General features: G+C 37.1%; 5 protein-coding genes and 1 long non-coding RNA gene across 6 annotated transcripts; 1 reads left to right on the top strand and 5 right to left on the bottom strand.

Moving 5' to 3' along the window:
- Positions 1-13,311: 13,311 nt before the first annotated feature.
- LOC129283076 (trace amine-associated receptor 4-like) lies at positions 13,312-14,376 on the bottom strand. Its single transcript, XM_054918915.2, has one exon. The coding sequence runs from the start codon at positions 14,374-14,376 to the stop codon at positions 13,312-13,314; it is 1,065 nt and encodes a 354-aa protein (XP_054774890.1).
- Positions 14,377-16,350: 1,974 nt separating this feature from the next.
- On the bottom strand, positions 16,351-20,322 carry LOC135157979 (uncharacterized protein K02A2.6-like). Its single transcript, XM_064115192.1, has one exon. It carries the CDS (start codon positions 20,320-20,322, stop codon positions 16,351-16,353), a length of 3,972 nt encoding a protein of 1,323 aa, XP_063971262.1.
- Positions 20,323-34,453: 14,131 nt separating this feature from the next.
- Positions 34,454-42,939, bottom strand: LOC129282411 (fructose-2,6-bisphosphatase TIGAR-like). Its single transcript, XM_064115000.1, has 5 exons — positions 42,789-42,939; positions 41,847-42,003; positions 39,433-39,507; positions 37,827-37,913; positions 34,454-36,772 (listed from the first exon to the last, which is right to left on the bottom strand). The coding sequence occupies exons 1-5, from the start codon at positions 42,860-42,862 to the stop codon at positions 36,098-36,100; spliced, it is 1,068 nt and encodes a 355-aa protein (XP_063971070.1). The 5' UTR covers positions 42,863-42,939; the 3' UTR covers positions 34,454-36,097.
- Positions 42,940-78,929: 35,990 nt separating this feature from the next.
- LOC129282869 (SAFB-like transcription modulator) lies at positions 78,930-127,972 on the top strand. The gene is made up of 9 exons (XM_064114683.1): positions 78,930-79,474; positions 80,530-80,611; positions 113,443-115,308; positions 116,498-116,695; positions 117,173-117,415; positions 117,936-118,000; positions 118,867-119,136; positions 121,279-121,336; positions 123,418-127,972. Exons 3-8 carry the CDS (start codon positions 113,511-113,513, stop codon positions 121,321-121,323), a joined length of 2,619 nt encoding a protein of 872 aa, XP_063970753.1. The 5' UTR covers positions 78,930-79,474; positions 80,530-80,611; positions 113,443-113,510; the 3' UTR covers positions 121,324-121,336; positions 123,418-127,972.
- On the bottom strand, positions 104,070-110,040 carry LOC129257217 (uncharacterized). Its single transcript, XR_010296800.1, has 5 exons — positions 109,691-110,040; positions 108,323-108,419; positions 107,435-107,595; positions 106,077-106,360; positions 104,070-105,687 (listed from the first exon to the last, which is right to left on the bottom strand). It is a non-coding gene; the product is annotated as an uncharacterized LOC129257217 (long non-coding RNA).
- Positions 127,973-135,401: 7,429 nt separating the features above from the next.
- LOC129282371 (four-jointed box protein 1-like) lies at positions 135,402-140,966 on the bottom strand. Its single transcript, XM_064114997.1, has one exon. The coding sequence runs from the start codon at positions 140,513-140,515 to the stop codon at positions 138,773-138,775; it is 1,743 nt and encodes a 580-aa protein (XP_063971067.1). The 5' UTR covers positions 140,516-140,966; the 3' UTR covers positions 135,402-138,772.
- Between the last annotated feature and the right edge of the window lie 3,213 nt (positions 140,967-144,179).

Raw genomic sequence — 144,179 nt, 5'->3', positions numbered from 1 at the left:
CTAATTCGTTGAAGCCACATCTCTCTGATCTGGGGGTTACTCATCGAGGGGCAACACAGTCTGCGGAGGCCGAGGCCGTGTGGAAGAGACATCGCTAGCTGCGGAGGCCAGGAACTGGAACGACCACCAGGGCCGAGTGGGGCATGTCAGGCCAGATGAGATGATGGGGGCTAGAGTCAACGATTACCGTTAAGTTAAGTTGTATTTTGTTTTATCCATGTATATTTTCATGTACAAATTATTGTAAAACCATCAAAAGAGAACATCAGAAAGATTGAAGAGATATGATTGAATCTTCTACTAACTGTAATCCTCAGTTTTACGTATTCCTTATTTGGCGTCAAGCAGCAGTAGATAAATAATTAAAAAAAAGTCACTTCCCATGTGACATGGGTATACATGATTAGATTGCAGTCAATTATAGAGTGCCAGCCTGTGGCTTGTGGCGACAGTCTGCGTTTGCGGAGCGAGAGTGGAATGGGGATGAAGAGGAGATGGGCGCAACCTTTCATGAAAAACTTGGGGGGGGGGGGGGGCTTCTCAAAGGGTGCGTTGAAAGATGGGAGTCAAACTAAACGCACACTTTCAAGTCAGCGGGGGGGGGGGGGGGCGGCTTTCACACAAGGCTGTGTTGAGTATTTTTCTGAACTGGACATGTATAAATTATCTACAAATAACGAGCGTATGAAATTATCGAACCATAAATGTATACAAATACGGCTAGAATCCTTTTTTAATAATAAAAAACATAATCATATTTCATAGTTTTAAGCAAATAATTATTTCCGATATTTGTAAACATTACCATCAAACTATGAATCCCCTTTTCAAAACTCTAATACTCCCCACCCAGACGTCATAAGGCATGAGTAAAACTAAAAAAGGATTGACTTTGTGTTTACTTGTGTAGTTGAGTGTGTTTTACATTTGCTCTTGAAGAAATTTGATAAACATGGAGGGTTCTCATTCTTTAAAATTAATAAACGGCAAAGCACAATGAGGGAAAATAACGCAGAATTGAACTGATGAGTTTGAGAACAGGGGCCCATTTAATAAAACGTGTTATCACAAATTTGCTATTATAGTGTAAAGCTACTGCATTCAATTTAATCGGCTGATAATAAACTTGTTATACAAATTGTCCATTGAACAAATATGTACGGCCGTTACACTGTAAAAGAATATATGGTAAAATTTTAACCAGCACGAGGGTAATTATGTGCCCCCTTGGGCAGTATTTTACCCAATGCGGGAGGCACATTGTCTGGTAAGATTATAAAATAAGCAGCAATTACTTTAGAATGGGCAAAATTTTCATAACACTGGATAGATAAAATGCCCAAAGAAATGCCCAATGTTGGTTGAACACGTAATTACCCTCATGTAGCATTTTTACCCAATATTTTTAGAGTGTAGAGGAGGTTCCCGAAGTAACTCTGAAATGTGACAATTTTTCAGAGGGGAGCAGCGGCAGTCCCGAAGGAAAATGATTGCGTTCGGACCTTAGATTCACCAAATTTCTAATCGAAGGTGGTAAATACAACACAGGAAATGTAATTGTGGAGGCGCCGTATTCTAGTGGTTACGTCTCTCGTCTTTCAATCAGAGGGACGTGGGTTCGAATCCCAGTCATGGCGTGTTTTAATTCAGCAAGAATCTTACCCACATTGTGTTGCGCTCAACCCAGGTGAGGGGAATGGGTACCCAGCAGGATTAATTCATTGAATGCGCTGAGCGCTGCATAAAGCCGGGGTAATAATTATAACAATGCGCCTCGGAATAGACTATTTCGAGATAGATGGCGCTTTATAAATGCCTATTATTGTTATTGTTGTTATTATTATTATCATCATTATTATTATTATTATCATTATTATTCATAAAAATAAGGAATTCCGGTCTTCGAGTGAGAAATCATTCAATAATACTAGTACTTGGTAAATGTGGACGTGATTGCGTGCGTACGGGCACGATGGGCCTCGCCCATCGAGCCTGAGATAGTTTTTGAACCATAAGGACTCGGGGTACTATTCCCGGCTTGTGACGTTATGGTGTCGGGATTCATGGCTAGTTTTGTCACATTGGTTGGAGCTTTCTTTGGTCACATGACGGGGTTCAGAGCAATTTCGAGTGTTATTATGACCGATATAACTGCTATGATAACAGTCTTCATGAAACGAGACTAGGTCAGCTAACGAAGCTCATCAAGATGTTAACAATTAGTCGCCAGTTTGCTTGCGAATCATTTTTATTATTTTTTCAAATTATCTTTCCTTTTTTGGTTAATAAGACTTAAGAGACAAGAAGACGGTGACGACAGACGATATTTGCCATTCTTATTAGTAATTGATTAATTACATGATGAAACCCCGGGAGACGCATGGCATGATTATAGCCTGTCTGGGTATATCCTAGTTGTGACACCCGTAGCAATGTCATCGCTTGCCTTGATGACAAACTTACATAGGAAGGGACATAGGAACGATTTTCTAAGGAGTGCTGGTTTGTTAGGAGTATTTGACAAGCAAAGAAAGGGGGGGGGGTGGATACTCCTGAATGAAGGTGCCTTTGGTCAAACCCCGCAAAAAAACGCAAAATGAAACTTAGGGTGTACATTATACCATACCAATAACATTTCCAGGAGGTGCTTCAGCACCCCCGATGAACAGCAGAAAAAAGGGGAAGGGGAGGGGGTACTCCCGAAATGAAGGTGCTTTTGGTCAAACCCCGCAAAGGTAATTTTTGTGAAATAATCTTTTTGCACCACTTACTTTCATAATAAACCCCTCAAAAAAGTTTGGAAATCTGTGTTTGGCCATTAATTTCTCCCAACTCCCAAATTTACACAATGCATATTTGATATCATTCAAAAGATAATTTAATTTTCTTTAAGATGATACCATGCTTGTTATGATCATGCCATCAAGAAAAGAGCAGGATTCAAAAGTGTTGGATGGGGTCTGAATTGAAAAGCTGCAAAACAAGCAAAAAAAGTTTGGAAATCTGAGTTTGGCCTTTAATTTCTCCCAACTCCCAATTTTACACAATGCATATTTGATATCATTCAAAAGATCATTTTAATTATCTTTAAAATAATACCATGCTTGTTATGACCATACCAAAACGCAAAGACCAGGATTCAAAAGTGTTGGGTGAGGTCTGAATTAAAAAGGTGCAAAACGAGCAGAAATAGTCACGAAGGGTCAATGCAAAACATGATTCTTTTGTCTGTGTCAACAGAGATGAAAATCCATTCAAATCAAGCCCCTGCTTCTGTAGTGATGGTTCTGTGAAATCAAACTTACCCTGCGAAACATATCTCATACATTTCCCTTGTACTTTTAAACAATTGAAATTAAACGGATACATTCAAACATTTTGTAACAATTTTGCCACCCAAATTGAAATTTCAACACTTAGTAAGCACAACCTTTACCCTTTTGTGCCAACTGGAGCTGAGGACATAACTGAATCTGAACAAAAGTTTATATCAGACATATCCAGCATTTTTTCTTTAGGTTTTTATCATTTAAAGTGGGTCTACATTTTATTTTTCATTTAATATGTTTCTCCACACTTTTCCTAAGCTTGACAATGATTAACAAAATGAAAATCAAGCCTAAGCCATTTCATGTAAATCACAGCTCAGTGTAAAGCAATATCGTCACGATGGCCTCGGTGTGTGGGGGAGTTGGGTGGGGCGCAATGCACTCTTCGAAGTGTTTTGGGCAAGGAAACAAGTTAAAAAAAGCTAAAATTATCTTTAAAAACAATTCTACTAGCTAACTTCTACGTGTTCTTTATGATGGTCTACTTTTATTCGCAAAACTATTTCAAAGTTCTGCGCAAATCATTTTTCACTAACTTTTCAAAAGAAAGTGGTGCTCACTCAAGCGGAATTTTTTTTGGACAGTTATATCGTCATTTGCTTAAATGGATATGCACCAATGTAAAAATGTGGAAAAATATTTAGGATATTACAAATGTATAATTTTACAGGATTTTTTCGAAGTGTAGACTTTTTTATACGCACTGTGTAGTACCACTGTATGATTTGTCCGAAGCAATATCACTATAATATGTACTAGTATTACTATGAGCCTTATTGCATTAAACGGGTTAATACACAAGATTTGAGATTTGAGCACAGAATCTGTTATTTTAATTTTTGTTCGAATGTTTCTTCATCAAATGTTCTGCGCATTATTTTGTTTATCTCTTTTTAGAAAGAGTAGATGTTTAAAGGTAAAGTCCATCCCAGGAAAATGGTGACTCGAATTAATAGAGAAAAATCAAAGTAGCATAGTGCTGAAAATTTCTTCAAAATCGGATGTAAAATAAGAAAGTTATGACATTTTAAAGTTTCGCTTATTTTTCACAAAACAGTAATATGCACAACTAGGTGAGTCAGTCGATGATGTCCATCACTCACTATTTCTTTTGATTTTTATTGTTTGAATAATACAATATTTCATTTTTTATAGATTTGACAATAAGGACCAACTTGACTGAACCATATAGTATTAAACAATGCTAATTCCACATGTTTAGGGAGGAATTAATCATTGTATCACTTGACAATAGAATATTTCGTATTTCATATAAGAAAATACAAAAGAAATAGTGAGTGGATGACGTCATAGTCTCCTCATTTGCATACCAGCCAGGATGTGCATATAACTGTGAAATTGAGGGAAACTTTAAAATGTCATAACTTTGAAATTTTGAAAACATACATTGTTTTACTTTTAAAGATAACGAAAACTACGAAAAGTGTGTACAGAATCCTTTCAAGGCACTTGTAAAAAAAAAATAATGATAAAAAAGTCCTCATGAGCTCTTGCCCCCCCCCCCCCCGAAAAAAAATCTGCATACAAACATTCTTAAAAAGGATAGCTGGAAATCATTTTGGAGAGGAAAAAAAAAATCATTTTATTCGCTTTTGGCGCCTTTGAAGTAAAATATGTGCGTCGCTCGGCAGCGAGCCCCCCCCCCCTTCGCCAAAGGGTGCCGACAAGTGGGCACTAATGGAAAGTGTGTGTCGGCACTATCGGCTTTGATGGTCACTATCAGAGTATTAATTATTTGTTAACAAATTACTTTGGTCAATATGTGTTTACGGGGTATGCTAAGTCCGTTCGTGTATCGTGGTGAAATCAAAGTAAATTACTGTTATGGTTATTCATTAAGAAACTGTAAAGTTAAAGGAAGTAAAACATGAGCTGTTTTGTATTTGAATTTCAAACCTACTTCATCTTCACGGACGAAGATTTTGCTTAAAGGGGAATCCAGCCATGGCCATAAAATGTTGTGTTGGGAAGGAGAAAAATAAATTAAACAGAATGGTGAAAGTTTGAAAGAAATCGGACAAGCAATAAGAAAGTTATAGCTGCTTTAAAATTGAGATCACTAATACTATGTAGATTTCAAATTGGCAACTGGGTAAGTAAATTATGACAAGGGGCAAGGACAACTTTCCCATAGGCCATGTACTTTATTATCAGGGATTTGTGGTTTTCTCCTAAGTACCCATTCCCCTGGGGCAGTAATCTAAATATAACCCAGGTAGTATATTGTTTTATGTCCTCATGAAAGAAAAATATAATTTGAAATTAAACTTTTGGGAAAATTCACATTTTAGCCATATTATGTATTGTAGTACATGGAAGAGTAGTTCTTGCCTTACATCACTATAACATCCCATATGTGGCCAATTTCAAGTCTCTATGGGTATAGTGATTACCAACATTTACAACTTTTAAAAATTCATAACTTTCTTGATCATGTTGATGTTTGTCCAATATTGTTCAACTTTCACCTATCAACTTGTCTGATTTTTCTTTTCCTTATAAAAACAAGTTTTTATTAGGGTTGGATTCCCCTTTAAGTCCGTCCGTTACCAACCGACATAGATATATATTAAGATTAAATCAAAGTAACAACACATATTCAATATAATACAGACATATCAATGGTATTTTATAACAAATATTGAAGATAAATTTACACAAAACCAAAGTGAGTTGCAATTATATTATCTATGCTACTTTCCTATAACATTCAAGCATATGAGTAAAATATTAAGAATCGGGGTGCCTTTCGTGAAAGGACTTTACGGACGATTTATCCAACAGGACCCATTCTATTCGACAGTTGCCATAGAAAAAGTGCTCCTTAGCCAATCAACAGCAAGAAAAGTTGTCAGATCTGACAACCTGTCGGACAAAAGTGTTGATGAAACACTCCCCTGGACTTCTGCCTGTGAATTCTGCAGAAAATATTACATTGTAATATCAATTCACTTGTTGACTGCCGAATTCTGTCTCTCCAATTGGTTTCAGTAGGCAATAGTTTGATCTGTATATTTTTACTATCCATATAACAATTAGTTCGATCCAAACATTCGGATCGGCCTGGCATGAGAATGGGATGTAGGCCGAATAAATAAAATTGTACATGAAAAAAAAGTGTCATCTTCGCTTTATTACGAATTCTAAATTATGCATTAAATAATAACTGCGTCCATTCGTTCACATTCAATATGGGAAACACAAAATATACAAACATTGTTTTTGATGGACCCCCAATTCCCATACCCATATAATATGTATTTTGAACGATTTTATAGCTTTTGGTATGATTTACTTTATCATACTTTACTTCAATCATCATACTACGGTTATTGAAGATTAAATATAAAAAATAAAATTTTGATGTTTGAGATTTCATTTTAAACACTCATTTGAAGTGTTAAGCAATTAATGCAAAGTTTATATAGTAAAAAGCGTTGTATACATGTTGAAACAGCATGCTTACTGTATATTAAGTACAATATGAAGCGTGAATAATTTTGCACTTGCTTATGTTGTTGACATGGAATTGAAATAAAATCTAAATGTCCTGATGAATCTTGCAATCTTGTTAGAGAAGCAACCAAGCTACACGTGAGAACAGGCTTTTTTTTAAACAATTCGTTTATTCAAAATGGAGGGGAGAATACACATGGAGAGTGGGATAGATAACACTCTAAAAACAGAGAGTAAAATAGAAATGCCCAATATCATGAATATTGGGTAGAAAGGGAACCTGCATATATTGGGCAAAATGCATGTTTGAAGGGAAAATTTCGATGAAACATTGCGTAAAATTTACAAAATATTCGCAACCCATTTACCCAACAAACATGTATGTTCCCATTTTACCCAATATTGGGTTAACTTTTTTAGAGTGAACTCTATTCAAGGAATCGCAGTCCGAACATCAAACAAGTGGAATGCCTCTGGTTGTCTTACCTGCATCACGCGATTCAATATAGCAGCATTGCTGACTTTGAAAACTACTGTAATAATAATAATTCACAAAAAACACCATTCATATAATGATACAATACTACGTTCATTGACAATGACATTTGACCTTGATCATGTGACCTAAAACTTGTCAGTGATACTTGATTACCCCTATATCCACATTCCATACACTATATCTATAAACTTTGAAAGTTATGACAGCAATCTAATAATTACCTCTAAAATTGACAAAGTTCAATGACCTTAAATGACCTTTGACTTTGGTCATGTGACCTGAAACTCACATGAGATGTTTAGTGATACTTGATGACTCTTATGTCCAAGTTGTATGAAGTAGACCAATATACTTACAGAGTTATGATGGTAAACAAATACCCCCAACATGGCCAAAGTCCATTAACCTTTGACCATGGTCATGTGACCTGAAACTCGCACAAGATGTTCAGTGATACTTGGTTACTCTTATGTAAACTTGTTATGAACTAGACCAATACACTTACAGAGATATGATGGTAATTCAACAAATACTCCCAACATGGCAAAAGTTCATTGACCTTAAATGACTTTTGACCTTGGTAATGTGACCTGAAACTCGGACGGGATGTTCAAAGATACTTGATTACTCTTATGTCCACGTTTCATGAATCAGATCCATAAACTTTAAAAGTTATGATGGTAATTCAACAGATATCCCATTATAGCCAAAGTTCATTGACCTTTGACCTCGGTCATGTGACCTGAAATGCGCACAGGATGTTCAATGATATTTGATTACTCTTATGTCCAAGTTTTATGAACTAGACCAATAAACTTTCAAAGTTTTGGTAATTCAACAAATATCCCCAATTTGGCCAAAGTTCATTGACCCTAAATGACCTTTGACCTTAATCATATGACCTGAAACTTACACAGAAATTTCAGTGATACTTGATTACTATCATGTTTAAGTTTCATGAATCAGATCTATAAACTTTCAAAGTTATGGTAATTCAACAGATACCCCCAATTTTGGCCAAATTTCATTGACCCTAAATGACCTTTGACCTTGGTAATGTGACGTGAAACTCAAGCAGATTGTTCATTAATAATTGATTAACCTTACGTCCAAGTTTCATGAAACTAAGTTATGATCACATTTCAAAAACCTCACCTTGGGTAAAGATTTTGATATTGATTCCCCCAACATGGTCTAAGTTCATTGACCCTAAATGACCTTTGGCCTTGGTCATGTAACCTGAAACTCAGGCAGAATGTTTAGTAATACCTGATTACCCTATGGCCAAGTTTCATGAACTGGGTCCATATACTTTCTAGGTTATGCTGTCATTTCAAAAACTTAACCTTCGGTTAAGATTTGGTGTTGACGCCGCCGTCGCCGTCGGAAAAGCGGCGCCTATAGTATCACTCTGCTATGCAGGTGAGACAAAAATTATTCATATTAAGGCGACCACACACCTTACGATTGGTCTGCGACCCGATTTCAGATAAAATGTTGTAGAATTTGATGCTAATATTGAGACTTGGAATATCTTACTGTGTAATATTCGAAATCATCGTACGAATACCTATGTTCAAATCTGTGACTATGCTATCATCTTTCTTAGAATAAAAGCGAATTTAATATCTAGTCGTAATGACGTCATAGCAGTCGTACGATTGGCTACGATTTCAACCTAATTTGGCCATTACTCCAAAATAAAGGTTTGCAATCTTTCAAAATGGTTATACTAGTATTCTTTCAATTAATTTTAACCTCAAATAAAATGATATGTTCCATTCACATTTTCAGAAAATGAGCAAAGTGCGATCAGTGTTCCAAAATCGGATCGCGAACAGTCGTAAGGTGTGCGGTGGCCTTTATAAGCAGCGAGTGAAATCCCATCAGTGAAAATAACGGCGTTATATTCACAGAGGCGAGGTCAAGACCGAGAACAAAACAAATGTGATCCACCCAGTTTTGGTGACGTGGTGAAATTTTGACCAATCACTGACTTGTATCTATATAAGATGACAGATAAGGAGAGAGAAGAGGGCGGGAAAGATTGACTGATAAGTCTAAATGAACGAGGAGGGGTTATATCTACCAATATTTTATAGCATATGTTGTCATATTAAGTACACCTAAATCAGGAATGCGCGTAATTCATACGAGGCTGTTTGATTTATTTCACTCTGTAAAAACGAATTCCCAATGACAACAAAATAGTTTAATATACGTGTATTTGTAGAAAAGAATACATTCACTATATATTCGCATTTAAATCTTCATGCTAAACCACGCTGACCATGAATTTCCTTACCCGCACAGACGACTGATTGTTCCATGTGGTCCAAAGAGTACTGGATCGGGCTTCACCAACCCGACCCACGAGGTCCTTTTCTTTGGTCCGATCATACACCGGTCACCTACATGAACTGGTGTGAGGATGAACCAAACGATGGCGGGGGAGAAGACTGCGTGATGTATAAGCCAAAGCTTTCAGGATGGAATGACATAGATTGCAATCGAAGATTTCCCTTTGTCTGCAGGCTTTCTGCTTCATGTGACTGGTGATGATAAATGGCGAGATTTCATACCGCCAGTGCGGAATGAAATCAAGAACACGGTAAATGTATTGAAAAAGCCGTTCATATATGACAATGGATAGCTTGGAGGTCTTTGTCGAAAACTTGTGAACCATAACAGCAGTTTCGTCCTACGTTTCAGAGCTGACGAAAAATAGCAAACTATGTCATTTCTCTCTCTCTTCCTTCATCTTTGTCCTTCCCTTTCATCTGCCATCACACTTATTGTTTTCTCTTTCTTTCTCTTTCATCCACACAGGTGCACCAGTCTTTCTTCTCGGTTACATTTCTTTTCACTTTCCATCCATCATTTCCGTACTCTATCCATCACAATAGCATTTTAGGATATTTTTTTCTCGTTCTTGCATTTATACTCCTACCTACAAATCTGTCTTTTAAATTATATTCTTTGAGGAATCCACACTCAACAAGCCCTGCTTTTTAGTGGATCCCTCCATTTCCTCAACATTTATTTAAATAGTAAAGATGAATAAAAGAAATCATTTGCAAAATGCTTGATCATGAATAGTCTACAGTTATTATTATGATTATCTAGCTCATTGTAAATATCATTATTAATATGATTATCATATGTTTAGTGTCTATTGTAAATATTTATTAATCTATGTCATATGGTCATACTGTATATACTTGAATATTCATTTATATCTTTGTAATGATTTCTTTTACTGTTAAATTGACTTGTGTTGAAATGAAAATAAACCAAACTGAAACTGAAGTATTATAGTCCTGGACGAAACCAATGTTTTGATTCACCAATTTTCGGCAAAGACTTCTTGGTTGTTCTTTGTTATGAAGGGTATTTGACAATATATTTTCAATGTTCTTGAAAACGTTCGGCGTCGGCGTGGTGTGCAAATTCCGTTATAACTCAATAGATTCCAAGACACGATCGCGGGTGGCTATGCAGATGAGGAATTAACATGGTACAGAAGTTAGTGTCGAATATGAAAACTTCAATGAACAGGGTTTTTTTTAATTTAAGAAGTTGCTATCCCTGAGTTCGGTCGTTTCTGCAGTGTCAATTTTTGTGAGATGTTCTTTCTGCACTTCTATAAATCTCATTATATAGCTATTGCTAATGACAAAGGACCTGCTCAATCCCAGGTCGAATCATTTTCAATACAGTCAAGATATAGTGTAAACAAGATTTCATGTTGACGAACGTAACACATGCATCATTATGATTCAACATTTAAATCATGATGACCATGATGAAAATAATAAATAACTGATCATAAAATCATTTCTATCACACACCTATACATAAACATAAACGATTGGAGAATCAAAACAAAGATTAGGTTTATTATGTCAATAGTATTTCAAAATAAGAATTAAACAAAACGAATAGATATGCATGGCTGTTTATAATTAAATTCAATTCTTTATTTCATTTCCATTCAAACATAATGCAAAGTAATATAAATCGGATACAATTTTACAGATGAACATTCTTACCTTGTAAAAACAGTATGAAATTGAGCATAAATGGAAATAATGAGTTTTACCAAAAATAATAATGATGACAAGTGCTGGCAAGTGCTGGCAAGTGCTGACAAATGAGCATAATTGGAAAGTGCGTGTCGATATCATTGGTTTTGACGGTCAATATTATATTAATTAATAAACAAATAATTACTTTTTGCCTATATGTATCTACGGCTAGCTACATCCGGTCATGTATCGTGGTGAAATGAATGTAAATTAGTGTAACGGTTATCCATTAAGAAAAGATAAAGTTAAAGCAAGTAAAACATAAGGGAAACTTTAAGTTTAGAGCAATGAATATTAAAATCTAAAAGTTGTTTAAAAATCATGAAGATTTTAAACATTTGTTTGAACGATTAAACAACTACTGTATAGTTAATATTGTAAACAGCATCGTATGTGAAACAGCGTGCTTATTCTGTAATGTGTACAACAATCAATGTGGATTTATTTTGCAGCTGATTATTTATGCAGACAAAGTATTGTAATCTTATAAGGCATACTCAATTAAAGGAACACGAAGCATGCATTAAATCTCGATATACTATATAGGACGTACAGAGATCAAGATAGAAATGACTAGATTAATGAATTCAACGTCAATTTATAATTTCATAACAGTGAAATTATGTTTGATCGTCTCGTTATGACACTCTCATTGGACATTGCCAAAAAGTGAGAGAAATTTGCACAAAAGCGAAAATAGAGGAAAAAAATGAAATCAATGAATATACGCACACACGGGCATACGCAAAATATGTTTTTCAGACGGGGACAAGAATCTATGAAATGTTTGAGAACACCAAGCAGGTGTGAGAATGAATCGGAGGATGGAGGGGAGATTATGCATGCAGAGTGGGATAGTTACCTTATTCAGAGGACTCTTATTAGAACCCTTAGACCATCCAAATGTCTAGATATCGTGCCTGGAATAAAGGAGTACCTAATGACTTCTTAATATAATAAAAGTAAAATGCAAAGAATGTCATGGCTGACTCGGAATCTACATGTATATAGATCATTGAACGATATTTTCATTCTGATGTTAACGACCAAAACTGCTAGGAATTAATAAATGTTTACCCTTGGTCCTTACAGTAGGTCACATCTTCCAGCTTAATTGTTTGATATATTTTTATTTGCTGCTTTTGCTAATTCTAATAGTACAAAGAACCTTTGCTCCTAAAAAAAAAATACAGCATACTGTTCAGAGCCAAATAAAAGACGTTCAAATTCCAATAATTCATATTAATTCGTATTAACGTATGTTATAGTGAAGCATCATGGTATAGTTTCATCTGGCAATCAGCAAGACGTCTTATGGACTTTCACTCCCCAGATTTAAAGCAGATACGAACCAATAGCGCCATCTCGAGTCCTGAACTACTCATACCTGGCCTTTTTCCTGACCCATAATGCTAGTGTAGTCTAGTAATATAGACCCACTTGAATGATAACATGCTAATTAAACTACACAATACATTTATACCACAATAATTATCTAACTAAGTAGCAAAACGATTACTTTTCCTCTCAAAACATTTTAGTGTCTCAATACAAATACAATTAAATGTAGGTCAATGTATTCTCCGTGGTATTAGTAGATTATCTGAAAACGTATATTTCAAGACTATGTATCTATAACACACATTCAATGAGAGACCACATACAGCTCACTCCCCTTTTAAAGTGGGCAGACCTACTTGGTATGATGCAAAAATATTATATAGGCTGGAATACTACATAGGGAGTGATGAATGTGTATAGTCCTGTAATATTATCCTATAACATCATTGATTGTATATGTCAACTCTAATGTCCTGGGTACATCATGAAGCACCGGACTATATAGCAACTACACCTCCAAAATAGACATCGGCCTGTCTCAAACAGCCAGCATGTAAATCATCTCCTTCGTGAAGTTTCAAGAAAGTCCTGTTTCAGAACAGTTGTAAAGAGTCAGGTCATCACCGTATGAGATGCGATTTCGACGCAGGGTGCAGCACTTGGACTGCTTCCATAGCTCTCTTGCCCTCCGATTGACTAAAGAACTGGTTGACATGTAAACAGGAACGTTCCACCAACAACTGCATAACATAATCACATTGGACACAAAGAAGAGGACCTCGTAGCTCTGATCACTCAGAGATACAGACACCATTGCGACAAAGGTCACGAACAATGGGATGATAGTGATGTAGAAGAGTCCCGTGATGATGAGGACAGTACGAAGTCCCTTCCGTCCAGGTGCCCTTGATCTGGCGCTGGTAGATTCCCTATCACCATCTGAACCTCCTGCAGAAACGACATGCTGTTGTCGACTGGCCCTTGTAGCAATGACCAATAGACGGATATTCATGCATGTCAGCATGACGAAAGGGATAATGCACAATGCAACATACACTGAGAAGGCAATGAAAGCACTCTGACCCAAGGTGGCATCCTCTTCTTCAATGTAATCTACAGAATGATGTATGCAAAAACTGGTCATCAATTTAGTCAACGGGAATCCGGGACCAGGGTAAAACATAAAAGAAATTGCGAAGAATACTGATTCCATGGCTATAAAGATCAATCCAAGTCTCTTAACAGTGGCTAAACGGATGTAATGCAATGGGTAACAGACAGCCACATAGCGCTGAAGATTTATGAGAGCAACGTGGTATGTTGAACTTAACCACAGAAAGCTATATGCAAACGGGATGTAAATGCAGGCAGTAGTGGAAAAGGAACTTCTGCTGTTGTAGATGCATTCAAAGGTCCCCAACAGCACGCCACCGATGAGATTGGTGACGGCCAGACTTTTGAACTGTATCCGACTTACATCCTCAAACTCCTGGTGCCAACGGTGAAGGATGGCCAAAGCAAAAGAATTGAAGAAGATCGTTACGATCGACAGTGCCCCACTTATAGCGGCTTGTATATAGCTAAACAGTACAACGTCCGACACCTGGGTGACGTTGAAGTCGTGTGAAAAATGTAAATACATATCTAGCTCAAGTCCAAGGATCGTATAAAATCAAGGCTTGATGATTTGAAACGAATTGTCAATCTTTCTGTTTTGAACATATATAGAGATGGGTACACGAGATCAGCTGATAATCAACTCATGAGCTTCGAACAGTTGCATTCCGTTTTTGATAGGGCAAAGTTAACGTCACTTTGATCATGGCTATCTGGCAAATCGATCTTCTGTCACTTCGATGTGCAATAATATTGTGATTTGCACGATGTTCGTGAGCGAAGATGATGTCTCTTTTGCTTTACGCACGAACGCACATTTGGGATTTCTCCTTGTCGAAGTTACGGAAGGAGCTTGTAAGTCCAGCCTTTCTCCCATTCATTTCTTTACTTCTTGATGAGGAAAACTTCACAGCATCTAATTTATTGCCCTTTCTCCTAGGTACGCTTCAGCCGCAAACAGGAAACTGTGTTCAATTTATGCGTGAAATCAATGATTTACCGGTCAAAGAATCGTACTTAGTTGTTCCACACGACTCCTGTTTTCGTTCCTTTTGTTTATGATTTGACAACCAGTAAGTGTATCCATCGCGTTTGCGTGACTTATTCGTATATGGACTAATAAAAAGTGAAATCAATGATTCACAAATCACAGAATAGTACTTCGCTTTTCTACACCATTCCTACTTTCGATGCCTAACGCGCTTATATGTTTTTTATTCTAGTAGCAGTTCACTGTTTATACCCATCGCTTTTGTGTGATTAATTCGTATCTCCTTTTCTAGAAACTGTAATCGTATTAAAAAATCGGGACGTGAGCTTTTGTTTAAAATGATTGTGCAAAACGCGAGCAGAAGCAAGGTAATGTCAATTATAGACCTCTGCCCATGTTCCGGCCAACTGCGCCTTCCTGCCCATTAGGCACGCGTTCAGAAAGAACAATAAAATTGATAATATAAAACAACGACAACAAACGCAATTATATTCTTATTGACGTAAGTGCACCATCGATCGATTAACCGTATAAAAGCTATATCATAAGCATGATAAGAGCACTAACTGTTAAGTGGAAACAATTTATTTTCCCTGACTATGGGGCAACGAATTTGTTGGAAATGCCGGCGAGGAGACTAATTACATGACATTGTCATCAGAGCATGCAAAAGGGCATACAGCGCGTCCCAGAATAAAAGGAAACCGCAATTCAGTGTGTTTTTGGCCATCATAATCAAACGTTTACTTTATTAAATGTACATTAATTGAAAGACATGCTTCTTGTTATATATAAGAATTGTAAGAGCAATAACATTCATTTTATTGAATTATTTTTCTCTTTAAGGATATTCATAGCATAGAATGATTAAGAACATTCCAGAATGTCTCATTAAAGCTTTGTTAGGCATGTCTATTTAATAGGCTGAATTATCTATGTTATTTATGGAATGTAGACAATAGACTAGTGGCAGTGAAAAGAACAATAGGATTAGCTATTGACACGTTTCACTCTGTATCATTAACTTATTTAGACGAATAGTACGAGCAAGTAACAAACACAGGAGGACACAAAGATGGCTGATTTAACTCTCTCTATAATGTCGCACTGCGCATGCGCAGCTTTACAATGTTGCCACATAAATCATTAACATACATACATTACATCTCTCCCCCCTTAGTTTTTTATTCACTTTAGAACATTTTGAATTTAAGTATGTTCCAAAATTCTCTGTGTACAATTTTTTTAATTTCCAAAATTACTTCTCAAAGCAAAGAAAATTGACTGTTCTATTATTGTTGTTATGTTAAATTGACTTGTTCCATCAGACATGAAATATTTTGTTTCAATTCTCCAAAATACTACTAAACTTCAAAGAATTATTAAATCCCATTTTTGATGAGCAGATTCACAGTGTTGAATCTTCAAACATTTATAAAGAACATGATAATCACAAGTAATCAGAGTCCATTATCCGTTATTCAATCCATGGTCAAGAACAGTTCCAGTTCAATATCCGTAGTAATCAGGTTTCTTAATATTCCGCTTCGGATACTCTTTTCGTTCTGACACGCGGCTGGCATCAGATGCTTCTTCGCTACTTTCGCTGTGATTGTTATCTTCGAGCGGATTGCTTCCTTCGATTTGGGTTGGTGTATCGAAATCGAGATTGCGTTCTTCTTGCGATTCGTTCCCATTCGCGGTAATATTTTCGCGATTCGGAGTCTCGCGTTTCAGAATCTGATCTGCGTGACGTTTCCAAATGTATGAGGATGTTCCGATGCGAACTTCGACCTCGTAAGAGACCGGTCCTAACTTCCTCGTTATCCTTCCTGGGACCCACTTCTTTCCTTTTGCGTAGTTGCGGGCCACTACGTCATCGCCCTCTGAGAACTCGCGAATCGGACGGGAGTCGTGGTGTAGCTTTTGCGAAAGCTGATTCTTTTCAACAGTGGCCTTATTATCTGGTATTGCCATGTTGACTCGCGTGCGAAGCTTTCGTTTCATCAACATCTCGGCTGGTGTTTGCAAGGTTACCGAGTGCGGTGTAGATCGGTAGGATAGAAGGAATCTGGCTACGCGTGTCTGGAGTGGTCCTGACATCTTTCGAAGTGCTGCTTTCACGGTCTGGACAGCGCGTTCCGCGAGGCCATTTGTCGCTGGGTGATATGGCGCACTTTTCACGTGACGGATGCCATTCGCTTTCATGAATGCACTGAATTTCTCGCTTGCGAAACAAGGACCATTGTCGGACACTAAGGTATGCGGTATTCCATGTGTTGAAAACACATGTCGGAGCTTATCGATTGTGATGCTGCTAGTTGATTCGCGTGTGACTTGAACTTCGATCCATTTTGAATACGCGTCAACAAGGATTAATAGCATCTCTCCTTGCACTGGACCCGCATAGTCCACGTGCACACGGGACCAGGGTTGACTCGGATGCTCCCAAGAATGTAGTGGTGCTTTTGGTGGATTTCGTTGGTGCTCCTGGCACTGTGGACATGCTCGGACTTTTTGCTCCAAGTCCTTATCGATTTGGGGCCACCACACATGGCTTCTTGCGATAGCCTTCATTTTCACAATGCCCGGGTGCGCTTCATGGATTTCTTCTATCATATGATCGCGACACTGGGGCGGTAGCACCACTCTACCCCCCCAAAGCACACATCCTTCATGTACACTTAGCTCATTTTTACGGATGTAATAAGGATTCATTTCCTTCTTCATTTCACCCGGGTTATCCGGCCAACCGGTCATAGTATAATTGCGCACTCTCGCCAAAATCGGATCCCTCTGGGTCATGGCGCGAACTCGCGAAGGTGTTGTCGGCGTCTTCTCCAACTCGCTCATTAGCAGGACGATTTCCTCTGGTACGGGTGGTTGTTTTGCAGTCGCTTTCCTCGGAAGGCGGCTTAACGCATCTGCATTAGCGTTTTCGGATCCCGGTTTGTACACAATTTCATAATCATACGCTGCTAGAATCAGTGACCAACGAATCACTCTAGGGGAAACCATCAGCGGAATTGCTTTGTTGTTGCCAAATAAGCCTAGCAGTGGCTTGTGATCGGTGATGATTTTGAAACGTCGGCCGTACAGATACGTGTGGAATTTCTTAACTCCAAATACTATTGCTAACCCCTCTTTGTCTAGCTGCGAATAATTTCGCTCCGCGGAATTCAGACTGCGCGACGTATAGCCTATCGGCCTTTCCGATCCATCCTCCATCACGTGAGAAAGTACTGCCCCCACTCCGTAAGGGCTGGCGTCACATGATAGGACCAGCTGTTTGGTGCTGTCGTAGTGGGTTAGGATTTTTGCTGACTTCAGACTTTCCTTCGCTCGTTGGAATGCGGCTTTCTGTTCTTTCCCCCACTGCCAGTGTGAGGTGTTTCGGAGCAGACGATGTAGCGGCTCGAGCACTGTCGACAGATTTTGCATGAACTTTCCGTAGTAGTTCAGCATACCAAGAAATGCTCTCAGTTCCTTGATATTTGTAGGCGCTGCCATCTCGGTAATTGCTCTCACCCGATCTTCTGTCGGCTGCAGCCCCTCAGCGCTGACCATGTGACCAAGATACTTCACTTCTTTCACGAGAAATTCGCATTTTTCTCGTTTTAGACGCAGCCCCGCATTCTTAAGTCTTTTAAGGACCTGTTCCAGGTTGTTGAGGTGCTCTGCCTCCGAACTGCCTGTCACTAGAAGATCATCCAGATATACAGCGACTCCAGGAATCCCAGCTAGCAGATTGTCCATCGTTCGCTGGAAAACAGCTGGTGCTGTAGATATTCCAAACGGCATTCTGGTGTATTGGAATAATCCACGATGTGTATTAATGGTCACTAATTCGCGAGAGTCTGGAGACAAGACTAATTGCTGGTATGCGTGGGACATGTCCAGCTTCGTGAACTTCTTCCCGTTAACGAGTTTGGTGAATAACTCGTCGATCCTGGGAATCGGATAAGTATCCGATCTTGCAGCACTATTCACTGTAAGTCGGTAGTCTCCGCAGATCCGAATTGTGCCGTCTGATTTGTCAATAGGAACGATTGGCGCAGCCCATTTCGAATACTGCACTGGTTCCAAAATCTTCTGACCCAACAATCGATCAATTTCTTGATTGACGCGATCGCGACGTGCGAGTGGAACTGGGCGGGCTTTAAGGAACTTTGGTTTGATAGCTGGATCAATGTCAATGTCGACCTCTACGTCTTTAAGTGTTCCGAGTTCCTTATTAAATACCTCTGAGTGGCTGGAGAGAAGACTACTCAGTCGGTCTTCAATGACGCTGAACACCTCCTGCCAATCGAGCCGAATAACTTTCATCCAGTCCCTTCCAAGAAGGCTTGGCCCCGCCCCCTTAGCAACCAGAAGTCTAAGCGATGCCGTCTGGTTGTTATGGCTGACTGGTACGATGCATTCTCCCATCACCTCAATTTTTCCTTTATTGTAGGTGCGTAAATTCACTCGGCTATCTCGCAACTTCAATTTTTCGCCCCCTTTCCATGTTTTCTTCCATGTCTCCTCACTGATGATCGTAACGCCAGACCCAGTGTCGATCTCCATGGCAACGACCTCTCCTTTTACATTAATGTCCACTGTAAATGGGTCTGAGGTCTTATTCTCTTTCGTCGTATGGTAGAGAGTATACACCTCCTCCTCTTCTTCCAGGTGGTGGCTTTTTTGGCTCCTCTCCTTAGCTGACCACGACATGTATTTTTTTCCTTTATCTTTTCCTTGATCTGCCTTCTTGCTCGATCTACATACTCGGGAAAAATGACCTTTCTTTCCACATTTATAACATTCCTCCCTTTTCGCTGGACATTCCTCACTTTCCGTGTGCATGGCTCTCCCACAGCGAAAACATGATGCGTCCCTGGACCTCGGACCCCGCTGATTTCGACCACTCCTCGGCTCCCGAACTTTGTTAACCGTTTCACTGCCGGGTTGTTTTCCTTCACGGAGGTCTGCCGTGTTCCGATCGGCCGTTTCTATGGCGGTGGCAAGTGAAAGTGCCTTATCGAAATCGAGCGCGACTTCGGCCAACAGTCGTCGCTGGATCCTGTCATCATTCACCCCACACACCAATCTATCTCGCAGCATCTCTTTAAGATTAGTCCCAAAATTGCAATGTTCAGCCAGGTGTCTCAACTGAGCTACATAATCCGAAACTGACTCACCGGATTTTCGTTGTCTTGAGTTGAACTTGAACCTCTGAACAATTTCCGATGGCTTCGGAACCTTGTGGTTCGTCACCGTTGCAATTATAGTCGAATAATCCACTTGTCCTGGCTTCTCTGGTGCCAACAAACTTGAAATCAGCCTGTAAGTCTGTCCTCCACAAACGGAGAGTAAGATAGCTCGCTTCTTCTCCACGTTGGCGATGTCGTTGGCGGCAAAGAAATGTTCTAGGCGTTCGGTGTACTGCACCCAGTCGCCACTTTCCACCTGAAACTCCCCAACTGTCCCGAAAGTAGTCATTTTCCGACTTTAATTTCGCTGCACCAGAAAAACTATTATCACAGTTTATCCTCGTCGCCACTAAATGACACGTTTCACTCTGTATCATTAACTTATTTAGACGAATAGTACGAGCAAGTAACAAACACAGGAGGACACAAAGATGGCTGATTTAACTCTCTCTATAATGTCGCACTCCGCATGCGCAGCTTTACAATGTTGCCACATAAATCATTAACATACATACATTACAGCTATGTTATTGACATTGTTAATTTCACTGAGGTCATTCAAGTCTTCTAAAATTAGATTGCTCTAGAAATTGGCGGAATTTTCTTTTTGTAGACAATACTAGAAGCTTCCAGAATAGTGAATTATTTATATATAAGCTGGCAGTTTCTTCAATGACATCATCATATCAGCTCAGAACGCCAGACTTTATGTCAGAGCATAGTTTATTTCCACCTGGAATACAACATTTATCTTCTGTAGAATTATTTGCACGCCATCAATAAACTGTTTGCAGTTATTTTGAGAGAGGAATTCTCAGTTCTCATCGAGATCAACAACCTGTTTTAATGAACGCTTTTCAACCCATGGATTGCTGAAATTGACTGTTAATCATCATCAACATCGTCTTCACAGACATTTCAACTCTTAATGCGCGCATGACTGGTCTAAAACAATGGAAATTTGGTGCTAGACCAAATTTCCATTTTATCTGGATTTACTGCCATCTATTTGAAAAAGGACGATCATAACTTAACCATCCGTCTTCTCTTCATTCATATGAGACCTTAATATGCAGAAAATATGACTGACGCATAGGTGAGAAAAACATTTGCGTGAAAGCGTGTTTGATTTCAAAGCAGCGGACAATGGGCTATCGGTGAATAGGCAGAGAGTGTGATCTTCTGGTTGGTATGAATGCTATCTTTGGAGATAATTATTCCTAACATGAAAAGAATATGCTTGACAAATGATTAGACGAGGCATGGGCAGCGGAATTATGGGTATTGGGGCTCCAAGCAACGTTGCCAGAACTGGCATAATTTCGACCCTTTCAGCATAATTCATTATGCTGGCATAATTTTGGCATAATTATAATTTTTTAAGCAAAGAATCTGGCATAATAATAGCATAATTTTTATCGATTTTTTTTCCCCACACGTTGCTTTAAATTTTTCACATTTCTACTAACTAATGAACGGCGCCAGCACCGACAGAAGTGGGGGAAATCGTTGATATGCATGCATCCACTCCTAAATCTTAGGTTGATAACCTTTTTTTTTTTTTTTTTTTTTTTTTGCTTGTCAAAAAAAATTGGTAAGCCACTCCTAAAATTTAGGTTGATAACCTTTTTTTTTTGCTTGTCAAAAAATTTTGATTAGCCACTCTTAAAATTAAATTTAGGTTGATAACCTTTTTTTTTTTTGGCTTGTCAAAAAAAACGGTTTGGCATAATTTTTCGCGATTTAGCATAATTTCGCTGCTCCTCTAGCATAATCACTGGCCACGCTGGCTCCAAGCCAAAAATTGCTTTCTCCTCTGCTCTTGATGTTATCCCATTTTCTTCTTCGCCCCACCCCAAGAAACATGTTCCGCCGCTCTTTTGAAACGACTGAGAGTAGTGTGAGAATTATTCAAATTATTACCATGGTAATTGATCAGTCAAGAATGTAATAAATGACAACAATAAAGGGCTTTCCTTCTCCGGCCCGAACCGCATTAACCGTTAGCTTATTGGCTGCTGCTTCGTTTGGTAAACGAAATGCTTGCATTTCAACGATCCGTCGAATATGTAAAAATCAAACATGTTTTTATAGAGCTACATTCTCTCGACCATGCGTCATTTATATTTTACGCATAAGGTCTCGTATGAAAGACAAGGTGGATAATAAAGTTCTGAACTTTGTTTTCCGAGCAGAAGTAACAGTAAGAATAACTCGCGCAATATCGTAATTTGCTCGTGCAAGTGAAAATTGGGTATCACCACTTTTGATTATTCGAACTTGGTCAAGCGTGAATTACAAATGCTGAGATGGGCTATAAATGAAGGAAGGATAAGCAGATCTTTTCACTAATATACATCACAATGATGCAAATTTATGAATGTGATAGCAAAAACTGAATTACGGTTTCGTTTTTTTTTCTTTGATGCACTATAGAGCGCCGACTGAGCCTCCAATGTCATGAATGTGGTAATAGCTTGAATGTAATTGGTGGAATTTTCGGTTAATGTACAACGTTAGCATTAATAGCACTTTTAACAGATGAATCAAGAAAGACAGAGAAAGAGAGAGAGAGAGAAAACGAGAGAGTGAGAGGGGGAGAGGGAGTGTGTGTGTGTGCATGGACCTATTCCATGGTGTGTGTTTGTGTTTGTGTGAGAAAAACAACTTACTCATTACAGCCAATCTACCCATTCACATTTAACTTAGATAATCACAGCATGACTTTAATGTATTCACGACATTTATTTTCTTCTGTGAGTGTGTGTGTGTATGTGACACGGAGAGAAAACAGGGCCCCGTCTTACAAAGAGATACGCTTGATCCGTACAATCGCAACTATGGAAGACCAGCAACGTCAACATCTATTATGCATGTTTTTTCAAAACATTTTCTTGCTGTGAAGTATATTCATGCATTCATTGTTTTCTTGAAAATTCACTCCGCTTCTTTTTGCATACAAAGGACATTGTGAAAATTTTTCGTAGAAAGGAATTATGACACTGATGGATTTCCATAGAGTTACGATTGATCTGATCGGATTAATCGTAACTCTTTGTAAGACGGGGCTCAGGTGTTTGCGTGCGTAAGGAATACGTTCACCTTTCATTTTTAAGTGCTATGTTCCGTTATTGTATTTTATATGTATATACATATAGGGAGAGAGAGATAGAGAGAGAGATGGGGGGAGGGGGGAGAGAAAGATAAATTCAATTCAAATGGTTTATCCCGCATGTAGAATTCAATACATGATATAGCCACAACACTGAAATTATAGAAAATGTGTAAAAGTTCATCAATGGGCAACATTAAGAAGCAAACTAGTAACTAGCGTACCTACGGGGGGGGGGGGGGGGGGGGGGGCAGAGGGGGCAGACTGCCCCCCCCCCCTGAGGCCCTGACGAGTCACAACCCATGCAAGGGACATATCCCTGCCCACCTGATGAGTCTTGAAGACCTTTTTTTTTTTTTTTTGCTTGTCAAAATTTTTGGCGGACGAGATCCTTTATTTGTGGTTGAAGACCTTTTTTTTTTTTTTTGCTTGTCAAATTTTCTGGCGGACGAATTTGCCCCCCCCCCCCTGTGGAAAATCCTAGGTACGTCACCGAAACTAGTCATACCGGTACATTGAAGAAGTTATGGTAAGCTTAAATCATAAATAAATACATTTCTTAAATGTTTTAAAAAATGCTATTCAAAATCGAAAAAAAGATGAATGTACAAAATTACAATATAAGTCAATAAAGACAACATAAAAAGTGATGAAGATTGAAATTGGATTTATTAGAATTGAAATGGAGACTGAAAATTAAGATAGAATTAGCAAGATAATGATTTATATAGCAATAATGCAGATAGGATGAGCAAGGGATGTTATCTCTTAGCCATCTATACATTAACATCTATTAGATTACTTTCATAGCATGACATGCATGAACGCATTAATGACAGCTATTAGATTCAGTTAAGAGTTTGTGCTTGTGAGTCGGTGTGTTTGTAAGGGGTGGGTGTGTTTGATTGTGTGTAAGGGTAGGAAAAGTTACTGTCAAAGTAAAGGGAAGTGAAAAGGAGGCCGTTACAGTATAATGTTACAAATTCTGTCACATATTACAAATTATTTAACATAATCAAACACTTTTTAAGGGACCACCACCACACAAAATGAGGCAAACCTATTTTTATTTTTAAATAGATTTTGAAAATATTGTTACAAGTATATGTTATTACGCTTTCCAATTATCCTTTCCTTTTAATCAGTTCATTTTTTCCTGGTCATAAAAGTCTCTTAGCTAGGAGCGGGCGGAGTGGGGCATGACACGCCACCCCCCCCCCCCCCGCCCATCTAAGATATCTCAATAACGCTGCAATGTGAATATCACCTACATCTTGGAAGGAAATGCGTTCATGGCTTTTCAATTTCGTAAACGGGCTTCCTTGCAACAATTAAGTCGTTGATACAGCTCTATAGCCCTGCGACGTAAATGAGCGCTCGTAGACATGTAGACTGGGACATTCCACCAACAGCTGCAGATCAGAAACGCATTGGCCAAAAAATAGAGGGCGTCGTAACTCGTGCGGCTTAGATAAAAAGCCGGCATGACCAATACAGACGCGAACACGAACGTCGGAATGATAGACATGTAGAAGAGACATGTAATAATGAGAACCGTTCGAAGACCTTTAAGTCCTGGTATGCCGGAATCGGTTTTACGTGCTTCCTCGGGTTGTACGGGGATAACACATTTTTGCAGACCAACTCGCCTTGCGATGATAAACAGTCGGACATTGCAGTAGGTCAGTATCATGAATGGAATATTGTATAGGAACCCGTATACGGCGAAATAGATGTAGATGTTGGTGCCCAATGTGGCACCGCCAATTCCGTCAGAAAAGGTCTCGTGACCACACCGGCTGGTTACGAATTCATAAAATGGAAAACTAGGAATGGGTAGCATCGGAATGGAAAGGCTGATTAAGATGAAATCGAGGATAGCGAATAATGCAATCAATCGCTTGACTGTCGAGAAGCGGATGTACCGAAACGGGTAGCAAATCGCCAAATAGCGCTGAAGATTCATCAGCGCTACCTCATACATAGAACTGAACAACGTGTAGGTGCCTATGAACGGTAAAAAGTGGCATAACCGTTCAGAAACCTCTCCTCGGTCGAGATAACGTATCATGCCATCAAAGATCCCTGTAGTTACACCACTGATCAGGTTCATGAGAGCGAGATTGAAGAACAGCATCCGACTTACTTCATCAAACTCGTGGCGCCATCGCTGCAGGACGACCAGTGCAAACAGGTTAAAGATGAATGTCAGGACTGTCATTAAACAGAAAAAGATTGCTGACATGTACACTGACCAACCGGGCGGAACATTGGCCGAGTTGTTAATTGCAGGAGAAGAGGAGAAGTTCAGATCCATATCGTACAGTATGTACAGTCGTTCACAGGCTCCAGTAGAGATATCAGGATGTTAATCTCCAAGAATGTTTAATATCAAGAATAAGCAAGAGCTGGCAGAAAGCAGATGGCTTGCCGTATAAAGGTCAGATCTTCCTTTTTCACTTTGGTGTTACGAGTCCCATTACCAGCAAAGGCGAACTCTCTTATTTTTTTCTTTCAAAAGAGAAGTGCAATTTTCCCTAGTTCTCCTCTCCTTGAATTATCGGTTAAGAATAAATATGGTTAGATTGATACATTCGATGATAACACGATAAGAGGGTTACGGGAGGGGAGTACAAATGTCACCGGATAACGAACTCGCTGGTCAATCCTTTATAAGCACACTTTTGGGATGCTCTCATATCCTGACATTGAAGTGTTTCAGTTTGTGTCATTGAAAGTTACTTTAGGGTCAGGTGTAGGGTTAAAACAGAGAGACGCAATCATATCCATTTCCTCTTTGAATTCGCAAGCGTTGAAAAGAAAGAGTAACTTCCAGGTTATGCTAAGAAGTGTCACAATGTTGACTAACAATTCATTGATGTAAAGAAGTTCCCCTTTATTTCCCCTGGACCCTAATTAAGTCTATTTCGAATAATTCGTATGAAAACGTACCAGACAGGCGTCGAATGGGGGTGTTATGAACATTTAAGACGTTGCGTTTTCAGCAGTCTTTAGCAGTTCTATTGTGATTGCCAAGTCAGTCCTGAGAACGAATCATTTAGCTGATATCCATTTTCTGAAACATTTTTTGACATGAAAACTTCCAATTTGTTGAGCGCCCCGTGTTCTGATGAAAATGTCATATAGTTCCCAGCTAAACGGAGTCTCTTTGAAGAGGGGTAACCATGTTATTCAGCTGAAATTTCATTTATTTCACAGTTGAAAATCGAGAGCTGGGGATCGATTCGCCACAATATATCGCCAACTCCCTTGAGGAACTTAAATTTCCGTCGAGTCTTACGTATATCATCTCCGTGCTCTCCTGGGGAGCATTTCATGAAATGACTTGTCAGACGTTTTATCCGACAAGTTCCATTTGATCCAACAGTTACCATAGTAACAGTGCCTCACAGCCAATCAAAATCCAGGAAAACTGTCAGATCTGACAATTTGTTGGGCAAAAATATTGATGAAACGCTCCCCAGATGTCAGTTAATACCACTGAATTTTATCAGTATAACTTCAATATAAAACCGCCAACAGAAAGTCAATAGAGACAATAAGGCAATAACAACGGCACATCGCAGTCACGGGTTTTTACTCAAAGGTTACCATTTAGAATAAGAATGGGTGCACGTAATACCTCATTAAAATGACAGAAATTGACTCTCTATTTGCTTTCGCCCATACATGCACTATGGAAATCAGACAGGATTCTTATTCTATGGAGACAGGGGCAGTTTGACTCGGGTTATACCAATCATTCAAGATGACAAGCTCTGAAAACGAGCATCGGGGTCCGTTTCATGGAGACTCGTAATAACAGCAAAAGCACACTTTCCATAACAAATTTACTATTAGCCAGTCAGATTGAGGGATTTCAGTAGCTTTTAACAGTTATTGCAAATTGGTTATAACAACAGGTTTTATGAAACAGACCATTGGCTCAATGCGAGTCTGTTTTTTTACTAGTATAATTGCGAATTGGAGTGCAGTGTAAATTATCACAAAGGCCGATGAGCACGAGCACGAGGAAGCAAGATACAAATAAAGAGATTGATACAATGACGGGGAAACACAAAATTGAGAAACGGAATCAAAAGTAATATCGAATAAATCAAAAGATTGAAATGGATGGATAGAGCTAGGCAGAGATCTAGTGGGGCGTGGCTAAGAAAATAAACACACATTCATACCAACTTCATATATTATGTCAGATGCATACTCAATCAGAGAAAGGAAAGATAGAAATGGGAGAGCACGTGGGTGTGTTTGTGCGTAGGAGAGAATGATATAGAGGGAGTGGGGGAGAAGAAAATAGAGAATTACAATAAACACACACACCCACTCACAAATCACACTTACATAGTGTGTGTGTGTGTGTGTGATAGGTAGAGGAGAGATCGAGGAGAGAAAGATATTTAGAGGGAGTGGGAGAGGGAAAAATTGAAAATTTAAATAAAAGCACACATACACATCACCTCTCATAAACAACACACACGTAGTGTGCGTGTTACAGAGGAAGAGAACGGGAAAGATGGTGAAAAGGGACAATTAATCATATAATGTTGTTTGTCATATTACAACTCTCTATTCATATCTACCGTAGATTGCGACTGGAATTATTCCATTAAAGGCCGGGTGACCAGATTTCACAAACTTGAATACGGGACAATCGACAAAAAAGATCAACAAAGAAGGCCACACAGTGTTAGAAAGTGTGAAAAAATAGAATTGGGAGGGTGAACGAAAGAATGAAAAAGAATGGAGAAAAGACGAAAGAAAATAGATGAATTGAGAAGAAAGAAAGAAAAAATGAAGGGGGAAATGAAGGCAAAAAAAAAAGAAATAAAAGAAAGTTAGAATAAAAGAAGGATGAAAGAAAGAATAAAAGAGAAAAAGGGTGTCCGTCATTCTTTGAATTGAATATAGAAAGAAAGAAAAAGAAAAGAAGGGAAGATGAATACATGTGTGAAAGACAAAATAAAGGAGAGAAAGAAAAAAAAGAAAGTAAGAAAAAGGGGAGGAAAGAAAGTAAGAATGAAGGATAGAGAAATGTTTCCTTCATTCTTTAAAAGAAAGTAACAAAGAAAGAAAGAAGAAAAACAGGAAGGGAAGAAGGAGGGACTAAGGAAGGAAGGAAGGGAGGAAAAGAAAGAATAAGGGAAAAAATAAGAAGGAAAAATAAAATAATGAAAGAAAGAAGGAAAGAGAGGGAGGAAAGAATGAAGGGAGGAGAGAATGAAAAAGACAATAGTGGGAGGAGAGAAAGAACGAAAAGAAAACGGAGAAGAAGGGAGAAGGAAGCAAAGAAAAGAGCGTTTAAGGAAATACAGAATGAAGGAAAAAAAAATAAGGTAGGTAAGAGAAAGAAGGAAAGAACGAAAAATCAACAGAGAGAGAATGGGTCAGGAAAGAAAGATAGGAAATAAAGATAGATGGAACAAAAAAGGGCAAGCAGGAAGGATAGGATGAAGAAAGAAGGATAGAAGAGAAAGAAAGAAAGAGGAAACAAGTTCAAACTTCAAGCAAACAAAAACAATCCAATCATCTAACAAAAATCACAATGATATTTGGTGTTTTTAGATATATTTTTAACATTTTTAAAACTAAATTGTTTTAGAAATGAATAAAAATTTGTTCCTCCGATTACATCTCCAAATTAGTAATCTGAGAATCCATAATATAATTATACCAATTTCCTGCCGACTTTGTGATTATTTTGTTGGAAAAACAGTTTATCATGTCATTGTCAAAAAAAGGAAGATAAAAAGGGGGAGAGCACGTGGGTGTGTTTGTGCGTGAGAGAGAATGATATAGAGGGAGAGAAAATAGAGAATTACAATAAACCCACACACACCCACTCACAAAACACACTTACATAGTGTGTATGTGTGATAGGTCGAGGAGAGAAAGATTTATAGATGGAGTGGGAGAGGGAAAAAAAGAAAATTTGAATAAAAAAAAACACACACACACATCACCCTCTCATAAACAACACACACGTAGTGTGCGTGTTACAAAGGAAGAGAACGGGAAGATGGTGAAAAGGGACTATTAATCATTCAATGTTGTATATCATATCACATCTATCTATTTACATCTACCTTAGATTGCGACTCGAAATATTCCATTAAAGGTCAAGTCCACCCCAGAAAAATGTTTATATTAATCAACAGAGAAAAACCTAACACATGGTAAATGGTATACTCATTGCTAAGAAGCACGAATGATTGTAAGCAAGCAAACAGAGGACCGACGGCTTAATGTCCTATCCAAGGGACCTAGTAATGAGGATTTACCAAAGGGCATGAGCGCACCAAGTGGGAATCGAAACCGGGTCACCGGAATCCGAAAACACGCTCTACCGACTGAGCTATCACGGCTCCCTGAAGCATAACGCTGAAAGTTTCATCAAAATCTGATGTAAAATAAGAATGTTAGGTCATTTTTAAATTTAGCTTAGTTTTCACGAAACGGTTATATGCACCACTCAGTGATATGCAATTCGAGAGTTGATAACCCTCACTATTTCTTTTTTTATCGTTTAAATTATACAATATTTAATATGTCTTATGTCTTTAATATTTAACATAACTTTCTTATGTTACATGTGATTTTGATGAAATTTCAAATTTTCAGTGTTATATGCTTGTTGAATTTTACTCTTTTTATTCCAATCAACATTTTCTTGGGGATCACTTGTTCTTTAAAAGTGAATATAATACTCAATCTCTCACAACGAGAGGTGTATCATGAACATATGTTTATGTTTCCCGAAGGACTGGAATATGGTATGCAAGAATGAAAAAAAAATCAAAGTTTTTTATTGCCCTAACAAACTTTGAAAATGAATGAAATTGTTCAACTGATAAAATGCCCAAACAAATACTTTGCCTGAAAATTTGTTTCGTCAAAAGTGTTCATATACACCTGCATCAATGTTTGAACTTCAGCAGAGACAAATTAGACACAATTAGCTTGTCATATTGCAGCAATCCGTATCTTTGGAGCAAACTTGACAAAAAAAATCTTAAATCGGTAACAAGATACCTTTCAAACAACCCTCCCTTCTCCCTAACATGTTTTTTTATGGACTGTAAGAATGTATTCTAATGTTGATACACAGCGCAGACTGGTGAATTATTATAATTTAGAAACTATAGACTTTAAATCATGACATAAAATTTGAAGAACACATGAGAAGAAAATTTTCCAGTATCAAGTTGAAATAAATACTTATTCTCTTTAATTCAACATGCCTGCACAAATATTACAAACAGAGTACAAATTAAAGTTGTACATTCAATATACGTCTATATCATTCAATGACAATGACAGCACAAACGAAGATGGATTTCTGTGTTTGATCAACCATCAATTCTAATTAATTCTCTCAACACCCTGTGGCGATGGTAACAACGGCCCCCATCTTAAAACGAGTTATGATTAATCTGATCATCTCAACTACGGAAATCCATCAATGTCATAATTCTTCATACAGAAAATTACACAATGTCCATTTTGAAATGATTAGCAACACATCGATTTTGACAATGGTTCCTGCGTGAGTACATAAACACACACACCACCCTCACACACATATGTTATACATAATACATATTCTTTCTACTATATATATATACGTTTGTATACATGCATATATTCAGAAAAAACACTTTCAGAGGATGGGTACATTCTAGATGCTGAAATGGCTGGCTTTCCATAGTTGACTTTGATTAGATCAATTGCAACTCATTGTAAAAGTTTGTGAGGGATTGCAAATGTGAAAGAGCACTCCTGATTGGTTCTTGTCGAGTCTGTTGAACAAAACAAGCATGCCACAATGATCCTGATTGGCCATTTTCATTTAGTGATTGCTTGCTTGCCATTTAGTGATTGATTGCTAATCTTTGAGTTACAAAACCCTAGCTAGGTGGCAGGGTGTTTTAATTATTCCTCAAACTTTCCAATAGACCTAATGCATTTGATGTCATCACAGCCATGGGCAGAAATCTGTCCCCAAAGGTAGGGGGGGGGGGGGACAAAAAAAGGGTTATCACCCATTAACCTTCCCAAAAAAAATTGACAAGCAAAAAAAAAATGTAACGTCATTTAGTCCAAAAAACATGTATTATCTCGATTGTGAATGATGTATTTTTCTCCATCATAAAATACCAAAGAAAGTAGGGGGACATTTGATATTGTGTCCCCCCTACTGTTTTTGGTAGGGGGGACGCATCCCCCCTGGGATTTCTGCCCATGATCACAGCACCATCTCAGAGGGTGAAGTCATTGTTTAGAATGCGTTGGTTATCTGCAGCTGGTGCATCTCTGACAACTCCATTAACACACATTCCTATATCCTCTGAGGGAGGGCGCTGTGACATTATAACATCACATGCATAAGGTCTATACAGTGCTTGTTGGTCAGAATTCAATTGTGATAGCTGTGGAGATCACTACAGCAGGGGCGGATCCAGGATATTCTAAAAGGGAGGGCAAATTTTTCTGAGGAAAATTTGGATAACCCCCCCCCCCAAAAAAAAAAAAAGGTTCTTCAACCACAAATTAAGGATATTTCGTACCCGAAAAAAAATTGAAAATTGACAAGCAAAAGAAAAAGGTTTTCAACCACAAATAAAGGATATTTCGTACCTGAAAAAATTTGACAAGCAAAAAAAACAAGTCTTCAATTTCAAAAGAGGGGACAAACCTCGGTTTTAATGGCATTTTTACATTTTAAATTTTAATTTGGCTTCTCAAAGAGGGGGGGGGGGGCACGTGCCCCCTGTAAGCCCCCCCCCCCCCTGGATCCGCGCCTGCACTACAGTAACATCTGGTTAATCTGCGGACTCTTATCCTTTTCACATAGACAACAGCCAATTTGTAAAGCCATTTCTAGACATATTTGGTAAGGAGGGCATGTCAGTCCTATCTAGTAGACCTCTAGAAGCAGTATTCAGTATCATTATCATGATAGTCGAGAACTAGTGCTTTGAATCAATATATTGGATATATGAAGCAAAATATATTTGGATAGAATAAAGGTTAACCTGAAAGACAATAATTATGTGAACCCTCCTTTACCAGTCCTTTTCCACCAACAACACGGAGGTGTACGTCAACTTTTGACCCAGTGATTTTTTTTTCTATAAATATAGGATATATGAAACATAATGTATATTCAAATAAGGAATTTATCTGCTATATTTTTACCCCTAAGTGGGTCGCATGCTGGTTTTCCCTGATATAAAAGACAAGACGATACATGAAGAACTAATGGCACATCTAGTCTTGCCCCTGGGGCCTGGGTCAAGAACTGCCGACACGGTAAAAAATAGTGTTGACATAGTGTCTTCTTTCAACATCCGTTTGCGAGAGAAATCATACAACTCTATATCACATACCAGATCAAGCTTCCGACGCTGGTAGAACCTTTGAATGTTCATCAGATTACGCTCAGGGCCCCTTTTCCCTGATGCCAAGGGGGAGGGGAGCTAAATATTTCATGATTTTACAAAGATAAGTTTACATTAATGCACCAGATCTGATATGATAACAAGTCAACAATTAACCTTGATTTAAAAGACTTCCTCACGAAATAATTGTTAGCTGCAACTACTTTCTTTTACCTTAAAAGTTACTTGTTCAAAATGCTTGTAAATGATTTACTCTTTCAATTAGAAATTAATGTATGATACAGTAGGGCATGTCCATCATAAACAACAAGAGTGCATTATCTTATCCAATGATGTATACAATAATATAATGGTTGATACAGGGATAACATGATTAAAATAAGTATATGTATCATGTTACAGTCATAGCAACATTGATGGTAACTCTGCTATGAATATGAGGAATCCACACTCAACAAGCCCTGCTTTTTAGTGGATCCCTCCATTTCCTCAACTTTTATTTAAATAGTAAAGATGAATAAAAGAAGTTATATGCAAAATGCTTTATCATAAATATTCTAATATGTTAATATCATTATAAATATGTTTATCATATTGTTTAGTGTCTACTGTAAATATTCATTTATCTATGTCATATTGTAATACTGTATATATTCATTTATATCTTTGTAATGATTTCTTTTATTGTTAAATGGACTTGAGTTGAAATGAAAATAAACCAACTGAACTGAACTATAAACTTTCTTGTCACGGTTTATTTTCAATTGGTCTCATGCCAATTCGTCCAATTACCAACTCGTCTACTATCATTTAGTCCACCATCAGTTCGACCATTATACACATTGTCTATCTGCCATTTCGCCCACTCACCATTAGTTATATGCAAAATGCTTTATTATAAATATTCTACAGTTATTATTATGTTCATTTTCATGTTCATCATGTGTATTTTTATGTTTTTTTGTAAAACATTTGTCAATTCAGCTTAACAAGCTGCGATCAATTCTACATTTCATAATTTTTGCCGACGATACCAGTATTTTCTATTCCCATGCTAATTTAGATACTCTAACTCATATTCTTAATTCAGAACTCTCTAAAATATCCCAATGGTTTAAAACAAACAAACTTTCACTTAACATAAGCAAAACCAATTTTATACACTTTCGAGAAGCTAATCCACACTTACCAGCTCCCAATTTATCAATTGACGGTTTACCTCTTACTGAAAAGCACTCTACCAAATTCTTGGGAGTAACAATTGACTCCAATCTAACGTGGAATGAACACATACACAATGTACATACATCTATATCAAGAAACATAGGAATAATTTACAAATTAAAAGACTTTCTTTCTGAAAAATCATTATTGGTTCTATACAACTCCCTAGTACTTTCACATATGATGTATTGCAATATTGTATGGGGTAACTGTAGTATAACGAAAATAAACTCTCTTCTACTTCTCCAAAAACGAGCAATTCGTAACGTTACTCATTCGCATTATATTTCCCACACAGCGTTTAAATGCACTTAAAATACAGGATATTCACACTCTACAAACAGGTATATTTATGTTTAGATACACTTACAATAATCTTCCATCATTATTCCAAAATCTATTCAATTTAAATTCAAATATACATGCATATCCAACTCGCCACTCTTCTGATTATCATCGACACAACCCCAAACTTTTTCTTGCTCAAAAATCAGTTCGCCATCATGGACCAGATACCTGGAATTCCTTACCACAATACTTAAAACAATGTCCCTCTCTTAACTCATTCAAATCATCCTTTAAAAAATTTATGACACGCAAATACAATTCTGAATAATTTATGCATATATATAAAAAGAGTTCTACGGGTCTTGGTCAATTTTCAATTTTCTTGGTAAATTTTTAATTTCTATCTGATCTCATAAACTGTTACATCAGAAAATGAAAAAAGTTAAGTCATAGTATCAAACTTTTCTATCATTTCAAGCTGTATGCTGGAACCATTCAATAATTCCTAATTAATACTACCCCCACACCCTCATATACCGACACACATACACGCACACCCACTCTCAACACACACACACACTTATACATACACATACAATTTTAAATATACATTTGCACACGCGCACACGTTTGCACATGCACAAACACATGCAAATACGTCAAATGTGCACATAATATCAGGCATACAAGGTTCTTGCATGTAAATATCGTATTAATAATATATGTTTATAATTAATTTAAGTCAATGCTTGATTTGTACTTCGTTCTTTTTTATCTATTTCGCTAATACGTTTTGAGGCCGCTACCCTAGTCAAGCACTGCTTATGGTAGCGGTCTCCAGCATTTTTTTTTTGTCTACTCAACAAAGTACAACTTATAATATTGCAAACTAATACTATCTATATACATTTTTGCAAATGAATGATTATTTGTATTTTTTTTTTGTAAAAAGAAATGTATCACTATTTTTTTCTTTATGTTGTACATTATGTTTGTTAATTATTTCTGTTGGAAAAATGCTGAAATAAAATCAAATCAAATCATATGTTTTACTAAATCTTGAATCTTGAATTCATTGTTAATATCATTATTAATATGTTTATCATATTGTTTAGTGTCTAGTCTACTGTAAATATTCATTTATCTATGTCATATTGTAATACTGTATTACACTCACCATTTCGTCTAATAACCAGTTAGTCCAATAGCCATTTAGTCCATATAACATTTTGTCTCTAATTGGTCTAAGTGTTACTGGGGCGAAATGAATGAAAATAAAATGGATATTAGACCGACTGGTTATGAGATAAAATGGTCATAGATGAACTGGTGATTAGACGAAGTGATGACTGGACCAAATGGTTATTGGAGCAATTGGTTGTTAGTTGAAATGTTGAGAGACAGAATGGCATTAGACTAAATTAAGGTAGACCATGTAATGAGTGGACGAGTAAGTAATAGACGAATTGGCAATTTACCCTTGACAATATTGATGAAAACCAATGAAAATCAAGATTTCCATGGAAGTTAATACAATATTGATAACAATGCTTCCAACATATGCCTAGACATAGGTAACACCCCCTCCCTCTTTCCTTTACTGAAGTAATAACTAATTTGTAAGGTTGTCTATAAGAAGAATATTAAAATATGATTGTTTTTTTTTTAAACTCATTAACTACTCTACTTCGAATTCCTCTAAAATTCAAATTTAAATTTGCTTTATTTAATTTTTCACAGAACAAAACAAAATGGTTGTAAATAATCACTATATTTGCAAATGAAACTTATACAAACAATATAAATTGAGGTAGGTACAATGTATGGTATTTCTCCAGAAGTAAAACAAATTATTATAGCAAATTATCATCCACATCTAAGCTTGATGACGGTCAGCCAGAATCCGCAATGGAGACGATTGGAACTAAGTTCTCCCCCCATCCCTCTCATTCGATTTCCTCCATTCCTTCGACTCCCTTTTCTCCCTCTCCCCACCCTCTATCCCTCCCTCCAGTATATTATTTACTATTCACTGATATAAACTCAATACCCTCCAGATGCATGACAGTATGCAGGAAATAGTTTTCTATATGACGCGGAAAGCCATCACTGTCTAGAGTAAGGAGAAATGTACTCAACCCCGTGTTTGGACATCTCGTCCAAAGCACTTTTTTTGAACCAGGGAGAATCATCTTGTACCGTTTCAGCAGAGATTGGAACAAGGCACGCAGCATGTAGCCGTGAGATGATACAAAAATGTGGGGACAGTTGGGAGGTGCGTGGTTCATCCATGTTGCATCGGACTTGAAAATAGAATTATCTGACAATATTCTATTCGAATCTGATACCTTACGCTGAAGCCGCAGATCTTGAGAAGCCTCTGAAGTCCTGTCTGTAGTACTTGTATCATATTTAGTTCTCTTGACTTCACACTCACCATCATCATCTTCCTCTTGACTTACTACAGTCCCATTTACTGAATTTGGTGTGACACCATCAGTGCAAGCACCAACTCCTGGGGATCCGTCATCGGCGAAGACAACTTCAAAGGAATCACCCTCCTCTACTTCTTCATCCTGTCCATCGGCGGAGGAGCCCTCCATGTCTTTGCTGGAGTCGTCCATCCGGTGTCCAAACTCCTTATGAACAGCCAGGCAAAGTTCTTCAAAAAATGAAAGTCCTCTGTCAATTACCTATAGCATGTAAAGCATACAAAAATTGATACTGTAAATACTAAATTTTATATGAGAAGCATAACAAATTTTATTGTGCCTTCAGTATATCAAGAGACAAATCATTCCTAAAATGTAAACATGATGAGTTACCACAAACCATTTAAAAATTGACATCCATGGATTTTATATTACATAACAAATATGGGGCAGCTGCTCGTATAAATGATGATGTCACAAAACACAATATTTGAATTCTAATAACTTTGTTAATCTTTGATGGATACTCCCGGGCTCCGTCTTACAAAGAGTTACTATTGATCCAATCAATCGTAACTCAATGGAAGTCCATCAGTGTCATAATTTTTTCTACAGGAAATGTGCACAATGTCCTTTGTAAACAAAGAGAAGCACAGGGAATTTTCAAGACAACGATGAATGCATGAATATACATCATAGCTAGAAAATATTTTGAACAAACACGCGTAATAGGTGTTGACATTGATGGCCGTCGGCCGTCCATAGTTGAGATCGATCGGATCAATCGCAACTCTTTGTAAGACGGGGCCCTGAAACCATCACCAATATTTTTTATTATGTTTTCAGCTATTTTTACAAAAAACTTTTCTTCAGGGTGAACTTGCCCTTTAAGCTGAGGAGGAAACTTCTCCGGAGTGCTTTGAGAAAAGACAAACTTTTAATTACCTAGTGTAAAGAACAATAAGAAATAATGATACTGTACGCACTTAATTTCATAAAAAATAATGTGAAAAATTTAAAATGGACATTTAAAATAAAGCTAAGAAAGCAATTAAAACAAAGGTTTTACCAACTTTCTTGTCACCTACATTTTGCAATGACATTACCTCTGCCACCAAACTGATATCCTGAGGCATAGAGAGTTTCATTTTTTACAATTTTTATATGTTTATAAAGTCATAACCCTGTTATGCTTTGTCAAAATCTGTTCAAACATGCTCCTGTCTGGATTTCTGATTTTTCTTTTTTGTTCTAAAACAATTTTCCATTAGGGTGGACTGGAATTCCCCTTTGAGAATACAAGGTCAAAGGTCACCTGGCTTCTAGTTTCTGCTCCGTTTGGTTCCTTTTTACCCCTGCTTGTTCTTGCATCTCTCGGCATCCCTTCGTCTTCACCAAAGTGCTGAAAGAAGAAATTGCAATGATTTATTTAAAATAATATCAATCAAGATGGACACACCATAGACAATGTGTCACGAATCTAAAGGCCTATGGTACGAGCAGTCTTTTTTTTACTTTTCCTACATGTATTTTCATCCTTTTCAAGATCAAAATCATATTGGAATACAACTTGAAAAATAAGTCTCTAAATCAACACTACCTTTCATTTAAAAGGTTTAATTGAATAACAATGAGAACATGCTATTTTTTTTTAATCCCTCAACAGTGCTAAGTGGCAAGGGTGCAGTATGGTAGCAAATTGAGCTCCATATTGCAACAAAATCAATGTGCCAAGGAATAATTGCAATCATGGGTGGAAATCCCAGGGGGGACAGGGGGGTCGTGTCCCCCCTACCCAAAATAGTAGGGGGGACACAATATCAAATGTCCCCCTACTATTTTTGGTCTTTTATGATGTAAAGAAATACATCATTCAAAATCAAAATAAAACATGCATTTTGGACGAGATGACCTTACTTTTTAGGTGATAACCTTTTGCTTGTCAAATAGTCCAGCCCTTGGTCCCCCTACCTTTGGGGAGAGATTTCTGCCTATGATTGCAATGCAGTGACAACACCTTTATGACACTACCTCTGGTTTAAAAGGTTAAATTGATAATAAAATATGCTATGTTTTATACAAATCCCTCAACAGTGCTAAGTGGCAAAGGTGCAGTATGGTAGCAAATTGAGTTCCATATTGCAACAAAATCAAAGTGCCAAAGAATAATTGCAATGCAGTGGCAACACCTTTATGACTTCTGCACCTTGACTGCTAGTGAATGATTCCCAAAAGTTGTCAGTCGGTTCCATTTATTTGACATTTTTAAGCGTACCGAAGTCAAAGACCTCAGGACAAACAGCAATACTGGGCCCCATCTAATAAAAAGAGAGTGATCCGATCAACCACAACTATTGAAAGCCAGCAACGTCAACATCTAAAATGCATGTTTGTTCCAAACATTTTCTAGAATAAATAAATGCTGTATATTCATACATCCATTGTTTTCTTGAAAATTTTAGTGTGCTTCTCTTTGTTTACAAAGGTCATTGTGCAAATTTCCTGTAGAAAAAATATTACAATGATGGATTCCATAGAGTTGAGGTTGATCGGGACAATCGTAACTCTATGTACATGTAAGACGTGGCCCTGATAACAACACTTTTCTGGCTTCTGGATCTTGACTGATGAATGAAGCCCTTGGAGTTGGCTATCTGTCCACTTTAATCTTGGGTAGGGGTTTCATAAAGCTGTTCTTTAAGTTACGAGCGACTTGTACAGTTATATTGATGCAAAAACATACCTGTGCATCATTTGTAGTATAGAATGGTGGAATTTTTTTAAGCGAAAAATCTTTTTTTTTTACAACCATGCATAAGTAATTACCAACGCATGGCAAATTTACTGGATGCATGGCTGGCCATGCGTTGGTAATTGCTTATGCATGGTATCAATTCTATAATATCACCTATCTCACTCACCCTTTCTCTGAGTCTTGCATCTGTGATAATGGTTGGTCGTGGGATGGCAGCATTTCTAACGAGGCCCTCTGCAGTCTGTGAGAGGGTTAAGAAATCGGATCACATTTTTTGATATAAAAGTACAATACATACTTATAGCATAATTCAGGCCATGCTACAACCATGGAGCTAATAGCTCCATGCTACAACACTGCAGCACCAACAAAAACAACACTCTTTCTCATTGTAGACTATCTAAAAGTTAAACAGTGAACATGAACATTTTGTGTACATTGGTCACATATGGTCAACAGGGTGACACGACATTAGCTCCTGCGACAATTGCTGCGGTCTTTATATCTTAGAACGCACAGGATTAGAGTTAGGATAGTAATAGTTTTTAGTTCAGAATAATGTAAATAAAAGATTAGGATTAGGGTTTATTTAGTATCTAGGAGGTTAGGTTTTATGTTTTGCTTTAATGTGCAGATTTTCCATCGAAGCAAATGATGCTGGAGTAAATGTCATGGAACTCGTCAACAGACCTTGTTAAAGATACAAACATTAAAATGGTTAAAACTATTATTTGTAGAAAAAATAATGCTGTGTATTTGCGAAAAACAAAACCTTCTCACCGGATAATAGAATATGAATCTCAATCTCCGTCTAACACAGGTCACGTCCACGACAGGCGATTTGTTTCTATAATAATAATATTCTTGGCTAATATTTCATTAAGAAATTATTGGGATTGCCACTTATCGAACCGCATCTTACAGTGTTTTTGCTTAACCATGCACTAAATCTGGCATAGCAGTCATTATGAATTCATTAATTTAAAAATATTTTAGTTTTATTCCGAATCCTAATACCTTCTCCCATTATTTCCCTCACAATTTATTCTATTTAAGACGATCTTCTTCCAGTAAAATAGAGGAAATCAGGGTGGCATGTTTGTACATTTGCTTCTAAATCTCACCCTTCTTATTTTCATTAAATATTATTCTTCTGCTAGAGTAACATCCAGGGGCCCGTCTTACAAAGAGTTGCAATTGATCCGATCAACGCAATTATGGAAAGCCAGCAAAGTCAACATATAAAATGCATGTTTGTTCAAAAACTTTTCTGGATAAAAATGTATATCCATAAATTCATTGATATTATCTTGACAATTTGGTGTGTTCTCCTGTGTTTACAAAAGACATTTTGCAAATTTTCTGTAGAAAAAAAACTATGACACGGATGGATTTCCATAGTGTTATGATTGATTGGATCAATCGCAACTCTTTGTAAGATTAATTATGTTTGGCTTCAGAAAATCCCTTGTCGAACAATTGACTAAAAAAAACCCCTTCAAAATGGAAACTTGACAAGCACAATGCATATAATGTGTTGACCAGTTATGACTCATAAAAGAGATTCTTTGAGAATTCAATGACATGTAAACAGAAAAAATCAGTGTATTTTAGTCAGGATATGCTCCACTGAGACTTTGTCTGACTTCACAGTATGCCCTCCCTCCATAGACAGAAGTATCCCTTATGCACCGCTGTGGTGGTGGTAGACATCATGCCTATTATGGTAACACGAATGTGATTGTCTGGTGCATTCGTATCTTTAAGCTGCATGATGACGAACGATCGACGAACCTGGCATCGGCTTTTTGGATTTTACATCAAATATTTTGAGAAACTGGTATTATCAAAAAGCTGATTGTATTCATAAAAACTTCATTTTTCATTCCAGCTCTTTGTTTCTCCCATTAAAAGTGAGAAATCAACCGGGGGGGGGGGGGCCACTTCCACGGACGAGTGGATACCATGCGCGACCATGGGGTCTCGAAAAGCACCCTAAACACGTATTTTCCATATTCTGAAAATGCTCCCCTTAATAAGTATTGGCGTGTGAAACCCTACCCTTTACAAGTATTAAAAACATCATTTGGTTTAGTACGACCCCACCTTCCACACCTCGCGCAAATCGGACTCTAAACACGTAGTGTTGGGGCAAAAAGGACATCCTTTACAAAACATTTTAATTTTGTTTTATCATCCCCGCAAATTTGACCCTATATACACGTAACTTTCCTAGCGAAATAGATACCCTTTTTTCATTATTTTTGTGTTTTTGACACCCTTATCACGTTACGTACGTAACGTGCCCTATCTTGAAAAAGACATCCTTTTCACATGTTTTTTTGGTCGCGCATGGTATCCACTCGTCAATGTAAGTGGCCCCCCCCCCCCCGGGAAATCAAAGAGGGTGAGGTATGCGAGAACCACCACCATTAGGAGTCATATGGGAGTCTCCTGTCTGTGTAGGAGAAGGACTGCGAAAAATGAAAATATGTTTGAAAAACTCCTCCAAAACAGCGGATTTTCAGTCTAAATGACATGGTGCTTCTCCACTAAATGTAAGTCATTCAAAGTTCTTACCTGCACGCAACGACTCAAATCACTAGAGTATATGCGATCAAATCTCTCGTTTGATAAATAACGTCCAAGAGCATCTGCCTGCTTGATTCCTTGCTCGTTGAGTGGAATATCAATCTGGCCCTGAAGTAATCTCTTCTTGTTGTATTCGGTTTCTCCACTGGAAGAAAAATGAGAAATACATTCCTTGATTATGTTATAATAGATTATTTGAAAATGGTGAATTTTTCTTAAGGGGGGGGGGGGGTCTGTTTTTCTGGTTACAAATTTACAATATTTCACAATCACAGGGTAATCAAAAATATGACAATTTCTTTGTAATGAGATAGAAACAATGAGGTCTAAAATCTTGAAATTACAATGCAATTTCGATCTACAGTTACAAATCGCAGTTTGAAAATTGCGTGACTCAGACTGCTTTCCAAGACAAAAGCAATTGGTGCCGTAATTCACCTGAGGATTTTTTTTTGTGCCATCCCTACAATGGCAATGCCTAAAAATAAAAATAAACTGGAGAGTAGAATAGAATAACGTGAACAGTTACATAGAATTTTGTCAAGAAAAGTCAGACTCAGATGCATGTTAGTCAGAGTCTCAGACTCATTCAAAATAATAAAAAAAGAAATTCAGTTCAACAATCATTAAAATTGTAAAAAAATGCGAGAATAACTAAATAGTACAACTACAATAATAACTATTTACTGCCAGCTTAGATTTTAATCTCAGTAATTTAAGTAACCACACATTTCCCTTGGCCTTGCTTAGACTTAGTCTTCACCAAGTCCAAGTATGATGCATTGCCAGCGCGGCGCCAGCCCGGTAGATTACACTACATACAGCATAGGCCTACATGAAACGCTGCGCATGGGACTTTATACTAACTTTTGGTTGGAAAAGAATGTTGAAATTACTAGAAAATAACACAATGAATTAATGAATACGTACTGCCGCACGAATGTTAACAAGAACTTCCCCATCTTCTGCCGATTTATATGAGCTAGCTGTTCACCAACATGCATTTACTGTGCTTTCGTCTTCCGATGTTTGATTCCGACTCGGGCTCGTCTACGACAAAATTGCAACAGAACGTGACATCAATAGTAAGCCACGCCCACATACATAAAGGGGATTTCCCCTTTTTACGATTGCGTGACAGCGTGCTTGCACTAGCACTCCTGATCCTATCACACAAGTTAGCCACCACACCCCTTGAACAGCATGAGCTCCATGCAAGAGCAAGCACATTCTATAAAAAAAAAGCATTGCTCTTTTCGTTTTTCAGATGGAAAGTACTAATTATATCTGATCGATAGTAGATATGCACATGTGAAAAGATGTATAACACAACGCTTATTCAATCTTGAATAATGTCCTTGCATTATCTTCTATGTCTCCTCCTAATTACCGGTAATCCTCTTCCTTCTCTCCTTCTTCATCATCACCTTCTTCTTGTTCTGTTCTTCTTCATCTTCTTCTTCTTTTTCTTCTTCTTCTTCATCATCATCTTCTTCTTGTTCTTATTCTGTTCTTCTTCTTCTTCATCATCATCATCATCATCATCTTCTTCCTCTTCTCCTTCTTTAAATAAGATAAATGTTTTCAAAGTGTAACCAATTACAAACAGAATGTTTGTACCTTTTGGGATTTCACTAGGTATATACTATTTTCCCGGTATTTTTTTTGCTTTCGATCACCCGGCCTGCATTGTAAATTCGACAATGTTGATGGTCTTATGTGATGCCAACCTTGAAAAGAATAATAAATGCCAAATTAGTGACATCTTAATATGCAGTCTGAATTGCTGGGCTATCTTGCTAAGTCGTCAAGAAACACTTTAATTGGAACTTGAAGTCATAACAAATATTAATGTTAGGGAATATGTCGTGCATACGCAAGTTATAGGACCCTTTTCTCTTGGTGGTTTTTTTTTTCCTGACATAAATCACCGTTATTTGGGAGTGAACACTTTTTTGTGAGGGGGGGGGGGGATGTTATTTTTTTCTATATAAGAATAGGAAAGGAAATATGCCATTTTTACCCAAGTTGGCCCCCCCCCCACTTTGAAAGTGAAGCCTTTTTTTTTTGCTTTTCACATTTTTTGCAGACAAAATAACCTTAGATTTTAGGTTAAAACTTTTTTTGCTTGGCAAATTTCAACCTGGAAAATATGCCTCCCCCCATTAGCGTACCTAAGGGGGGGGGGAGACTGCCCCCCCCTGACGAGTCACAAAACATGCAAGGGACGTATCTCTGCCCCCCCCCCCTGACGAGCTAAGTGGGCCCTTCCTTTGAACTTGAAGACTTTTTTTTTTTTTTTTGCTTGTCAATTTTGTTTCTGGTGCGAAATGTCCTTTACTTGCGGTTGAAGACCTTTTTTTTTTTGCGGACGAATTTCCCTTTGGAAAATCCTAGTTACGCCACTGCTCCCCCCTTTTGGAAAATCCTGTATCTGGCCCTGGTTGCCGACATAATTGCCGTGTAAATTTTGCATACATGGAAATCGACGTGACATTGTATAGGCAACAATATATAACAATATAATATACAGTAAAGCGTCATTGTTTTTAATCTACAATCTAGCTAAATCAGAAACGAGGGAGCCAAAAAAAAACAAGAAGAAAAGAAAATCATAATAATATTGACAATCAATATTGGACTAAAAAAATAGGGATGTATCGTCCAACTTCAAGGAAATTCGATGGAATGGAAGAAATGATACGATATAACTTAATTTTTGTGGAAGGTTGAAGGGGGAGGGGGGGGGGGGGGAGATCCCACCCCAACCCCAATCATGCGGCAAGTAGACTTGACAAAACGAAAAGAAACGATGTACACTCGAACGAATTGATAATTTATGTTGTGTCAAATCGCATAGCGCCATCAGCGCTGCAGCATACCATAATTGGAGCGAGATCGTAAACCTCCTCTTTCAATTCTCAGCCAAGCCACTTCGTTCCTTGCTCCGAGTCCGAATACCAACGTTTTGGATGAATCTTCAAGCTGAGTAGGACCTTGAGGTACCAGACATCTCTGATAAGAAGTGGAAAGAGTGTGTAAGAACATTTTTTATCATTTGAACCTGGTATGTAGCAAATAAAATCATTTATTTTTCGCAGTGCTGACTGTCAGTGCCTGGTGACTGATGAGAGTGGCCCTTCCGCGGTTGCGTTGGGCGTGTAGGATGGGTGTTACTGTTACTACTACTAGTACTAGTACTAGACCTGTTATAATGTTATGTTGGTTGTTCCGCTGAACTCCGTTGGCTCCACTCACCAAAATACAGAGACCGAAGACGAAGTTCTAGCTCGATCAGTACAGGGCCCAGGGGACTCAATGGCCATATGTTTATGTACACCCATGGGTTCAATTCATCTCGTGTGTGAAGGAATATATGCACGTGACACATTAGACCAAAAGCTTCAGTCTCTGTATTTTGGTTGTTCCGCTGAACTACGTTGGCTCCACTCACCATACATAATGGTAAATGGGGATTACAGTAAAATGTCAGAAATTGTTGAATAAATCCCCAGAAACGACGGTTATTCCTGTCTAGTGACACATGCAAATATAACATGGGCTTTTGCCGAAATAAAATATAATAAAAATTAAAACTCAAGTTAGGATTTCACATTGTGCTATGAGTATGAGTATGACACTTACCGAACCATTGAGATCCTTAGGCTTTGGTGACTTCTCTTTGAAGTTTGCTTTAAATTTTTTTTTATTTTTTCTTGATCTTCAGTGAAGATTTCACGGAGATACCCTTCGGTCAGCGACGAAATCGATTTTTGGCCTAAAGAGGGTGCGCGATTTGTATTCAAACTCAAAGACACGACAAGGGAAAGACTAGATCTAGGCACCTAAACTATTTTACACGCAAATTGACGCAAGGCATTACACGAAGTCCGTGAAGTGTCCAATCTTTTCATTGGTAGACCGTATTATAGATGATCGTTCAAGCTTGTACTGCTGGTTTCGTTCCAGGTACATAGATTTTTTTCAATTTTTTTTTATTAGTCATTGTTTTAAATTATTTGTAAAAAAGCAATAATAATCTTGAATTATGTTTTTGAAGGTATTTCATTTATTGGTGCCCATAATTAGTCAAGTAATCATAAGAATTGCGCATTCAAAGAAATTAGTCACAGTTATAAACTTACTGAGGAGCTGAATCAAGGTTGTGAAATTTATTAGCGCCACCAACGGGCTTCCTTGTATTTCCGTAGAAGAGACATGCGAAGTCACTTTCCAGGCAGAGGTAAGCGAATTTGCTCTTTTTTGTATGATTTTTATTTCCAAATTAAATTTTAAATTATGATTGTATTGCTGCTTACCGGAAAGAGCCCGGTGAGTAGCGAGAAGGAGTTTCGGCAAATATTACTTCAGCAATGAAGCGATGTTTGCCGACTACTTAATAGAAATCCAGGGTCAAACGCGGTCCGGTGTACTACGAGGTTAGTATAGCATACTATTAAACCTCGTACTACTTCTAGTGTGAGTGGTTTATGTATTTAATAAGTTCGGATAAAACAGGGAAGTGAAGTTGCGCGACAGTCACTGTTTTTTCCCCTTTTAAGTTTATTTTACCCGTTCTGGTGCATTTCAGGCCAAAACGGAATAATAATCTTTATGTAGAGTGGCCGAATGTTCAAAGATACACCTCACAAAATTAGTCGTAAAGCAAGCAAACTCAAATCATATCAAACAGCCAGAAGCACCAAATACGAAGAACCTAAAATATAATTCTAGCTGAACTAAACTCAAAATAAAGATGTCGACAAAATGAAGTCTAGTGATGCTCTGATTTATTGGCCTGAAATCCAGACCTCACTAGACATTGCCTTTACAAATAATATCTTCAAATATATTTTAAAATAGTGTCACATGATAATAGAGGAAGAGAGAATGGAAGAACCCAGAAAAGTGGAAGAACCAAGGGTGAAAGGTGAACCAATGAGGATGAGATAGGATGATATGAATGAAGAAGAATGTTCTGAATATAAATGAGAAAAGGACAATAGAAACATGTGGAGCTGCATGGAGTTGGAATGGCAATGGAATGATGTGATGTAGAAACTAAGGAATGAGAGAAACAGGTGTGTGACAATGGCATAGAAATGGTAGTGAAGAGAAGTATGGAAAGCGAAAGAGTGAAATAAACAATTAGATTAAACGTGGCAAAATTCAACCCTTACATTTATTTTGGTACAATTTTGGTACATTTTATTTTTATGAAATAAAGACAAAAATCGATGAGCCCCGTCGGAGGGATTTTGCATTGTTAACTCCCTAATGGTGGCTGCACGATAGTGAGCCGTCTGTGTACGAGGAGAAATTTAAATTAAAAAAAAAAAAAAAAAAATTCGAAACAGACGGCTGCCAGCTGTCTACATGTAGATGGGTGTGTGCTGGTCTGTTATGCTGTGCGCGTAGCCTGAACATGTTTGAAAAGTTTCACTTGTTTCTGGTAGCGGCTTTGGCAGCTGGGTGATTTACACTAAAATCAGTGAGTTTAATCATGTTCCTACTAGATCTACTAAGTGTTGTATAATTTTGTATCATTTCAAAGCTCTTAAAAAAACCTTTCAAATGATACCAAGATCTCTAATTTTCATTAAGAAATTATAAAGTTATTCCAGTTTAAGTCGCGCATATTCATCCAAATTTGTGGTCATTGTCTTTTTTTTATAATGTAAAGTCAATGGAATAGAGAACCGATTTTTGTGACCATTTTGTGACCATTTTGAACCCAAGTCTTCAACAGGCTCTATCAAACTTCTTTGTTTTTTAGCCCTTTGAAGTAATGTAGGTATCAATGGAAAGGTGAAAGAAAGCTCAATTGATATGTAATCATGTCACTTTGTAATTTTTCTTCTAAGTATGTGTACAATAATTTCTTCTAATTAATTCTAATTGATTATGCTAATTACGCAAAATAACAATTACTCACCTCTTTTTTGCCAAATGAAGGTGATCATGATAGATAATTTTTATAATTTAGTTGGCATCAAAACAGCATCATGTAGATAATTTTCTAAATGAGTTTGTTTAAAGTAGGCCTATTGTTTTTGTAATTTCTAATACATATCTAGGGACAGTGATTTTCCGTTTAAAAAAATTGCCTTTTCCGTTTCAGAAAATCTCAAATTCCGTTTCAGCATGTCAGAAAACGGAAATTCTGTTTCCCCATAGAATTTGTACACACGGAAAAGTGACAGTTCCGTTTGTAAACACATTGAATAGCAAAATCACAACACGTACACTCGCACTGGTCAAAATTTGTATCTGCTACTGTACCAACAACACAATAGAATCCGTTCTAATCGGATCTATGCGGGTGCATAAAATGTTTTTACAAACCCATTTAGCATGCATACATCCTCACCTTTCACATTATTAGCTTTATTTCATGGTGAAATGATATTTCATCTATAATTTTGGGGTTTTTTGGACATCGTTATCATCAGTCAAGGGCTTTTGCCAATCCGCCATCTTGGATTTTAAGACCACGATATCGTGCTGTTACATGTTCAAACGTAGAGGGCAGCAACACACAACCGTGTAGTTGAATGATATGTGTGCATGTGAAGCCCAACCCGGCCGGCCGGGTACGGGTGCGGGCCGCGGGGTACAATCGAGTGTGCTGATGTCGAGTGCAGTCACGATGTGTGAATTGTCATGATAGTAGAGAAGTGAGATCGTGTTTTCTGGGGTTTTGTGGCCATTTAATATTCTCATTTTGTTGTGATTTCGGAGTAATTTCTGTTGCTATTCTGTGTATTTTGAGGGAAAATACGTTTTCTGTGATTTTCCGTTTGAAATGCCACTTTCTGTTTCAAAAGGCCCTTTCCGTGAATTCCGTCCGTTTTCCGCAATCGCGGAAAATCACTGTCCCTACATATCTTTGTTTTTCTGATATAAATTACAAGCTCTTTTTCAACTTTAGTATGGTATACATGTACATGTATGTGCGTGGTCTTTTTTTACATATGAAAATTATCATTCCTTTTGTACTTTGTATGACCAAATAGAAATACAAGTGTGCTATTTTCTGATGTATTTGATTGTTTCACCAATTCCTTATGTACTGTATTCTATTGTTTCAACAATTTGTTATACATACTTGTATAATACTGTATGTAGCTTTTGATTTTAGAGACAATGGACATTTGATTACAATGTTTTTTAGGAGGGATGAGCAGCTGAGTGTAAAATATGTATGTAGCATTGTATGCAATTTATTACAAGCTTCAAGAATGATAAATATTAAGCTTTAATATATTTTCTCAGTTTTCAATGCATTTCTTAAATTTTTATACATACATTGTATTAGAAAGGCCCTGTTTGAGCTCTCTTTTTTTAAGAAAAGTAAATAAATTCAGATTCTAGAGTGAAATCACTGCACATACATGAAAATTTACACTATTTTTTACACATACTTCCATACTATTTTGAAACAAAACAACAAAATTACCAAGATTTTGTGGAAAAGAACATAACAATCCAAACTTACCAATCTCCCAATGGATAGACTTGAAAGGCACCAAATTATTAGTTTAAGCCATTAAACTCCATTTTCGAGGAGCCGGCCAGACAGGCGATATTTAGTATGAGAAATCATAATTAAAAAATCATCAAAATGTAACTTGTTGTGCATAAAATACATGTGACGTAATCAGATGTATTGCAATAAAAAAAAACAATCAGAATCAATGTACTTGGTATGTAGTATACATGTACATACATGTAGTGGCATAATCATCTCATCATGTTGACCTTGAAACAATGATATTTTGTAATAGTAGTGGAAGTAGTGAAATTAATCAACACAAGAGCTAATTCAATGAAAATTATGATTTTTTAAAATGCAAAATACATGTACAGCATGGATTACATGCCCATAATTTATGAGGGATCCAATGATGTCACAAAATGTATATGATAAAAATGTTTGAAACATCAATTTTTAAATCTTTCTAGTTTGTTATTATTAACGGTATTAAAAATGTTGTTATAATTAGTAATTTTTTAAATTCTAAATTTTTATTTTTATTGATTTTTTTTTTTTTTTTTTTTTTTTGGGGGGGGGGGGCAGGAGGCGGGGGCTTCTGCTCCCAGCTCAATCAATAAAGGAATACTTTTTAATGCATTATTTGCATACTATTTTATGAAGATAATTGTAGCCTTAACAATATACCGGTATTCCTTTTCATAAACATTGAAGTTGTATTTTGGTGATAAAAGAGCTATTAAAGCTTTAATATTAACATAAACGTGTGCGCTCAGGCGAACCGTTTGGGAGCAGGCACGGGGGATACAAGTAGCCAGAATTAGCATGCTAAAATTCATCGCCATATGGTACACAATTTTAATGCCGCGACTGCCACCCAGTGTCGCACACCAAAATTATCATTCCCAGTTAGCAGCATCCATGCATGCTAATGTTGTCCCGGTGCCTTCTCCACTGACATCCCTGTGCAGTAGACACTCTGAATTCTTAGTTGCAAGTTACGCTTGATAATGAATAGGGCATAATTTGCCTATCATTATGCCGAGAGGCAGTTCTGTGTTGTGTGTACTGTCGCCCCAGTGCCGGAGCTTCTGTCGACTCCAATCTTCATGGCCTAGGGGCGACGGCACGTCTTGTTACTCTACAAGTATTTACACTGCGTTCAGACTGTTAAAACGATACATGTACATGTAGCTACCAAAACGATGTTTCAATATATTTTGGATCTGGAGCTTCTGTTGACTCCATTCTTCATGGCCTAGGGGCGACGGCACGTCTTGTTACTCTACAAGTATTTACACTGCGTTCAGACTGTTAAAACGATACATGTACATGTAGCTACCAAAACGATGTTTCAATATATTTTGGATCTGGAGCTTCTGTTGACTCCATTCTTCATGGCCTAGGGGTGATGGCACGTCTTGTTTACTTTACAAGTATTTACACTGCGTTCAGACTGTTAAAAACGTTACATGTAGGATGTAGCTACCAAAACGATATTTCAATATATTATTTTGGATCTGGAGCTTCTGTAGACTCCAATCTTGATGGTCTGAGAGCAGTTACAGGCCTATACACGTATTTACACTGTTCAGACTATAGCTGCAATATTTACCAAAACAGTATTGCATTATACATGTAATGGATTTCTTTACTTTACAATTTACATAATAGGCTACTGTATAGGCGGTGCTGCACCATCCCGAGTTTGCTCAATCTCGAGATTTTAGCCCGATCAGCCCTCTTCGCGATTAATCTCGAGATTCAAGAAACCCCGTCTGCACCATCCCACGAGGAGCTATATCTGCTCGAGCGAGGCAACAAGCCCGATATTCCGGGCATGCGCACTTTCGGATCTTGGAGTTTCAACGGCCCGCGCTTTTGAATAACTTCCCGCGATATGCAAGCAATGACCGGGAGCAATGAACTCCTTTCACTAGTACTTTCGCCGAATTCAACCGGTGTTATGCAACAATCCTTTCAGCTCAGCGAGTGAAGAAGTGATGTATTCTTCGTGAAATATGATGGCGGAGTAGGAGGCAACGACAGAGAGAGAGAGAGAGAGAGGGAGAAGGAGGAAAGAAATGCTATTTGCTCACATTTTGCGAAGGAATAAGACAACACTGCTGTCAGTGTTGTTATTGAATATGACCATCGTCGATGCGATGAGCGCCTCCCCCTTCGGTCTGGTCTCTCCCGGGGTCTCTCCCAAAATCCATTCACTGGTGGCCGTGGGGACACCATCGTTGCTTATGAACGCTATTCGCATGTGTAAAGTTGACTTTCGCACGTGTTTATGTTTTGACCAAGGCGGAAGTGGAACGCGAATTGCATTATGGACTGACGTCATGAATAAATTACCCCGAGTCCAATCTCAAGTGCGTCTGCACCGACGAATTAGCGGGATAATTCGTAAAATAGCGCGCTATTTTGCAAATAAACCCGAGTTGACTTGGGATTGCAATCTCGAGATTAATCCTACGAACTAGCGCGATAATTGCGTCTGCACCGCCAACTATCTCGAGATTTTTCAGATCGGGATAATTTGCCGGATCAGAAATAGCGCGCTAATTTGAAACTTCGGGATGGTGCAGACGGCCCTTATGTTTTTAGCTTGTTTGGAAATCACATTAACTGAAATTAATTGCATTATTTGAAACTCCCTAAATCTATATTTAATTTATATAAAATTTTTGAATAAAAAATGGCAGCAAGTGTACGGAAAAGTGAGCCTTACTGATCTAGCATGTTTGAATTAAGGACTAATTATTGTATAGGCTTACATGTATGCTTTTAAACACACTCTAATTAGACTTTCTTCAAAAACAAAGTATAAAGGAAAAATTATTATATTTTTTATTGACTTCATGTTTGTGGGCATACACCTGTGCACAGTTCATCCTCTTCTGTTTTATGTCATTTATCCAGCTGTGTTTACACATTTTATCCTGAATTTGTTTTTCTGGTTTAGAGAACAAAAGAATGACATTGTCACTGTCAGGTGCTAAGACCTGCAATTTATGATGTCATACCTGTACACTTGTGATTCATTGTACAAGCTTCCCCAACGAGGGCCTCCTCACTCAACACCACAAGTGGTCCAAATATGGTCTCTGGGCTGTGGTCTGGGTTTTTGTAGTGGGCGTCACCCATTGGTAAACAGCAGTACTGCAGGTTTTTAGAGTTGAGTGATGATTTTGATTGTTATGGAGTTTTAACTGACTATCACGCCTGCTGACTATACCTGTGCAAATACTGGTAAAACTTGTGTGGTATTCTAATGAATAAATTCTGAAACTGACCTGGTAAAAGTAGAGGTAATCTAAATAAATGTTGTAATCAACTTGATTTCAAAATTTATTTCTTGACAGTAATAATAATATTTTAATAATAAACAATGAAAATAATAATGATAATATAATAATAAAAAAGCAATATCAAGAAGCACTCTCCCGGAGGGGCCACTTTAATACATTGACGAGTGGATACCATGCGCGACCCCAAAAACACGTAAAAAGGATGTCTTTTTCAAGATAGGGCACGTTACGTACGTGACGTATTAAGGGTGTCAAAAACACTGAAATAACGAAAAAAGGGTATCTATTTCGCTATGTAAGCTACGTGCTTAGGGTCAAATTTGCGAGGGTATAAAAAAAGACTACCGTAAAATAATTCATAAAGGATATACTTTTTGCCCCAACAGTCAACACTACGTGTTTAGAGTCCGATTTGCGCGAGGTGTGAGGCCGTACATGTTGTACATGTAGGTAAAGGTAAAACCGTCGTCCGTGACTGATTAAAATATTGCTGTATTTGTTTAGGGGTTCAACTCAGGGAATACATGCTAAGGGTATCGTTTTGTTTCCAATACTTGTTAAGGGTGCATTTTCAGAATATGGAAAATACTTGTTTGGGGTGCTTTTCGAGACCCCTTGGTCGCGCATGGTATCCACTCGTCAACGGAAGTGGCCCCCCCCCCCCCCCCCCCCGAAGTACTCTATAAGCTTTTAAAAGATGAAGTTTAATATTACAAGATCTATATTAACTAAAAAATGCAATATCAGGCATTCAATCATGAAAGTTCATCTGTGTTGGTAAAAGATAACGATTTTGTTGAACTTTGGTTCACAACACAAAAAACAGAAAATAACGAAGAGTTACCTCAAAATTTTCGGCTGCTAACTGCAACCTTCGTCAGCGATGTGACCGATTTGACCTTTATAGTGACGTAATGGTCGATGATCGGGTCGTAGACATTCGGAAGCTTGTATGGTTGGGGCGATACAAGCTTCCGAATGTCTACGACCCGATCATCGTCACTAAGGTCAAATCGGGTCACATCGCTGACGAAGGTTGCAGTTAGCAGCCGAAAATTTCGAGGTAACTCTTCGTTATTTTCTGTTTTTTGTGTTGTGAACCAAAGTTCAACAAAATCGTTATCCGGCATTCAATTTATTGAAATTTTTTAAAGTTTGAAATGTGTTTGTGTGACAAATGAAATGATGTCAATGTTTTTAAAATTAGAACATTTGGCAGAGTATTTACTGATTAAAGTTAAGACTAATAATATTAAATTACTATTTATTTTTAATTTGAGAAAAATAGCCCTCTTGACTGTAGGTGCTCATAACATTTGCTACTGCACTGTATGAAAGATAAAGTACATGTAGAAAGAGAAAGAGAGAGTCATGACTTGGGAAATTTGCCAAAATTTGTTACCGTGGTTACCTTTAGCGTGTGTAAACAAATAAAAGTGGATGAACTTTTCCCTCCACAAAGATGGATGGGAGGGGCTGATTGTTTGTTCACCTCCCGATGTCAGCTGGCCAGCGTCGATTGCGCAATACTCAACAGTACAAAACATTCCCCTTTCAAGTTCAAAGCATGCAGAGTTTGCACTACAGGTGAACTTGACTTGACCTCGGTTCCATGGTAAAACACGCTCTGGAAAAGGGTATTATGAACGACTGTGGTGGGTAATGAACTCTTGATTGGTGGCAATGTTCTAGAGAATGAAATGACTCAATGACTTCATGTTGCAATGAACTTGGGGGTGAATGTTTCATGAAGAGTTTTTATAAGTGATTTTCAGTGACTAATTTGCTCTTAGCCAATCAGATGCCAGGATTACTGGTAGCTTATAACACCTATCTGTGAAATTCACTGACAAAACTGTTCATGAAATGCGCCCTAGGAGTCAGGATCAATTAGAGGAATAGGAGAACATGAACCATTTCTTGACAAGTTCAAGAGAAAAAGATGAATAATACACAAGCACAATGCTGACAATGCATTTTGGTTGACCAACAAATTCAGGGAAACTCTCTTATTCTTTTTTGCTTTTATATAAAAAATAAAGAGGCAATTTGTATTCCATAGCCTTTCTTCTGTCTCTTGAATTAGCCTAAACTTGTACTAGTCAGTATTGATAAAGATCGACTCTGAATTATTATTTTCATTAATTAATCTTAAAATTATTAAGTTATGGGTACATGTATGCCGTTGTGAGGGGAAGATGAAAATGATTCAGGATGGACAGGAAGAGTAAACAGAGCAAAAGAGGAGAAAGGAATGAAGGTAGATACAATGTAGATAGTGAGAGAGAGAGAGAGAGAGGGGGGGGGGGAAAGGGGGGGGGGGACTAGGTTATCAACTAGTGAAGATAGAGAAAGAAGGGAGAAGGAGCTTTTAATATGATGTAATAGGGGAATACTGTAGGGCAATTATGCATTACGAAAAAAAAATCATTAGCAAACATACTGAAGGAACAAACATACATGTACTTGCAGGTAAAATACTAATTAATGCTTGCATTCAAGTACAGTATAAAAACTCTTAGTGCATTGATGTACATTATGTAGCATTATGTACATTAGATCACTTGTAATGTACAAGCTTATTGATGACCCCATAATGACCCGATGACATCATTCCCTTTGAGTGGGAGTATATTTAAACCCCTAGGGAGAGGCTAATAATGGAGGAGGGTGTTTCAAGGCGCTACAACCTGACCCCGGTAGCGTCATCATCCCTCAGCATCTCCTTCACATGATGGTCCTCTCCCTCTCTCCCTCTGCCTTAAAAGGCCAAATACAAATTATGAATCTCATATTTTCATAACCAACTCTGGATCATACCAAAGTGATGTTCCCTCATATGAGTAAGACCTTTTTGAGAAGTTAGGCAGGATTTATAGATCTATTTCTGTTACATGTACATCTTGGATCGCTTGGTACTGTTGGATATTAAAGAAAGTCGAGTAGCAGTGCTTTTTACAGGTGAGTCACTGGACTGAAATACTTGTACATGTATTGAGGTGTGTTCAAGCAACTGGATCCCGTTTCATGAAGACTTGTTGTAGTTACTAGTTTTAATAACAAATGAAGAGTTTCTACAAATTTGCTATATTCATCAGATTGAAGGAATTCAGTAGCTTTTAATGTAATTACAAATTTGTTACAAGTTCTTTGAAACAGGTCCCTAACTTCTGGTTAAAACATACAGGTGTGTTCATACATGTATTTTTCAAAATGTACATTTTAATTTTGTAAAAAAAATCTAAACATGTACATGTATAGCCTTTTAAATAGGATATCACAGGGAATCATTTTGCTTCCTAAATTTGATTTATAGCATTTTCTTTCATAAGAGAAAAACTTTCAAAGAGAAAAACTTTCAAGTCAGTTCTGTAGTCCTTTGTAAAACTCTTTCAGCTGTGTGCAGCATGCAGTCTACAAACAGCGTGGGTCATATTGCAATGAGATATACATGTACCAGGAAAACTATTCCCCGGGATATTGAAGAGGAAAAGAAAAGAACTCAGACTATCATAGTATAAAAAGTATTTGTAGTAATTGGTGTTCTAGCATCGAGCTAGACCAATTTTAGTGGTGGTCGCTATTTCACAGCATTACAAAGGTTTTTTTTTTCAGGAGAGTTTAATAGTGGTCTTAAAGCCAAAAGAGGAGAAACATCAATGTAAACAATCTGACATCCATATAATACAAGATTGTTTTTATGTAAATTCTGCAAATACATGTACAGCAAGGCTAAAGATGGAAATGAATGCAAGTGCAATTCCTCTTTTCAAGGAGTTAGTTTGGAAACACTTTTCATTCGACATTAGTGGTTGACTGTTCAAAGCAGTGCTTTTCATGATGAGTGGTGGTCAGAAACCTTCTGTGCCTTTTGGACCCGGCCACTGCTGTCCACTGTAGCTATAAGACTTGTTGTAATGGTGATAAAAATAATGATTTCTTCAAAAATATTTGAACAAAAACAATAATTGAACATACCACCGTACATACATGTACATGTATTAACAGGAAGATGAGTCTACAGTATGTCATCAATAATTCTTGACAAATCAGTGCTACAAGAGACATTAAAAACATACCAGTATATTGTGTATCATGTATGTAATTCTACCTGCCTGTACATCTATGGGCTCACGCCCAAAAATATTGAGAATTTGTACCAGAAATATAAATCAAGCTTGTTGTTTGGATTTCTGTACACTGTGATGACTAAGAGCTTGAAAATGAGAGATTGGCAATAATCGTTATTTTTGATGAGTTAGAAATGTGCTGGTACATGTAGAATGGTGTCAGGTATTATCTATTCGGAAGTGGAAGTTTGAAGGCTGGTGTCGGAAGTACAAAAACAAGACTTTATAACAAACACAAGATTCAATAATAATATTTATGCTGGCTAGTGTCACATAATTTGGCATCTGTACAACTAGGTGAAGATAAAGAAATAGTTAATAAAATATTGCCAATTTTCTTTTTTATTGCCAATTTTGATGTTAAACAGGAAGTAATATTGTCTGAAATATCTATTAATTATTATGTTTGTTTTTTTAGAGTTGTGTTTGTACTTGTGCCAATGATTGTTTTGCAATCTAATTTGTGATATATGCTATTTTTATAATCTGTTACGAGTAATTATTGACGAAAGTGAAACCAACTATTCAGATCATGACAGATTGTCTCAATATGTTCAGTAACTTAATTGGAATAATAATAATCCATTTTTTATATAGCGCTTAATACATCGGAACGACGTGTCTAAGCGCTTTACAGATATATCATTACCCCGGTCATCGGATTCAATCAGTCATTCCCGCACACAATGTGTGCACATCCTCCACTCCCTGGGGAGTATTCCAGTCAGTCGCCGGTGAGGCGCACACAGTACTGGACAATCTACAATGACTTTCACATCCTACCGGGTACCCATTTAGCACCTGGGTCGAGAGTGGCAAAGTGTGGATTAACGCCTTGCCAAAGGACGCCAGACCGCGGTGGGATTTGAACACACGACCCTCTGTTTACAAGGCGAGAGTCAGAACCACTACACCACGGCTCCTCCACTAGAATACTAGTTGAACATGTAGACTCGTTTGTTACACGTATCTATAGGCCTACATGGAGTGTGTGGCCCAGTGGATTAGTCTTCTGACTTTGAAACAGAGGGTCGTGGTTTCGAATCCCAGCCATGGCGTAATTTCCTTCAGCAAGAAATTTATCCACATTGTGCTGCACTCAACCCAACCCAGGTGAGGTGAATGGGTACCCGGCAGGATTAATTCCTTGAATGCATGAGCGCTGAAAGGCAGCTCGAGCTAAAGCCTGGGTAAATAATGATAATAACGCGCCTCTGAATAGAATATTTCTAGATAGATGGCGCTATATAAATGCCTATACATGTTTATACACATGTATACAGTTGAGGTTACAGAAGTTTACATACACCCAGGAAATTCAAAGAAAAGTTGACACTCGACAGACATCATAAAATCTAGTACTATATCTTCAGAAATATAAATATTATATAAATATTATGCTCTTTCACATGAATGGGGGTGTCGTTGGGATTAAAGTATATTTCAGGTGGAATTGTCTTTGAAGAAAAAAAGTAATATTCATGCCCAATGTATTCTGTTGTTTGATATTACATTTTCAAACATCGTTTTATAGAAATATAAATGTCAAATCTATGATTTATATTACATTTTCTATCATGATATGTCACCACTAAACAAAATAGTATAATCTGAAATGTTTGTGTTGAGAAGTAACTAACACAAATATGAAACGTTTTTGTCAAGTTTTTATTTTTAATTTGTCTAAAATGTGAAGATTTTTTTGGAAAAAATGACACCTAAATATTTTTCTGCTCCTGATGACAAAGTAATGTGATGAAGGGGCATGACATAACAATTTGTTTGGTATCAAATTCGTCATGATAGCACAGATATTTTATAAGATACAGTAAATTTTATGATGTTTGGCAAGTGTAAACTTTTCTTTGAATTTCCTGGGTGTAATGTATGTAAACTTCTGGCCTCAACTGTACATCAGTTTTAGCGCGTGTTCATGCTTCCACTTTTCAGGCCAGAATCAGTGTTTTCATACGTGATTAGTCCAAAGCACGGTTGCGTCCATGCTTGCTTTCATTTAAACGACGTTTCAGAACGCCGATCGTAAACTTACAAAAAGGTGCGTTTCTAAACGTTGTTTGACCAGACTCTGGGGAAGTATAAACACTCCCTTCGAGGCACCAAAAACTGATGTCTATAATGTGCAACAGAATCTGCTTGTACAAGTGCATACTGTATACCGGTACTGTGCTTACTGTACAGTGTACATGTATGTTGCATACAATTTTCTTTTAATTTGATCCCTTAATTAATTGTGGCTTCAAGCGACATTAGCCTAATAATATAATCATTGAATTTTGGTTGAATTAGCACAACACTGTTGAGTAGTACATGTAGTACATTCTTCTTTTTTATCGATAAGAAGAAAATGTTATGCTTTGGAGCGGCTTTCTTTGCTCTTTTTCTCAATAAGACAAAAATGCTATGCCTTGGAACGGAAATTTAAGTATAAAAATGGGGGTCCCCTCCGCGGCACATACCCACTATGCATTATATACTGAGTGCCCCCCCCCCCCTTGGGAGTACATGTACATATGTGTACTGTAAATGATTTTGCTTCTAATGACAACAAATAGCTATTGATTTTACATGACATCCCAATACTGTACAGTGTATATATATATATATATATGGCTGTCCATGAGAGAGAGAGGGAGAGAGAGAGAGAGAGAGGGGGGGGGGGGGGAGAAGGATTGGGGGGAGAAGGGGTGGGGTGCCTGAGAATTAGATATTCCAATTACAATACAAGTACACTGTACGTGTACAGTAGTTGATAATAAAAATATGGCAGTTGAGATGAAAGAAAGATTGAAGAAATATATTTGTATACCATAGTTGAGATGCCGAAGCAAGAGCGGGGGGGGGGGGGGGCAAGAAAAGGAGTGGGGCAGGGGAGGAATCGTTGATAAGGGGTGGGAAGAAGAGAGATTGAGTGGAAAAAAGAGAGCAGCTCAGAAAAAAGATAGATAGACAAAGATAGTAAGACAAAAAGACATAGAGGGAAAGAGAAAGAGAGGGAGAGATAGAAGCTAGAGCAAAAAAAAAAACATGACAGGAGCCGGTCTGTTATGTGTAAATTATTAAAGTCGGTCATGTTATGCCGTACTGTAGGCAGTATGGCAAACGACTCAGATGACTCATCCATTCATTGTGTAAAATGTCACATATTAAAGTATGGAGTCACATTTTGAACATGTAGGCCTATCTGTACAAATTTTCATCAGTATCCAAGAAGACCCAATAACAATAGAGTAAAGGCATTCTGCTTTTAAAATGAGAAATATATGTAGATGGAGGGAGAGAAAAGGCAATAAGATATTTCCTTATTTTCAGGGGCAATTTTTCACAATCTACAATGTACAATGTACTAAAAATTTGCAACATGGTATAAGCTTTAACATTATACAGTGAATGGGTAGTTTCCTGGGCCAAGCCTTACAAAGAGTTGCGATTGATCCCATCAATCACAACTAGGGACGGCCAGCAACGTCAACATCTATTATGCATGTCTGTTCAAAATATTTCCTAGCTATGATGTATATTCAGGCATTCATTGTTTCCTTGAAAATTCACTGTGCTTCTCTTTGTTTACAAAGGACATTGGGCAAATTTCCTGTAGAAAAAATTATGACACTGGTGTATTTCCATAGAGTTAAGATTGATTGGATCAATTGTAACTCTTTGTAAGATGGGGCCCTGGGCATACTATTAAACTTCCCATCTGTGTAATTATTTCCCTGGGAGAGAGAGAGAGAGTAGGAGAGAAAGGAGGAGAGGAAAAGGAAAGAGAGAAGAGGAAAGAAAAGGGGAGTGGGAGAGTTATATCTTTTACTTGATGGTGTATCAAAATAGGTTCACATCTTCTCAAGATCAACGCCATTGGATACTTGGCACTTTGGGATGCATATCCAATTTTTCAGCTACATGTATTTTCAAATGGCTACATGTACAAATGTTTACATTCGCATTGAATACATTTTGAAGGAAGGATTTTTCCCCTCATAAAGTCCTGAAAGATGGGATACTATAAAGATGGGATAAAAGACTTTCTAAGAGATCATATTTGTGAACTCAGATTGAATAATGCCTGCACATCGAATGAAATTATGCTACAAAGTATGATGAACCTCAACCTCTTCAATTTCTGTTTTCCCCCTTTTCTCTTAATCTCCATCTTAAATCCGTTTATAATACATTTAATCAGGAATTGTACAAGTCAGTTTTGCATACTTATTACGTGAATATTAGTCATATATATCATTTAGCAGCTTTTAAAAAATTTATTTTCTTTAAATAAATGTTCAAATTTGGAGCGAGAGCCAATATCAGGAAAAAGTACAAGCTCATACAGTATTACATGTATGTACACATTGGCATTGAATCAGTGTTTTTTTATCAATGTCATAATTAAATATTACAATTGAATAATAAAGTAAAGATCAAATCATTCCCATTCCTTCATGCAAGCCTCAAAATGAATCAAACTGAATAAGAGGAAAATACTCTATAGCCTATAAACTTTTATCATTATTCTATTAAATGAAGCACCCATGGTAATGTAACAATGCCTCATTATAATATTTGTGTGTATTGCATCGATCATGATTGCATAAAAGCAGATATTCAATCTCCTAAAGTTCCTTTATAATCCCAAGAGATGCAGGCTTTTAAAAGGCGCACAGTCAGGAAGTCTCGCAGAACCAGACATAATACCTCATCAAAATCCGGCGTCTTTTTGACATAAACACAAAAGGATTGAGAGTTTGCCTCTTATTAGATTTTGTGGCAAACCTGGCCTTGATAATTGGCGATGCAAATTGGTTCTTGGAACCCACAAATTGGATATATTTTCCCCTCTTTTGCATTTCCATATTTCATGAGAGTGAAATGGAAAGTGGTGACGTGGAGCACAAGAGCTACATGTAGATGGAGGGAGAGATAAAGATATAATGTAGACGGAGAGGGGGAAAAGGCATACATGATAGATAGATAGATCTTTAGATAGATTGATAGATGGATAGATAGAGAAATAGATAGATCTATAGATAGATTGATAGATCAATGGATAGATAGATACATGTAGATAGATAGATATATAGATTGATAGATCGATCGATAGATAGATAGATTTATATGACACCTAGATAGATCCTTGTGATTTGATTGGTTGTTTGATATCGTTCATTCAGCCCATTTTGCAATGACGTCATCAACCGTGCAATTTTTGATCCATTCATCGTGCAATTTTGGATCCATACGATTTTGTCCATTGCACTCGCGCACCGAGACTGCAGCTCATGCACCAGCAGTGCGCATGTTGTAATGACGTAACAATCACAGACCGAACTCGCACTGCATGAGCGTGTCATTGAAATTCATGAATTACATACCAAAAAAAAAAATCATTTTTTAGGTGTCATATAAACCAAATAATGAATTTTTTTGCATTCGTGCAATGGACATAATACTTCATTCGGTGAAAGATGAAATAATGATCCATTCAACTCGGCTACGCCTCGTTGCATGGATCATTTCATATTTCACCTCATGAAGTATTCTGTCCATTGCACTCAAACATTCATTATTTGTATAATATAGATAGATAGATAGATAAATGGATCTTTAAATATATTGTAGATAGATTGATGGATGGATTGATAGATAGATACATGTAGATAGATAGATAGTTTAGATAGATAGATACATGAAGATAGCTAGATAGAGAGAGGGGGGGGGTGCAGAGATATACATGTAAATAAAGCAATTTGTGCTTTGATGAAAAAGAGATAGAGAGGTTTACATTGTACCACTGTGATTTAGATCAGAGCAAAATAAAGCTAGATATATTTGTTTCAAATTACATGTTGGCCCTTTTTGTTTTCCATTGACGATATATGCGCACACAATGTATTTTCTTTTTAATTGCTACAATATAAAGCAACAGAATTACAACTTACATACAGTGTAGGTCTATTTGTATGTTTATATAGTCTTAATCTTTTAAGAGGTATTTACAGATTTTTTTTGTCACTTTATAACAGACCAACAAATGATTACCTTTTATTCTCTTGTAATTGAATTATAAAGTATTTACATGAATAAAATCATGAATATTTGAACTTACATGTACATGTAGAAGAAGAAAAATTAACAAATGAAGTCAACAAATAAAACGCATTCATGCTTTGAGCGATAGAGGAATACATGGTACGAATAAATCAATTGAATATAAAAGTGAAAAATGATAATGATAATTAGGACAATAATGATAATAACAATTATTGGTATAAAGATTAATAATTGTATAAAAAAAAACAATTTATCAAAATAAATAATAATCAAATGAAAAAAAAAGATGCTTCAAAAGCAATATTGACCTGTTTGCATTTGTGAGTTTATTTTCATCATAGAGAACAGATATTTTCAGAGAAATTTTACAGTGGAATCAATTAAACACTGTCAAAACCTGCCAGCTGCTAGCTGTTTTATTTTCATCACCTTTATTTTATTTTTGACCTGGGAACGGGCCAATAAAGAGACAGTCGGTGCATTAATACACTGCAATGACCTTCCGTTCATCCATGCCCGCCCGTCTGTCCTTATGAGGTCAATGACCGGGTGGTCGATCACCTCTCTGGTTATTGTTGCGTTGCACGCGATCGCAACACGTCTGTATCGTTGGAGGTGAGTCAGTATTGCCTCTGAATGAGCTTCCTGGAAAATGCCTTGAATTCTTGGAATCAGAAGCGTTCGAACCCCAGAGAGGATATTACAGGCCCATTATTGGGGATGGGAAAAAGATCCCAGGCAACTGAATTGCTTTGTGTGTGTGTTTGTTTTGTCGATATGGGGATGCGTCTTAAAAAAAAAAAGATGCGTCACCAAATCTATTTGATTTAGGGTAATATAGAACAGGGGAGCTATTTGTTACAAGCTACTGAAATCCTTGCATCTGATTGGCTCAGGTTACAATTTGTCAGTGAAAATTACCATTTTGCTCTAAAGGACACTTAACTACATCTACATGTATGTAGAACAGGGCTTTTCAATGAAACAAGTAGTGATTTTTCACTATTTGTTACAGGCTACTGAAATCCTCGCATCTGATTGGTTCAGGATCTAATTTGTCATTGAAAATCACAGGTTTGCTACTGAATTGGGCTCCAGAAAAATACCTAGAATTCTTGGACTTGGAAGCGCGTGAACCCCAGAGAGGATGTATGCCAGGGGGGGGGGGGGGGTGGGGGGATGTACAGTATAAATTAAATCCCAGGCATCTAATGGATTTTTATGAGTGTTTTGTCGATATGATGGAAGTGGATTCTAATATTTCCTTTTTAAGAAAGATGCGTCATCACTTTTCTCTCTTTAATTTTCATCCACCCTGCGGACCAGATACAGATCAAGAATATATATTAGTATTCATGCAGATAGAAACATATCCTTGGCTTAAGGATAGATTTACATACAGTACAGTATATGAAAGGAGAGTAATTTTTTTTCAATTTGTCATATTTTTATTTTAGTGGTTTGTTGAACAGCAAGTACATGAAGGGCCCACATGTACTCCACTGTGTTTGCATAATTTCAACTGATAAAAATAGACATATGAAATCCTGTAGCTTATTATGATCCATTGTTTATAATCTAGAACTAAGAGTATTGATGCATTGTCTCAGTAAATTGAAACCTAATGAGATTATATTTTAGAAATTGATCAAAACTGAATTATAAGCACTTCACATCAATAACAAGTAATTGATAGAATATTCCCAATATAAGTGCCGATCTCACATTCTATGCAATTCATTTGTATTACTGGAAATGGGAACCCTGTGAAAGCAATCATCAAAACCTCACTGAGGGCCTTTTCACACGTGAATCTTGAATCATCATCGTAATGACGATTGCAATTCATCTTTAGAATCATCGGACCTTTCACATGCTCACTCGAAAACTCTGATTTGAGTGAAACTTATTTAACTGGAATTCACCTCCGGAATAGAATTTAAATTTGTGATTGTGATTAGCGTTTGAGATTCTAATAATGTTCTGGTTTGGTTTCACACATGATAAAAATTCACCATTAGCCTTATTTTTCACTGGAATCATCATTCAAATTACATTTTTTTTTTACTGTGTGAAAGGACGGTCTCATACATTTTCTGGTGTCATTGACCAGCAAATAGAAAAGGGCTCTAATATTCTATTGTTTGGATAATTGATTGGTTCTCCTTTGTGACAGATGATATGATATTCATCATAAAGTTGAATGCCCTGAGCGGGAGAAGGTGAAGCTGTATTTTGAATTTTCTTGTTTACATATTTATTTTTCTCTGGCGACTTTTAATGGTACATGAGATTGTGTGGTGTCCGTGCATGCTTGGGTTTTAAAGCAGATACGATTAGTTACGTCTGTCACCGACCTTGTCACCGACCTTTAACCTCACTATCTGAAAGACATCTAGATGAGCAACATGAGTGCCTTTGAGACATATAAATTCAGTGGCTGGGATTTTAAACCTTGACTTTCGTGTAGTCAGGCCACAGATGATGTTTGGCATTACATGTACATAATTTAGTCTTTGAAAACTTTTTCTGGGCAGGTTTTTCTGTCATAATTTTCAAGATTTAATTTGTTACTTTCTTCAACCATTGTACAGTGCATGTATAAAGTTGCGATTCTTGAAATTGAACTTTATAAAATGTGAAAAATCTTGAAATTAAGCTCGATGAAATTCAAATGAGTATCATAATTAATACCTAAAGTTAGAAACGGGTTGTAAAAGTTCAGTTGACCAGTATGTGAAATAAATTGGGAGTACATGTACTGTACATAATACATACTGTCATAATGTTCCAATACATACATTGTACAAGAGTGTGCATGTACATCTAGGGACCATGGAATCTCTTTCCATCTGTAGATTCTTGAGAATTTATTTATTTATTTTTTTACATTTTAGGATGTAGTCCTGTCTCGTATACAGCTTGTGTACTGAATAAAAACCCTGTAAACGGAAAGTGAATGCATTATATCAGAAAGCAACAAAGAAAGATTTCATCCTGAAATTTGTCGGCCCATTCCATGCTTGATAAGATACATGTATGAATTCAGTTTATATGCTGAATTTCTATTCTCGTCATGTATAATTTTTCCCATCTATAATTTGATTACCGGTAATTTCATCAGCTGGTATCAAACCCAAATGGCATTCTTCAAAGATATCCTTATTATTTAGCTGATAAATTGCTGCAATACAGTAGGACTTTGAACCATTGTTTTATAATGTACTTCTCTACCACCATTATCTCATTAAAATAGTACATTATAAGATTTTCTTTCAATATGTAAATTTTAAAATGACTCATTTTGTACCATCTGGCCATGCTTTGAAATTGTTTATTTGCTTTTGATTTATTTTGGCACCTGTAGGTGATATCCCTTTACCGCATTATTAGACTAGACCCATTCTGGAAAAAGAGGCCTATATAAATTTTAAGAAGCATTTTTGGGTAAAAGTTGGGAACTGGACAATTTCACACAATTCATATATGCTGAATCTGATAAGATCGGTTCCCAAGCTAATTTCTCATGTTTTGACCACCTAATTTGCATAAACAAAATGGCTGCCAAATTGACAATTCAGAATATTATTTCGACAATGTTCTTTAATCATATTCGCTTTCACAGACATGAATACTGCAAAATCCTGCATACGCACGTGTACCTTTCGGGAAAACTTGTTATTTTTGTTTGCGGCTAATTAATTATGCAAATTTATGCATATTTTGGATCATTATGCTATAATTTGATAATTTCAGCACAAATGTTTATATTTTTGGTACAAATAGCATTTAAATCATTATAAATAATTGTACGGCCCTTAGAATATGATATCACAGTGAATAATAATGTATTTTAATGTTTTTGTATTTCCTTGTATTTTGTACCTTTTGTTTTGTACATGTTTTGTTATGGGATCTGTCAAATTATTGATTATCAATGGCAGAAAATAATAATCTTCAATGATTTAATTATGTAATCACTTTTTTAAATCTTTTATTGGCATATATCCATGGGCATAAACAGATGCACCCACTCCCTCACCCACATCTGCATACAAAGGTAAACTCCTGTACGGAGGGCTTTCCCATTTAAAAGCACACTGGTGGAGATCCAACGAATTTCATGAACCTATCTGTATTCAAGCGAATGTCACTATTAATTGCTAAAATTTTTATTATAAAATGGTATCTTGAATTATGATATCAATGAATTAATTCATTCACAATTTTAGATGATGAATTATTAAATTTGAATCATAATAGTGCTGTAATTCTCAACTCCTAATAGTCAATCAGTTGCATTTAATATCCTTTGGAGTAGTTATGTTCCTGACCAACAGAATCTGATCACTCATACATGTATATATATTTAGTGTTTTTCTTCAGCAAAATGAAGTGAAAACAGTCTGCTGAAAATGAGATGTCCTGTGTTTCTCTCCATTACGCTTGTCAAATTGTCCCAATTTTGAAAAAAAAATCAGAACTGTACCCACATATAATTCATCTAATTTTTTATTTTGCCTACCAATTAGACCGTTTTCCGTGTTTTAAAAGCCAGACTGTGATGTTCTAAAGTTCCACAACGAATAAGTCACTGGATATCCTTTTAATAACAATTTTTTTATCATTGGACTTCATTAACGGATTACATGTGCATCTCCATAATATATATTTTCCAATGCAGGATTGCCGCTTCATCCAACTTAGAGGCATCCAGCTTCCCCCAGCTTGATATACACCTTTACCTTCGGCGGCGGGTGTTGAATGATCAATGTCAGTTATCATCGATTTGGTGTTCCATTGGATGGCTTGATTGATAGGGCAGCATCATATTATAAAAGTGATCTCTAATTGTTGAAATCAAACCAATTTAGTACAAGTATTCTGCGGAGGCAGTTCGTATCGAAGTCATCGTGTTTGTGTTCATGAGATATGTCCGATTTTCATGTCACAAATCCATAAACAAAACCTAAATTTTTGTCTTGAGAGAGAATCTGCTGTCTAACCAGATGTTGTTCCAGGTGTTAAAATGCTCGAAGTGCACCTTTTCAATACCGCAGTGAATTGCCTAATGTCTTCTAGGCCATTTATCGAACTTCTAATATTCACACATCTTCATATCTTCATAAGATAGACTATTTCAAATTGATAACGAAGATATATTTCAGAGGATGGTGGGTTCCTGGCATGTTTGGCGTTCCTGCAGGTGATTATTAATCCACTTCTTTTGATCGGTATTAAACCCAACAGCATCCAATAGCTTACCCAGCTCTGATAGGCTGCATGCGAGTCTGAGATATCACCATCAAAGTCTAGGTCGAGAATTTCTTCGATTGTAGAGCCAGGATTTCTCTTTCTATGAGAAAAGCAGTTGCCTAAGTTATGTTTGACTTGTCAACCGGTTTTGATACCTGAACATGTCATTCTTCTTGGGAGACTGACAGTCTGTTTTGGAATTGATGATTCTGCACTCCAATGGCAGGTTTCCTCTTACCTCGCCAATAGAGCTGTATGAAACTGTATTCATCACTGGCATGCAGTCTCCTGTGACTACCCTTTGATATGGAGTTCCTTGGGAGTCTGTTCTTGTCCCTTGTTCTTCAAACTGTACATCACTCCTCTTGGCTCTATAATGTGGCAACATGGTCTTGGTATACACTTCTATGCTGATGACATCCAGCTGTATACCTCACTTTTGATCTAAAAGTTAAAGATACAGAGGTTCGTGCAGCTGCTGTTGTTGGTGCTGCCATTGAGGATTCGATGTTGGATGAAGGTCAACTTCCTGGAGCTTAACAGTAAAAAGCGAAGTATCTTGTTTTGTCATCTCCATATATGCGTAATTATTATGACTACAACTCCAGTATTAATAGGTGAGGAAGCTACATATCTTAGTATGCAAGGCTAGATCTCTTGGCGTAGTCTTTGATAGAACAATGAGCATGAAGAAACACACATCACATGTCTGCCAGTCTACATATTTACCTCCTCCACAGAATTGCTGAGATCAGACATTGTCTTACATGCGGTGGTGCGGAAAATATCATCCATGACCGGATAACCTCTAGACCGGACTTCTGCAACTGTCTCCATGTTGGTTTACCTTCAACAGGCATTTCTAGCACTTTTTAACCATAGGACACACTGTGAAAATTTGTTCTGCATTGGGCAGGGACTGGGCTGGAAACCTTGTTTTTCCCATGTTTTTACCATGGAGTTAATCTGTGTTTAGCCCCATGTTTTTTATCATTTCCTCTTCTGTATTCAGTATCGTTCGTCAAAGAATCTTCCAAGTCAAGGACTGGATAGAAGCTGTGGTTTTCAGTTATCACTTTGATGGTTGACTTGGGGAAAATGTATCGTTGCCAAATAAATAAATAAATAAATCAGTAATGACCAAAAAAATTAGTAAGCGATCCAGTAATACAGACCCTTTGCATTTATTACAAATTGTTCTTTGGTTAACTGCCATGGTTGCAGTTCTGATGGAGCTGAATCAAAGATATAATTTTGCTACAAGGATGTACTGCTACGTACATCCGATTAATAAACTGCACTGCGTAAATCATACGTTAAATTGATTATTAGATCTGTTATAAAAAAACTAAATAACTTAAATTTCAAGAAATTTAAGTTCAGCATGATTACAGGTTTTCCAACTTCTAACTCTTCTTTTCTTACGGGTTTATTGAATTTGGTAATTGTCATGATTATAGGATCAGCATCAATGTTTTTATATTGGGCATGTCTAATATACCTTGCAAGTATATTACTTTCTATATACAGGTGTGGGTGTGTGAGCATGTGTGTGTATTTGTTCCTGAGTACAATTAACAGTTGTGGCAAAAGAAGTTTATCAAATGATTCTATCATTGAAGCTTAAAATTTGTCTGCCATTGATATTATTTTTTAAAGATCTCATATCAAACATATACAAAGCAAATGGCAGAAAATACAAGAACACAAAAGAAATATCAAAGAACAATAAAATACATATGAAATTGACCGGTATTATATATTTAAGGGCCAAACAATTATCACAATGATACAAATGCTATTTGTACCCAAAATAATAAACATTTTAAGTGTAATTATCAAATTATAGCATAATATTGCAAAATATGCATAAATTTGCATAAATAATTAGCTGGAAGCAGAAATAACAAATTTTCCCGAATGGTACATGTTCAGTATGCAGGATTTTGCAGTATCCATATCGGTGAAAGCGATTCTTATAAAAGAATAGTGTAGAAATAAGATTATAAATTATCAATTTGGCAGCCATTTTTTAAATGCAAATTAGGTGGTCAAAACATGAAAAATTGGCTTGGGAACCGGTCTTATCAGATTCAGCACATTCAAATTAGGTGAAATAGACCGGTTCCCAACTTTTACCCCAAAATGCTCCTTGAACTCAAGTTCTCCCCATATTGGTCTTGTCTATATATAGTCATGGTATTTCCTTATTTACTATTTAAGTTCACTGAACTGTCTCGCCATTATCTGGAGAGTTCACACCCAGAAATAGGAGTGATTTGAATCACGTTTTCACATTGAATATGTACTATTCCCTCATTAATGAGCCATATTCTTTGCAGTATTTTGTATTTTAGATACAAGTACAGGTATGTTTATGGTGGCCTGGATTTTGTGTGGGTACATACAATAGTTAGACATATGGCACCCCAGTTCCCAACAAACAAACAAAAAGGGTATGACCCCCTCCCCCCTGGCCCCAAAAATAAAAAAAAATAAAATGAAACATTCAAAGACCATGCATTTTATTGGCCAACAACATACAATAGCATATTCAAACATATTAAAAGCAACAGTATATAGCGTATTATAAAAAGGAAAGAAAATAATGAAAATATTTTCTAAAATAATCACAAATTAACAATGAAAAATAAAAAAACTGTAATTGAAGAATGAAAAAAAAGGAAAAAAAATGTAACCAATTAATAGAAAAAAAATGAAATCAAATCCAGTTTGATGAGAAATAGGATAAGAAACAAATAATTAACCCTCCTGCTCCCACCCTGCAACACAAAAAAGAGAGTAAACTATTGCATGGTTTCAAGACTCCCTCCCACCATCACAGTGGTAGCCGGTGTATGATATGGATCATAAACATATGGATCATAAACAACACGCCATATTTCTTTTTGTTTGTACCTCCTCAGGATAATGGCCTCATATCATCCAATGTTATTCCAGAGCAGTCTCCCAATATCGTCATGTCCTTTAGATGACCTGCAAAGATGACCGATGTATTGTTTTCCGGTGAGGCCCATCGGATATTCAGCCCCTTCCCCCATTTCCCACTTTATGATTTATTTTGAAAGAGAATCTACAAAAAAATATTTCAGTATTGTACATGTACATTTTGGTTTTATATGTGTCTTATGACTTTGTCTATAATCGTACATTGGCAAGAAGAGCTAGGCAGTTGCTTTCAAATTTATAGAAAAACACTGCCCCCTTCCCGAGGTAAAACCCTCTGGCTACGCCCCTGCCTACCCCCTTCTCGAGGTAACACCCTCTGGCTACGCCCCTGCCTACCCCCTTCTCGAGGTAACACCCTCTGGCTACGCCCCTGCCTGCCCCCTTCCCGAGGTAAAACCCTCTGGCTACCCCACTGCCTACGCCCTTCCTGAGGTAAACCCTCTGCCTACCCCCTTCCCGAGGTAAAACCCTCTGGCTACCCCACTGCCTACATGTATATACCCCCTTCCTGAGGTAAAACCCTCTGGCCATGCCCCAGTCTCCAGCTCTGAAAAGGTTAATAGAATCTGTCTGGAAAGGGGCTCCATGTAGAGCATTATTGGAGATTGAGATAGCTAAATTGATTGATGAGCAAGACTTTAAACCTTCCCATGATCATGATGGTGGTCAATCAGCGGGGCAAGCGTATTTTTGGACATCGCAAATCAAATTCCAATCAGACGGACGCCTATTGTCTCTGCTTTCGAGGTGTAACGACTCGCATAATAGCCTCAAGAAAGATTTGATGAATATCAATAAGGATGGGGCGTTGTCGTAGAAGTAAGTTTTAGTTGCTCTGTTTTCTTGTGTAAACAAACTATAGAGTTGCTTTGACCTGCCCCGCATACAGTGTTTTTACCACAATTGCGCGGGGGCACTTTTTCAAAAGAAAAAATAAATCTGAAAATGAGCTTCATGTATTTGATTTCTTTTACTGTTCAACATTATTTGTTTTAATTCTTTTATTTAGATCTTTTGCAACATACATTGTTAAAAAGAAATCTTTTTGAGGCAGATTTTTCCTTGGGCCATTTATCAATTTCTTACTCAAGATTTAATATACATACATTCTACATGTAGATTTGGACAGATTTATTCTGTTATCAACAGAAAGTAGAAATGCAATCATGTACAATGTGATTATGTAAAAATAAACTTTTTTCATTGAAGAATATGACTGTGAATCCCCCGATTTTGATTTTAGGTTTGTTTTGTACCCAATTGTGAAATCAGCTTTATGTTTGAACAAATCTTTATAACCCATTGAGTCTTATATTTACTTGTACTACTGAGTTTACACAGGTTTATAAAGGTCTATCAGAAATCATATCACATTCAAGGAGTTAAATGTATTTCCTAGTTATTTTATGTGCTAGACCTCCTGTTTTGATATATTTCATCATAGCATCATGTCGAAATATACCCATGCAATATACATCATGAACACATTGTAAACAACTCCATGTAAGGCATTCATTTTTCATTATCATTTATTAACATGAATTGTTGTTTATCTGGAGTTGTTTGTCTCACTTGTCCTTTTCCAGCTCCGTTGACATTCTCCAAAAATGAAAATTGTGCTTTGGTGTCTCCGGTTGAGGTGTACATGTATAAGTTGCTAGCTGTAGTTTACCACTTAAAAGTCATGATTACTGCAGGGAGTTGGGAAAAGATTTACTCTTACTATCTAGGCTTTTTCAAACCGCCTCGATTACAAGAATCCCCTATAAATTACAAGAACCTTTTCTGGCTAAAAAGTACCTGTTAATCTTTCTTGCATTCACACCGCCCTGAAACATACTCTTCAGGATAAGTTCCTGAAGTTATGAGCTGTATGGTCTGAAAATTTAATCAAGGCGCTTGATTTAAGATCGCAAGCTCAGCAACCACCTACATATACGGCGCCCGCGCCCAACTACACCCTGGGCTTAAAGTTCCTGTAATTTGCTTTCACACTGTCATAATACCGGCGACCGTAATTTTGACAAGTACCTGTAGTATTAGTGGGTAATTATATCCTTTGGGGGAGATTGCTCTAACACAGCCAAAATTACCTGGTATTTTTTTATCGTGGTCAATATCCCGATCAGAAAATACTAGGAATTGACAATCTTTGAGGCCGTCTGAGACCACCTTATTTGAAAGTTTCGAGTAGTGTCAGTACATGTATTGACAAGTCCTCAGGGAATAGAAGTGGAAGTCTATTAAAATTTCATAAAAAGGGTAATTACCAGTAGGATATTTTGTAATATTATCTTAATGTTCATGTGGGTAAACATGGATAATTGCTAGGCTCAAGTACATGTAGGTTCTAAATCAACATGCTCATCATGCAGCCTGTATTGAATTAGTCACATCTTTCTTTTGTCGTATTATTTACCTTTGAAAACTACATGTTGTGCAAGCTGTCTGTGAATTGCTGCATAATATTATTCATTTTCTTTATGTACATTTTTTTCTATTATATTTTGATGGAGGTACAGTGTAGGGGAATACCCTGATCCACATGTACATTTATGTACAGTGTACATGGACCTACATACATGTACATGTTCATTTATAAGTTTTTCATCTTTGTATTGAGTTTGATATTCACATCTTCCTTTTGTATGATGATTGTTTGTATGTTGTGCAAGTTGCCATTTGCCACATATTTTTTGGATGGTCATTTTATTGGATTCTGTTCGAACTCATTTTGAGATTTAACACCACAACTGGTATATAGCTTTAAATTCATTCCACTTGAATATTTTTTTTTCATTTGTGGGGATAAATGGGAATCACTGTATGTACATGTACCAAGTATCTACATGTACAGTGTAGGACCCCTGTTACATCTGAGAGATTCCCTACCTCGGGCCGGTCCGGGGCCTACCTCGGGTCGGAAAGAAATCAGATGTAAACATCCCAAACCTACCTCGGGCCACCTTTTAGCGAACCTACCCGAGACCACATCCAGAGGTAGTCTCGGGTAGGTATCGGGCCAGCCCCGGTCCACCGATTCGTAGATGTAAACGCACACAAGCTTTCGAACCTATCTCGGTCCGTTCGCCAGCTGTCAAATTACGTCAAAGCGCGCGCTATCCCCTCCCAACCCTGTCGTTCTTCGAACGTTTTGCGGCATGCGACATGTGAATTGTGATTGATAAAGTCTTTGATTTGAGTGGAAAGAAGGAAGCATTTTAAATGTATCCTTTTCAAGTAGATCATATCTTCAACAACTGCTGGGATCATCAGCATTCTTCCAGAATCTCGGGTAAAGGTAAAAAGTGTAAAGAGTCGTTTCGACTCTCTCTGGAAATGATTGGCACATGTCCCACCCTGTCATTTCTGTGTAGCAGCCGACGAGTGTAACAAATTGTAAACAACTTCAATTAGCGCGCGCAAATTATTCAGAGCCTAGATCGAGAGCGCCCTTTGGTGTCAGCAATCGGATACCGCTCGAAACCGTACCGATAGGGGAGGGAATGAACGTTGTGATGTAAACAGACCACATTTCGGACTTGGTCCGTTCGCGAAGCTAATCCACCAATAATCCAGTCAAGGTTGCAAGTGGACTCGGTCGGGTCTCGGGTAGGAAACTTTCAGATGTAACAGGGGTCTAGATTTTCATCATTGTCTCTCTTATACCCCTTTCATATTGCGCCTTTCACCGGGGAACTTCACCGGCGAAGTTCGCCAGCGAAGGGGAAAGTGTCCAGTATGAAAGGTACACAGGAGAACTTCACCGGTGAAGTTCGCCGGTGAACTTCTCCACCTCTAGAGGTGGTGAACTTCGCCGGCGAAACTGTTTCACCGGTGAAGTTCGCCGGTGAAAAGGCCAGTATGAAAGCAAACCGGAGAACTTCTCCTCTTTAATGACGTCAGAGGTCAATTTTTTTCTCTCCCAAAGTCCCCTGCACCGAGATTCCGCGCGCGATAGTTGCAAGCTCAGCTGAATGCTATGGGCCAAGTAGATACCCTCGAACATTTTTTTTTTTTACTAACAATATTTATTAAAAAGCACTTTTTACATGTATAAAATGCGCTAAGATATAAAAACAAGGTGATATTGTTTGTTTTTATCGTAATACTTCCAAAATATGTTGTAATTATTTTTTTGATACCTTTTTGTAATAGGTAAGAAGTAATGTTTACAATTTTCTTTCGTTTGTTCTGCAATCGCCCGTTGACTTTCGCCGGGGAAGAAATGTCAGTGCGAAAGGGTACATTTTTTTCTTCGCCGGGGAAGTGAGGAATGCGAGGCGGAGAAGTTCGCCGGCGAAGTTCGCCGGTGAAAAATGAAGAGGGCACTGTGAAAGGGGTATTACTATGAACTCAGAAGTGGCTACATGTACATGTAGAATATGTATACTATGGAGCAGTGCATGGTTTTATGGTTTGTTTCCAATTCTTCTATAAAATGCCTATTTGTCCGATTGCCAACTTGTCTTCTATCATTTGGTCTATCATCAGTTCGTCCAATATCCACATGGTGTAATTGCCATTTCGCCCACTCACCATTTCGTCTAATAACCAGTTGTTTCAATAGCCTTTTAGTCCATATACCATTTGGTTATTAGCATGGACCAACAACTCTGTCAGAGTAGTAGGTTCATGGTTAAAGTGTTGACTGTGCAAAATGAATGAAAATTAAATGGATATTAGACCAACTAGAATATGAGACAAAGTGGTCATCAAAGAATTGGTTATTAGACAAAGTTATGAAGGACCAAATAGTTATTGGACCAAATATGGTAGTTGGACCAAATGTTGATGGACGGAATGGCATTTAAAATGAAAGTAGACCATGGGGTGAGTGGACGATTTGGCAGTAGACGCATTGGCAATTTACCATTTTTTCAGGGATGAACAAATTCCTTGGTTTTAGGAATTACATTAATTAGTCATTGAAACCATTGTCACTCTACAAGATATGTGGGATTTAAGACGTACATATTCATAAATGCACATGTATAATGTAGACCTAGGGGCCGTTCTCATTACGCTTTCTAAAACTATTTTACTGGAAACCGATTCAGGAAACCACTTTGGAAGATCGCTTTGCTAGCGTTCCCACTTGATCACACGAAAGTGGCCTCCTACATGTACATCATGCAGATAGATCTAAATAAAGCCATATCAAAATTTGCCCTTTTAGAAGTATCACTCTATGAGGCTGTTCTCACTACGTTCCTAAAACTAGTTTACTGGAAACTAGTAATAGTGGAAACTAGTTTAACGCGTAGTGAGAACGGTCAAAGCGGTCTTGGAAGCGATCTTCCAAACCAGTTTGGAAAACCACCTCGCGATGTAGTTTTCAAGATCGCTTTGCCTCGTTAAAGTGGTTTTAGCGTAAGTGAGGACACAACCGTTCTTCGGGAAGCGATCTTCGCACATTTTGAGCGCGCTACTCCACACGACAGGTGTAGAATGCCTATGCTGCGGTTTCGAATTTCGCGCGAAACGTGTCACCCCATTGAGAGCGTTTCCATAGCAACAAGAGCGCTTTACGTGAAGTGATTTTGAAAACCACTTTCGTGTGATCAAGTGAGAACGCTAGCAAAGCGATCTTCCAAAGTAGTTTCCTGAATCGGTTTCCAGTAAACTAGTTTTAGAAAACGTAATGAGAACGGCCTCTTATTCATAAATGCTAATGTATAATAAACCCTTTTTACACACGCTAAAATTTCCTTAACCCCGTACTATAGGTGGGGCTAAATTGCCATTTAGCCCCACCTATAGTACGGGGTTAAGCTTAGCCCACTTTCTTTTTACACAGCATTTTTGCAAAGTGGGCTAACCCCACCTTTAGTACGGGATTATTTGGCCCTGCAAAAAAGCAGGGTTATCCCAGCAATTGCGGTGCTAAGAGCGATAGTACGGGGTTAAGATCGCTAGTGTAAAACGAAAGTGGGCTAAGCTTAACCCCGTACTATATAGGTGGGGCTAAATGGCAATTTAGCCCCACCTATAGTACGGGGTTAAGGAAATTTTAGCGTGTGTAAAAAGGTACGAGTGAATGAGCTACCACTAGTCCGGGGTTAGCGAGTTTCGTGTGTGAAAAGCAAGCATTCCTTATCCGGGGTTAGCAATAACAATTTGGCATGTGTGAAAAGGAAAAAAAATAGTACGGGGTTAAGGATAGTACGGGGTTAGCGATAGTCCGGGGATAAGAAAATCCTGTGTAAAAAGGGTAATGTAGACCTACATGTACATCATGCAGATAGATCTAAATAAAGCCATATCAAAATTTGCCCTTTTAGAAGTATCACTCTATGAGGCTGTTCTCACTACGTTCCTAAAACTAGTTTACTGAAAACTAGTTTAGTGGAAACTAGTTTAACGCGTAGTGAGAACGGTCAAAGCGGTCTTGGAAGCGATCTTCCAAACCAGTTTGGAAAACCACCTCGCGATGTAGTTTTCAAGATCGCTTTGCCTCGTTAAAGTGGTTTTAGCGTAAGTGAGGACACAACCGTTCTTCGGGAAGCGATCTTCGCACATTTTGAGCGCGCTACTCCACACGACAGGTGTAGAATGCCTATGCTGCGGTTTCGAATTTCGCGTGAAACGTGTCACCCCATTGAGAGCGTTTCCATAGCAACAAGAGCGCTTTACGTGAAGTGATTTTGAAAACCACTTTCGTGTGATCAAGTGAGAACGCTAGCAAAGCGATCTTCCAAAGTAGTTTCCTGAATCGGTTTCCAGTAAACTAGTTTTAGAAAACGTAATGAGAACGGCCTCTTATTCATAAATGCACATGTATAATGTAGACCTACATGTACATCATGCAGATAGATCTAAATAAAGCCATATATCAAAATTTGCCCTTTTAGAAGTATCACTCTATGTCTAATTTTCTAACAAACAATAACAAATCTATTAATAACAATTATTACAACAGAATCTCTCTATGTTATGGGTTTTTTACTTCATAATCATATTACAGATTGGAATACACAGTGATAATTGCATAATGTTATCCATAGTTTCCCAAAAAAATACCAGGTGATAATCTATAGGCCTATATAAAGCTTGTGCGATCAACCAGTCAATCTTCAGGTTAATAACAACCCGGGTCAATAATAAGCTAAAGCGTGATGATAATACAGCTACCAGGGATGACACATTTTTGTGCGATGAAGTGTGTCCAAGCGGCCACGCACTCACGAAAATAGACTCGCCAGATAGTCTCTCACCTTCAGACCCATTTTCATGTTTGTGATAGCAAAATGGTATAAATTTGCATACATGTTCATGGACAGGGATTAGGCTTTTAATACCCAAAGTGTTTTTAGTTTTTCTTTTTGCATATTGCATTTATATTATATTATTATCAAACAACATTCTGTAAATGTCTAAATATATTTTTTAACATGGAAGGGTACATGTAAATATAATAACATGTACTGTAGTCCCTATGACTTTAATGCTTTCATCTATTTATCACTGGAAATCTTCTTTTTTTTACCACTTTTTGTTGGGTTTCTCATATTATGGCTCCACACACCAAAACCAATGGATTAGTAAAGTCATTAAACATATGAAAATAAAAGCGTTCACTTTAAAAGTACCGGTACTGGGAATGTTGAAATAATGAAGAGACTTGTCTGATATTTTAGCTGACATACAGTACATGCAGTCTGTCCGACAATCCCATTGAAAGAATGCTTTATCATTAGCCAAGGTCCAAGGGTAATTGTTGGATCAGACATCTTGCTGACAAAAATGTTGATGTAATGCTCCTTTGAACGTGGTTGAAGCCCTCATGAAAGGTCTAAAATTTGAGACTAGCTGTCACCCTATTGGGTTAATAAATAAACTCCAGTGACATGTCCCTCTTTCTGTACACAGACACACACAGAGATTGCTCCATTCATGGCTACTAATAACGCAATCGCCAAGTGGCCAATGCCATCAATACAGGGCGCACGCCACGAGTCATTATTATTCCCCTGTTGGTTAATGGCAAGGGGTTTCCCAAACGTAAACTTGGAAGCAGATATAAGCAGGTGAAGACTTCGAGGGACGATCAGATACCACTGCGATACCACTACTTGCTAGTATACTGACTGCTGTGACTGTCGGTGAACTAGGATTTGTGTACCACATAATTGTATAACTGTATTTTTATTTAAAATCTTTTTACAAATTATCGAACAATTACCGCACTGGAATCTGGATGCCTTCTTTTTGTGAACATTTGTGAGCAAGATACCAAGACCTGGAGAGTTTACTGTGAATTTCTACTCTTAAAGTTAAACTATTGTTTTGAACTGTATGCTAATATTGAGACTCCAATTTTCAGGATCCTATTACTGGATTAATAGATGTTTTTTCTTCAGATTTTGAGGTTGAATAATGGTGAGTGGATTTTAAACTACAGTCTGTACTTTTTCCAATGGAAGATTAAAACAGTATGTATGATTTAGGAAAGAAGAGTGTATGATTTTAATAGGTCTACTTCTATTGATGTAGGCCTACCAGAACATAGCCTTTAATACATATATATGCTTTGTCATGCTCATATACCTGTACATTACCTATGAAGGCCTTTACTGTATGCCTCCGTATCTCTTCTCTGCCTTTGTTACCATTTCTTCGCAAATTTTTAACCTTATTTGTTTGTTTAGTTTGTTTATTTTTAGTTTGTTTATTTTTTATTTTAATTTTTATCTATTTATTTTTATTCATTTATTTTTATGTATTCATTTTTATTTGTTTATTTATTTATTTTTATTTTTTTGGGGGGAGGGTATTTCATTTCATATGATTATGTATTGTACTACTAGTTCAATCATGGTAAAAGTGTTCACCATACATGTAGGCAAACAATCGTTAACTCTCCTGTAAACAATACTGTACATGTCGTACATGTAGTTTACTGACGGTTGATAAAAAAAACCCAAATCTTGGATGATATCTTCATCTTATTCATTTAACTGTAATTTCTTGGTTATTTATTTCAGAATATTAACTACATGTACCATATTCATGATTTACTTCTGCATAATGTATGTACTTGTACATGTACATAATATGTATAACTTGTGTTAATGTTATGTTAATGTTATATGTTATACCGAGGTTGTTTTACCTGACTGCTAAGAAAGCACGAATGCCTGTGAGCAAGCAACCAGGGGACCAACGGCTTAAGGTCCTCTCCGAGGGACCTGGTAATGAGGATAAATGCCTTACCAAAGGGCACTAGCCCACCACTTGGGAATCGAACCCGGGTCACCGGAATCCGAAACCCCCACTCTACCGACTGAGCTATCGCGCCTCCAATATAATGCATTTTATATGTACATGTAACATGAAATGCTATTTTTAACTTCAATCAAATTGTGTATTAATAGTATGATATAATTGTATAAACCTCTATACTCTGTAATTTGTTTTCTTTGTTCCAATTTCAGAGTCAAGATGACTTTCCTATCAAAGTACCACTCGGTGAGGATTGACCGTTATAGTTGAGGGCAAGAAAAAAGAAATATAAATGTAAGTACAATATTACAGAAATTGTTCATTTTATTTCATAATGTGCAAGGACAGGTACTTTTGTTAATAGTCCATGCTTGCTTAGAACTTAAAGGGCAAGTCCACCCCAACAAAAAGTTGATTTGAATAAAAAGAGAAAAATCAAACAAGATTAACACTGAAAATTTCATCAAAATCGGATGTAAAATGCGAAAGTTATGACATTTAAAAGTTTCGCTTAATTTCACAAAACAGTTATATGCACTCCTGGCTGGTATGCAAATGAGGAGACTGTGATGTCATCCACTCACTATTTCTTTTGTATTTTATTATAAGAAATATGAAATATTCTAATTTTCTCCTCATTGTCAAGTGATACAAGGATTAATTCCTCCCTGAACATGTGAAATTATCATTGTTTAATACTATATGGTTCAGTCAAGATGGTCCTTATTGCCAAATCTATAAGAAATGAAATATTGTATAATTCAAACAATAAGAAACAAAAGAAATAGTGAGTGATGGACATCATCGACTGACTCACCGAGTTGTGCATATCACTGTTTTGTGATAAATAAGCGAAACTTTAAAATGTCATAACTTTCTTATTTTACATCCGATTTTGATGAAATTTTCAGCACTATGCTAGTTTGATTTTTCTCTATTTATTCAAGTGAGCATTTTCTTAGGGTGGACTTGACCTTTAAGAATACTTGCAGATACAGTCTGTCGGGTTATCCCTTGGGGCAAAAAACTCAAATAGATAGAAAATTCTACCCCCCCTTCAAGAATATATGCATGGAGTGCCAAAGAACTGGGGGGGGGGGGGGGGCTGCAGTTTCTTCCACTTGTATGCAGGCCTATGTTCATCATGTAGATCATATGAGTTTTAATGTTATCAACAAAAAGTGTCTGTTTTTCCTCTATAAACCTGTTACTATAAAGTATAAACAAGCATTGATTTTCATTTTTATTTGTATTTCTGACCGCGATGCAATGAATGTATTTGTTCATTCGCTCCATTCAGACAATGTTTTTTTTTTTTTACCTTGAACTCTTTTACATGTAGCTACGTGTTTGTGTTTCATCTATTATTAGATTTTTCCATGTGTATACATGTACATGTGTAAATTCCCTGTTTTGCATGGATTTTAAAGGTATTACAAGTAAATAATTGTAATGATCTACTTGTTCTTGTTCACGATACCGTGACATTCTGAATAGATAAGGTGTAAATTTATTCCAAATTTGCTGATGTAAGAGTGTGAGTTTTTTTTTTATTTGAATTTCCTCAATGCATGTAGGTCTACAATTATAGCCTACATGTAGGCCCTACTGTACTACTTGATCACAGCAAACCGTTGATAGCCAAGTTCTTTGTTTCCTTATTTTGTCAAAGATAGTGGAAAATGATTTAATATGCATTGGATTGGCACCATTATGACACTAATACTTGTGGTTTATACATGTACGCTGAAAGACATTGTAGGTGGAGATTTGAGGGGATAAGAATAGACCTGAGTTATGACTATGTGACAGGCTGTCACTGTAGAGAAAAGTATGATAAATGGTGATAATAGAAATCATGAAGAGATTTATAGGGCTGTCTGCACCAGCCCGAGTTTTCAAATTCGCGCGCTATTTCTGATCCGGCAAATTATCCCGATCTGAACAATCTCAAGATTATTTAAATGAAAAAATAATAATAATTAACATCATTTATATAGCGCTTATCACAAAGAATGTCTCTAAGCGCTTAAGGAAAATACATAGGAAGACAAGAAATTTCAGCTAAAATCAAATTATACATGTTAACAGTTGAAAGTAGACAGTTGAAGCCGCATATGCTAAGGACGATCTATTTAACGAAAAGATGAGTTTTTAACATAGATTTGAATTTGTCAGTTGAGTCTGCTTGTTTTATGCTCTGAGGAAGGTTGTTCCAAAGTTGAGGGGACGCGTAATGGAGACGCAATTATCGCGTTAGTTCGTAGGGTTAAACTCGAGATTAAGATATAAAATATGAATAAAAAAAGAGAACAAATAAATAAGAGAATAAATAAAAAGAGAACAATAACGACAGACAAAAACCTGCAGCCGGGACAGACACAGTCAGACATACATGTACAGCCAGTGATCTAGAGACAGACATCTGAGGTACTTGACCCTGATAAGGAAACACCATCGCTAACAAACAATCCAAAAATAACAACAATGGAATGAAAAAATAACTCTACCAAATCTCCCATCAACTATTAAATCGACATTCCACCCCCCTGATATCACTCTTTGTTCTGGTGGTGGTAGTCATCCTATTAATTAGGGGATTGTTAATATCATTAATCGCCGATCGGTCGTTGTATCGAGATGATAGTCGACGGGACTGGTCAGATTTGACCGCGAGTTGCATTTGGTGGTAGACGGATGATTGATGACTCCTCTTGCAAATATTACACATTTGTTGACCATGTGTTTTGATGGGGCTTTAATTAATGTTGTCTGATTGTTTGGTAGATGATAGTCTACTGCAACCAGACCAAGAGAAAGAGAGTTGTGGTTGGATGGTAGTCTTCAAGCACAGGCTCAAATTTGATACATTTTTAAACAAATTCAACCATGTCAGGAGTGAAGACTAGCCTCTGAACTCTCTGTACATACATGTATGTACTGTAGGCCTACAGGTAAATTGACAATTCGTCCACTGCCAACTCGTCCACTCACCACATGGTCTACTTTCATTTAGTCTACATGTAATACCAAACCATCTATCAACATTTCGTCTAGCAACCATTTGGTCCAATATCCATTTGGTCCAATCATCACTTCGTCTAATCATCATTTCGTCCTTCACCATTTCGTCTCATAACCAGTTGGCCTAATATCCATTTCAATTTCATTCTTTTTGCACAATTACCACTTACATACATGTAAGTCCAATTTGACCAAATGGTATATGGAGTAATGGCTATTGGACCAACTGGTTATTAGACGAAATGGTGAGTGGACCAATTGGCAAAATTTTAGACCATGTGGATAGTGGATGAACTGATGGTAGACCAAATGACAGTAGACTAGTTGGCAATTGGACGAATTGGCAATAGACGAATTGGAAATAAACCGGCCTACATACTGTGGAAGCAGCAATAGCACTGAACCTACATGTAGTCTTAGCCTACTATTTCAGAATTTGCATTGTGCTCTTTTCATGAAAACCAAATGTCTGTGCCTGCAGCTGCAGACTAGTTGGATTGGGTATGTAGATGAAAGGAGGGGTTTTTGTCTCACCTGCATAGCAGAGTGAGACTATAGGCGCCGCTTTTCCGACGGCGACGGCGACGGCGGCGGCGGCGGCGGCGTCAACACCAAATCTTAACCTGAGGTTAAGTTTTTGAAATGACAGCATAACTTAGAAAGTATATGGACCTAGTTCATGAAACTTGGCCATAAGGTTAATCAAGTATTACTGAACATCCTGCCTGAGTTTCATGTCACATGACCAAGGTCAAAGGTCATTTAGGGTCAATGAACTTAGACCATGTTGGGGGAATCAACATCAAAATCTTAACCTAAGGTTAAGTTTTTGAAATGTCATCATAACTTAGAAAATATATGGACCTAGTTCATGAAACTTATACATAATGTTAATCAAGTATCACTGAACATCCTGCATGAGTTTCACATCACATGACCAAGGTCAAAGGTCATTTAGGGTCAATGAACTTTGGCCGAATTGGGGGTATCTGTTGAATTACCATCATAACTTTGAAAGTTTATGGATCTGATTCATGAAACTTGGACATAATAGTAATCAAGTATTACTGAACATCCTGTGCAAGTTTCAGGTCACATGATCAAGGCCAAAGGTCATTTAGGGTCAATGAACTTTGGCCAAATTGGGGTATTTGTTGAATTACAGCCATAAATTTGAAAGTGTGTTGGTCTAGTTCATAAAACTTGGACATAATAGTACTTAATCAAGTATCACTGAACATCCTGTGCGAGTTTCAGGTCACATGATCAAGGTCAAAGGTCATGTAAGGTCAAAGAACTTTGGCCACGTTGGGGGTATTTGTTGAATTGCCATCATATCTCTATAAGTGTATTGGTCTAGTTCATAAAACGTGGAAATAAGAGTAACCAAGTATCACTGAACATCTTGTGCGAGTTATAGTAGTTTTCAAAATCAGCACTGCTGCTATATTGAATCGCGTGATGCAGGTGAGACGGCCAGAGGCATTCCACTTGTTAAAGAAATGACTTTGGAGAGAATAAAGGGAATGTAGAGGAGCTAGAAGAAGAGAGGTTAGGATTGGAGAAAACAAGCAAGAGAGAGAGAGAGAATAGGGATGAGGATAATGTGCCCTACTTCGTAAACGGGTAATAAAAAGGAAACATAAGCTCAGTCACGGTATAGAATAATGATGATAACAGAACTCTTCGTACAAAGGTTCACATCAGAAAACCTGAAGGAAAGCTTTTGGAAATGCTTTGATTTATTAAAGCATGCATCTTTATTCAGACTGAAATTGTACACAGGACATCGTGCCCCTTTCTTTCCAAACAAAAGGGCTCTCCCTCTTTCATTTTCCTTTTATACCAATTTCCACCTCGCCCAAGCGATAGTTTCTGGGAAAGCAGCCGCAAGATTCCTCGAAGGCGACCTTGACCAAAGTTTTCTCTCACGCAAATTCTTAGAAATGGGCAGATGTGCTATTGGGGGCAGAAAAGACAACAAGTGTTGAGAGAGAATGAGAAAGAAATGTGGACAGGGGATTTTTTTGGGGGGAGGGGTATTCATTTTTTATTTTGCATTTTAAATACTATCTTTCATTTTGTGTCAAGCACACATTTAAGTGTACCTGTATTTTGTTGATTGTTCCAGAAAGATTGTAGGCTTTGTTGATAACCAAAAATATTTCTATTTGAGCAGGATTTTGTACACTCTAAATTCCAAGGATTTATTGATAAATGCAAATCGGCTGTGGATAGTGACCAGCCGAATTTTGGATTTGTTAGGATTAACTTTCAAATCTCAAAAGATTTCAATTCAAATATTTTAGATTTATGTAAAACTAAATATGATATTCAGCTGGTTACCATTCACAGCCGATCTGGATTTATTTTAGATCCTACAAATTTAGAGTGTAGGTGATCGAATTAAAAACATTTATTAATTTAAAAAAAAGGATATTTATTGGTCATTGATGCTGAATTTGACCTGGGCTTCAAATTTAGGAAGGGTATGAGGGACTTCATCACCTCACCCTTCTCACTTCCCGAAGTGGCTGAAAATAAACCCCAAAGGGGCTCATGATTGATACAATTACACCATGTAAATAGTACCTCTTGGATGGCATAACGTGTGCCAAATGGGTACCAAGAAAGCATTTGCGGCTGGACAAACAACAGGGGGCGTTAGAAAGGTCAAGTAAGGTCATTGAATGACTGGTCACTTGTTATTGGCAATGAAGTAATTAACGAGCCTGGCCATCAACCTGGCTTGACCATGGGATGATGTCATGGATGTGGAATGCCCATTGTCTAGGGTGGGTTGTGTTTGTTTGTGGAAGAGGGCTTTCCTTTTAATGAGGCATTACCGACTCTGGCAGCTTTGGCAGCATTAGGCGGCAAGCTCTTTGCTGTACACTTTGCCTAGTCCTTGTGGTGATTCGGAAAGCGTTTCTTTATTTTCTTTTCTGAATTCCCTTGTTCTCTGTTTGGTCGGTGTTTATTGAAAATGAATCATTGTTTGTGCTTCATTTGTCTTCCATGAAAAGGACATTTGATTAGTTTTATACCTTGGTCACATTTGTTCTACGGCGGCCGTACGGCGAGTCGAAAACAGCCGTTTTAACATTTTTTTGTATCAGCTACATATAGATGGTTTAAATAAAAATGAATAAAACAAATGTTTTCGACTCGCCGTACAGCCACCGTAGAGCAAATGTGACCATTGGTATTAATGTCATATTTAATATTCTTTATTTCTGGCTTTCTATCAACTCTACAACTTAATGCCTGACATGCATTTGTATATAAACTGTTCTGTTTTTTATTTTTTGTACCATACATTGAACCTTTTTCTTCTTGTCTCTGCCTGTTCTGTCTGACCCCCCCCCCACCCCATCACTTCCTCTCCTGCTTTCTTTCTCCCCCTCCCTCTTCATCTTTCTCCCTCTTCCATCTGTATCTAGGGCTCCACACTAACTCTTTTTTTCTACTGGTCCAACCTGTTCATGTCAGACCAGTAGAATCCAATTTTTTTCTCAAATTTTTACTGGTCCAAACCTAAATTTACTGGTCCCAAAATATAAATAAAACCATAAAAAAAGTTTATTTTGCTGTCATTTATTGTTTTTATTGCCCCCCCCCCCCCAAAAAAAAAAAACACCAACATACAACTACATGTAGTACACACACACAACATAATTCACAAGAGTAATTTTTATAATTTACAAAAGACAAGAAAATATCATTTGTATCAGCTTGATATATTTTTTTACTGGTCTGGGACCGTCGGACCAGTGCCAGTGTCATTTGCTGCTGTATCTCTTCCTCTCCCTCCTCTTCTCTCTCTATCTCCATCTTCTTTCTCCTCCCTCTTTCCTCTCTCCATCTTACTTTGTGCTTTTTCGCTACCACTCTCTCTCTCTCTCTCTCTCCCTTTTTTCTCAGATGTCTGATTTTCGCCTTGATTTTCAGACCTCACTTGGTGCCACAAATCATCTAACATTAATGAGCTTGTTGATGTCAATTTTTTTGGCTAATTACTAATGAGTCATAATAATGCCTTGGTGATATGTATGGGGAAGCACTCAAGTGGTTTTTAGCCATTTTCAGCCATCTGCTCATATATTCTGTTCTTAGGGAGAATGATCAAATATTTAATTTAGTTATGTCGATATCGGGGGGAAAATACAGTATTACCAATTTCCAGTGCCATTTCTCTAGATTAATTGTGTTTCACAAACTAAATACCGTAAGGCCTTCATGTATGTAAGCTACGTACATGTTGGCGGTATTGGATGGTGGTGGTGGCGAATTTTATATGAGAACTATTTAAAAAAGCTTGAATGCATGCATGTATTTAAAGGACAAGTCCACCCCAACAAAAAGTTGATTTGAATAAACAGAGAAAAATCCAACAAGCATAACGCCGAAAATTTCATCAAAATCGGATGTAAAATCAGAAAGTTATGACATTTTAAAGTTTCGCTTAATTTCACAAAACAGATATGCACATCCTGGCTGGTATGCAAATGAGGAGACTACGACGTCATCCACTCACTATTTCTTTTGTATTTTATTACATGAAATATGAAATAATCTAATTTTCTCCTCATTGTCAAGTGAGACAATGATTAATTCCTCCTTGAACATGTGGAATTAGCATCGTTCAATACTATATGGTTCAGTCAAGTTGGTCCTTATTGTCAAATCTATAAAAAACGAAATATTGTATAATTCAAACAATAAAAAACAAAAGAAATAGTGAGTGGTGGACATCATCGACTGAGTCACCTCATTGTGCATATCACTGTTTTGTGAAAAATAAGCGAAACTTTAAAATGTCATAACTTTCTCATTTTACATCCGATTTTGATGAAATTTTCAGCACTATGCTAGTTTGATTTTTCGCTATTTATTCAAGTCAGCATTTTCCTCGGGTGGACTTGACCTTTAAAAAGCAAGCAACAAGAGGATGTATCATGGGGTTAATTAACAAAATTGTGTATTAAGTGTTGGAAAAAAATAATGATTTCAGAGTGATCATTATTTTCTTCATAATTACGATGTACTCCTTTAATAATAATTGTTGCAATTAATTCATTCTATCTAAAACATGACATTATAGTAAGAATGAAATTCTAGTGTATGAGTGACCTGGTATGATAAGCTTCTCACATTTTTCTCCACTGAAAGAGGCATGAGGTTATTTACATGTAGGCCCTACTATATTTATCGCAATATCAACAATAAGTCAATAAGATACTAACATTCCATTAATCAAGTACTTAGCAAGAGGGATAGAGCGTGAGAGAGAGAGAGAAATTGGACTGAACCTATTGCTGATACACTTTCGAAAATGTTGATCACGTTAACCCCTTCAATCCTAATTAGCTGTTTGTGACACTCCCTAACACGCACAAAAACATCATCCAGTGTTGAAACGGCTTACGCAGATGCATTCAAGATAATAAACCTCTCTTACTCGTAAACAATGGGGGCGTATGTCCCCAAGACAAGTGTCATGTGATCTTCCATTGTCACGTACGACCTTGAGTCATGCTCTCTGACTGCTGTAGCTATTGTCCTCCTCCACTCTCCTTAGACCAGTTGATGGGGACTGTTATGGGTGTCTGGCCGGGCTTATGCAATAACTCCCCTTTCTTCATCTTGAGTTAGTCTTCCGCCCCAGACGTTTTCTGATAAATACTTCAAGTTCTTGAAACAAGAAGCTTTGGGGCTGATCACATATACATGTAATAATCTATCAAATCTTTTGTAAAATTAGCTTTAGCGATCGATCGCTGTGCTAGATCTTTACATAGGCCTATTCATTTTTTACACTGCATTGATCTGTATGCCTGGTAAAAAATTAGAAGTCTTTTTACTGCACTTTTTCCATAGCAACCCAAATTGATTATGACCCGAAAAAAAAAGAAACAGCAAAATGATGAATACATATATACAGTCACAATGAACATCCTCAGTGGCTGTCTACAGGCAAAAAAAAATCTTTAATAGTCCTGGGGCCCGTCTTACAAATAGTTGTGATTGATCTGATCAATTGCAAGTTTGCAACTATGGAAAGCCAGCAAAGTCAACATATACAATGCATGTTTGCTCAAATTTTTTTTCTAGATATGAATGTACAATTGTACATCCATAAATTCATCGATTTCTTGACAGTTCGGTGTGTTCTCCTTTGTTTACAAAGGACATTTTGCACATTTCCTGAAGAAAAAATTATGATACTGATGGATTTCCATAGAGTTACGATTGATTGGATCAATCGTAACTCTTTGTAAGACGAGGCCCAGAAGTGTCTGTCATGTTTTCGGTGTCATTGCATAGTCGTTACTTCAACCAAGGGATTGACCTCAGTGGCTATAATCGAGGATGCGATCAGTTGGGGGGCTCACTGGTGTTGAGCCTTGTTTGCCTATTTCTTCTTTTGATAATATAGACTCTCGTTTAAATTGGGGATCAAGTGGTTAATTAACTTTAAGGTTAATTGTCTTTAAGGTAGTCTGTACATCATGAACATGGAATGAGAAAGTGGATCTGCTTTTAAAGGGCAAGTCCATCCCAGAAAAATGTTGAATTGAATCAATAGAGAAAAATGAAACTAGCATAACGCTGAAAATTTCATCAAAATCCGATGTAAAATAAGAAAGTTATGGCATTTTAAAATGTTGCTTATTTTTCACAAAACAGTGGTATGTACAACTCGGTGAATACAGAATAATATACAGAAGAAATAGTGAGTGGATGATGTCATCAGTCTCCTCATTTGCATACCGATCAGGACGTGCCTATTTTATATCCAATTTTGATGAAATTTTCAGTGTTATGCTTGTTGGATTTTTCTCTTTTTATTAACATCAACATTTCGTTGGGGTGGACTTGTCCTTCAAAGATGCAACTCTCTCCACGAGGTGACAGAAGAATTTTCTTTGTATAGTATGTAATTGCTCTGTTAGTTTACAATGTCAGAATTCATAGAGATACTTCAAAAGTCCATCTCAGGATATGGTAGAAAGAGAGGCTTAACACCCCCCCCCCATTATTGCCCTCTATTTGATTTTGTTTAACTGCATGTATATTTCATATTATACATGTACATATAGGCCATAGCTGGTCGTGGCACGTTGTGTGTGTTTGTTGGGGAGGGGGGGGGGGGGGTTGCTTGCACTGTTTCTTCCCCCCCCTCCAAAGTTCTGAAATTTGGGCCTACCCACCTTTTGTAAGGCTGGTGAAACAGTGCAATGTGATTGGGTAGTCATTAGAATCTGACTCATCTCTTTCTTTTTTTCTGAAGTGTTTTTCTTTATCCTTTTTACCCCACCAAACCCTGATCCTTTGCTGTCTATTGCTAAAATGGACTGACCAATCGAAATCAACGTTACATCCACATTCATTTCAAAATACTGACCAGGAACTAATCAGTTGTGTTCTTTCATATTTGCTATTCATAACTAAGCTTTGTCTTACGGAGCCCATGTATGTAGGGCCTATGTTGTTTCATATGGGAGTTGTCTGTGAATGAGACTATTCAATTTCAATATGTCTCTCACAATTTGTCTGTTATGTAATCACCCAAGGTTTCCATCATCATCATTACACTTCTGAAGATGAAGTTAGCTCTCTCTCTCCCCACCGGTATTGATCTGTTGCCACGAGCGGAGACAAGAGAGACATTAATGTTCGCAAGTAACGCCCTTGAATCGCCAACGTGCTACATAATCTCAACACCGCGTACGTGATACAGTTTCCCCTTGGTCTATTAATATATAGGGCATCTGCTGGTTATGGTCATTTGACTTCTAGCAAGTTGTTCCAACTGTTATACATCCATGTGCAGTGGCCATTATGCGCAGACGTGACTGACGAACCTGGAGCCGTGGAATTAAAGCTTTCAAGTTGACAGATGTTATTCTTTTGGTTTTGGTTACAAGATCAAGTTCACACCAGTGGATTATGGTAAAGAAGATACATGTAAAACAGGAAGAGTTCTTCAGAGAGCTATTTGCCTCGGAAACCACTGGTTCTGCACAAAATTCTTGTTGTTAGATCTCCTCCTTCGAACTGCAGGTTTGATAACAGTTTCCAGGAGAGCATGGTTTAGTGTATACCATAACATCCGACCAATACCATCAGAGTTGGAGTATTCATCACCTCAAAATCTTCGCATCTGATACATGTAGGGAACTTCTGCAGTGTAATTTCAACAGAGCTTGATTAGGCAACTGGTCTACAGCAAGGGTGTCTTTCTGACAGTTTCATTCCGAAAGTAGAACTTGGACTTCTTTTAAAAATTATCTTTTAATACAAGGAAGTTTCCTCCCATGGTTTGGTCCATTCTCTTGATACAGATCTTGTTTATGCTTACGTCACTTGATACAGTTCCCACAAATTCTAGATGTGAACTATGTAAATACCTTCTCCGTTGCATCATTGTTCTTTGAAGGATGAAATGGTTATAATTTCTCAAAAAAAAAGTTAAACAAAAAGGAAAGGAAAAGGAACTGTCTTTAGGTTGTATCTCCCATGCTCAGTCTCCAATAGACATACTTCTTTTTTGTTATTGTCTACATGGCTTCATTGTTTAATGTCCTTTAAACAGCTTATTGATCAATACCGCAATGCCAAATCGTCTTTGTGGCCATACTGAATTGGATTTTCTGCAGAGACATGAAGCTTGCATTCTTACATTGGAAGGACTAGTGAGTGGACGTCTCACCCATTTGGACCTTTGCGAAAAACGAGGAAATTATATCTTGTGATATGTACTACGTGGAATAAAGAAGTAATGTGAACAGATGTGTTTGACCTGCTAATGGGAATTTATGATAAATATGCTTTAGGATCGATTCAAAAGTTTGGTAACTTTTCATATAATTTGAGTATTGGCCTGCATCTACATGTAGGTCTATGTTCTGTACTCATACTGCTTTAGGATTATGGTCCAATGGATATCTGCAGCTTCTTCCATTTTATATGCAGTGGTGACCCGACTGAAAAATGATGTAGTCTGGAAATAATCATACTTTTATAATAGTAAACATACTTAGAATCAAAAGGAGGATTGACTTTCAAAGTCAAGTATCTTTTTGTGTGTTTGGTATAAATTCATGACCTACGAAGACAAGGACCTTGCTCGAGGGGATCCCATGCAGTAGTCTTCAGTTGAGCTTGAAAATCTGGATCATCATACATGTATCCAATATATTATAATACAATACCACAATGCCTTCGTGGTGCTTGGTCTAAATTCATGACCTACCAAGACGAAGTGACCGAGGACCTTGCCTAAGGGATACCCTATTCTTCAGTCAAGCTTGCCACTCCTGATCATCATGTTATCGAATATGTCCTACGTTTACAACACCACGCTGCCCTCGTGGTGCGGGTCGTTGAGGCCGAAGGAGCTGTTGAAGGTGACCGAAACCCCGGGAACATTCATCGGTCTCAGTCTGACCGACAAACTCCGTTTCCAGTACATTGTGTCGTCGGCTGAACCCCTAGGTAGGACCAGTAGGATATTTATGTCTCTTTTAACTAGATGTTTTTTTATTTGTCATATACTTACATGTAGTATCAAAAGAATCAAATGTTGGGACAGGGGATTCAATGACAATTGCTGATCAGGCAAAAACAAAAAGATGTTATATTTTTTACACATAATATATGTACTTCATCATACTTTTTTTCCTCAAGGAATTAATTTTTTTCTTTGTTTAGTTGCAAATCATACAGTATCCTAATTAATGAATATAATTCTTAGGTAAAAAAAAGTCCCCAAATGACCTGTAGAGGCGATTTCAACCATCAGTATAAACTGAATCAAATCATGCTAACAGAAAATGAAACAAGATACTCTGAATGAATTCAAAAATTGCCTTCCACATGGTACATGTATGTACTGTTGAGGCCGAAAGTTTACATACACCCATGGAATTCAGTGAAATTTGTATATAAATACTATCATGACGAATTTGGTATCAAATGAAAGAGCATATATATGAAGCTCTTTCACATGACTGGAATGCCGTTGGAATTATAAAGTAATGTATATTTCAGGTGGAATTTTCTGTGAAAAAAAAAATTATATTCGTGCCAAATATTTTCAAACATCGTTTCACAGAAATATATAAATGTCAAATCTTTGATTTATATTACATCTTCTATCATGATATGTCGCACTGACCAAAAAATTGTAATCTTTAATGTTTGTGTTGAGAAGTAACTAGCACAAATATGAAATGTTTTTGTCAAGTTTTTTTTAAATTTGTCTAAAATATGAAGATTTTTTGGGAAAAAATGACACCTAAATATTTTTCAGCTCTCATTTGTTTGATATCAAATTCGTCTTGATTGCACAAGTAAATTTTATGATGTTTGGCAAGTGTCAACTTTTCTTTGAATTTCCTGGGTGTTACCTGTTAACATCTGGCCTCAACTGTACATGTATGAAGAAAACTTCAATTTGCAATTTCTCCCTATATTTGTGGCTTTTTTTGTAGTACTAGTATTTGCATTGTCTACAAGGCTAATCCTCCACAAGGTCTATTATTTTTGGAGTATTACAAAGAAACAACAAGCAGACACACACACCTTTGGACAAACAAACAAATAAAACTAACAACTGAATAAAATATAGAAAAACAAATCACAAAAGGCTTATTTGATTGTCTGAAGAATAATCTACCAGTTTTTCCTTGTCAACAATAATTGCCAGTCCATTGGTCTCATTTCTCACAGCTTAATAGCAAACTGTCAATCAATTATGAAATCTTTAATAGATCCATTGTCTACTTGTTTATTACAATGTAGTCACCTGAATGGAATTTACAAAACAGCAGGGGGTTATGAGTGTTAATTGCACTGTTGTCATCACATTACATCAAATGCCAAAAGGTAGTAAGTTATTAATAGTGAACAAAGAACAAATATTGTTTGTATTTTCAAAATAGGACTAATTAATAGATTTTTAGCACAAGTCACTTAATAAACATCCATACACTTCAAATGTTATTGCAACACACCAGCACTGTATTATATTGCTTATTTTACAGGAATTTCAATTTTTGTCAGTTGCTTCCTTCTGTGATTGTTGTAGGGCAGATTTTTTTTCCTTAAATTTGTAGTGTTTGTTGACAACTCTGGACAGCAATTGCAGCATCCATGTTTTTGAATTTCGACTGTTTGAAAAACAAGGGAATCATAATATTTTTCACTCACCTTGTTTTGAAAAACAACTGTATGAGTATTTGATTCTTATTATAAGCGACAGGGAATGTTTTTGAATCAGCTTTGAACATGGTTTGAGCATTACTTACATTTTCAAACTGTCAATACTGGTAGCCTATTTTTAGAGTGACTTATATGCTTTTCATATTGCACATATTTTCCTTAACCCAGGGAAAGACCTTCCCCTAGCCCCATTACCGGGGTTAAGTTTAGCCTACTTCGGTTTCACACTACGTTTTAGCAAAGTTGGCGAGCACGGTAAATAGTGCGGTACTATCTAGCCCTGCAAAAAAGCAGCCAGCTTATCGCGGTGCTAAGAGATGCAGTGTGAAAAGAAACCGGGCTTAGGAAAAGTGGGACTAAGCATTAGCCAATCACAGAAGTCAAAATTGCATGTGAATCACGCTCTGTGTGGCGAAATCATCAATATTCATGAGCTGTGCGATAGTCTGGGGTTAAAGCGTTAACCCTCGCTATGAAAGCAAGTAGTATGACAGTGTGAAACCCAAAAAAGATAGCATGGGGTTAACGATAGTCCGGGGATTATTAAGGAAATGCAGTGTGAAAAGCATATTGTTATTTTCTAATAAAACGGTAAAGGGATTTGAAGCTCTGTGTTTGATAAAGTCAGACAAGAGGTTTGCTGATATTTCTGCAAGCCAGTAGTGGTTAAGCAGGCCATATCAGACGTCTTTTTATATCATGTTTTCTTTTTGGTAAAATGTGTTTTTTTTACCACGATATTGAAGTTTTGAAAAATTCCCATTTTGATTTTTGCATAATCCCCATTCCAAGATAAACATGGAAATCCTACAGTTTGCATTGTACACTGTCTAGCTGTGACGCGGTGTTTGTCTGGCTTTGTTTGCTTTTATCAAGCTCAGTCAGTGTAAAGCCCAAAATCAATATACAGATTGGGAAATACATCTGATAATGCTACTACATACGTGAATATGGTGTCCGAGAAGGAGGCACAATGTACTTGTAGATTGATGACTATTAAAGAAATAAAGGAGGAAAAAAAATAGAATATACATTCAGCTTTATGGTACAACCATACGTGTGTATCGGTCATGGTTCATCCATTGTGATCAGTTGTGTTTGGTCAGTTGTCTTTTGGTCAGTGGTCACTCATGTGAATGGAATTTTTACCAGTGGTCAATGTTATAAACAGATTCTGTTGTTGAAAGATAATGCTAGATCAATTAGTCTATGCTGATTTGTTTTTGTGACTTCGAGACATTCCATTTGTATTGCATCATTAATTTAAAAAATCAGACTCTAAAAAATCAGTTTCTAGGTCTGCATTATATTCAGAAAACATTCAGTAGAAAGGGGGGTGGGGCAGGTTCAAACTGTCATAATACTTCTGTAGATGTGTTTAATTTGTTTGCAAGTCTTAACCCTTTACGCGCTGATGTTGCAATTTTGCACATTCGTACAATTAAATTCAACAATCGTTATAATTAGTTTCTCCCCTAACTTCAAATTAGATAAGCTAATAAAAGGCAATATTTCTTGGATAACATTAAATGGTGCAATATGGATATCTTGAATTAAAGAAAATTACAAGGAAACAATTGTCATCATTATCCCCCAAAAATTAATTCAGCGTGCAAAGAGTTCATGCAATTGCCTGAAAAAAAATCAGCTGTTATTAAAGAGCAATTTTTTTGTGAAACATCACATTACACTCTTAACTTGGTATGTGAGATATGGATGATATAATTTAATATTTGAAAATCAACAAATTAAAATATTGTGTGACATGCCCTTAAAATTCAGTTTCAAGAATTCCATACCAAAGTGCCCCCCTTTGCTTCGGAAGTTGGGATAACTTCATATGCATGAGTGCATGACTGTATTATAAGGGATTCCCCCTGTTTGTAGATGTTATCACATCCTTGTTTACATGTACTTCATGATTGAAGAGGGATTATGGATCTGCTCGCTGCTTTCAGAAGATAGTTTCATTTCCGATTTCAAACAAACATTTTGATTTGCCTCATATATTGTTATTGCTGTGCATAACTTGGAACCAATCACTTCCGAACAGTTGAATTGGATATTTACTGCCTTCAGGCGGGTTCAGAGAATGAATTCAAAGGAAGGATACAAATCTGCCCTCAATAAAAGCCACATTTTGCCTAATTATCTGTAAATTATTTGAAATTATACGAAATTTACATTGTCCTTCTCTTCCACCCCTGTAATCATGAATAAAACAGTCTTTGGTGAACCGTTTAAAATGTGATTTTCTTTAATTTCAACTGTTTTTCTATTGTATCATCCTTCATCTCTATTAAAATCTCTACATTTCGTGGAAAAGTTTTGACTTCATATTCTGTTCATTCTACGCTTTAACAAGTACATTTAATTGAACTGAAATTGATTTTCATCATAACACATGGGTTACATATTGCCATGGTAACACTCATGACACGCAAGGTGCTACATAAGCACCTGTCTGATTGCCCGGGGCAAGTAAAGGTTAAAGTCGGGCAAGTGTTTTTGAGTAAAGACCAAAACTACTTGCCCGAATTGGGCAAGCAAAATTCTCACAGTAGAATTACCAAAATTAGGGTCGATATATAATATCGACCCTAATTTTGGTCGTGGCGGGCAAGATAAAATCACTTTGTAAAAAAAAATGCAAGAACAAGATACAGTATCAGTTCTTGTCAAAAGAGAGAAAAAAAAGGTCAATGGTTTTATAAAACCGCAATATTTTAGTTTGAAGAGTTAAAAATTTTTTTCAAGGATTTTTTCGGGCAAGTGAAATAGATTTTTGGGCAAGTATATTCCAAGTTTCCAACTATTTAAAAATTTACTTGCCCAACGGGGCATGTGCTTAGATAAAGTTATGTAGCACCCTTACACGTATCCAATAATTTTCTGCTTGTGATTTTAGCACGTTATTTTTGTTTTGTTCTACTTTACATTTTTATTGAATCATAAAGTGTCAGTAACCTTGAAGCCAATTGAATAAAATTGTAATTGACAATTTCTTGCAAATGTACATGTAACTTCTTCTTTAAAAATGTTTCCTTTGAAAACTTCATCAAACCATATCAAACCATATTTGTCTTCAGAACAATTTTGAAAGCACCTTTATAGCTCTACTTCAGGTGTCTGGAAATCAAAAGCCTGTCAATTTTCTACACCCACTGCAAAAAGAGAGAGAGAGGAATAATATGTGTTGCCGATTTGCAATAGTTCAGTGGCCTTTGATAACGTCAGCATCCTCGTACACACATTATCTTTAGATTACATGCACCAGTAAACATTAGATGACATCAAGGTTTCAAAGAAATTTAATTACCGTTTGCGAGATTGCAGTATTTAAAAGGAGAAGATATTGATAATGTCTCATTTTCAGAAATCATGCCTCTGACTATTAGAACATTTTTTAATTTTGGTGAAATTTTGGGACTCTGTTTGTCATTTTTGATGATGTTCGGTAAGCATAATAATTTGATTACATTTATATTCATGTGGAAAATGCCCTATTTAAGAAATCTTTTTGGGAAGGAGAAAAATATTTGTCTGTCTTCAAGTATATCTTCTGTTTTGGGGCTTTATTTGTTTGTTTGTACATACAGTACATGTAAACTATTTCAGAAGTGGAAAATGTAAAGAAAAAAAATTTATGGTTTGTATAATTATGTACATGTATGGAAAATGAGTTATAGATGGATAAATATTTGCTACATGTAGTAAGCATGAAAGAAAATTCTGAATACTGTATAGCAGCCTATTTCCCAAGATTATTTTGTCCCCCAAATCCCACAAAATCGATGTGCAGGGGGGGGGGGGGGGTGAAATGACGATAATGATACTTGACTCTTGGATAGCACCTATACATGTAGATCTATCCCGGGGGGGGGGGCCACATACATTGACGAGTGGATACCATGCGCGACCAAAAAAACATGTAAAAAGGATGTCTTTTTCAAGATAGGGCACGTTACGTACGTAACGTGATAAGGGTGTCAAAAACACAAAAATATTGAAAAAAGGGTATCTATTTCGCTCGGAAAAATATACGTGTTTAGGGTCAAATATGCGGGGATGATAAAACAAAATCAAAATGTTTTCTAAAGGATGTCCTTTTTGCCCCAACACTACGTGTTTAGAGTCCGATTTGCGCGAGGTGTGGAAGGTGGGGTCGTACTAAACCAAAATAATGGTGTGTAAAGGTACAACCGACGACCAACGGACCCGTGACGTAACAATAAAATATCGCTGTACTTGTTTAGGGGTTCATTTCAGGGAATACTTGCCAAGAGTATCGTTTTGTTTCCAATACTTGTTAAGGGGTGCATTTTCAGAATATGGAAAATACATCGCTGTACTTGTTTAGGGGCTCAATTCTGGGAATACTTGCCAATAGTATTTGTTTTCAATACTTGTTAAGGGTAGGGTTTCACACGCCAATACTTGTTAAGGGGTGCATTTTCAGAATATAGAAAATACGTGTTTAGGGTGCTTTTCAAGACCCTGTGGTCGCGCATGGTATCCACTCGTCAATGGAAGTGGCCCCCCCGGGAGATCTATACATTAATAAAGTTTGTATGCTGATTCAACATATATTATTGCATTGCTTTGCTATCATGCTACTCAATGACCTACTTTAAGTTTTAAATTTGATACAATCACATTGACTATAAACCTGCTGTCTTTTTATTAGCCATTTAGTGGCCTATAATTTGTCTCCCTTTTTGGAGCTGTTTTGTATAGCCTTTTTGAAAAACGGCTAGAAAATAGAAAACAGTTAATTTTATTCACTTTGCAGAGCATAATTTGCTCACTGTGACTGAGGCTTAGGGTGTGATTTTGTTTCATATCCCCGTCAGAATACACACCTCATCATACACTGATGGGCAATTCTCCGAATGTCACATTATGTATTACATTACGTATTGACTTGATTAAAAGTTAATCTGACTTGCAGTTCTTTTCGTTCCATGCAATTTGGCATATTCCTGGATTTCTATATGCATCGGTAACGCTTCGCTCAAAACACGGAAGCAGCAAGCACATACTGTGGCTTACCGCGAAACCAAGGAATATTTCATGCAGAAGTGGTCATTCTCAAGACCAGCAAGGCATGTCTTCCGATTAGTTGCTGGCAGATCCAGGATTTTAAGGAAGAGGGGGGTCTAAATGTCTGTGAAATTTTATAGTTAGATTGTCCTTCTTTCAACCCCATATATTGTCAATCAAAATCTTTTTATAGTTGATTTCTTCAAAATTTGCAACAACAAAAAAGGTGGATTCTGCTTCAAAATAGAACTGTTGAAATGTGGATTATTTCTTAATTCCTTAATACATGAACACCATTTAACTTGCCGGGTCTGCAATATTCAGATCCGCACTGAATCCGAACCTCTGTGGGTTAATCTCATGAATGGGTTATTTAGTGTGTAAGGGGGTTGGTGTGAAACTGTACAAGTACATGTATGCCTCACGGCAGAGCAGAAATCACTCACACTTACCTGCGCTTAATAATTCCATTTGCGAAGGACCCCTGAGTAAGGTAGGGCCTTAGGGTCGAGAATGGCTAGAAGCCCTCTCTCTGTGATATTACCTGTGAGGGGCCGGAGTTGAAATTCTAATTTTCTCTTGCCTCGTCCATGTTTAATCAAGCAGGGGGCAAGATTCGAGCCAGTGTGAAGTCACGAATGTACCCTAATACATCGTCACCAAGTGTCGACATTAAAGGGGCACATTACGGGGTGTGAGGATATTTTTTTGGGGGGTCTTTAGTGCTACAATACGCTGCCATGAAATGTCTTTATGAATAGCACCTATTTTGTTATATAGAGCTATACCTGTCTATAAGACCGTATTTGAGGTAGGCCTATGTTTAACTTGGTTGGTTTGTTCAGTACAGTATGTCCATTTGTATACATCTGTGTTAATTTGTTCATTACTTGCGGGCATCCCTTGTCCATTTATTGGAAGATTATATTTGTTTGCGATTTATTTCTAGCCCTTTTCATTTTTATTTCCCTCCTCTTCTTCAGTTTTTCCATTCTGTTCACTTTCCTATTTCATTTTTACATATTTGATTGACCTAAAACAAAAAGATGATTTCAACAATCAGAGAGAAACTTTCAAAATTTCTACAAAAAAACAGAAATGATTGAATAAAAATAAAATTACTGAAGTTTTACAAAGAGTGGTGTGTTGCTAATGATCTTATAATCTCAAATCTTATTCTATTCTGCATTCTGCGATTAATTCAAATTGCAGACATTGGGCTACGACTCAAAAGTATTGAATATGAATTTTAAGGTGTCAGAATCTGAAGGCTTGCCCTTTCTGTTAGTAGTAAAACAAGCTAGTTTTCATTGGGCTTAATATGATAAAGCTATTATGCAGTTCAATCACGTTCATGGTTACACAAATCACAAAACTGCACATAGAGCATTTGTTGATGAGCACCGCAGATATGGCTCTAAAGTGTCTTGATTAGGTTAAACACTTAACCCTACTTAAATCATAAATCAATAAAAATCTTCAAAAGGTAGAAGTGCATACAAAGATCCTCAATGCTAAATTGGGTTGGGGATCACCTTAATTAATCCGGAGCGGGGATTCATCTCCTTCTGCGGGCGTCCGAAGAAACGAGAGAAGCTGTTACCGGGAAAAAATGAACTTTGCCGCATTCGTCAGTCACCGTCGCACGTCGGCGATGACTCACCGCTTAGTCATTCCTAAGACAACCTGCTCTTGAAATTGCTCTTTGCGTGAGGATGGAATTACCATAGCAACTGCCGGTTGAAGATGTTTGTTTCAGAGTGCAATGAATTTATTCCAAAGTCTAGCTCATACCGCGGTGTAAACCTAAACCTGTCCGTCCTGATTGTAAAAGGGTATAGAATGGCAAGACTAATTCTGCTGTATGTATGTACTTTGATTGGAACATGGATCCTACTATGGGAAGAGCAAATTTGGCAAAGTTGTATGCATTAGTTGCCCCAAAGTTTAATAATTAAAAAATGAACATGCATATTTCCTTGAAGATTTTGGCTTTCAGGGCAATGCAACCAATGCTACAGTACAGATGTTAGTACTTTAAAGTTTTTGTTTCAATTTTATAATTGTTTTATCAAGGATGGCTTATAAAGATCAGTTTATCAAACTTTATGGCCCGAATTCACAAAGGTCGACTAAAGTTATACCGGGGTTAAATTTAGTCGGGGGTTAACTAATACCGGGGTATAAAGTTAGTCCACCGCGCTATTCACAAACGGTGGACTAACTAATCCATGGACTAACTTTAGCACCCGGTGCTAAATTTAACCCACGGCTGAGTTATACCCCGGTCATAACTTTAGTCCATGGATTAAATCATGGACTGAAGCTAGCATACTATTATAACACTGCACTGAGCATGCTCAGTGTAATAAAGCAGTACTGAGCATGCTCAGTGTCGTATTTGAGAGTTTCGTCTGCTAGGGCCATATGAAATGTCGCCATTGCATCACATGAGTTAGGAAGCAGAACTCAACCCCAAAATCATGTATCAGCAGCATGAACTTGAATTTCTTAGCAATGAGGTGTTGACAACGAACATTGTCATTACTTATTTGTTAATATTTACCAACTTAGGTTCGGACTAACGTTAGCGCTGCCTGCGTGCGAGCTAGCTCGACTGCGCCTGCAGCATCGTACCGTATATAGCGTATCGAGAAGTTCAAACTCCGTCAATGTACGGAACCGTGCGGTAGGTGCACTGCAACGTGATGAAGTTTTAACCTTTTTAGACAGCTGCGCGCAGCATGCAGCCGGCTTTTTCGAGGGGGTTTTACACATTTTTTTTCAATTTCTTATTTCTCAATTGGTTAGTGGAGGCAACGGAGTCCAGCGGAACAATGACAGAGACCAAAGTTTTTTTGTTTTTTTTTGCCTTTTTGGTCTAATATGAAGTCCAGATCGATCGCCATCGTATTACAGTGCAGTGCAGTTAGACGTAGATCTAGGCCTATAATAGCGTGCCGTAACTGCGTTTTAGGCCTGAGGAAGTTACTTAGATCTACGGAAAAATAAATCTAACGTTACACGCCAATTACATCTAGATCAAGTGCACATTAATTTGTTTGAATTAAATCATAACCAATCTGATTGTATAATCCTACCTACCTTATCGAAGTCCGGTGGAACTTTACCCGGAGCTAGCTTTGATAGAAAATGGAAATATGGAATTGAATCTTTGTTTGGGTTATGTACTTGGACTTGGTAAATGGTGGGGCCAGCGTCGCGTGGGGCGAAGCGACATGACCTTGATCTGATCTCGCGTCCACAAGCGTGCCTCTTTTCCTTTCCCTCAGAATTGACTTTCCCATTCGAAGTAATATTTTCAATTCATTTATTTATTCTCGTCTTTTTATATGGTGTATCTCGATAAATTGATTTAAAAAAAAAAATTAAGCGAGCAAAATTTTTTCAAAATTGACATTAAAATCCTAGTTTGTGTTAGATTTTCACATAAATATTCTTTTTTTTTGGGGGGGGGGGGCAAGAGCCCCAAGCCCCCCCCCCCCTCCCTATTCCATACGTCAGTTCTACCAACATCTCTAAAAGGAGATGAGATACTCATTAGTAGCTCCTCCACACTCACTGGTCACTCTTGCAATCGCATTATTCCCAACCTTAACCTATATACTCCAGTTTGCTTTGGAGGGGGGGGGGGGGGGGAGGAGGTCAAGCTATTCACCATGCTTGCAGTATTTTTTTCCTTAAAGGAAACACAATTTCCTTATCAGAAAAATAAAGACTTATCAACCCTGGATAAGTGTAAAGGGTATTCTACCCAATCATAATAATATATTTGAAATTGGGGAAATATCAGTGGCGTACGTATTAGGCCCAAAATTTTGAGGGGGCTAAATATATGGCGTATCGGGTAAAATAAAAAATTGCGAGCAAGGAAAAATATCCAAAATTTTAGTATCAAATATCCAATCTTGTGATAGATTTGACATAATATTCAGAACAAATGTGTTTTACCTTTCTTTTTTTTCCTTGGTTATAATATTTTTTTTTTTTTTTTTTTTTTTTTGGAGGGGGGGGGGGGACTTTTTTCCATGGTCAGTGGTCCATGGTCCTCCCTCTATACTTTCAAACTGAACGGACTAAATTTCCTAAAATAAAATAACTTTTAAACAAAGATTTATGCTATAACACCACTGGCCATTCTCTCATTGACACATGTAGCTACCTTTACTCCTTTCATTTCTCATTTGCTTCAATCACATGTACATTATTGTGCATCTTAACGTGCCAAATACTTTTCTCTCAATTAAATTCTATTATAATTTTGCATTATACCCTACAACAAGTTTCTTGAAGTATATCCTCCTGCACAAGCAAGCAATCACTTGACTTTCTTCATAAACAACCTTAACCAACATACCATTACCACCACCCCTGCCTGACACATAACCTTAATCTCTCCTTAGCACAATTTTTATCTGAAAGTAAATAAAATAAGTCTTTCTTATATAAATTTATTTTTTGCCTCCTGCAAGAACGATGAACCATGCAGCATATGGACAGAATTGATAAAAGAATTTCATTTTTGTTTTCTCCTGACACAATTACTTGAAAACGATATAAAAGGACAAGTCCACCCCCACAAAGTTGATTTGAATAAAAAGAGAAAAACCCAACAAGCGTAACACTGAAAATTTCATCAAAATCTGATGTAAAGATATTAAATTATGACATTTTTAAAGTTTTGCTTGACCACACACTTATATGTACATCCCAGTCGGCATGCAAACTATTTCTTTTTATTCTACTAGATGAAATATTCAAATTTTCTCTTCATTGTCAAGTGAAACCAAGATTAGTCCCCCCCCCCCCCCCCCCCCGAACATGTGGGATTTGCATTATTTTAATACTATAATTTTGGTTCAATCAAGTTGGCCCTCAATGTCAAATCTGTAAAAAATGAAATATTGTACAATTCAAGCAACAAAAACAAAAGAAATAGTGAAGGACGTCATTGACTGTCTCATTTGCATGTCACTGATCTGTGCATATAACTGTGTTGTGAAAAATAAGCCAAATCTAAAAATGTCATAACGTTCCTATTTTACAACCGATTTTGATGAAATTTTCAGCATTATGCTCGGTTGATTTTTTTCTATTAATTCAAATCGAATTTTTTCTGGGGAGGACTTGACCTTTAAAATCAAAACTTATATGTACATGTGTAGTAGACAGAGCAGTTTATTTAGTGCATTACTTTTTAAGGTAGATTTATATTCTTTACATAATGATACGAAGATTGAATAGACTGTTTACGTTTTCTTAACAATGCATCAGAAACTCTGAATAAAAATAGATAAACAATGGATTAAAAAAAGTTTAATGAAGATTTTAAACTCTACAGCTAAAGCATGAATATCACAAGTAATTTGTCAAATATATTTCTGAAAGAAATTAAAGGATGATTCTATAAAATAGTAATATCAAACAAATGATAATAGCTTGCAATGTATTTATAGTGCTTACTACAGAAATGTATCTTAGGGTCTATGAAAATAGGTGGAAAAAAGGATATTCAGCAAAAATGACATTTTATAATTTAAATTTGATAAATTAAGAATCTGCATATGCTAAGAAAAATGACTGTTTAATTAACAAAGAGGTTTTAAAATTGAAATCATGAGGCTTCAAACATTGATTGTTGATTAAAACAAACTTGGTATAAAATCGACTTGAATCATAAAAAAGACCAAGTCCATCTCATGCCAAACTTAATTAAGCAAAAAAAATGTTGCTTATACCTCTCGTGTCCCTGCTTGTACATTAGCCCATCATGTGTGTCATTTATATCCTGGAATTCACGTCCCAAACTTTTTGTCAAACAAGAAAAATGTTGTGAATTTGGGTTTTAAAAAGCAAAATGGTCATTTGATCACTAATGATAAATCGGAATGCATGAACACATCCTATCAACCAAGCTACCATATTTTTATCACAAGTGTCCACTTTCATGCACAGATAATCCAATGGAATGCTTAATACCCGTAGCACACCGTCCTTTTCTATTGACAACAGAATGCAGGCAAGAATTCATCAAAGAGGGGAGCAACGGATACCTGCAATAAGGATCAAAACAAAATGAATATTAGAAAATTTTCTCTTCGGTATTCTTTCTGGAAATATATCTTCATTGATCAAGCAATTAATACCTCCTTTACCTGAATAAGCAAAATGCATTTTTTCTATTTTTCATTTCTCCTGCAATAGGAAAGTTAGCAGATTATCTATATTTTTTTTCTTCAGTGAAATCTTTAAAATTGTCTTATTTCACATATTAAGAGTTTAAAATTACAAAAAAATTTGACCAACAACAAGATTGAAACTTGATAAAAGACAGTAAAAGACATGTAGTAGGGGCCAATATATTTTTTCTTCATTATCACATACCTCTAGTAGATGTTGAATACAGAGAATATCACATTGAAAACTGATTGAGTATACCAACCTATACATTTACAGAAGACCTGTTCTTCCTGCTAAGTACAGGGCTTGTTCCCAATCAGGACTCCTGATGTAGACATGGCCCGGATTGGCCCCAATCGATAGCATCTATGACTCTTGGAAACCTGTAGCAATCATCAAATTGTCGATGGGTGGTTTGAATTTCTTGTCATTGGAAACTTCATTAACTATTACTCCTTGCTATTGCCTCAGAAAAATCTTTGATGATTCTGCACACGGATGACTGTGATATAGTTGCTTCGTCTGCTTGCATCTTCTAAAAGGTACCTTTAGTTAACGAATGATAAGTGATGTTATGTAATTGGTTTATTGATATTAAAGCCAATTGATACTTTACCATTTACGTTTGCAAACATTGTGCTTCTGTTATGACCTGATGTTTATGATGCACTGGAACTGCTTAAAGAGATTTTTCTTAGATTCATTAAAAAAAAACTCTACTGCAATAACTATCCATGCAAAATGGAGAATATCTCTCTAGCTGAAATGACATACCAATATTTATTTTTTGGGTGGTTATAAATCATCCTTCATGATAATTTCCCACTTGAATATGACATATTTGTATTAAAAAATGTTGCTACATTGTAAAAAATGAGAGAAAAATAAAATCCCCACCTATTTCCAACCCAAAGGGTTACATGTTTCATTCCGAAAAAAACCTTTCTGTGAAATACCCCCAACACTCCCCCTCCCATGTAAGGGGTTACTAGTTCTCCTGGCTGAAAGCAAAAAAAAAAATCATACAATTTGGATGATTAATAATGAATATTAGATTTTGCATTAATTATTTCTGTAAAACATGTACATGTTATCATGAATATGGAAGAAGTAGCCTGATGATGTCACATCCACACATTTTCCACACATGAATGTACAAGGGTTCAATGATATTTGCTCTGGCGACAATTACTCAATGGAAAATCTTCATGCTAAGCAAAACATAAAACTTAATTTTCATGACTAGATACTTCCAATCCTTGATCCTTACATTATTCTGAACTCGCAATAACTATCTTAAATATATAATTAGCAGTCAACCCCATTTTTACATTCCTGGAGGAAAAAAATTAATGATTATAATTTCAGATCACTAGAGAACAAGTGGGGATATGAATATTGCATATATGAGATACACAGAACTGTTTCCCCCAAGTAATGTAAAACTTTAAAACTGAATCAATTCATAATTCTCCATCCAATATTGATGGTTTTTGCTAGTCGAATTGTTCTTTATCAAAATCTCATTATTTTTGGCCTGGAGAATCACTTTCATAGAACATAATTTGACCCCCCCCCCCCAATTACCTTCTGCTTTATAGTTCGCACATGAAAACTCACCAATGGCATAAAAACAAAGTCCTGTCAAAACCTGTAACATGACAGGCAATGTGTGGTCCTCTCTGTTGGTACCCCACTCTGAGAGGTTCATCCTCGTAGTATTCAAATGGATTCTTCCTGTCTCTTAATCCATGCTGTGGTCTTTCTATGTGTTGCTGAATCTGCATGGAAGTTGAAAGATTGTGTTGAAGAGTCACCATGAACGGGCAATTTACTCTTTGAATTTCATTTAATTCAAAAGTGTTTAAAATGAGGAACAGAATGTGAAAGATTATACAGAAATCCTTAAAAAAACATAGGATGAAAATTCTAATTGACATGAGTAGCTTTTCTATTTACCTACTTGTAAAAGTGAAGAAAAAAAACCACGTCTTAGAGATGCTTCTATGAAAACTGATTAAGTGAATCATTTTCAATTGGCTTTAATAATGAAGGCAAGGCACTAATTTTATGGAACTTTGTTTACACAAATAGAGGTTATTGCTTGCGAGTGACTTTCGAATAACATATTTTCATGAATCTTCATCAAAGTCTCATTAAACCTTTTTTTTACTCCCCCCCCCCCCCCGGCATTCATCAGACTGACAATGTTTTCTTTCTCTCTTTTAAATAAATATTCAACAAAATGTCAGGATTAATTGGAGATCAACAAGCCTTAAAAAAAAAAACTAGTGACCAGTAGACAAATATATATGTTAATAACACACAAGCAAGGTCCCCCCTCTTCTTTTTTGTCAATTACTATGACAAGAATGAAAAAGTAACATACATGTCACATGATACATTTACAATTACATGATGAATTCAAATCCCGGAAATAATATTTTATTCAAAAAGGCCATTTTAATGACATTTAATTTTTTTTAAATATGAATTGATAAGGCATACCTCACTCTCTTGCAAGACGGCACAGCAGTTCAAAATTGTGAGCCATGTTTGCCTTGTCTTGATTGATCACAATCTGCCGAGTATGTATGGTCTGTTGCTGATATGGAAGAGAAAAAAAATAATGAAAAAAATATTTATTCATCAATCATACTGCAATGTCAAAGTATATAAAAAAAAAATAATAAAGCAGCTACAAATGTAGATTGATAAAATCCGCTGTTTCAGAGAAGTCTTGTAACATTTTCTGATTTTTTTTTTGTGGGAGGGGATGCTGCGGAGCCACATGAACTCTCAGGGGAGCATATCCCTGACAGAAATAAACCTATTTATCGGTCTACTACAAATGTAGAGGACTAAAGATCAAATGCACTTGTCTGTGGTCTCATGTGAATTTAACATTGGAAGGACACCGTGTGAAAAAAAAATACTTGAAACAAAGAGGGTGGGGTAGAGAAAATAACCCCCAAAAGAGAGAATTTTCAAAGTTAGACCTCAGTTAGATCTACTCAAATTATTAATTAGGCCTAGGATTTCCATTATTTTTTTAATGTTTTGACGACACCGTAAATCTATAAGTGATCGCAAATGCGATGCCGAAGGTCAGTAAAACTTAGTTTTAGTAAAAGTAAAATTAGCTCATTTATAGCTGTTGGAGTAAACAGCGGTGAGTGGAACCCAATCTTTTTTTTTTTAATTTCCAAAAATAATTGAATCAGGGCTTAGCCCACTCATCCTACGAACGAGCCTTAGTCTAAGAGGTGACCCTTATTATAAATTTTTTTTTACTCCAACGATGTTGTAGGACTAACTCTAACATGGCTACCAGGTAAGCTTCATAGCTTGACCATCTATCCAAGCCAAGGCAAAGCCAGCCCAGAGTAGTAGAATGTCTATACCGGCTCTGTATTTGTATTGCTGCTATCCTGCCAGGATTCCTCCATTCCTGGCCTTGCCTTGCCCTTGCTTTAGACAAAATTAGATGTACAGTAGATTGTGTTGGCAGAGCCAGGAGGAGTGGCATGGGTATCGTAGACAACAAAAAATTCATGAAAATCACACGAAATCGAGAATCACTCAAAATCACTGCCTGGCATAACTAGTATCGGCCTTTCAATCACGCCTACCTTGCCTGTGTAGTGTACGCTAATTGCGTCTCGCACTGCACTGCACTGCTCATAGATATGAACGCACACAAAAGTACATGGCTGGGACTGAGCACCTTAGAGACGCGACGATAACAATGATTCAGATACCATTTCAAGTTTTCGAGTATACTTTTTGGAAAGTTAAAGCTATCAATAATATTTACTGATGGAACTGAAGGCTCCGTCATGATTTAAGCTCCAAAAAATTATGTGATTTACTTACAATCTCGGTCGAAGTCGTGAAATTTTAAGCTTTAGATAAGCCGATCACACCAAATCTCGTCTCCGTCCAAAAAACTTTTTTCTTACGGCAAACTTTTCCGCAATCGCAACGCTGCTCTCTGATTGGTTAAAACGGTGGACTAACTTTAATCCACCGATTTAGTCCACCCCAAAGAGCTGACTAAATCGTGACGTCAAATGACGCGTTTTATACCCCGGTATAACTTTAGTCCACCTTTGTGAATCGCAAAAGTTAGCCCCTAGGTGCTAACTTTAGTCCATGGATTAAAATGACGTCAAATGACGCGTTTTATACCCCGGGTATAACTTTAGTCGACCTTTGTGAATTCGGGCCTATAGCTCCAACAAATTAAATGAAGAAAAAAACCAAGCATTTAACTGAAAATTTCATTAAAATCAATACAACAAAAAATCACTTTGTAGACCTGATAGGCAATATACATGTGTATGACCAATCGCTCAATCTTTCATCAAGAACATCACTTTCAATTTGCACCTAATGGTATTTCCATTCACATTCATTTTTCAAACCCTTTCTCCTTCCAAAATCTCTCATTAATTTTTCATCACCTTATCATCGCTACACAGCAAATGGGAGTGATTTGAAAACAAAGAGAGCGGCTGATTATGGTCCGGTGACACTCAAGTCTTGTTGTAGTTGACAATATTTTCACCTCCGTGGGTGCGTTTCTACTTAATTTTGAAGACGGAAATATCATTTTAGAATGCTGATCCTTGAAATTTTGAGTGAAAGTGCAGTGTTCAAAGAAGCACATTAAATGAATTAGGCGTTAAGAATACTTTGTTTGAATTGCTCACCAAATTCAGAAATAGAATATAATTTTTATCAACTTTTCAAATAGTGACTTAAAAAATACTTCCAACAATTAAGTAATTATAATTCCCAAGCTTGAGAAAGGGTGCCTTTAAATCCCAGGGCATGTTGGGACTTGCTCGTCGTGAGCTTGTCCTAATAAATGATCAATTATATATCGAGCATTAACTGTCATGAAGGCGATGACAGAAATAGGCCTATATGACACTGTGCCAACAGTATGTTGCATATTCACATCTGTAAATTAACTCAAGCTATGAAATGGGATGCTGATAATGCATTGATATTACAATAATAATATTTTGTAATGCACAATATACATGTACACTGTAAAATTACTCAAGGTGCTGCAATAGTGTGCTGGATCCGCCCCAGTTGACCTTATGGAAGTCAAATTTGTTGTCCATTATATATTTAGATTAAAGGTAAATGCTAGTTTTGGTAACGATATCAAAATGAGTTCGTACAGAATCCAATGAAATGACCACCAAAGTGTCTGTTTGTATAAATAAAACGCATGTGCCAAAGGATTCTGGAAGAAATTGTGTAATTGCTGAGAAATCAGCAAATAAGCACAGGATTCGGGTAGAGCGTCGGGCCCGACGCTCAAAGCAATAATTATACACTGTCCCACGTGCGCTTATCTGTGTTGGGGAAGTTCAGTCTGAACATTTTTCAGCGTAGATTTCAAGATTTCACAAAGTTCAGTTTATGTAACTACCAGATCTAGATCCTCGATAATATACTGACAATTAAGCCTGGTTTTACAGACTTTCTCATGAAATCAGTGTTTACTGCAACTACTGGAATTTCTCTTTAAAATCACCTTAATTTCTAATATTCATATCAGATATCATTTGTCTATAGCTTCATCATACAAGGGAAAAGGGATAAATAGAACATTCATGTACATTTTATGTTGTTTCTGAGAGCTGAGGAGGAATTTAATTTGCCATCACATGAGTAGGTAGTATGGATGAACATGAACTTGCAAACATCTAAGTTTATTGATTATATTACATTACTGCACCCAGTATAAAAGAGCATGTTGAGTGATAATGAATTCGCACTCTTGTGTTTTGAGCCTGAAAATATGCTGAGTGCATTTTGGCATTTTGAAAATTGAATTTGGAGATTTGGAGTAGTTGCCTGATTGACTTCATCCTAGCTGCAATATTGTGCCCTTTGCGCAACACATTTCCAGCTCTGTATTTTTTCTTTTTCATATTTGCTTGTATGTCCGACAGTACTATTTTCTGATTCTTTTCTGAATTTCTGGCGACAATTTAATAGATATTGAATCTTTGATAATTTGTTTTGAAATGCATCCTGTTGCCCTCCATTCTACTACACTGCCCTCCCTTTAATACCCCTGCCCTCCCCCCTACCCTCCTGCCCTCCTCTACTTGCTTCCCCTCATCCCCCTCATATTTTCCCCAATAACTTTTCCTCCCCTCCTCCACACCTCCCCTTCTACCCCCTCTCCTCCCCTCCTCTTCCCCTCCCCTCTTCCCCTCCCCTCTTCCCCTCCTTTTCCCCTCCTTTTCCCCTCCTCTTCCCCTCCCCTCCCCCTCTTCCCCTCCCCTCCTTCCCCTCCCCTACTCTTCCCCTCCTCCCCTCCTCTACCCCTCCTCCCCTCCTCTTCCCCTCCCCTCTTCCCCCTCTCCCCCTCCTCTTCCCCTCCCCTCCTCTTCCCCTCCCCTCCTCTTCCCCTCCCCTCCTCTTCCCCTCCTCCCCTCCTCTTCCCCTCCTCCCCTCCTCTTCCCCTCCTCCCCTCCTCTTCCCCTCCCCTCTTCCCCCCTCTTCCCCTCCTCTTCCCCTCCCCTCTTCCCCTCCTCTTCCCCTCCCCTCCTCTTCCCCTCCCCTCTTCCCCTCCCCTCTTCCCCTCCTCTTCCCCTCCCCTCCCCTCCCCTCCTCTTCCCCTCCTCCCCTCCTCTTCCCCTCCCCTCTTCCCCTCCCCTCTCCCCCTCCTCTTCCCCTCCTTTTCCCCTCCTCTTCCCCTCCCCTTCCCCTCCCCTCTTCCCCTCCTCTTCCCCTCCTCTTCCCCTCTTCCCCTCCTCTTCCCCTCCTCCCCTCCTCTGCCCCTCCTCCTCCTCCTACTCCCCTCCTCCTCCCCTCCCCTTTCTCCCCTCCTCCCCACCACTTTCCTCCTCTACCATCCCCTACCCTCTTCTCTCTTTCTCTTCCCCACTTTACCTACATGTACGCACATGTGTAAGACCCATCGCTTTACAAACATAGATGACTCATACCTGTATATGTCACACACATAGATGCACTACATACATGTAAATCAGCAGCATTTTATTTGCTAATATTCTTTTCAATCTATTGCTCCATCTTCCAATCAGTAAGCAATTCTGGATGTAATGAATCAGACCGAGATCTGACATTAACTCTCCATCAATTTGATTTGCTCCATATACATGTAAATTTAGATTAAAAACCACAAGTTAATTTCTAGAAAGACTACAGAGAGTTTTATTTATTTGATGAGATTCATTTTCAATTTTTCTGCATATGAGTGATGTGAGTACACCGCATTAATCCATGGGGAAACTATTTTAGTATATTCTCAGGGAGGATATTTATTCAATTATTCTTCAAATGTTTGTTGGAGTGTTAATATATTGAAATTGATCATTCATATCAATTCATTTTATATAAGATTTGTGTAATGTTTGGCTAACATAATACTAAAATTAAAAACTTTTTGTGAATATAGCCTGCAAGTTTTATGGAAGATAGCTTTAAACATGCTTTGGCAAGGGGCAAGGCATCCTATTTTATCTCATACACAGGAATAAGATGATGTGATCATGTATTCTGTGTGTCCGTAAAATTGTTTTATTTAAACATAACAAATATATATCTTTTTCTCCTTTTTCCCGTTCCAGCGATCGCGAAGATCCAGAAGGTTCGTCGAAGTCTGAAGCGGTCATCTCGTAGGGTCAAGAGCAACCTGATGATGCGAGAGGACTCGATGGAGACAGAGCCAGCCATGGACACCCAAGACATGAACCACACTGCGCCTCTGGCCACCCTAGCAACCACTTCCATCGATGAGGACATCATTTTTGAGAGCAAGGGGCAGAAGAAACGAGGGGGTACGTTCCCCAGAATGGCGCACTTCGATGTCCCGGAGGAAACGCCTCCGGGGTCGCAGAACGGCACCTTGAAAGCAAACGGGACGCATCGACCTCAGCGTCAGAATGGAAGCCTTAAAGGACCATGGAATCGGAAGACCAGGGGTCGAGGGATTCCGGTTAAGAAAGAAGACACTGCTAAAGTTTTGGAAATGTACCTAAAAAGGAGAAGCAAGAGTCTTAACGATGCTGTTCTTACTAGGGAATATTTTGCTCAGGAAAAGAAGAAGCGGGTAAGGTCGGCAAGGAACAATACCGTGTCTATCTGTTCTACGCTCAGTACTGACTCCACCACGAGCGAGGTTCATGTTCAATCAACAATGGTTGCAGAAACGACTTCAGATGCGCCAGCGGATAAGACTGTTTTTTCAAGAGCTAGTGTGACACAGCAGAGTTTCCATGAAGCGATGAAGTGCTCAATTATGGAGGAGAGTTCCGCAATGGAACAAAGTGCCGATGACGAACTGTCATCGTCAGATGAACAGTCTCCAAGATCTCGCTCGGCGCCATCTACCTTACGAATGCAAGTGCATAGGGAGCCTAAGGAAGGAATGGACACACTGAAGCTGAAAGACAAGGAAAATGGATCTGCCACTCTTACAAGAGATGGCTACAAGCGTGATAGTAAGAAGGAACCAAGACGGAAGCGTAGTTTTTTAGATAAAGCAAAAAACATTATGAGATCCCCGAGTACTTCTCGGAAAATCATTAGGACACCAAGTGCTGTGCAAAGACAAGAGGACAAAGAGAAAGAAAGACTCAAGGAAGAAAAAGAGAAGGAGAAGGAAAGACAAAGGGAAGAAAAAGAAATGGAAAAGGAAAGACTGAGGAAGGAGAAAGAAGAAAAAGAACTACTGGATAAGAAATTAAAGGAGTATAAAGAAAGGGAAAAGGAAAAATTGAAAGAAATGGAACGGAGAAGGAAGGAAGAAAAAGAAAGGGAAAAGGAATGGGAGAAGGAAAGAGAAAGGTTACGGAAAGAGCGGGAGAAGAGGGAAAAGGAAGAACTGGAGAAGTCACACACTAGGCATCATGCCAGAACTGAAGTTCATAGAGAAATGAAAAAGACCGGCTTCACTGCCAGACTCAAGCAATCATTTCGACGGTCATCACGTGACCGCCATCACCATCACCACCGCACCAAAGACCACATACCCTCCAAACCCCCAGAACTCCCTCCAAGGCCTCCAGAACTCCAACAGCCAAAGGATGTTAAACCCAGGCGGTGGCCCAGCTTTCAATTCAAACGGAAGTCGCGGAAAAGCGCATCCACACCTACCGACGAAAGTGGAGCCGGTGCAACGACTCCTTCCGATACTGCCTCAATGGACTTTGAGTATTTCGCGTCACGCGCAGACCACACCCGCTCGCTCAACGACGCTGAGCGAAGAAGACTGATAATTGAAATGCGTCAGGCGAGACGAGAAAACTCAGGTAACGCTAGTGATTCTCAGGTATTGGATCGCGTCCAGGGAGCGCATCCGCCGCTCTCCCAAGCCACATCCCATGATTCATTTGGTTCTTTTGCATCATCGGAAGGGTCGGAGAGACCCGAGAGGCCACGCACTTTGGCGTTTAGAAGAACTAGAGCAGAAAGAGCACAGAGAGGATTGAATAGTAAGTAAAGACAAATCAAGCACTTCTTAATGGAGTGTGCCAGATTGAGGTCCACTCACATCAATAGGGACTTTTTTATTTGTATTTTCACTAGTGGATCATAATAGTCCGCGTTATTTTCATGGCTAGTGGGTGGGGTGAAGCAACACTGAGCATGCCAAATATCATAATGTTGCCTGACATATCACCTGTCCGTGTCGATGTGAATTTCCCCCAAATAACATTCTTCACCAGGATAGTTGACAGACAGAGTGTGCTTTATGTATTATGAGGTGCTTCAATCCAACAACTTTGTATGCTATGAACACTAAAGCCTATTATTGTTGCAGTACGCTATTGAAGATGCAAATTGAAAAATTCCTAGTGATTTTATATCATGAGACAGAAGGATGTATACATATTTGTTCAGTTTGTCCTGAAAGAATATCTTGGCCATTCGTAGTTGACTGACTATGATAATTCCTGAAATTTCATCATTGTAATTCATATGTACATGTACATTGGGTCAATACTAATTAGAAGGAAATTGGATATTGATTTGGCACCCAGGAAATTGGAGCCATCATTTTTAAAGTCATTTGTTCATACAAACAAACAGATTTCATCAATAACACCTATTTTTTTTCTTTTCATAAAACCATTTTGGAATATCACTATCAATTCTTCAGTGTGAATGCTGCTCTGAGGTGCTGAAGATAAATGCACTGATTGTGTGGTGTTATTCTCATTATTATTATTATTTAACACTAAGATGATTTTTATTTGCCATGTGTATTTATATAGATGTACAGTGAAACCTGTCTATAGTGGCCACCCAGGGGAAATTAAAAATGTGGCCTTTAGGCAGGTGGCTATGCACATAATATGCCTCCATGGAAATCAGTGTTATTGGTCAATATAGGCAGGTGGTTGCTATAGACAGGTGGCCACTATAACACAGGTTTGACTGTATATGTTTTTATTGATATTTTTTAGGACACTTGTGAAAATAGACATTGAATTGAAGGGAATATTGACATTGTTAAACCTTGTTATTCCAAATCAAATTTTTGTTAAATAATAATAATATAATAATAATAATAATAATAATGATGATAATTATAATAATAATAATAATAATAATAGGCATTTGTATAGTGCCATCTATCTAGAAACTATCTATTCCGCATTGTTATTATTATTGTTTCAGATGTGATCCGACTAGACAGTACCACACCGGGTCATGTGAGGAGAGACGTGGACACGTCGTTTCCTGTCCTTCCAGCAGCATTGGTTGCTGATGACCTCGTACGAGACGGAGGCACTAGCTCGCACCCTGAGAGAGGGGCTAACGGGGGCGGAGAAGGACCAGACAGGAACGTGACAGACTCCTGGACTGAGAGCGGAGGTTTGTAGGCAACCAATGAAACTATTTTTGGGGTTGGGTTATCTGACTGTACTTTGCAATTCCATCACTGCAGTACGATGGTAGAGTGTTATAGTATGTGGTAAAAATACATGTGTTTTGACATCTTGGCAAAATCTTGTTACAGTCTCTCTTTTCATAGCTGAGATCTGGAGGGGGGGGGGGTCAAATTGAATTCCCTGCCACAATCATTAACATCTTGGTTTGAGACATCCCAGTTTAAAAAGGATTTTTAACAGTGTTGTTAAAGTAGCATTTGATGTCAAACTTAGCGTCACTGCTAGCAGGTGCAGCTGAACCAGGGTTCAGAAGCCATGTACATGTACATAAACGTGAAATTGCGATCAAACTGTGACTTTCAAAAATAGTTAAGCATCACCTGACTAGCTACATATAAAAGATCCCCAAATGTTTTGTTGAACATGTAGTTGAAGAACGTCTTTTTTTCACTGACTGTAGATGGCAGTGACATTCCATTTGAGCAGCGCAACCAAGAGGAACGGGAGGAATACTTTAAGCGCATCGCCGACAGGTTGGCCATGATCGGGGATCAGGCTCTGGCGGACTACGAGTTCAATGACAGCACCGGTGGGGCAGTAGGGGGACAGCAGAGACCGATCCAGAGTACCTGCACAACCGAAACGTATGCTTCCTGTTCAGCTTCTGTGAGTGGCGCAACAGCAGCACCAGGTGTAAGTCGGGGTAAGTACAGTTTCTTGCGGGACTAGTTATATTCAGCCATGTTCCTGGAACAAAATAACATATCATGTTATTATTAGAAAATGATTTATGATATTGTATAAATTTATTCCAGTGTGTGTTTTTATGTGATTACCCTCACCATCTACTGAGGATGTGCACATGAATTTCACATTTAAAACATCACACACAGCACACCTGTTTTCGAGAACCATTTCAAACGGTGCCAAATCATATTCGTTTACCTATAGTACAGTTAAAAAGTCCTTGATTCACAATGATATGATATGCCCTTGGTTATAAAGAAGAATTTTATTTGAGTCTTTAGTTGATCAGAGTCCTACTGACAAAAAAGTCCTGGGTTATTTTCTGATTTAGCGAAATCATTCCGCATCATGGGCTAGCTTGTGAAATCTAAAGCTCGTTTTTTATGGTGAATGAAAACCAGTGTGAATAGCTTCAAGAATATTAACTGAGATTCTTCTACTGACACTCTTGTTGTTCTCTTGTCATTTTATTGTAGACTACACAGCTGAATACGTTGAGATAGGCCAACGGATACAGACCGATGTGGATGGCTTCCAGCTGGTAAGTAAACAGTATCACTTGATAGTAAAGGAAGGTGAAAGCATTGGCAGATGTAGTCAGATAAGACAACAATTTTGAAAGGCCCACTATTGTGCACGGACATAATTTTCCCGTGAAATGGTATTGTATCTAACTCGCCAAACTAGCTACAGTACATGTAGATCTGCCACAGGATGTCAGAGTTATGTGGGAAATAGAAATCATGTGGCAATGTATAGATGGGGGTTGTGACATGAAAAGATATGCTTCATGTTTACAATTGGAGTGACAAGACATGGTATCTCGATTCTGTGTAACTTAAGCCCCTTTTCTTTCAATTTGGTTCCAATGATCAGATGATTGATAAAATATCAAACCCCAGCCAACTATCTCAAAAATGATGCCATCTCCCCATGTCAAACAGAGGACTATCCCATTGATTGCATCGAGTGAAATCACGGCAGCAGGGGTTTTTAGCTCATCAGGGGGTGTTTCACAAAGATTTAAGTATGACTTAGAGTCGCACTTAAATGCCTAGTTGTGCGCGGTATAAAAGCCATGACCGCATTGGTCAGATCGTGCAAAGAGGACGCGCGCTATTGCATAATGATCAATTAGATTGCGCGTTGCATTTCAGATACGCGTCGGCATTTAAGTGCAATTTAAGTCATACTTAAATCTTTGTGAAACACCCCCCAGGCAGAATGGGCAGATGAGCCTTTGCCATGGTGCGGCACCGGTCATTCATCATCTATGGTGCTACTCCTCTCCACTTGCTGCTTCCACGACTTCTTTGACTGTCCCCTCTTCCTTAATTGAACCACCAACCTTGAAAGATTCCTCCAATTCACCCACTCCACCGTCATCCCTTTCCTCTCTCCCCTCAGAGTCAGAGACGCAGGAGTCAGGCGTTCTTCCCGACCGGCATGTTGATGGGCGTCATCTTGAACGACACCTACCAGTCTTTCAGCAACACCATGCAGTCCATCGTCGGCCAGGAGGTCGGCATGGAGCAGCTTGCCATAGTCTTCAAGTTCACCAAGGTGGCCGTCAGGCTGGCCCACTCCATGGGGAAGCACGCCAGCAGCATCAAGGACAACAGTGTCCGCTTCATCAGCGATCGCTATGCCGTCTGGCTCGACAGCCAAGGAGGATGGGTAGGTCGTGTGTCATTACCTACTTGTAATCATCCCATTCATCACACATTTTAATATTGTTATGCCAAATGTAAATAATAATAAAATAGAATTTGTAGAGCGCACTTTCCATCTTAATTAGCTGCTTCAGAGTTCAGATCAAATTAGAGAAAGGAAAAAGGAAAAAATACATTACAGGTTTCAACTTTTCCAATGAATACCTAAATGGTTGTCGGCTGTTTGTCAAAGAGCACTGTTATGCAGGTATGTATGTCTTCATGTAAGAAAAAGATGATTCTATTGTGTGATAAATCAAACGTTCTCAATGACTGTGGTTTTTGCCTTGGAAGAAAGCCCATCGTCAGTGAATAAGTAGCTCAGTATACCTCATCGTCAGGGAATAAATAGCTCAATATACCCAGAAATTATAACAAGAAATATGGCTGTAGGACATAACCACATTGGCATATTAAATCCAAGGTTTGTTCTGACAATTCTGCGCAATTTTATAATATGAGGTGTCAAAAAAAATGTTGCATCTGCAAGCGATTTAATTTTGTCACATAAAAGAATTATGCAGACCATTCTGATATAAAAAAAAGTAAGGGCAAATGAGTTGCACTTACCAAATCATGGCATAAAAGTTACCATCAAATTAACTTTGCCATCCAATGGTATACAAATAGCGAATAGGCATGAGTGCGATGGTGCGAGATTTCGCATGAGGCGAAAGAAAGATGCTCTATTCAACGAGGCGTTAGCTGAGTTGGATAGTGTTTCTTTCTTTCACCGAATGCGAAATCTTGCACCATTGCACGAATAAGAATATTCGCTATTTGTGTTGTACAACGCCTCGGAGTTAAGCGAAAATATGAAGAAAAAAAAAGAGTTTTTCCCTGCAGTAATCTATGAAAAGGGAGCAAAAATATTGAAAGCGAAAAGCAAAATCCCCGGCAAAATCCCACAAGCGCACATGATCTTGGGCATCATTGCGCATTTAGCTAGCTAGCTAGCAGGCTATACGCGTATTGCACCTTCATTTTTACTGAGCGCAATGAATAAAATTGTATTGTGACATCACCTCCTAAAGCCGTGCAATGGTACATTTTGGATGGTACGTCGTGTGTGCAACCATGGACCTATTACGAATGGACATTCAACGAATCCCCTCCTTTGACACAGAGACCGTCGCCGCTAATCCTTTTATAAACAGAGCGCTGGCAGCTGACACCCATCAAGCCGGTCGTAAAACATGCTCTCACTGATTGACAGCGGAAATCAATTGTACGCTGCTCCTACCCATTGCGATGTTGTTCGTTCACTTTATCAAAAGCAACGCACAGCAGCGAACGTTAGCGCTATGAAAATGATAGCAGAAACAAGAAAACAGGCGTGCATAAACGTATTTTTTACGTACATCGCTAACAACCGGAAATGAAATGCATTGACATCACCTTGCAGATCCGTATATCTACGGCAAAAAAGCAGTTGAAATTCGACGAAAAAATCTGCGGAAAAACGTTAAAATCTCAGCTTTTTCGGACAGTATCGATGTCGATAGTAGCGCTTACCTTCGGTCAGAAGTTGATTTTCATTTGGGCATAAAATTCCACAGGATTGATGAAATTTAACGGGATTTTTTTTGATGGACAGACGACAATCGCACATTATGGAGAACCTAAAATAATGTACTGAAAAACCGGATATGAATTGCGCATTGCATTCTAGGTAATGTAAGGACTTTCCCTATTGGCAATCGGGGCTACAACCTGACCGTCTTTGGTCGAAAGAGGGCCAGTGATCGATCGGTGACGATCATCGGGCGAAAGGAGCTTGTGTAAACAATCACCCCGGGCGGTCGTTGTAAAAACCGCGTAAAGAGACAGTTAAGGGTTAGACAGCAATTTTGACAGCTGGAAACAGGTGGTGGTCATAAAATGCTCTCGTTGAATGTCCATTCGTAATAGGTCCATGGTGCAACGGTACGAATGTTTGACATTCAGTCTCCCATCTGCTTGCGTACAACAAGCTAAGTAGGCGTTGTACAATAGTTACCATTGGATGGCAAAGTTGCCATAATAGTAACATTTATGCATTAGGGCCAAGGATCCCTGCTACCCTCCATTAAATGTTGTGCTCTTTGTAATCTTGTGTTTTGTACAGCCAAAGGTTGAGGAAGATAGTGAGACCATATCAACAGATGTTTGAAAGCATTTACGCGGTAAAAAAAAAAAATGCTAATCAGAATCTTTTTCTAGCTCTTGTATTGATTTCTTTCATCTGGCTTCTGGCTCTTCTTGGTGTTTTTGCATAATACTAATATCTATGGGTAATATAATTGATGGTAACTTCTACGGTTACCTTGATCGTGATTGGCTACTGAGTATTGTTATTACTACATTAGTTGACATTGATAGCAGAAGTACAAGTAATAATAAATTTCTTATTAACGATGATTTCCATAGAAACTTCATGCCTTTGGTGCATAACTGATAAATAGAAAGTATATAGGAATCATTGATGATAACCATACTTGCTTTACATAGTGCTTTACACTCACCTAGTTAGAAGCCTCTATAAAGCTGTTAACAATAATGCAGCGTAGAGCTGTAATATTAATTTCCTGAATTCTATTATATGAATTCATATCATACCCAAGTATCATGTTTAACTAGTCATTTCATGGTAATACTTTATTATAGACAGTGAAGGTCAAATGTATTCATCTCTTTGATTCCTTAACAAATTCAAATTTGTTTATCTTTCTAAATTCTTCTCTATAAGCATTTTATACATTGCATATATTCATCAGATTATTAGATAATGTAGGCTCCAGAACTCATATTATTAGTTGCGAGTTTACATTCATACTTTTCTTTATATTACTTTCTCTTGATTCATACTCTAATATGTCATCCACACGTAGAGAAATATTAATCTAAAGAAATTAATTTCTAGTGTCCCTAATATGTTAGTTTGTTATCTTTCTATCTGTCTTCGATAATAATGATAATAATGATAAGACTTATATAGAGTGCTCAAGGCACTTTTTTTAGGAAATTATAAAGGAAATTAAGAAGAATTGAGAGAGCAGGTACATGTATTATCTGGATTATTCTCACACTAAGCTTTTTATTAGCACTTTATCATTTAATCCATTAATCATTGTCTATCATTTGACTAAATGTTTTTGATCTACTGTGTATATACACATGAAAATGGTATAGGTTATTTGTAAAGCGCTTTACCTCCTTGTTAGGTGCTTCTATAACACCCCTGCTAAATACATGTAGGCTTTACCAATCCCGGTGCTCACAGCTCATTAAGGTACCCACTTACCTCACCTGGGTTGAGTGCAGCACAATGTGGATCAATTTCTTGCTGAAGGATATATTACACCATGGCTGGGAATTGAAACAATGACACTCTGTTTGAGAGTTTGGTGACTTATTTTCTGGGCCACAACACTCCACATTATACATTATACGAACATCTCACTATTAAATAGATTATGAAAGGGGCTTGTTGGAATCATATACATTATGTCGGGCAGTTGGTTGCAGTGTCTGTTTAATTTGAGAATCAACCACCACTACTCTTGTTTTTCTTATGATTTGTAACACATTACTTGGGTTGAAGGTGTACTTAGGTTGAAGACGAAATTGGCGGATTTGCAAGAATCAGCGTTGCCATAGTAATTGCATTATCTGACAAATCATCAGGAAGTGTTATTTAGGTTTAACAACTTGTCTAATTTTTCAAGCAAATTTGGCACTCACTTTAACCTTGGGTTGTTGTGCATTTTTCCTCACAGTGCACTGTTTGTATAAAATTCCTTTGTGTAAAATAGTATACAAATAGCGAATAGGCATGAGTGCGATGGTGCAAGATTTCGCGTAAGGTGACAGAAAGATGCTCTATTCAACAAGGCATAGCCGAGTTGAATAGAATGTCTCTTTCTTTCGCAGAATGCGAAATGTTGCACCATAGCACAAATAAGAGTATTCGCGATTTGTGTTGTGCAACGCCTTGGAAGTATGCGAAAATATACGAACAATAATCAATTTTCCACTATGTTTGTTTATGAAAATTAGAAAAAATTATTGAAAGCAAAAAGCAAAATCCCTCAAACGTGCATCTGATCTGCAGCAGCAATGCGCATTTCGCCAGTAAGCCCTAATCCTAATTTTTATTGTGAAGTCACCTTGTTCCTGACCGTGCAACGGTATATTATAGTTGGTACGTGTGCAACGGTATGAATGAAGATTTTGTTATTCAATCTTCATATTTTTCTTTCTCCAGGGTTCCGTAGTGACTAGCGACGACTCAGACTCTCTGCACGAAGAATCAGAGATAGACTGAAGGCCTGACAGGGAGAAAAAAGAAGGAAGAGAAGGAAAAGGGAAGAGGAAAGAGGGAAGACAGTTTATGCTTACAGTGATAAATGCTGCACGAGCCTCTTCAGCAACATACAGTATACATTCCTAAAGAAGGATAAACAAGAGATGGTGCTCTTTCTACCACATCATCATGGTATTGTGCACGCTGGTCTCCTATTTACAACTGGCAGGCAAAAGATATTCATTCGAGCCAATCCATTCTTAATTTTTTTTAAATTTGATATAGGTGATTGACAAAAGTGAGACTCGCTTTTCACCGTCCCTGCTTTGGCACCAAATGAGGGCAGCAGACCTCGATTTAGACCTTATTCATTGATCTTAAGAGAGTTTTGCCCAACTACAGTTGGATCTGACCCAATCTGGCAAATATTGCTATGTTAGGCAAGCACCGGGTAAAAATAGAAAGCCTAGAGCCTCACAACCTTTTGGGGGCAATAGTTTTTACTATTGCTGGAATAAAACAACGGCCAATATTTGTTTTATATACCAGTTATTTCTGAGCCGAGCAATAGTAAGAATTATTGCCCTGATCAAACAATACCAATCATTATATTTGTAATAGATAATAATGTTGTTGATGTATTATTGCTTTAACCTCCTGTAGCCGAGTTATAATGTACAACTTTCCATCCCTTGTCATTGCTGGTCTTACATCTTCCGTTAAGTTTTTAGATGTAATTTACAGGTTGATAGAATAGTTTGAGATTTAAACTGAAAACACCCCAAACCTCGGTGTACAGAACAATCGTTGTTACATTTTAAGAAGTGCTCTGCGCCCTCTGGTGCCATTCTGTTTGTTTTTTTATTATTGGTATTCTGATTTTTTTATACTCATTCATTTATACTCATTGTTTTATCTTTTAAGAAGGCCTTTTATTGCCTATAAGGCAAACAGCTATGCTGCATGTAATGGGTAAAAGGGTTCTTCTTTGCCCTCTATGGCCTTGGTATATATCATTTGATTATAATTGATGAGAAAGCCTGTGTAATATGCCTAGCAGTTGGGTTTTGGATGCTCTTGTTAAAAATGCTCCCAGGGAGTGGAGAAAGTGCATGCATTGTGTGCAGGGTCAGAAAAATGTATCACTCAAACCTGTGAAGACAGTGAAAGGTATATGTTCATACTAATTAAGTAATCAATGCATAGAAATTGTTTAACTGATTTCAATCAATTATTTTTTATTGAAATGGCAGAAATATTGAAATCTTCTATGAATTCCAAAATCTTGGATCGTGCCAGGCATGACTTGTTTCAATGGAAGCGAGTCATGCAAAGAAGTATCAAGTGGTATTAATTTTGTGCGATGATGAATGTTACTTAATTGTCTTTCGTTCATGTGTAATACTTAAGACAAAGAATTTTCTCTTTTTTTTACAATGAAAGTGATATATGAATTTATTCTACTGTCATACCTGGAAAACCATTTCCAAAGTGACAAAAGCTATTATGTTATTTCTTATGACATACCATTGATCATTTTGGAGTCAGTTTCATTGGTATGACTGTAGCGATACTGTTGTTTGAAAAGGTTTACAAAGTGGGCAATTACATGAAATATGTGCGTCCGACCCCTCTATGTGGGACCTTCATGAAATTTTCTGTCTCCGATTTCTTGGTCTTTTGACAGCCTGTATAATGTTCTCAAATGACCATGACTTGGTCAGTTTATGAAGTGAAGTAAGACTTGAGAAAAATGGGGGGGGGGGGGGGGGTCGGACGTACAAAAAGGTTTATCATTTTATGGAATCGCCCAAGTGTGTCTAAAGTACCTTATTGATTTATGTCTTTATTAGGTCATTCCACTATCAGCACTGTTGGAGCTACTGTTGAAAAATGTATCAAGTGTAATTTTTGAATATAAGAGCCATTTTATTATTGTTACTCTCATAACATACAAACAGAAATAGAGTTTTTGATAATCTACGGTTATTCACAACATCAATTAACTACATAATTTGCAACCAATTGACAGCCCATCCGTATAATTTTCCAAGAATTTTTCCACATAACAGGTGGGTGTTTCATAAAGCTGTTCGTAAAGTTTCGCACAACTTTATGCACGACTGGAACATGATATTAGGTCCGAACTCAATTACAAAGGGATATATCACTTGGCATGAGAAAGGGTTACTAGTCGTGTGTAAAGTCATTTGTATCTTACGAACAGCTTTAAGAAACAACCAGTAGTCCAATTATGCTAGTTATACAGAAGATGCTGGATTTAAATGGCCAGGTGGGTGTTGCATAAAGCTGTTTGTAAGTTCAGAGCGACTTTAAGAACGACTGGTGAACATTTCTTACGCGCTAAATAATCACCAATGAACATTTAATGGTCAATGTAATTTACCACAAGAAAGGATCACCAGTCGTTCGTAAAGGTCACTCTTAACTTACAAACAGCTTTATGAAACGGCCCCCAGGCATTTAATGTTGGATTGAACACAATTGCTTGGAGAATGATGATTACATATTTACAGCCCGTCTTAAACTGATATAGGACAATGATATGATGCAATCATATTTGATACAATATTGGTCACTTGAATTCATTTTTCCAAAGTATTGTAGTCTTGAATGTGTAAGTCACAAGAAAAAGAAGTAATTCCAATAAAAAAGGTAGTTGGACAGACTGCAATCAGCGAACTATGATGTGTGTGAATATAGTGTAATATCAAAGGGATTTTTTTGGTATATTATATGCTCTGTATGATTCTTTGTTCATCATTGTTGTTTTTATTTCTTAAAGGTTGCGTACAACTGTGCTTTGTCATTGATATGTTTAGCTGTCATTCTGTTGAGCATTGCATGCTGAAATCAATGCAATTGAATCTTGAATTCCAAAATTGCAGATAAAAATCTATATTTAATTAATTTAAACATTTTGAAAAGATCTTGAATTTAATAATTTAGATATTTTATACATTTTTATTCATTTTTATACCATGTATCATTCCTGTCATTTTTATAATGAGTTCAAATTATTTGAAAGATGATTTTTTTACAAGGAAATTGTTTCTTAAGAGGCATTAAAAATGGTTTCATTTCAAATAGTGATTTTCCATGTAAAGTTTTACTACATAAGCACTCAGTGAAAATGAAAATCTGAAAAAGTGACAATTCTCAAATTTAACATAATTCATATTACATTATTAACTCTCTTTAATATGTTTTACATACATTTATTTACATAGTCATGTTTGCCAGTGTTGAAATTGATTTTTGATTTTTATTTGTTTGAAGACCATTGTAGCTGAAACCAAGTTACATGTATATCAACACTTTTTTGTGTTTAACTTTCATTGCTCTTATTTGTTTTAGGGTATTATTTTTTATAGATGAATTTGAATTATCAAAATTGACTTGTAAAATGGTACTGAAATTTAAGTATTCACTTTGATATGTTTGGTATTCATGAAAAAGGCCATCAGAGTATTAGTACTAGGTGTAATTAGGATATACATATATATTGAAAAATAAGAGTTCATGGTGAAAATTGATTCTTTTTATAAAGGTAACCTTTTGGGGGAAATTGCATACTGTATTCACTGAGGCATTTATCTTAACAAGGCTTTCCCATTTGCAATGCTGTTTATTTAATTTAAATGTGATGTGCATGATTGTAAATGTAATATGGGCGAAATTACTCTTGCGTATATTTCAAAATGAAAGATAAATTTCTGTGTTTCCTATGGATAATGAGGAAATTTATACGTGAGATAATTTCTTAATGCATCAATTTACTGATGCTTTGCACCGAGCTATTTTATGGCAAAATTAACTTGTTGATGTATTTTGGCAAGTTGCAATAGAGTAGCAAATTGCAATAAAAACAAGAATTTGTTGATATCATTAAGTAATTTCTTTGTTTCAACTACAAAACTTGGATTCACTGCACAAAATCCTGAATTTAGCTATCTTATTTTTACCTGAAATGCACTCCAAATTTATTTTTGTATTTCAAATGCTTGGTCCTCCTTATCTTCAGGGTCCATTCACATTGGCAGCTTGCGCCATGTGTGAATAACCCCAGTATGTTTTACTTGTGCAATGCATCAACATTTTTCAATTTTTTTGTTTTATTTCCATTCGGTTTTTGAAAGAAAATCAATTTTGTTTTCCATTTCAATTTTATTCATGTTTTATATATAAATTAAGCAGTGCAACGTTGATGTCTGTAAATATTGTACAAGTGTAATAATTTATATCAGCAAGCGTTTTCTATGTAAGATTCGCCACATAAGTTTTTGTGTCGTCTCCAACTGCGTACTGATTGTTATAGAAATGAGACTTGTAAAAAAAAAATTATGATTGATGATGATCCAGTTTTTCTTGAAATAATGTTAGAGTACTTATGATAATAAAGTCACTAGTATTTATTCCTATACTTGAAAAAGAGAAAATAAAATAGGTAATTTTGTAGTAGATAATTATCAAAGTAAAGTTATTTGAAATTTGATATCGATGAGTTGCTAGTGTTTTTATTTTTCTGGACTTGATGGAGTGAAGTGAGCTGATATTTGTGAATTAATGGTTGATTTCATGAAGTATGGAATGGTCATTTCTCGATGATTTCAATATACACAATAGTGTATTAAAGGGGTACTCCAGGCTGAAGATAATTTGATTTGAAAAGATTAAGAAAAATCAAACAAACAAAACACTGAGAATTTGATCAAAATTGGACAAGGAATAGAAAAATTATGTCATTTTAAAGATATGCATTATTCCAGTGAAACGGATCTAGGCATGACTTCATGAATATTCAATGAACAAACTGATGATGTCATATCCCCACTTGTTCTTTTATTTTTATTGTATGAAATTAGGTTTATTCAAATTGTTTCCTTCAAGAACCCAAAATATTAAAACAACAACTGAAAAGTGCATTAGATATTCATTTCTGCAACTTATTTCATTACAAGGGAGACATATCATCCACACATGTATGAAAAAAATAAAACAATTATGATTTCATGTAATAACATAATAAAAGGGAAGGTGTGGATGTGACATCATCAGCCCATCTAATGAATATTCAAGTCATGGCGATCGTGCTTATAACCGTTTTCGTAATATATTGCTAAACTTTAAAATTCAATAACTTCTCTATTTGTTATCAGATTTTGATGAAATGTTCAGCATTTTGCTCTTATTTAGATATAAATATTTTCAGCCTGTAGCGCCCCTTTAAACGACAGTCAAACCGATCTTTTAAGACCCCCAATGGACAGGGGCGGTAGGGGGGACAAGGTACTGGAAATTTTGACAAGCAAAAAAAAAAGGTTTTATCACCCAAAATTTAAGGTCATTTCGACGAAAATAAATTTAACAAGCAAAAAAAAAAGGTTTTCTCACCCCAAAATTAAGGTCATCTCGTCCCAAAATACATGTTTTATTTCGATTTTTGAATTATGTATTACTTACCATCATAAAAGACCAAAAATAGTAGGGGGACATTTGATATTGTGTCCCCCCCCCTACTATTTTGAGTAGGGGGGACACGTCCCCCCTGTCCCCCTGGGATTTCCGCCCATGCCAATGGAAAAAGTGTGGCCACTGTCATGACTGTTGACAGGTTGCCTTTATATAACACATATTCCTTGCAAATGGGATACACTATCGGTAGCCATTATAGTGGAGCGTTGTGGCCCAGTGGATTAGTCTCCGGAATTTTAAACAGAATTAAGGTGGGGGTCCAAATTCCAGCCATGGTGTAGTTTTCTTAAGCAAGAAATGTATCCACATTGTGCTGCACTCAACCCAGGTGAGGTGAATGGGTACCTGGCAGGAATTTACTAAGCGCTGGAAAGGCTGCTTGAGCTACAGCCGGGGTATGTAATATCCAAGTCCTTTGGAAGCGCATAGTCTTTTTTAGAGACGTTATTCATAATGTGTTATGCGCTATACAAGAACTGTCTATTATAAATATTATTATAGTCATGTTCTCATGCATGCTAAAGGTAAATTGCTAATTCGTCTCCTGCCAACTTGTCCACACACCAGATGGTCTACCTTCTTTTTTATTATTATTATTATTTGTTTGGCGTCACCTGTGCCTGGGAGGCGACCTTATTTCAGTTGAATGCCATTCTGTCCATTGACATTTTGTCTAAATGGTCTAACCATTTGCAACAATAACCATTTGGTCTGATCATCAGTTCGTCTAATCCCCATTTCGTCTATGACCATTTTGTCTCATAACCAGTTGGATCTATAAATATCCATTTTATTCTGATTCATTAACTCTTAGTCCAATCAGACCAAACGGTATATGGACTAAATGGCTATTGGACAAACTAGTTAGTAGATGAAATAGTGAGTGGACGAAATTGAAATTAGACCAATGACAGTAGACGAGTTGGTAATTTGATGAATTGGCATTAGACCAATTGAAAATAAACCCATGCTAAGACGGGTTTGATTGCTAATTAATATGGCCTTCATGGCGGAGACCCTATACTATAATTTGGTACAAATGGTACACCTCTGGCAGTCTCACCTGCATTACGCGATTTAATAAAGCAGCAGTGCTGACTTTTATATATGGCGCATCAGGAGGTGGCAGGGGACGACCAGTTATGATTTTTAATGTAGTGAAAAAAAAAAAGATATAAAGAAGAGATAGAGGTAAATGGAAGAAAGGAAAGAATAACATAGCTTTCAATTCAGAATGCGCTTCAATTCAAATGTATCCAATTAATCGACCACCCCGACCATGCGCGACCAAAAAAACACGTAAAAAGGATGTCTTTTTCAAGATAGGGCACGTTACGTACGTAACGTGATAAGGGTGTCAAAAACACAAAAATAATGAAAAAAGGGTATCTATTTCGTTAGGAAAGCTACGTGTTAAGGGTCAAATTTGCGGGGATGATACTAAACAAAATTATTTTTTTTTATAAAGGATGTCCTTTTTGCTCCAACACTACGTGTTTAGAGTCCGATTTGCACGACGTGTGGAAGGTAGGGCCGTTCTAAACCAAGTGATGTATAAAAGTAACCGACGACCGACGCGACGGACCCGTGACATATCGCTGTACTTGTTTAGGGGTTCATTTCAGGGAATACTTGTCAAGAGTATCGTTTTGTTTCCAATACTTGTTAAGGGTAGGGTTTCACACGCCAATACTTGTTAAGGGGTGCTTTTTCAGAATATGGAAAATACGTGTTTAGGGTGCTTTTCGAGACCCCATGGTCGCGCATGGTATCCACTCGTTAATGGAAGTGGCCCCCCCGGGTCGACCACCCATTAAAATACCCTCGCACCGCCCCCGTTGGGAGGGGATGGTAACCTATAATGTAACCGCTATGGGGCTATAAAAAACCCTCTTGAAAATGTTGTCATGTTTGTCCCAAACATTTTGTACAAGCGAACACACTCAGCACGCGCATCTAAAGTTGTCTATAGGCTGGGTTCACATAGAAGTATACTATTCGGGTATACGGTGCACGTTTTCGAGGGCACGCGAATAGCTTGAATCGAACAATAGGATTTCCTAATACCGGGTCACATGAGAGGGCACTATACGAAAATGCCGTATAGCTGCGTATAGTATAGTATAGTGGGAATCGTACTTGTTCGATTTTCGTGCAGCGTATACAGACGTGGTAGGTGGTGTTCTGAATTTCCCTATAAGATTTACTGTGTGCGTTGGTTAAATGAGGTATAAGTTCAAATGAAATGATTTCTTGGTACTCATTTTATTGGAATTTCTTAGCACATGATGCCGTCATATTTAAGTTATCCAGCACTTCAGAGTTTATCTCATGCACATGCTGTATGATTTATGTGGGCTCTGCATTTTTCGTTCTGTCTTTTTTGACCTTGAAATGACTGAAGATACAAGGTCAAAAAGGTCCACAGCGAAGGCTACTTGAGCTATGTTGTTGTGTATCGCTGAGTCATGTTTAATTAATTACTTAATTATTCTTATAATAAGTCGATAATAATGTGGAAATAGATTTCATTCAAGAAAACATTGTTTATAAAATGATTTATTTATTATTTCACTTTTGCTATGATTTCACAGAGCTGGGATGGGGGAGTAGAATCAAGCTCCCCTCCCCCCTAAAAATGACGTCATCAAAGCAAAAAATAGGAATGATTGATAAAATCAATTAGGCTGATACAGATTTGAAATCTTAAAATATAAATTTGGAAACATCACTACAGTATTTCCAATAACATTCCTCACCCCCCCCCCTCCCCCAAAAATAAAATTTTTAGTGTGTAAAATCATATGGCTCAAATAAGCCCATCTCGACGGACCGGCTGAACTAACCCCATTAAAAAAATCACTAAAAGTTTTATTAAATAGAAGTTTAATAATTTTGAATATTAAAGTAGGACACGCGTGCTACCTTTATGTGACCCGCCATGCCCGTATAGCGAATATCGAATAGAAAATACCGTATACCGTATTTAGGCGTATACTTCTATGTGAACCCAGCCTACAGGGATGCTCCAGGCTGAAAATGTTTATATCTAATAAATATAATAAACTTCACTGAGAAAAATTGTGAAAATTTCATCAAAATCTGATAACAAATAGCGAAGTTATTGAATTTTTAATTTTAGCAATATAATGGGGAAAACACTTATATGCATGTCGTCATGAATATTCATTAGATGGGCTGATGATGTCACATCCCCACTTTCCTCTTTCTTATGTTATATTAAATCATTTTTTTTCATATATGTGAGAATGATGTGTCTCCCTTGTAATGAAATAAGTTGCAGCAATGAATATCTAATGCACTTAAAGGGGAATCCAACCCAAATAAAACCTTTTTTTTATAAGAAAATGAAAAATCAGACAAGTTGATAGGTGAAAGTTTGAACAATATCGGACAAACAACAAGAAAGTTATGAATTTTTAAAAGTTGTAAATATTGGTAATCACTATACCCATGGAGACTTCAAATTGGCCGCATATGGGATGTCATATTGATGTAAGGCAAGGACTACTCTTCCATGTACTCCAGTACATATTATGGCTAAAATGTCATTTTTCCCAAAAGTTTTATTTCAAATTACATTTTTCTTTCATGAGGACATAAAACAATATACTACCTGGATTATATTTAGATTACTGCCCCAGGGGAATGATGATGTCACATCCCCACTTTCCGTTTTCTTATGTTATTACATAAAATCAGATTTTTTTCATTATTTCATACTTGTGTGAATAATATGTCTCTCTTATAATGAAATAAGTTGCAGCAATAAATATCTAATGCACTAAATCAGTTGTCAATCCAATTTTTCCAGTTCTTTGAGGAAACAAATTGAACAAACCTAATTTCATATAATAAAATACAAAAGAACAAGTGGAGATGTGACATCATCAGCCCACCTAATGAATATTCATGACGACTGTTTTCACAAAATATTGCTAAACTTCAAAATTCAATAACTTTGTTATTATCCGATTTTGATGAAATTTTTTGCATTTTGCTCAGTGGATTCTACTGTATTTATTAAGCTATAAATACTTTCAGCCCGGACCATCCCTTTAATAATAGATAAACTCAAGTCGTCAGTCACACAACCTGCATTACAATACAGTCCAAACTTCTCCGAGTCTTTTTCTTTAATCTAAACACCTCCCTCTCTTGGCCAATGTATGCACATTTCACAATCATCAGTTTGGAACCATGGCACAGTGATCTGGATACTACCGTTTGACCCCCCCCCCCCAAAAAAAAAATACACCTCACAAATCTCAAATTTAAGTAAGAAATATTTCATGAGCACATGATTATGGCCTGAAAGAGTATACAAAATAATTTAATACCATATTTATGTGGTATGTGTTAACGCTTGGATAATGATGTAAATTTTGACTTGCGCCAAATCATCAAGGCATGGCTGCAATGAATGAATCCAGATGCCAATGATGTCATGATCCTGCATGAGTTAGTAAACATATTCGCAAACCCCTTTTCAGTTAAATTAACTTGAGAATTGATACTAAAAGTGTAATATTAAACAATTCTAACTATTGAAAAGGTGTTTTGCAATGGATTTCAATGCAACCCTTGAAGCATTACGACATCTGGATTCATTAATTGGAATCATGCCTTACTTTGGGGCAAGTCAAAATTTACATCACTGCAAAGAATACCTACTAATTATCCAAGCGTGAAGATATTTACCGCATAAATATGGTATCACATTATTTGGGAGTTCAGGATATGATTTTGTGCTCATGTCATATTTTTTTCTTAAAATGGGTATTTGAGAGGTGTTTTTTTTAAGTTCAGGGCACCGTCTTACAAAGAATTACGATTGATTCGATCAAACTCAACTACATGTATATGGAAATTCAGCAATCTCATAGTTTTTTTCTACAGAAATTTGCTCAATGTCCTTTGTGAAAAAAGACAAGCAAACTGCAAATTCAAGAAAACGATAGATGTATGAATATCCATCATATCTAGAAAATATCTTTAACAAACACGCAATTAAGATATCACGTTGCTGGCTTTCCATAATTGTGGTTGATCGGATCAATCGCATATTTTTGTAAGACAGGACCCAGGGGTCCGTTTCATAAATTCAGTTAAAATAACAAATTTGCAATAATAGTTTAAAGCTACTGAAGCCATTCAATTTCATTGGCTGATGTTAACCTTGTAATATAAATTTAGCATTTGTTATTTTAACAAATCTTAATGAAACGGGACCCTGGGGAGCGTTTCATGGAAGGACTTGTCAAATATTTTATTTGACAAGTCCCATTTTATCCGACAGTTACCATAGTAACAGTGCTTCTCAGCCAATCAAAATCAAGGACACTTGTCGGACATAGATGTTGATGAAACCCTCCCCAGGGGATTGAAATCAGCACTGACAAGACTAGTTGTCATTATCCGACAGTTACCATAGTAACAGTCGGACACATAGGCCCGTATTCTGAAGTCAGGTTCAACTTTAGACCACGGTCTAACTATGTGCTAAAATTATGGGAACCTAGCAATTAAAAAATTATGTTTATATTGTATAAATGTTCACTATTTTGTTTCCTTTTGCTTTCATAATATGAAGAAAAATACTTAATTAATCATTCCCAGACAGTTATGAACAATTTGGGTGTCATATGAGTTATAGTAAATTTAATGTGTACTGTAAGGGATAGTGCTCCAATTGGCTCTCCATAGCTAAACCACAACTTTAAACCAGGGTTTAATTTAAACCCGAGTTCAGAATACGGGCCATAATTATGGTTCGAAGCCAATCTGAGCCATGGAGAGTTTTGTGATCTAAAAAAACTTGTCAGACGCAAACGTTGATGAAATGGTGACACGACATTTGCTCCTGGGACAATTGCTCCGGGCTTTATTTCCTCTAAGATACACTGCAAAAACTCTGGTGTTGATTTAACACCAGCCCGGAATCTATTATGTCCACACCAGAAAAGTGTTAAACAAAACCAGTTTCGTTTTGGTCTAACACCAGATAGGTGTTTATACAACACCAATTAGTATTAAAACAGCATCGGTTTGATTCCAAACGGGTGTTGTTTCAATACTTCTCTGGTGTGGACATATATGGATTCCGGGCTGGTGTTCAATCAACACCGGAGATTTTGCAGTGTAGGTTTAGGGTTAGGTTTAAAAGAGTTAAATTTAGTGTTGAATTTATATATATATATATATATGCATTTATTAAGATAAATCATCAAAAATCACAGGTTAGCTTTAGGATAGGGAAGAGAGTTAAATTTAGGGTTGAACTGTTTTTCTTTTAAATATATTTATGTATTTATTAAGATAAATCATCAAAAATCACAATATTTACAAAAGATTGGCAAGATTAAAACAGAATCATAAAACATACAAGAAATAAAAAGGCAGGTTAATAATAATAAAAAGAAAAAGCTAATTTTTCAGTGATGAGACTCCGAGACGAAACGGGGAGACCAACTTTCGGTCAGATAAATTTTTATTTAAAAAAATGCACAACCCTACCATAATAAGGGCATAGAAAATAGGAGTAGGAGAACTGAAGTTGGTAATTCCATTAGTATATGGAATTTACAGCGGAGCAATAATTGTCAAAGATTTGTGATTGATCCGATCAATCTCAAGTATATAGAAATACATCAATGTCATAATTTTCCTATCAGGAACGTTTGTAAAATGTCCTTTAATCGTGTTAATAAACAAAGATGGGCATACTGAATTGTCAAGAAAACATTTCGAACACTGACACGCATTTATATCTTGACGTTGCTGGCTTTCTATAGTTGTGGACTTGTGGTTGATCGGATCAGGGGCCCGTTGAAGAAAGAGTTGCGATCAAACGCAACTAAAAAAATCGTGCGCAACTTGATTAGACGGGGCCCGGTTATACAAGTATAATAAAAAACCACTGCATTGTCTTCCTGTAATAAAGATATTTCAATTTATTTTTCTGAAACAGTCATTTTGACAACATAATCATGATTATATCATAAATACATTTGTGCATCTTATTGATTGTCGTTATAGTTACTGCAAATAAATAAGTTGAAAGTGATTGTCTCTTATAATACAGTACGGCCGATGCCGATGACGATTTACATGTGTTTTTTTAACATTATCTATTTAATAATATATTGTATGCGCTCTATTAACTGTAACATAGAAACATAATTCTGATTACCGTATTTCATATGATTAATACGCTAAAAATAATGATGATAAATATATATATATTAAACTTACATATTGCAAGGTTGTTTAACGAAGTCATTCGTTTAGTGTTACGACAGTGTTGCTAGGTCCGAGCTGAAGAAAATCCCCAAAAGGCACTCGAAAAATCTCCAAAGTGGACCCTAAATCCCCATTTTTTTCAAATCACAATAATTTATGAAAAAGCGAGGACATTAATCATGCCACCTTATTGCCCACAACTAGTAATATGTGTTTGTTTGTTCACAACATACTACACAGCAGATTTTTTTTAATTCTTTTCATTTTTTTTAGGTTTCGATGCAAAGTAGATTGGCAACAATACCATTGTTTCATACAACCATAGAGATATATACGGTACTAATGACAATTAAGTTCAATGTAATGAATACATTGGTTGAATTGCGTAGGAAATGCGCTGATGTATACATTATATGATCTACAGTAGATCGTATACAATTATTAGCATCATATTACTGAAAAATTACGAATCTTAGTGCTTTTCATCAAAACCTTCAAAGATCCCCTAAAATGCATGAAAAATCCCCAAATCTATTTTAATCGCCAAATAAGTTTTTCCATCCCCAAAGGAAATCCCCAAATAGCAACACTGTGTTTCGCACAACTTTACCAACGACTGGGATATATCGCAAGCCAAATGTGTGTCCTTACAACCATGATAACTTTTAATCGAATTAGCCATAGTTGAAGTATACTGATATTGGTCACAATCTTATATCTAAAAAAACAATTAATGGTCTTTTGTGCCTAAGTACTTTACATTCAGTCATACCTGTTCAATATAAGCAAAACTTTCACTTAAAGGTTCCCCTTTAAGTGTTCCCCTTTGAACTTAAGGTTTGTTCACCCTATCAAAAAGTTTATTAATATTATTATTTATTCGGCGTAATCAAACACATAAACAACATATACAAACAATAGGATAAGATCGAGAGTCAAAATAGCAGAAAAAAAATATTGCCCAAGGTTCGAGAAAAATCCATCAAAGAATAAAAAGGTTATTAGCATTTGAATTATTTGATTTGTGACGTCATATGCGAGCAGCTTTCCTACATAATTATCGTATCGTAAAAAAAATAAAGAAATGTAATTTTTCTTTAAAATAAATGAAAATGGTTTTTAATGTACCTTTATTATATCAATCAATATATAAATCATTTCACACCTGTTCCTAAAACGAAAACAAAAACAAAACATAGAGTCATCACGAACCATTAGGAAATTTGAAATGCATGCATATTACATAACATTATAGGGAGGCTGCTCGTTTATGACGTCACAAACAAAAAAATGAAATTCTAATAAGTTTCTTAATCTTTAATGGATTTTACTCAAACCTTCACCAATGTTTTTTTTTAATTATTTATTTCTATTTTACAACAAACTTTATTTCAGGGTGAATTTCCCCTTTAATTTTGGCGTTCTATACTGCAATCGATTGTAAAGCTGAGCGTAACTTTGCGAACAGATTTCTGACACACTTTTTAACAGTTTAAACATATACGTACTGCTTGCGTATAACACATGCGTAGAATTTATTTGATTGTCATTCTTTAGCGTTTTAATATAAACTGGGCCATCAAATAACGAGTTGTGATTGATTAAAACCAATCTCAACTCTACAGCAGTCGAGATTAATCACAAGTTGAGATTTTTTCAATCAATCACTTCCAATTGAGACCCATATTGCACAACAATAATTATGAACTGTAAGCAGGCTGAATTAGGAGCCAGAAAGAACATTAAATGGATGAAAACAAAACATAAAACGATTGCTTCATAATACAGTGAAAGTCAGTCTACGTACGTATGCTCAGTTCTTACTTTCCCTAGGTCTGAGCATCCGCAGAAACATATTATCTTCCCTCCTCTTTTCCTCCCGTTATTCTTCAAAGCATCCTAATGATGTATGGCGAATAATATGAGCAATAATTATGCAATAGAATATCAACAACCATCAAACAAGTAATTCTTAATTATCATAGTTTATAAAATACAATGGATCCTCCATGAAAATACTGCTATAAAATCTTCACAATAGTACTGTTTGAAATTTACTCCTTAAAAAATCTGTCTAAATAACGAATAGGTTGGTGAAAAGGCCAATGTGTCTGAAAAATAGAAAAATACCAGTAACAGAGATAAAATCAAGTTAATCAACCCAACTCTTGCTACGGTTTCAAACGACGGTTTTGAAGAACGGTTAAACGACGGTTCTGTGATTATGGCCGTCGCGTTGGTAATTTCCAATATTTTTGGTTGGACACATTTACTAACACATTGGTTATTTTATCAAATTCGTATTATTTAAAAAAAATAACAATAACAAGAAGTAGGCCGACAATGAGTACCCTTCAACACGACAGGTTAAAATGGTTTAGCAGTCACAGTAGTACACCATTATCAATTTCATATCTTATTTGGTACTGCCCATATTTATTTTGGTAAAATCCATATAATAACCAAGGATTACACAAATTGATAAATCATCTTTCAAAGCGACATATAAATATTACTTTAGAATTTACAGGAGAGGATTGAGAGGGGGAATCGTGCATTACTTTAGTGAATTTCGTTTACAATTTTCTGCATGATGGACTACATTTTTCATTCGGTTTTTCAAAACATCTCGGAACTTAGGCGGATAGGACGGCAAATTTTGTAATAACGGTTCTTCAGAATCAACTTTAAGCATAAATAACTCCCAAAAATTTACATGTTCACTGAGAATTTTCAATCTTTGCACTGTTTGCTCCCTAAACACACAAAACGACTTAAGAATCTGGTCGTGGTAATGCCCAAATTGATCCAACATCCTATAACCGTGTCGTAGGCCGGATTCGTTGTCAAGAAACAATAACCCTCTATCCGTCTTCGACATTTCTAGGTTGTGAACCGGTTGCATGAGCATGTGTCGGTTCCACTGAAGGTTAACCAAAGTGTTGACTACCCGATCCAAATTCGCAGTTACATAATCGAATATGGCAAGATCGGACCACTGTATAAGTTCTACCAAACGATCCGGGCTTCTACTTATCCGGGAAACTTTGTCAAGAGGTGTTCTGCGTATTGTTCCGTTCAAACTCTTTAATTCAAGAGGTACGAATGCGGGTTCTAAATCGGGTATCCATTTTGTCGCCACGATTATTCGATTTTCTTTCCAACCAGCCGCTGTGATATTTTTCTTAACCGCTTTCCACTGATCGCTGTCCGGTTCGATTTTCATCAAGACACCTAGCGGTAGATTCCCGATACCAATTAACCGCGACAAGTGGAATGACAAGATATCTCCCTGAATTTGATCAACGTTCTGTCTGTAACGACAGCATACCATCACGCCATTTTCGAGGACCGCGAGCCGGTTGCTCTCCCGACCGCATCCTGGTAACAACCGCACAATACGCTGCGACCGAACATCGTTAAGCCACGCGGTTACATCCGCTTCCGACGTCCAGTTAGGAAGCAATGTCTCGACGTCCCTACTCCAGAATATGCCATCTTTAAAAAGTTCTAACTCGCTAACCTTCTGCTCACTCTCATGAGAACCATCCCTCATCTCTTTGTAAAATGAGTTTCCATGGTTACGAATTATTTCCTTTGAATTATTTCTAGCTTGTACTGTGCGTGATAAAGGATCACTACGTCTCGCCAGCATGCCCGATTTCAACGCATTCATCTTTCTTCTTAATCCAGTTGACGCTAGAAGAGCTTTCTCGTCGACCAATTCCCTTCTCACGTTACCGTCTCCAATCCGCTGTTCGTGTTTACTTCGTGTTTTATTTACTTGTGATCGAGTACGCTGACAATTATTCTTGAAACCCGAGGCACAAGAAATCGAAGTTGAAGAATCTCCTGCGTACTTCGTTTGGTTTCCGGTGACCGTTTTGCCCCGATTTGATCGAGCATCACCGCTCGATTGAATGCCTGTTGTGGAATCGCGTTGCGTCCTTGTTTTTGAGTACTCCCCTTCCGCGCTGTGGTCGGTGCGTAATTTTCTTCCCGCCTTTGCATCACGTGCGCTGTCGTCTGCATCAAGAGTAGTCCGTAATGCTATGTCGGGCGGTGACCCTTGCGTCTTATCTCCACTTCGCATCCCCATCGCGTCTCTTCCCGTTGCTCTTAGTCGCCTTAGATTCGATTTCTGGATCAATTCACCCACTTCCATTTGAATGTCTTCCATTTGCAGATCTCCAGATTGAGGCAAGATGTGGTTTCCCCCATCTGGGGCGACGCTGAGTTGTAGAAGGCTATAGAAAACAATGGCATACAATGCCATTACTGCATATCTGATCTCCGCCATTTTGAACGATGTTCATTCAATCAAATATCACATTTTCGTTAAAATTAGGGTTTCAATAAATCCATCCCTTGCAAAGATTTATAGAGGTACTCAACTTTCTCAACAGACGGTCTGAGCTCACACAAATGACACGAGAAATATTGTGAGGTTTCCTCAGCCTTGAGAAAAAGCAGATCTTAAACTCTCATAAAACAAATTCAAAGGATATCCTATTTTATATTTCCATGTAATCCTCGCGGATTTGGAGTGAATTAATCTCAAAATCCAGCGTAGACCTCCAGCTTGTTCAAGCCGCAACTCCCGGGGTGCACCTTGATGAATAGACCGCCGGAAGACCCCAAGCTCTGGTGGGGTCGCGTCGAAAGGAACTTGAGCCGAAATGCCGCGAAATTTCGCACCTCATTTTCTTGATTGACACCGCGAATGCTCCCGTGGGACACCCCTCCGAGATTCGGCCTGTTGGATAACAAAAATACATATGAAAATGTAAAAAGAAATGCGAGGACAAGTGCAATATTGTTGCATTTTTAGAGCACAACAAATATTAGCCTTTTGGCTCCGTGAAGAGCATGCATAACAAACACTGTATTATAGGGCAGTAAACTTCTGTACCCATTTAAATTGCCATGGGATACGTTAAAAGCGTTCGTCCTTGCTTGCATAAAAGACTGAAGATTTGTCACAATAGTGGTGTTGAAGAGAATAAATATCTAAACGGCTTATAACACGATGAATAAGCTTTATTTTAACCATAATGGGGGAAATAGTGACAGTTTTCTGAATTAAATGAATTTTATTGAGGTCGATCCGACTATAAGGCCTTTATCAGAAGGATCATAATTAAATTTGAGTAAAAGGTAAAAAGTATTCAAGAAATGTAGTTCGCCAAATCCATGGTTAGTTCCCTGATAGTAGATACATCGAAATTATGTTGGCATAAATTGTGATTATTTACTAAATCTAGAATAATCATTATTTTGACCTTATTAAATCTCAATTTTTGTTTTGTCTTTGTTTTTTTGCATTCATAACATATACCATGTATACAGTAGCCTAATAATACATGATATCGTTGGTTTAGATAAGCCTACAGATTTTGAAGAGTGCGAGCAGATGATTTTAGTGACGCGACAACATGTTTGTAATTTGAATATTTTCATAATTTTCTTTTTATTTCTTATTTCAATTGTCTGGGGTGGGGCAGGACTATTTTAAACTACAACAAGTGCTTTTTGATAGTTCATTTATACTAGTTTGCTGATTTGGTTGGTTTTGAAATCTGTTTTCATGTTTCTTGCAATCTAAATAGTTGATTGTAAGATGTTAAGTAATGAATGTAAATCAGGGAGAAGCCTAAACATGCCTATTGGCTTTTTGCTATTCCCACACATCCAGTTCATTACTTTTGTTATTTGTCATTATATATTTTACTCCATTATTTTGATTGATTTGATGTGATCTCGATGTAGTGTATCTTGTTTGTTTCTAGAGATGTGAAATAAATGAATTTGAAATAGCATAAAGATAAATAAATGAGAATGATTCGGCGGCAACAACCCAAAGTGGAAAGTAAAGTGCAATTTCATTGCTATGTTTCAAATGCAAAGCGACTTTATGCAAATGAAATATTTTCGATTATGATTGAATATTCGGATGATGATGGCGCCGTAATTGACGCGTGTTCTAAAACATGTTTTATTCATCACCGGGTCGAAATATCATTTACAATGAACAAACACTTGTGACATCATTAAATATTTGATATCTGATGTGTTTATGAACACACGTATTCCCATATTGACCTATGTTGGGTCTTCTCTTTTAATCCAAACAATGTAGCAAATTTGTGGACAAGGTTATCATGAGATAATCCTGTCATCATGTCACATTGTATAAATATGATCACGATTTGTGATGAAATGAACTACAATGATACTCATGACCATGATGACTTTGCAATACAGAGTGACACTACTTTTCATGAATCGACTGATCATGCACGATGACTGAGCAGAAAAGTTGGGTAAAATATACCAAAATCAACACTTTCCCCATTTACTCCTACAAAATATTCAGTACACAAATTACAATTACACGATAAAAGAAAATGAAAAAAAATATTGCTAAATGAATTAAAGAATAAAGAAAAAAAAACAATTAGTAAATAAAATCTAGAAATCATTCCGATTCTTTTTCACACCCTGTTAAAAACAATATTTTAAACTTGATACCTTAGGCCTATAGCACCTTAGCGACTACGCTAATAACGGGCTAGAATATAGGGCTAAACAACCTTGTACCTCGTTTTCCTGTCGTGCGATCCGTTACAAAAGCCAAGATTTACCTTCCGTAACTTAAAGGACAAGTCCACCCCGACAAAAAAAATGATTTGAATAAAAAAGAAAGATCCAACAATCATAACACTGAAAATTTCATCAAAATCGGATATAAAACAAGAAAGTTATGATATTTTAAAGTTTCCCTTAATTTCACAAAACAGTTATGCACATCCTGGTCGGTATGCAAATGAGGAGACTGATGACATCATCCACTCACTATTTCTTTTGTATTTTATTATATGAGATATGAAATATTCTAATTTTCTCCTCATTGTCAAGTGAAACAGTGATTAATTCCTCACTGAACATGTGGAATTAGCATTGTTTAATACTATATGGTTCAGTCAAGTCGGTCCCTATATGGTCAAATCTGTAAATATTGAAATTTGTATGATTCAAACAATAAAAAACAAAAGAAAAAGTGAGTGAGGGACATCATCAATTCTCTCATTTTGCATGTGATTAAATTGTGCATATAACTATTTTGTGAAAATAAGCGAAACTTTAAAATGCCATAACTTTCTTATTTTACATCCGATTTTGATGAAACTTTCAGTGTTATGCTAGTTTGATTTTTCTCTACTTATTCAAATCAATATTTTGCTGGGGTGGACTTGACCTTTTTAATCGCAAGAATCTTTAAACCATTCGTATTTTTTTCTTCGATCAGTACGATTACGCCGACTGATCTGTAACGCTCTGATACGATCTGACACGATCATCACGATATTACTCCACGATTAAGATCACATCGTGGCGCGAACCGTGCAAGTGGGGATTACAGAAGAAGGCCTAAACAGTAAACACAATGGGTGATTTCAAGTTCAGTGTTGACCTTTTGGTGTTGGTGTTAGGTCAATTTTTACACGATTATAACACCAAACATAGAATGAAGATGGTCCCGAAAAGTCACTCACTAGTTGTTGAGATGTCAATAATGTGATCTGGATCAGTTTTGCAAACTCTGAATAAGTTTTGGAGCTAGGGGAAGCAATCCAAATTTCAACACCAACACCAAGGCCAACACCGGACTTGAAACCACCCATTCAAGGGTGGAAATCTTTCCCCAAACGTAGGGGGACCAGGGGCTGGAAAATTTGAGAAGCAAAAAAAAGGAAAAAAAAAGTTATCACCCAAAATGTCAGGTCATTTCGAGCAAAATAAATTTGACAAGCAAAAAAAAAAAAGAAAAAAATGTTATCACCCATAAAGGAAGGTCATCTCGTCCAATATACATGTTTTATTTCGATTTTGAATGATGTTTTTCTTTCCATCATAAGAAACCCGAAATAGTATGGGGGACATTTGATATTGGGTCCCCCCTA

The sequence above is a fragment of the Lytechinus pictus genome, unplaced genomic scaffold (assembly GCF_037042905.1).
Source record: "Lytechinus pictus isolate F3 Inbred unplaced genomic scaffold, Lp3.0 scaffold_20, whole genome shotgun sequence".
Classification (NCBI taxonomy): domain Eukaryota; kingdom Metazoa; phylum Echinodermata; class Echinoidea; order Temnopleuroida; family Toxopneustidae; genus Lytechinus; species Lytechinus pictus.
The sequence above is the reverse complement of the archived record's forward strand: the minus strand, read 5'-3'. Positions and strand labels throughout refer to the sequence as shown.

Coding starts and splice junctions, on each gene's coding strand:
- LOC129283076 (XM_054918915.2), bottom strand. CDS start 14,376: ATGTATTTACATTTTTCACACGACTTCAACGTCACCCAGGTGTCGGAC.
- LOC135157979 (XM_064115192.1), bottom strand. CDS start 20,322: ATGACTACTTTCGGGACAGTTGGGGAGTTTCAGGTGGAAAGTGGCGAC.
- LOC129282411 (XM_064115000.1), bottom strand. CDS start 42,862: ATGCATGTTGGTGAACAGCTAGCTCATATAAATCGGCAGAAGATGGGG. Junction 42,004..42,788: donor TTGTTAACATTCGTGCGGCA/GTACGTATTCAT, acceptor TTTTTCTTCCAG/TGGAGAAACCGAATACAACA. Junction 37,914..39,432: donor ATGCAAGACTCAGAGAAAGG/GTGAGTGAGATA, acceptor TTCTTCTTTCAG/CACTTTGGTGAAGACGAAGG.
- LOC129282869 (XM_064114683.1), top strand. CDS start 113,511: ATGATGCGAGAGGACTCGATGGAGACAGAGCCAGCCATGGACACCCAA. Junction 116,696..117,172: donor CTCCTGGACTGAGAGCGGAG/GTTTGTAGGCAA, acceptor CACTGACTGTAG/ATGGCAGTGACATTCCATTT. Junction 118,001..118,866: donor ATGTGGATGGCTTCCAGCTG/GTAAGTAAACAG, acceptor CTCTCCCCTCAG/AGTCAGAGACGCAGGAGTCA.
- LOC129282371 (XM_064114997.1), bottom strand. CDS start 140,515: ATGGCGGAGATCAGATATGCAGTAATGGCATTGTATGCCATTGTTTTC.